This window comes from Balaenoptera musculus, chromosome 10, assembly GCF_009873245.2.
Source record: "Balaenoptera musculus isolate JJ_BM4_2016_0621 chromosome 10, mBalMus1.pri.v3, whole genome shotgun sequence".
Taxonomy (NCBI): Eukaryota; Metazoa; Chordata; class Mammalia; order Artiodactyla; family Balaenopteridae; genus Balaenoptera; species Balaenoptera musculus.
Window position 1 is genome coordinate 6,893,605 of NC_045794.1, and position 135,966 is coordinate 7,029,570.

A 135,966-nucleotide genomic window follows, 5' to 3' on the forward strand; every position below is an offset into this window, starting at 1 on the left:
CAAATGTAAAATAGATAGTGGGAAGCAGCTGCATAGCACAGGGAGATCAGCTCAGTGCTTTGTGACCACCTAGAGGGGTGGGATAGGGAGGGTGGGAGGGAGACGCAAGAGGGAGGAGATATGGGAATATATGTATACATATAGCTGATTCACTTTGTTATACAGCAGAAACTGATACAACATTGTAAAGCAATTATACTCCAATAAAGATGTTAAAAAAAAAGGGAAAGAAATAAAGTGGTTTCAATCATTAGCTTTGTATACTCTACCTAGTATTTCTAATAGTTGTTGAGTGTGTTTGGGCTATCATATGTCTAACTACTACTTCCTGAAAGTGTGTTTTTGTTAAAATCTCAATCTCTTTTTTCTTCCTTTTTTTTTTTCTATGCCTCTCTCTGCCTCATTTCAGCTAATGTGTAGACATTTTGCTTTTCTTCCTCCTCCAAAATATTACTATCAAAAGCTCATTTTAGAGTTCCCTGTTGGCTTAGTGGTTAGGATTCCGGGCTTTCACTGCCGTGGCTCAGGTTCAATCTCTGGTCGGGGAACTGAGATCCTGTAAGCCGTGAGGCGCGGACAAAAAAAAAAAAAAGCTTAGTTTACGTAGTCAACATTTACTAAAGTTTAGTGTTAAAGGAGGGAGAGGAGGGGATATAGCCTGGTGCAAAATGTAACTAGTTAGCAAATTTGACCTAATCCTAATATCCCACCATTGTTCTCTCCCATACCCCCTGCACGAGGGAATTTCTCTTTGTTTTTCACCCTATCACCATTGCTTAAACACTCTCCCTTTTATTGACTTTTCCTAATTTCTTTTTCTTATAAGTTTTGCAATGCCTCCCATAAGTAATTTTGAAATCGACCTTCCTGCCTCAGGTATAAAGAGGTATAGGGAGAGTAGACCAAAAAAACAACCTTTCTCCAACAAAGACAAAGAAGAAGAATTTTGTCCACTTCAGATTGTATGCTTGATTCATGGACAGGAAATCAGAGAAAAGGCTTATCCTTTCAACAGTCACTGCCTGGCCAGCTTTTTGGTTTCCTGATTCTCATATTTAAGGTATCTTTGAGCACAAGTTGATCCCACTAAATAGGATTTGCACATTCTGCCTGTTTGGATGTTAGGCCAGCTTTGTGCTTTGGTTTGGCAGGGACTGCCTGAATTTCTGTATAGGAACATGGCAGAATTTTAGCATATAAACAGATTAGTCTAGTTAGGAGGTACACCCAGCTACCTTGTCCACATAGCAGACTTGCTATAAGGAATGTACATTCAATCATAATATTTGGGCATTGGCCGACCTCCTATAATAAAATATACACATTGGGTGTTAACTTTTAGTATTACCCACAACCCACCCTCTTCTCCGGAATGCAAAAGCAACTGCTGTTTTTTCTTTTGATACAGCAGAATTTTCCTTCCTGTTACATACCACTGTGGTTATAATTGCAAACGGGCCTAATGATGAACAGAAAAACATCCTGCGCCTTTAGTAATATCTGATTAACAGTAATGTAAGAGACCCTGCTGATCTCAACTTGGCAGAAATTTGTGGTGTAATTTGTATATCTTATATTGCTCTGAAAGATCTACAGTATCTACAGAATTTCCTCAACTGGAAGCCTCACCATTGATCAGTCATAGAGATAAAAGGGTAATTATAATTTTACAAATTTGAACTCTATGTTTTATTGATCATATTTTGTATAGTTTGGTCCAAAAAAGACACATGTGTGTACTGTGCTCTCAAAATCTTTCTTCTTTAATGGGATAATTTCTTTTTTATGCCACAATACCCTATTCCTGACAAAACACTGAATGGAGAGAGGCTGCTAATTCCCAAAATCAGCTCTGGAGAAATAACAGAGCTAAAGAGGAAGTAAGTATCCAAAGAATTAACCACATCAGAGTGAGACCATCCCCTGTGTACACTGAACCCAGATTGAAATGGTGCTTGGAGACTGGAGGGCCGGGCAGAGGCTGGTGAGTGGCTGCAACCTGGGCAGAAAGCCGTATGTGGACACCAGAGGAAAGTTCTGATCTTGCATTTCCCCCAATTCATTTTATCACTTGTTTCATAGCCACAGAAATCTGTGGCAGCAACCTAAGCTACTCACTGTGTCCATGACTAATATCAGGCAAGTACAAAAGTGCTGCTTAGCTGGAAAGTTAAAGGAAACAATCAACCAATAAATAGTATGGTGAATGTGGATAAGAGCAAGTGGGTAAGTTGGAAAATCACTTTGAGTCATTTTCCAAGAAGGCAAGAGAAAAAAGTAAAGACAGAGAAAATATAACTAAAATGGTAAGGGATACAGAGGACAGGAGAAAAGCATTATCATAGACTTGAGAGGGTCCCAGAAAAAAAAAGAAAAACATAAAACTAGAGAGAAGAAAAGAGCTTGAAAAACCAATAGATATAAATTTCACAGAATTTTAAAAAATATGTAAGGTCTCATTTCGAAAGGATTTGTAGATTGCCAGTGAAATAAGATAAGGAAAAACATTCACACCCAAACTATATAGAAAATTTTTTTAAATGTCAAAGTAAAATTTTTCAGAAAAAAGAACACATCATCTGCCAAGAAACAAGAATCAGATTGACTCTAAAATTATCAGTAGCAATATTACTTACAAGAAGACAATAAAGTAGTATATTTAAAAGAATAAGAACATTCAATTTGGAATTGTATGTACAGCAAAAGTATCATTCCTAAGTGAGAGAGAAATATGTAAGTCCACAATTTTATTGAATACATACGTATATATAATTCTGCTATTAACACAGGAAGAAACAGTGAAATTGAATTCGACGGTAAAACACAGGCCTAGATGGTTTTTTTTTTTTAACATCTTTGTTGGAGTATAATTGCTTTACAATGGTGTGTTAGTTTCTGTTTTATAACAAAGTGAATCAGCTATACGTATACATATATCCCCATATCTCCTCCCTCTTGCGCCTCCCTCCCACCCTCCCTATCCCACCCCTCTAGGTGGTCACGAAGCACTGAGCTGATCTCCCTTTGCTATGCGGCTGCTTCCCACTAGCTATCTGTTTTACATTTGGTAGTATATATAAGTCCATGCCACTCTCTCACTTTGTCCCAGCTTACCCTTCCCCCTCCCTGTGTCCTCAAGTCCTAGATGGTTTTATTGGTATGTTTCATCAAACTCTCAAGCAATAATTAATATTTAAATTTAAAAAATAGAAGCAGCAGAAAATAGAGGGAAAAAATCCCCAGCTCATTTAAAAAGGCTAGTACAATATTAATTTTACTTTTATATGGAGTTATAAACTTACATAGAGTAAATTTCACAAATGTTAAGTGTACAACTGAAGAACTGATACATAACTATATACCCATATATGTATTTGCTAGATAAAGAATGTTTTCTGTGCCAGAGAAGGCACTCTCATGCTTGCTTTCCCTGCCTACCACTATATGTACCAACCTTTTATCACCAGAGATTAGTTCTTCCTGTGGTTGAGCAGTTTGAACAGTGAGAATTTCTTTTGGCCTGGCTTCTTTTACAAAATAGTATGTCTGCGAAATTCAAATAAGTTACTACATGTAGCAGTATTTTATTAAATTGCTATCTAGTATTCTAATGCAAGTCTCTATCACTATTTATTTGCATTTTGGACATTGAATTATTTCTAGTTTTTGGCCATTATAAGTAGAACTGGTGTCAGAGCTATGTAATAGGAAAGAAAAAAATGAGTTTATCTACCGAAACACATATAAAAAGATATTCATATCAGCCACTATTACCCAAAATTGATGAAAGTTTTTCTTAGGAATATACTCAGGAATATACTCTTTGGAATATTCTGGGTTATAGGGTATAATATGTGTATATTTTGTAGATTTCAACAAATGATTTTTTAAAGTGGCTTACCAATTTCAACAGCTACTGGCATGCTATTGTTGTGTCATTTATGTTCATTCTATTGGAAATTGTTCTCTTACAAGTGTCCAGCTAATCTTTGACAAGGGTGCCATGAACACTCAATTAGGAAGCAATTGTCTCTTCAATAAATGCTGTTGGTAAAACTTGATATTCACAAGCAAATGAATAAAACAGGACCCCTTTATTATATCCTTATACTAAAATTAACTACAAATGGATTAAAGGCTTAAATATAAGACCTGAAACTGTAAACATCCTTGAGGAAAACACAGTGAAAATGCTCATAGACTCTGGTCTTGACGCCAATTTTTGGATGTGACACTAAATGCACAAGCAACAAAAAGCAAAAATAAACAAGTGAACTGTATAACACTAAAATGTTTCTGCACAACAAAGGAAACAATCAACAAAATGAAAAGGCAACCTATGGAGTGGGAGAAGATATTTGCAAATCATCTATCTGATAAGGGGTTAGAATCTAAATTATACTAAAAACTCGTACAATTTAATAGCCAAAAAAAATCCAATTAAAAAATGGGCAAAGGACTTGAATAGTCATTTTTCCAAAGAAGACATACAACTGGCCAAGAGATATTGGGTTGGCCAAAACGTTCGTCTGGGTTTTTCCATAAGACATTACAAAAACCCAAATGAACTTTTTGGCCAACACAATACATGAAAAGATACTATCACTAATCATCAGGGAGATTCAAATCAAAACCACAATGAGACATCACCTCACACTTGCTAGAGTGGCTATCATCAAAAAGACAAGAGACAACAAGTTTTAGTGGAGGCTGAGAAGAAAAGGGAGCCCTTGTGCACTGTTGGTCGGAATGCACATTGTTGCAGCCATTATGGAAAGAGTATGGAGGTTCCTCAAAAAATTAAAAATAGAACCACCATATGATTCAGCAATCCAACTTCTGGGTATATACCCAAAGGAAATGAAATCAGTATCTCAAAGAGATGTCTTCACTCCTATGTTAATTGCAGCATTATTCACAATGGCCAAGATATGGAAACTACAATTAAAGTGTTCATCAACAGGTGAATGGATAAAGAAAATGCGATGTACCTGTATATAATGGAATATAATTCAGCCATAAAAAAGATGGAAATGCTGCCATTTGTGACAACATGAAAGGACCTTGAGGGCATTATGGTAATTGAAATAAGCCAGACAGGGAAAGACAACTACTTTATGATATCTCTTATTTGTGGAGTCTAAAAAAAGTTAAACTCTTAAAAATAGAGTTAATGATGGTTCCCAGGGGCTGGGGGAGTGGAAGAATGGAGAAATGGTGGTGAAAGGGTACAAACCCCCAGCTATAAGATGAATAAGTTCTGGGAATTTAATGTCAACGTGGACTATAGTTAACAATACTATATTATGTACTTGAAAGTTACTCTTACACAGTAGATCTTAAATGTTCTCAACACAAGAAGAAAGAAAAGGTAATTATGTGAGGTGGTGGAAGCCTTTACTAAACTTATTGTAATCATTTCAAAATATATACATGTATCAAAGCATTATGTTGTATACCTTAAATTTACACAATGCTATATGTTAATTATATCTCAACAAATCTGGAAAAAAATTCTAAAGAAAATAAAATGTAAAGAGATTCTATTTTTTAAAAACCTTTTATTTTTTATTATTTTTTTAACATCTTTATTGGAGTATAATTGCTTTACAATGGTGTGTTAGTTTCTGCTTTATAACAAAGTGAATCAGCTATACATATACATATATCCCCATATCTCCTCCCTCTTGCGTCTCCCTCCCACCCTCCCTATCCCACTCCTCTAGGTGGTCACAAAGCACCGAGCTGATCTCCCTGTGCTATGCGGCTGCATCCCACTAGCTATTGATTTACATTTGGTAGTGCATATATGTCCTATACCATTTCCTATACTACTTTAACCTCTTTGTTCCTGTATTTGTTCTTTGTTCTTATTTGTTCTTATTTGTTCTTTGTTCTCCTTAATTACTTATATTTATATTTTGAATCATTAAATGAAACTTCAGATTTAAATTCCCCGGTTTGTTAAAAGAATAAGGCAAATGCTATGTTGTTTTTTTTAAAGCCTCCTCACTTAGGATTATTTAAATTGCATTTTTCCTGATTTTTTTTTCCTACACAAGGGGTTATAAACAGACTTTATATGAAAAAGAATAGAAAATTGAACAGAGTTCTGCATAAGGAGGAAAGAGCTTTATTAGGAGGAGAAAGATGTGCTGGAGTCAATGAGTGTTGTTTTAACCCAAAACGTGAACATTTCTGGGTGAAGATGTCAACACAAAACAAAACAACACAATCATGTAGATTTTATTATAGTGTAGTTATTAGCAATGATAAGAGTAAAATAGTCTGAACACTTTTTTTTGTTTCAGCTTTTAAACATTAGTTCTTTTTTTAATTTTATTTTTTAAAAATACTTTAAAAAAATTTATTTATTTATTTATTTATTTATGGCTGTGTTGGGTCTTCGTTTCTGTGCGAGGGCTTTCTCTAGTTGCGGCGAGTGGGGGCCACTCCTCATCGTGGTGCGCGGGCCTCTCACTATCGCGGCCTCTCTTGTTGCGGAGCACAGGCTCCAGACGCGCAGGCTCAGTAGTTGTGGCTCACGGGCCCAGTTGCTCCGTGGCATGTGGGATCTTCCCAGACCAGGGCTTGAACCCGTGTCCCCTGCATTGGCAGGCAGATTCTCAACCACTGCACCACCAGGGAAGCCCCTAACTTTAGTTCTTATCTTGATAAGTTAAAAAAAAAACTTGGAGAATTATAATATCTGAGACTCAGCCAAAAATAAAGCCAATAAAGGCACATAGGCATCTTGGTTTCCTGTTTACATCCCTTAGAATCAGGAAGTCATTCTGATTCTCAACAGGTAATTTCCTTTCAGTTGCATTTGCTGAAAAGTTATTTTTCTTCTCTAATGTTCCGTAAAGTATTCCCCGATGATCACAGTCTATAATGACCCTTGCCTTTTCCACCTGGGATTTTATTTCCTCAACTGGATGAGAAGCAGAATTTAGACCTCATATTTCTTATCCAATCCCGCACTGGGCACATTTTTTGTTCTTAGGCAGTGTCCTGGTATCAGAGATTTCTCTTTGCTGTTCTGATTGAGAAATAGGGGGTTTGTGGACCTTGAGAGGAAACACACACTCATGGCAGATGGAGATGAGGCATGAAGGCTCCTGGAGATGGTACATAATAAGTCTTGGGAGCTGGCAAAGACTGTGGAACCACATTAGCATCTTGTCAGTGGGTCTGCACTGGTCAGTCACCTTAGAGAAGGTTGAGTTCAGACCAGGAATTGAGATCATTGTGTGTACGGGGGAGTGGTGGTGGGACAGAGTGTTCCCTGTGGCAGGGGAAATCTGTCCTTTTTTTTGGTTTTTCAATTTAGACATTGTTCTGCTGAATAAGGCTGGCTCTAGGGCTGTGAAGTCTAGGGAAGTCTAGGGAAATAGTTTCTTCATTTTGTGAATGGATATGGCTCCGATGCAGTGAGAGGGACATTCTGAATATGTGTAGTAAAATCTACCCTGGGGCCTGGGGCTGGAGCTCACATTACGTTTTGGGCCTTCACAGAGAGCCCTAAATCAGGAAGCTTTAGGGTAAGAGACGGGCTCTCCTGGGAGTGCAGAGACAGGAGACCCAGGGCTCCTCTAACTCTTAGGTCTACTGTTGCCGTCCCAGCAGCCCCTACTGCCCAGCTAAGCAGAGGAACGCGAGTCCTCTACTTAAGGGTGGCCTTGAGGCTAGGGAGGCACAGGGTGAAAGCAGCATGTGGCTTATCTGGGGTCAGTGCTGAGGTATCCAAATATGGGCCCCAGCAGTGGAAGTAACCACTGAGCGGCCAGCTAGCAGGCCTGCCAGCCTCTCACTACCAGCCCTAGGAGAGTCCTGACCCCAGACCCAGGAGAGAGAAGCAATTCTCCTTGAAAGAATGAAAAAATGAAAACAAGAAACAGAAGGGCTGGGTGACAAATGAGCTGGGCATGGGTGAGGGAGAGAATGAGGAGATCAGTGCCAGGCAAGAACACAGGCCAGGGCAGGCAGCAAGGCAGGCAGCCCTGTGGGCACTGGAAAGGGCCTGGAGCTGGGACTCAGCAGGCCAGCTTTCAGTGCCAGATCAGCTGCTCACAAGCTGTTTGACCTTGGGCAAGCTAATCTGATTGTCTAATATTTTTGGTTCAGTGGAGCGGTGGTGGAAGTGAAGTTCCCAGAGATTACTTGTTTCTATCTAGCAGTTATAGGATGAGGCTTGGCCAATCCCCATCCAGATCTTCATGATTCCTATTGTGCCTGAAGCTGTGACTTCATCACCCTTATCACCTAGGAGGTGAGAGAGCTGGGGCAGAGAATTCCGTGTCCTCAGATCTCAATGGCAGAAGTTGTACCAGGGGCCAGTTTATTCCCAAATGGTGTTCCTTGGCTCTATGCCCTGTTTGCTATGCTCTTTGTATTTTTTCTCTTTGTCATGTTTTCTCCCTTTTTACTTGAGATAGACCAACATGTAAAGAAATGTAAGTGCCATGGTGGGCTTTAGGACACAGGCCAACTATAATGAGGGAATGTGTGTATGGAGCGAGGAGAAGGTGTTATTATTATATGTTATATTATATTTTATATAATATATAACATATATAATATGTTATATATATGTCATATTATATAATATATTATATAGTTATATATATGTTATATTGTATATGTATATTATATTATATATGTTATATATAATATGTTATAATGCGGGGAACACAAGGAAAAATGTCTACTCTTCTCTGATCTCCAAGGTCTCAATGACCCAGGGCTGAAGGTCATAGAATTATAATCTTATATGTGATAGAAGTACTTGGGTAACACAGGTCAGGACTGGGCTAAGAAGTCCATTCCTGGGGTACCTGTGGAGTATGAGGAAGTATCAGGGCCCTGCCTGAGCCTACATAATGCCCAGGCTTAAGGATATAAGGAACCCTGTGGAACCTGGGGATATATGGAGTTTCCAGATGATGATCTCTGACCCAGTGTGCTTTGTCTTAGTCTTGCTCAGATGCAGGTATTCTCTGCATAATGCTGTCCATAAGGATAAAGAAAACAATGACATAAAGATGGATCATCTGGTAAGACCAGGTGAGTATTCTTTGCCCTTCACCTTTGGGTTCATATGGCCATAAGCTGACAGCTCTAGTTACTCTCACAGTTCACGTGCTAGATATCTGAGAATCCCAAACTCAAATCTGGTCTCAGTGAGACATCCCCCTCATGTTCTGTTTAGCCTAAGACTTCTGAGTCTTCTCTCTAGGGAGAACATTTTTCAAGCAGATGTCTGGTTCTGAGCTCTCACTAACTCCTCATTAACTTCATAATAAACATAGGTTTATTATTTAGGGACTCCTGTATGTGGAAAGGTTTCTCTTTCTCATCTATACTTGTGATGTTCCTCTTCTTATCAAGGTTCTCTCTCAAGTGACTCAGTGATTAAGCTACCTTTTTTTTTTTCATGCTAGACAGTGAAAAACAAAGTGCCTCTTCTCCAGGCACTTGTTATAAAGTTGTCATTGTGATAGGGATAAGTGATGGGATAGATCATCATACAAACACCCTGGGGAGACTGAAAGTCCATTTTTCTAGGGGACATTCTGACCACCTGTTGACCATAATTCCTGCAGATTGTGTATGTCAGGTGACTTGCCTCTCCAGGTAAGGGCCGTTCCTTTCTTCTTCGTGCTGTTCTATGGCTCCCTTGTGACATCACTGGGAGAGGACTCCTTCTGTTCTCTGAATCAACCATATCACTCCTTCAATATGAACGTCAGATGTCCTACAGATAGTCTGACCAGGTTTCCCTCACACAAAATTAAAATGCCTGGTCTGTAAAAGGTTATTGGGTTTCTCTGAGGTAAAATAAAGTAGAACATGGTTTTAATTGTAAGCAACCGGAGCGTCTAACCCAACACTGCCATTATATAAATGAGAATATATACTTTATTGTTGTATATATGTATGTATGTAGCTGGAAAAGTTTAAGTCAATTGCCCCAAACTTCACATGAAGTCACTGTAACTCACAATCATCTGTATAAATGTCTCCATTTCCCTATTTCATGTGGCACTTCACTTCTGCCACTGTCCTTGAGACCCTTGTCTGCCTTAGAGTCCAAAGTCAGAGCACAATTCCCCAAGTGATGATTTCAAAGAAGTCAAATTAGTGGCTTTGTCTGAAACTGTTCCTTTTCCAGCAATGAGTGAAGTGGTATCTCCTTCGTGGACGGGTACAGGTTTGTCACCTAGGCCTCTCTAAGTGACCAAGGAAAGTACAGCTATCCTTTCTGAGAGTAGAAAATCTGAGTGGGTTCCTATCTCTCTCATACATCGACTTTGCCCTTTTCAAGGCATTTCTGTCATTTCTGTGTCCTCACAGAAGCTGGCTAGATCTCGGTTTCTGTGGTTACATCTCCCTTCCACCCCTGTTCTCAGTCACTGATGCTGTGCTTCTATGACCATATTTCTCAAACTTGAATATTAGTTCCATGCACGGTCAAATGATTTTTGCACTAATTCTGCATGTGAACCAAAGTATAGAGTGTCTGGTGAAATGCCAGAATATGAACATTTTGTGACATTTCTTACATTATGAGGGCCATTGCCCCTAATATACTAGATTGACCTTCCTTACAGATATATAGTTTCTTGGGTTAGATGGGGGAGAACATTAATCCAGATTTCTTTAGAAACTCATAGGACCTTAGAGATAGAAGCATGAGAGCTCGTGAAGAAAATATCAGCCATAATATTTTTTAATTAGCAGATTAGAAAGCTGTTGTTTTCTTTTTTCTGTGTAAGGTGAAAAGTTGTAAGCCTTCTGGTGAAGGCTGACTTTTTTTATAGCTCATGTAGCAACTCCCATTATATAACAATTATTATAAAGTTTGGGATTACCTGCATAGATATTTCAGAAATCAGGACAAGTCACAAAGAAAAGGTCGGTCTGTCACTGAGGACTGACTGTTTTGGAGCTGTGCTTTCCTCCTTCCCATTTCTTGTATATTCACGTTGAGAAATAGTAATCTCTTGTTACAAGTTTTCCCCAGACTATGGGCCAAGAGTCATAAAGTCCTGTCGTGACAGGATGGTTCTAAGTGTCTGATGATGTAAAGAAATTTTTACAGTCTGCATCTCTTCCATTGCTCCTGTTCTCTAAAATGAGTGTTCTCATTCTTCTGGGTCACAGGTAGAATCAAACACTTTTCTTCTTGTTTCAGGCTGTCCCCTGGAGTCACCAAGGAGAGAAGTTCTTGGAGGGCAGGAAGATGAGATGAGAGAAGATCCCCCACTATTCGTGAGGGTAGCAAGAGGGCCCAGGGATTCTGAGGCTGAGATCTGTGCCCCTGGACCATCAGTTTGAGAGTGGCTAAGCCTGCAAGGAGTCCTGTGACATCCTATCTCAGATGGGGGAGGTCTTCTGAGACCCTCAGTATCTGTGTTTATACTGGAAAAAAAGATAATAAATATTTTGAGACTCTCAGAGAAGTTCTGTGCTACCAGGAATTTTTTGTTGAACTGATACCTTCTTACACTCAACTGCTTTTACTCAACTTAAATCTCACGAGAATTTCCTATTTCCAGGTGAAATCCTAGGCGAGTGACTTGCATTATCTTATTCTCCTAAAGCAACATATATAGTCATTCTTGCAGGGGAAGAAAAACTCATGGTCCTTATAAGACTAAGCAATCACTTAATCCAGGACCATAGCTGAGACTTTTCTCTCTCCATCTAAGATGTTCACGTAGCAAACTCATCTGAACATTCTGAAATGTTCTGTCCACATTGCACTGTTTTCTTATATCAGCGCCATGCTTCTCTCCCATCTTGGAGTGGAACATGGTTTCACAGAGACAGATGCCCAGAGAAGGAATTTCTATAGATTTTCTTTTTCTACCCAAAGCTTCATGGCCCCCAAACATTTCTTCTTTATTATCAAGTGAAACTAATTTTTATCGCTCCTCTCCCACATCAGGTTTTCTTTTCATGTAAGTTCCTACACATAATTCTCCCTCAGCTTTACCTATCATGTTTACCTGTTTACCTCTGTTCACCTCTCTTATTCTCTACCCTTCACCTTTGGGTTTTTCTGCCCATAAGCTGGCAGCTCTAGTCAGGTCCACAGTCCATGCATTAGATAGTTTGAGATATCATACACAAATGTGGTCCCAGTGGGACAGCCCCCTCATGTTCTGCATGGGACCTCCCCTTCCTCTCAGCTAAGCCTCTGAGCTTTCTCTCTGGGGAAAACATATATCAAACTTATGTTTCATTCTGAGCTCTCATTAGTTCCTGTAGGTGGAAATGTTTCTCCTTTTTGTCTATTTCTGTGATGTTCCTCTTTCTATTAAAAGTCACTTTCAACTGAATCAGGGATGAAATCCTCACATTACATGCTAAACAGTAAAAGGAAAGGTGACTCTGAATCTTTTCCAGTCAGTGGTTATAAATTTGATTTTGAAATAGGATTAAGGATAAAAGGACTCAAGCACGTGTAGAGATGAGACAGAGCAATACACATTTAGTAGGAACTGTACTTCTAGTTTTGAATTTTGATCTTTTCCCGGGCTAGTGACATGCTGCTGGATACTCTCGTGACGCTGGGCAGTGGTGGCGGTGAGACACAGCTCCCAATCAGTCACACCATCACGAGGGCGAACAACCATTCTGTACCCAGACGACCACTCCATTTTTCGTTCTCAGTGCAGTATTGAATGAATTATGTGAGATATTCAACATTATAAAATAAGCTTTGTATTAGATGATTTTGCCCAACTGTAGGCTAATGTAAGTGTTCTGAGCCCATTTAAAGTAGGCTAGGCTGGGGGAGGGGCAAGATGGCGGAAGAGTAAGACGCGGAGATCACCTTCCTTCCCACAGATACATCAGAAATACATCTACACGTGGAACTGCTCCTACAGAACACCCACTGAACGCTGGCAGAAGACGTCAGACCTCCCAAAAGGCAAGAAACTCCCCCCGTACTTGGATAGGGCAAAAGAAAAAAGAAACAACAGAGACAAAAGAATAGGGACGGGACCTGCACCAGTGGGAGGGAGCTGTGAAGGAGGAAAGGTTTCCACACACTAGGAAGCCCCTTCGCGGGCGGAGACTGCGGGTGGCGGAGGGGGGAAGCTTCGGAGCCACGGAGGAGAGCGCAGCCACAGGGGTGCGGAGGGCAAAGCGGAGAGATTCCTGCACGGAGGCTCGGAGCCGACCAGCACTCACCAGCCCGAGAGGCTTGTCTGCTCCCCCGCCGGGGCGGGCGGGGCTGGGAGCTGAGGCTCGGGCTTCGGTCGGATCGCAGGGAGAGGACTGGGGTTGGCGGCGTGAACACGGCCTGAAGGGGTTAGTGCACCACAGCTAGCCGGGAGGGAGTCTGGGAAAAAGTCTGCAGCTGCCGAAGAGGCAAGAGACTTTGTCTTACCTCTTTGTTTCCTGGTGCGCGAGGAGAGGGGATTCAGAGCGCCGCCTAAACGAGCTCCAGAGACGGGCACGAGCCGCGGCTAACAGCGCGGACCCCAGAGACGGGCAGGAGACGCTAAGGCTGCTGCTGCTGCCACCAAGAAGCCTGTGAGCGAGCACAGGTCACTCTCAACACCGCCCCTCCCGGGAGCCGGTACAGCCCGCCACTGCCGGGCTCCCGTGATCCAGGGACAACTTCCCCGGGAGAACGCATGGCGCGCCTCGGGCTGCTGCAACGTCACGACGCCTCTGCCGCCGCAGGCTCGCCCCGCCTCCTCCGTACCGCTCCCTCCCGCCGGCCTGAGTGAGCCAGAGCCCCCGAAGCAGCTGCTCCTTTAACCCCGTCCTGTCTGGGCGGGAACAGACGCCCTCAGGCGACCTACATGCAGAGGCGGGTCCAAATCCAAAGCTGAACCCCGGGAGCTGTACGAACAAAGAAGAGAAAGGGAAATCCCTCCCAGCAGCCTCAGAAGCAGCGGATTAAAGCTCCAAAAACAACTTGATGTGCCTGCATCTGTTGAATACCTGAATAGACAACGAATCATCCCAAATTCAAGAGGTGGACTTTGGGAGCAGGATATATTAATTTTTCCCCTTTTCCTTTTTTTGTGAGTGTATATGTGTATGCTTCTGGGTGAGATTGTGTCTGTATAGCTTTGCTTTCACCATTAGTCCTAGGGTTAGGTCCGTCCGTGTTTTTTTTTTTTTTTTTTTTTTTTTTACTAATAAGAACCTGCAGTATAAAAAAACAACAAACAAAACAACCAATACTAAACTTTCATTTGGGGGTTATTTGTATGGAAATATGTTAATATGAATGTTTCAGACATTACACGAAATTTCTATAAATGTTCTGGTATAATGTTATGTCATAATCCTAGTTATCACTTTAAAACGTATATCTCAGAAATAACTAATTTTCTTGTCAACTGCATTATTATGAACTTTCATCAAATCTTTAACTGTGGTCATTTTTAAGTCTTTTGTCATTTACAGACAGTTCTGGGTGTACTCTGATGCTTTTGCAAATATGTTCCTATAAAAGGGTTTCATCTTCAAGAAATTCATGGAAAAGACTCTGACAAGTACAGGTTTCTGGTAACTGACTGTACTGCTGAACTGAATGAATAAGCATTTTCAGAACTCTAATGAAAAACTGATGAACTCAAAAAAGTGCTAAAAAAATATCAAGATGAAAAAAAAAATTTAATTACATGGGACTGAGTGAAAAAAAAAAAGAAAAAGAAGGAAGAACTCTCCTGCCCCAGCAACAAAGATTTAGCTCCTGAGTGCAGCCAATGAGAAAACATCAAAATCTCAAACTCTTGCTCTTCTCCAAGGAAATTTTGTTCAAAACAACCCTCCCCAGTTTCCTCCTAAAACCTAACAAAAGCTGACCTTCCCTTTGTCCCTTTGGACTTGCCTATGTTTCACCATAGCTTGCTTGTCCTGAACTGCAATTCTCTGCTTTTCCCAAATAAATCCATTTTGCTGGTAAAAAAAAAAAAAAAAAAAAAAAAAAAAAAATTTTTTCCTAATAAATGTTTTCTTAATAATTTTTTCCTTATTTTCTATTTTTAGAAATTTAAAAAAAATTTTAATAAGTTTTTTCATATTTTTTATTTTAAAAAATTAAAAAATTTTTTTCTTAATAAATTTTTTCTTAATAATTTTTTTCTTATTTTTTACTATAAAAATTAATAAATCTATTTTTAAAAATTAAAAAAAAATTTTTTCTGAATACATTTATTCTTAATAATTTTTTTTCCTATTTTTTATTATAATAGCTTTATTTTGTTTTATTTTATCCTCTTTCTTTCTTTCTTTCTTTCTATTTTTTTCTCCCTTTTATTCTGAGCCGTGTGGATGAAAGGCTCTTGGTGCTCCAGCCAGGCATCAGGGCTGTGCCTCTGAGGTGGGAGAGCCAACTTCAGGACACTGGTCCACAAGAGACCTCCCAGCTCCACGTAATACCAAACGGCAAAAATCTCTCAGAGATCTCCATCTCAGCATCAAGACCCAGCTTCACTCAATGACCAGCAAGCTACAGTGCTGGATACCCTATGCCAAACAACTAGCAAGACAGGAACACAGCCCCATCCATTAGCAGAGAGGCTGCCTAAAATCATAATAAGGCCACAGACACCCCAAAACACACCACCAGACGTGGACGTGCCCACCAGAAAGACAAGATCCAACCTCATCCACCAGAACACAGGCACTAGTCCCCTCCACCAGGAAGCCTACACAACCCACTGAACCAACCGTAGCCACTGGGGACAGATACCAAAAACAACGGGAACTACGAACCTGCAGCCTATGAAAAGGAGACCTCAAACACAGTAAGATAAGCAAAATGAGAAGACAAAAAACCACACAGCAGGTGAAGGAGCAGGGTCAAAACACACCAGACCTAACAAATGAAGAGGAAATAGGCAGTCTACCTGAAAAAGAATTCAGAATAATGATAGTAAAGATGATCCAAAATCTTCGAAATAGAATAGACAAAATGCAAGAAACATTTAACAAGGATGTAGAAGAACTAAAGAGGAACCAAGCAACAATGAAAAACACAATAAATGAAATTAAAAATACTCTAGATGGGATCAATAGCAGAATAACTGAGGCAGAAGAACGGATAAGTGACCTGGAAGATAAAATAGTGGAAATAACTACTGCAGAGCAGAATAAAGAAAAAAGAATGAAAAGAACTGAGGACAGTCTCAGAGACCTCTGGGACAACATTAAATGCACCAACATTCGAATTATAGGGGTCCCAGAAGAAGAAGAGAAAAAGAAAGGGACTGAGAAAATATTTGAAGAGATTATAGTTGAAAACTTCCCTAATATGGGAAAGGAAATAGTTAATCAAGTCCTGGAAGCACAGAGAGTCCCATACAGGATAAATCCAAGGAGAAACACGCCAAGACACATATTAATCAAACTGTCAAAAATTAAATATAAGGAAAACATATTAAAAGCAGCAAGGGAAAAACAACAAATAACACACAAGGGAATCCCCATAAGGTTAACATCTGATCTTTCAGCAGAAACTCTGCAAGCCAGAAGGGAGTGGCAGGATATACTTAAAGTGATGAAGGAGAAAAACCTACAACCAAGGTTACTCTACCCAGCAAGGATCTCATTCAGATTTGATGGAGAAATTAAAACCTTTACAGACAAGCAAAAGCTGAGAGAGTTCAGCACCACCAAACCAGCTTTACAACAAATGCTAAAGGAACTTCTCTAGGCAAGAAACACAAGAGAAGGAAAACACCTACAATAACAAACACAAAATATTTAAGAAAATGGGAATAGGAACATACATATAGATAATTACCTTAAATGTAAATGGATTAAATGCTCCCACCAAAAGACACAGACTGGCTGAATGGATACAAAAGCAAGACCCATATATATGCTGTCTACAAGAGACCCACTTCAGACCTAGAGACACATACAGACTGAAAGTGAGGGGATGGAAAAAGATATTCCATGCAAATGGAAATCAAAAGAAAGCTGGAGTAGCAATTCTCATATCAGACAAAATAGACTTTAAAATAAAGACTATTACAAGAGACAAAGAAGGTCACTATATAATGATCAAGGGATCGATCCAAGAGGAAGGTATAACAATTGTAAATATTTATGCACCCAACATAGGAGCACCTCAATACATAAGACAAATACTAACAGCCATAAAAGGGGAAATCGACAGTAACACAATCATAGTAGGGGACTTTAACACCCCACTTTCACCAATGGACAGATCATCCAAAATGAAAATAAGGAAGGAAACACAAGCTTTAAATGATACATTAAACAAGATGGACTTAATTGATATTTATAGGACATTCCACCCAAAAACAACAGAATACACATTTTTCTCAAGTGCTCATGGAACATTCTCCAGGATAGATCATATCTTGGGTCACAAATCAAGCCTTGGTAAATTTAAGAAAATTGAAATCGTATCAAGTATCTTTTCCGACCACAACGCTATGAGACTAGATATCAATTACAGGAAAAGATCTGTAAAAAATACAAACACATGGAGGCTACACAATACACTACTTAATAACGAAATGATCACTGAAGAAATCAAAGGGGAAATCAAAAAATACCTAGAAACAAATGACAATGGAGACACGACGACCCAAAACCTATGGGATGCAGCAAAAGCAGTTTTAAGAGGGAAGTTTATAGCAATACAAGCCTACATCAAGAAACAGGAAACATCTCGAATAAACAACCTAACCTTGCACCTAAAGCAGTTAGAGAAAGAAGAGCAAAAAAACCCCAAAGCTAGCAGAAGGAAAGAAATCATAAATATCAGATCAGAAATAAATGAAAAAGAAATGAAGGAAACAATAGCAAAAATCAATGAAACTAAAAGCTGGTTCTTTGAGAAGATAAACAAAATTGATAAACCATTAGCCAGACTCATCAAGAGAAAAAGGGAGAAGACTCAAATCAATAGAATTAGAAATGAAAAAGGAGAAGTAACCACTGACACTGCAGAAATACAAACGATCATGAGAGATTACTACAAGCAACTCTATGCCAATAAAATGGACAACCTGGAAGAAATGGATAGATTCTTAGAAATGCACAACCTACCGAGACTGAACCACGAAGAAATAGAAAATATGAACAGACCAATCACAAGCACTGAAATTGAAACTGTGATTAAAAATCTTCCAACAAACAAAAGCCCAGGACCAGATGGCTTCACAGGCGATTTCTATCAAACATTTAGAGAAGAGCTAACACCTATCCTTCTCAAACTCTTCCAAAATATTGCAGAGGGAGGAACACTCCCCAACTCATTTTATGAGGCCACCATCACCCTGATACCAAAACTAGACAAAGATGTCACAAAGAAAGAAAACTACAGGCCAATATCACTGATGAACATAGATGCAAAAATCCTCAACAAAACACTAGCAAACAGAATCCAACAGCACATTAAAAGGATTATACACCATGATCAAGTGGGGTTTATTCCAGGAATGCAAGGATTCTTCAATATACGCAAATCAATCAACGTGATACATCATATTAACAAATTGAAGAAGAAAAACCATATGATCATCTCAATAGATGCAGAGAAAGCTTTTGACAAAATTCAACACCCATTTATGATAAAAGCCCTGCAGAAAGTAGGCATAGAGGGAACTTTCCTCAACATAATAAAGGCCATATATGACAAACCCACAGCCAACATTGTCCTCAATGGTGAAAAACTGAAACCATTTCCACTAAGATCAGGAACAAGACAAGGTTGTCCACTCTCACCACTATTATTCAACATAGTTTTGGAAGTGTTAGCCACAGCAATCAGAGAAGAAAAAGAAATAAAAGGAATCCCAATCGGAAAAGAAGAAGTAAAGCTGTCACTGTTTGCAGATGACATGATACTATACAGAGAGAATCCTAAAACTGCCACCAGAAAACTACTAGAGCTAATCAATGAATTTGGTAAAGTAGCAGGATACAAAATTAATGCACAGAAATCTCTTGCATTCCTATATACTGATGATGAAAAATCTGAAAGTGAAATTAAGAAAACACTCCCATTTACCATTGCAACAAAAATAATAAAATATCTAGGAATAAACCTACCTAAGGAGACAAAAGACCTGTATGCAGAAAATTATAGGACACTGATGAAAGAAATTAAAGATGATACAAATAGATGGAGAGATATACCATGTTCTTGGATTGGAAGAATCAACATTGTGAAAATGACTCTACTACCCAAAGCAATCTACAGATTCAATGCAATCCCTATCAAACTACCAATGGCATTTTTCACAGAACTAGAACAAAAAATTTCACAATTTGTATGGAGACACAAAAGACCCCGAATAGCCAAAGCAATCTTGAGAACGAAAAATGGAGCTGGAGGAATCAGGCTCCCTGACTTCAGACTATATTACAAAGCTACAGTAATCAAGACAGTTTGGTACTGGCACAAAAAGAGAAATATAGATCAATGGAACGGGATAGAAAGCCCAGAGATAAACCCACGCACATATGGTCACCTTATCTTTGATAAAGGAGGCAAGCATATACAGTGGAGAAAAGACAGCCTCTTCAATAAGTGGTGTTGGGAAAATTGGACAGGTACGTGTAAAAGTATGATTTTAGAACACTCCCTAACACCATACACAAAAATAAACTCAAAATAGATTAAAGACCTAAGTGTAAAGCCAGACACTATCAAACTCTTAGAGGAAAACATAGGCAGAACACTCTATGACATAAATCACAGCAAGATCCTTTTTGACCCACCTCCTAGAGAAATGGAAATAAAAACACAAATAAACAAATGGGACCTAATGAACCTTAAAAGCTTTTGCACAGCAAAGGAAACCATAAACAAGACCAAAAGACAACCCTCAGAATGGGAGAAAATATTTGCAAATGAAGCAACTGACAAAGGATTAATCTCCAAGATTTACAAGCAGCTCATGCAGCTCAATAACAAAAAAACAAACAACCCAATCCAAAAATGGGCAGAAGACCTAAATAGACATTTCTCCAAAGAAGATATACAGATGGCCAACAGACACATGAAAGAATGCTCAACATCATTAATCATTAGAGAAATGCAAATCAAAACTACAATGAGGTATCATCTCACACCGGTCAGAATGGCCATCATCAAAAAATCTAGAAACAATAAATGCTGGAGAGGGTGTGGAGAAAAGGGAACACTCTTGCACCGTTGGTGGGAATGTAAATTGATACAGCCACTATGGAGAACAGTATGGAGGTTCCTTAAAAAACTAAAAATAGAACTACCATACGACCCAGCAATCCCACTACTGGGCATATACCCTGAGAAAACCATAATTCAAAAAGAGTCATGTACCAACATGTTCATTGCAGCTCTATTTACAATAGCCAGGACATGGAAGCAACCTAAGTGTCCATCGTCAGATGAATGGATAAAGAAGATATGGCACATATATACAATGGAATATTACTCAGCCATAAAAAGAAATGAAATGGAGGTATTTGTAATGAGGTGGATGGAGTTAGAGTCTATCATACAGAGTGAAGTAAGTCAGAAAGAGAAAAACAAATACAGTATGCTAACACATATATATGGAATGTAAGAAAAAAAAAAAAAGGTCATGAAGAACCTAGTGGCAAGATGGGAATAAAGACACAGACCTACTAAAAAATGGACTTGAGGATATGGGGAGGGGGAGGGGTAAGATGTGACAGGGTGAGAGAGTGTCATGGACATATATACACTACCAAATGTAAAATAGATAGCTAGTGGGAAGCAGCCGCATAGCACAGGGAGATCAGCTTGGTGCTTTGTGACCGCCTGGGGGGGGTGGGATGGGGAGGGTGGGAGGGAGGGAGATGCGGAAGGGAGGAGATATGGGAACGTGTTTATACGTATAGCTGATTCACTTTGTTATAAAGCAGAAACTAACACACACTATTGTGAAGCAATTATACTTCAATAAAGATGTTTAAAAAAAAAAAAAGAATTTTAAGAAGAGAACTGCAAGGTCAGGGTCTTAGATTGGGTTCTTTTGAAAGTGGACCCTGAGGCAAGGACTTTAGTGTCAGTAGTTTATTTAGGAGGTGATCCCAGGAAGCAGGGGTGAGGGAGCAGAGAGATCTGGGTAGAGAAGGAGGAAAAACCAATAAAAGAGTCAATTGGGAGGAGATATGGGGATATGTGTATATGTATAGCTGATTCACTTTGTTATAAAGCAGAAGCTAACACACCATTGTAAAGCAATTATACTCCAATAAAGATGTGAGAAAAAAAAAAAAAAGTAGGCTAGGCTAAGCTATCTTGTTCGGGAGGTTAAGAGTATTAAAAGCATTTCGATTTAGGATAGTTTCAATTTACCACGGGTTTATCAGGAGGTAACCCCATTGGAAGTCGAGGAAGATCTGTCTTTGAAATTGACAAGAGGTGCAAAAGAAAAGGGAAATGAGCCAAATGTCATGTTTCTACATGATAGTTGCTTTGAAACCCTAAGTGCTAGAAAAGGGTGCATGCAGTACTCAAATACTGAGAAAGGATTAGAAATCGAGTTGCATCTAACACTTGGATATTTAACAAGTCAATAAACTCTAAACAGTCTTGAATTACTATATATCTTTCTTTAAATGTTAACCTTTCCTTATATTAATATGTTACATGGATAAGTGATTTTTAGTAAAATATAAACTTTCACTGTAAGAGGTATATTTATATAGAAAAGACATAATTTATGCATTCATTTCAGCTTTAGTTATGCTGCCCTAAGAAACGAGGAAGTGAGCCATTGAGTCTTTGTACCCTTAGCAGGCTTTGCTGTGCATTTTTTGTCAGTGATCAGAATTACAGTGACAGAAAGAAATGAAAGAACCCAAGAGCGTTATGCGTTGTAGAGATAACCATACGTTATTAATAAAACCTTCAAAAATCATTAACTTTCCCTTCATTAAAAAAGTATAGGAAAAATAAGTTTGATTTGATAAGAAGAAAATTATTATTTAAACCAAACTAGAAAAAGATACATGCAAATGAAAACATTGTCAAATAAAAATACATATTTATATAATCCTAAAATAGTCAGAAAGCCCATTCAGAAATTCATAAAATCAAGAACAAGAAGTGAAGACAAATTCAAATCAGCAATATTCCTTTTTATTTATTTATTAAAAGGGTATTCCTTTTAATACCCTTGAAAGTCTTACATACAATTTTTAGTGGTCACATTCACCAATTTAATTTTTAGAAATTCATCAGTGGTCTTTGGAATACTAGGAGACAAAGGACTGTACTGTAATCTTCAGTATACAGGTAGATTCTTGCTCATTCAATAGTCCAGGTCTTCATCAAGGTATCTTAAATGCTGAACTAAAGACATACATAGAAAAAAATGTTACTTTTCTCTTCATACGCACATGCTAGAAGAATTATATTATAATGTAATATAATGTATTACATTACATCTGTCCCTCTGTCTCTTTCTCTCTCTTTCTCTCTCTCCCACGGACACACACACACACACACACATGCTCGCTCACTCACATATATTAAAAATCATACTACTTTCCTCAACAGAAAACTTAAATGCAAAGGTTTTCAAACTTCATTGTGCATAAGAATTATTTCTATTCCAGAGAACTACAGTGCAGAAATGCCATTTTTAAAAGCACCCCCATGTGATTCTGAAGCAGTGGTTCAGTAGTGATTACTCTTTAAGGAAAAGGTAGTTTAATCATTATTTATTACATCAGAATAATATTCATATGTTTGAGATTATCAATCAAACTACTCAATGCTCTGTGGTGACCTAAATGGGAAGGAAATCCAAAAAAGAGGGGATATATGTATATGTATAGCTGATTCACTTTGCTGTACAGTAGAAACTAACATGACATTGTAAAGCAACTATACTCCAATAAAAATTTTTTAAAAAGTCATTCATAGTCCTTAGTTTACAATCTGTTAGAATTTTTTAATGTTTCTTTCCATGTATACACAGGATAATTTTATAGATGTAAATATTATGTTTAATTGTATTCAATAACATGAATACAAAATTGGAATCATATTATTAAATTTTGTGCGTGATTTTTCCTTTTTTAGTTGGCTGCACTATAATTTTTCCAGCCACAGCCCCACTGACTGGCATTCATTATGTTTCCAGCTTTTGGGCAGTACTAACAAGGCTGCAAAAAGGAACCCTTGTATATTTGTTCTTACATACTAATAGCTTTATCTGTATGGAAGAAATTTTTAGGGGTAGAATTGTTGGATCAAAGGATCCGTGAAGTATTTTTTTTTTAAATTAATAGAAGTTTCCAAATTGCTTTCTCCAAAGGCTACCACACTTCTCATTTCCAACAGCAATGTTTGAAATTACATTTTTCTCTGTATTCCCACCAGCAAGAAATATTGGTGCTGTTTTAAATTTTTGTTTGTCTGATTTATATAAAGCAATATCTCATTGTTAATCATAATTTGAATTGCCCAGACATACTGTGAACCTGAGCATTTTAAAAATATTTAGTAGTCATTTAAAATTCATTTTTTGTGAACTGTTTTTCATAACTTTGCCCAATTATTTATTAGATGTTCTCTTTGTCTTAACAATTGGTTTTATGTATATATATATATATATATATATATATATATATATATATATATATATATATATATATAATAATACTATGTATGTTTTGTATACATATATTAACACTTTATCCTGTGTACAATTTATAACAGCTCTATGTGTATGTCTATATAAATATGATATTACACTTTACATTTATATACTTTTAAGAATTCCAAATTTTTTCTGTCTCAATCTGTATTTCTCATATGTCATATAAAATATCCCTACAAAAAACCCCATACTTTTGCCATATATAATTTCCAAATGTGTAGTCCTCTCAAAATCGTTTTAAAAAATAGAAAATGTGGGGCTTCCCTGGTGGCACAGTGGTTAAGAACCCACCTGCCAATGCAGGGGACACGGGTTCGAGCCCTGGTCCAGGAAGATCCCACATGCCACAGAGTAACTAAGCCCGTGCGCCACAACTACTGAGCCCGTGTGCCACAACTACTGAAGCCCGTGCACCTAGAGCCCATGCTCCGCAACGAGAGAAGACACCGCAGTGAAAAGCCCGGTCACCGCAATGAAGAATAGACCCCGCTCACCGCAGCTAGAGAAAGCCTGCATGCAGGCAACAAAGACCCAATGCAACCAAAAATAAATAATAAATTAATTAATTTAAAAAAATAGAAGATGTACCCACTAACTCATTTCACCATCTTTTATTTTTGATGTATAACTTAAATTTTTTGCCTTATTCACTTTTTTGGTTACACTTTCCTCATGAAAGCAAATTATAAATTGCAAATCTGATCATATCTTGCCCCAGCTTTATCTTCCAAAGCCCACCATCTCCCCAACAGTCCCTAAAATAAAGTATGAACATGAAATACAACAGATAAGACCATTTGTCATTGGGCTCTACCCAGCCTTCCCCGCCTAGATTCTCATCACTCCCCTCCCTCCATATAGCCTCTCCACACTCCCACACAAAGACTGTGAGATCTTTCATTAAACAATCATGTCATTGTCAATAGCATCTTTTATATCTGTATCTTCAGTGCTCAGGACACCACTTGTCACCACAAATATGTTCAATATTTTTTTTAACATAATATATTTTTGAATGAAAAACTTACTGTTCCCCAAAGGTGTGATTCTCTTCTATGCCACATTTTGTACATGCTATGTCCTTTCCCTAGAATGGTCTTTCAGTCATCTGATGTTTATCTTGAACATCACATCTTCACAATCTCTCCAAACTGTCTCAGGCAAGCTTTCTATACTCCTATAGTATCTTATACTATCTTTACCCTAGCATGCATTATGCAACTGTAGATATGTCTTTATCTCTTTTCTGAAATGACTCCTATAATATCTTTAGAAAAGTTATTCATATTTACTTACCCAGCTTCTCCTTAGCAACATGATGTACAATTGCTACTGCTTAAAATAAATGTAACTAAGGGATGGACAAGAGTCATATTTATAAAAAGTTGTTGCATATCCTGAGTATGGATATACATACAAACATAAACATATATATGGAAATATATGTGTATATACATTCTTTCTTTCTTTTTAATACCAGAGGTGTCCTCAATTCTCAAAAGGAATGTAACTGTTTTGAACAATGATGAATAGATTCTTCTCACCCACCTCACTGAGTTATAATTCCCATTTTCCTTTTCATTGTACCTCAGAGTGGTCTGCTTTTTTCATCCAGAAATAGGAAGAGATTTAGACACAGAAATTAGTCCAGCATCATTAAAACCATCTTACTCATTGGAATTTTCTGAAAAGAAGAAAATAATTACTGGGAAATAAATCAGACCTCCCCTCAAGTGCCTTAGAAGCTCTTTGTGACCACCTAGAGGGGTGGGATAGGGAGCGTGGGAGGGAGACGCAAGAGGGAGGAGATATGGGGATATATGTATATGCATAGCTGATTCACTTTTTTATACAGCAGAAACTAACACACCATTGTAAAGCAATTGTACTCCAATAAAGATGTTAAAAAAAACAAAACAATGTTCACAATTAGGAAGACAAACAGTGTGATTTAAGAGGCACAGAAAGTCTTTCCTACGCCTTATATATATTTCCCTGTGTTAGTTTCGGCAAATACCAAATCCCTTGGATTGAAGAAGTGAGGCAGGTCCCTCTCAGAAGGTAAGGACTATTGAGAAGGCACTGAGCCTTCACAGAGTAAGTGGCTATTGCAATATTTCTTACAACCCAGCAGAGTTACGCTTCCTAGAGGTAGAATTGGTGCTAAATAGAAGTCAGAGGACAAAGAAAGAATTATTATGTAATGGGAAATAAGGCTAGTCCTGTGAATAGGGATGGCTTCTGATGGGATGAAGATATAGAAAGTTTAAACTTTTAGAAAAATATAATAAATATAAGTTAGAGAAAGGAAAGTAGCAGGGAGTGGGAATGGAAGAAACTATGAGAGATATGAAAAGTTTAACTTTTAGAAGATTAATTTCTGTTTTAATAAGAAGAGGTCCAAGCCATAATATTCTACCACATGGTTCCTCTGTCAGAAATAATCATGGACCTCTTAGCCAGAAGTCTCCTCATGACTGCAATTTTTATGTTCTCTAAGAATAATTTTTAGTTCATTCCTGCTTTTCTTCCTTTTGTACATCACAGACTTCCTATTATGTCTGAGATTTCTTTCCACTACTATGCAAAGTAGAATGCCTCAGCCTAAACTGCAGCTACTGGTCTGAACCCCAGGGCTACAGACCCTCAAAGAACTCACAGACCTGAGGAATTCTGTAGGTCCAGATCATCTGCCTTCAGGCAAGAATTCATCTCCCGGTATTGAATTTGGTGGACAGAATTCTCTCCTCTCGAGGAAACTGGCAACAGAGGTCGTATTTTAGGAATCAGAGGGCCATAATAAAACTTTCCCTCCCTATGTGTGCTTTTTCCCAGCAGTGCAAACACAGCTAATCATTACCCATGCCCTTGTCTTGTTTCCATTCCATTCTACTACCAAGCTTTACCCTCATGATGCCACAAACTCAAATGTAATAGGGTGAGGCTAAACTGGGTCCCCAGTTGCCATCTTATAACAACCCAGTTTCTTCCCCCAAGGCAGCCGGCAGTCTTCTGTAATTCACTGGAGATTTGTCTAACATCTTTATAAAATTTATTCTTTCCCTTTCATTCCCACTATAAAGTCCTTTTCATCTTTCATCTCAACAATTTCAAAATCCTATCCTTGTCAGTAATGTGGTTCTCTTTCAACCCCTCAGACATCCCATTGCCAAACAGAACTTTGTAAGAGCCTGCCTGACTACTTTGCTCCCCTACACTATACTCTCTAATGACTATTAACTTACTGGGCAATACAGAACTTCATTACTCATTTCTTCCCTCTTCTTCAGCCTTATCAGGAGCTTCTCTCCTTGAACTCAACTTTTACTTCCCCCCAAAACAATAAACGTTCCATCCTTTAAGCTTCTCTACACTTGTACATTTTTTTCTCTTTCCCTGGAATGCACTTTACCCAGTTCTTTGATCTCTATCTTCAAAATTTGTCTCAAAACCTCCTAGAAGCCTCCAATAATCCCCTTCCCCTTTCAGTAAATTACTTTATTCTCTGTGCCCCTTTGTTCCTTATTCATAATACTGTATAATAATACATTGCAATTTATTTGTTTACATATATATCTCTTCCACTAGACTGGAAATTCCACGAAGACAAAAACATTTGATTATCCGAGTCTGAACCATCTTTAGAACCTAGCACATTTCTTGACAGAACAGTGAAATTAGTAATAAGTATATAGTACAAGCAAATAAATGTTTGGGCAATAAAGGAATCATCCTGAACCATACAAGCATACTCATTCTAAACTATCAATTCTATAATGTCCCAATTATACATGTACATAATGTATAGCAATCATCAATACAAGCAGTGCCCCTTTTCTTCTCTGAATTCCTGTTCCCTCTTTTGGGAAACCGCTTAGATCTCTACTAGGTTTCTTCTTTCTGGCCATTTGATACTGGAATCTAATTTTTTTTTTGTTTTATTATCCCAAGAAACTTCTTACCCCATAGAAACGTTAGAGACAACATAATTTGGTTCAGACCTGTAAGCCGCTGTCTCTGTCTTCGCTTCTGAATCCACAAGAGGAGTACGGTGAGAGAGGCGAACAGAATGACCCCAAGGATCCCAAGTGCAACAACGGATGAGTGACCTGAACACAGATAAACATCACAAGAGGTAATAACGTCTTAGATAAAAGACCTGGGTCCCCAGTTACTATCCCTCTCTTAAGTCAGATACAGGATTGCTGAAGTAAATTTCAAATCCTCAGAACTTCTGACCCAAAGTATCTTAATAAGAGGGATTCTAAATAATGCAGACAATTAGTCCCATGCTCATAAACCCCTTGTATACCTGTGGCATTTAGTGATCCTTCATTCTTTGCAATTTCTGTAGGAGAAAAGAGGAGAGACTCAGTTCTGGGAGTAATATATGGAACCACTATGTCTGTTTCCTGTCTGAGGCTTTAGCCTCTCAACCAAGAAAATTACTCCTTCCCACCCAAAACTAGAGGCCCCTAGTTTTTCGTCTCTCTGCACACGGATACTTGTAAGTTATGTGCTTGTCCTCGGAGAAGGCCAATGTATAACAACACATGTTTTCATCATTCTTGAGACTGAAACATCATGATTCTTTCTCCACTAGATCCCTGGGTTGGTACTTCCAGACCTTCCATAATGCACTTCACCGTCCACCCTCTCTTTGTTGCCAGAGATCCCAAGCTCAGTCCAGACTCCCTGCACTCACCTGAGCACTTCACAGAAGCGTCCTCCTTGTGCCCACAGTCACTGTGGCCCCAGGATAGGGCAGGACAGTCCCACAGGGAGGACTCATTCCCCTTGCACTTCACGTCATTGAGCCATATGGGCCCCGTCCCCTGGCCAAACGCCGCCTCTTTTCCTGCCTCCAAAGCTAAGCCACAGCCCAGCTGTCGACACACCACCTGAGCATCGTCAAGGTCCCAGGAGTCATCACATACTGTGCCCCAGGAACCTCCGTGCCAGACCTCCACACGTCCAGAACAATTAGTGGTTCCTTCCTGAAGTCTTATTTTGTCTGAAAAGCCAGAGAGAGACACCTAGATCATTTCTGAGAAGATAAAACTCCCAGGAGGTCACAGGGGAAAAGAGAGATGTGAAACTCTTTTAAAAATCTCTGTTTTAGTAAGCTGGGATGAAGTAAGAGAGTGGCATGGACATATATGCACTACCAAATGTAAAATAGATAGCTAGTGGGAAGCAGCCGCATAGCACAGGGAGATCAGCTCGGTGCTTTGTGACCACCTAGAGGGGTGGGATAGGGAGGGTGGGAGGGAGACGCAAGAGGGAGGAGATATGGGAACATATGTATATGTAAAACTGATTCGCTTTGTTATAAAGCAGAAACTAACACACCATTGTAAAGCAATTATACTCCAATAAAGGAAAGACCTTCAAGATGGCAGAGGAGTAAGACATGGAGATCACCTTCTTCCCCACAAATACATCAGAAATACATCTACATGTGGAACTACTCCTACAGAACACCTATCGAATGCAGGCAGAAGACCTCAGACCTCCCAAAAGGCAAGAAACTCCCCACATACCTGGGTAGGGCAAAAGAAAAAAGAAAAAACAGAGACAAAAGAATAGGGACGGGACCTGCACCTCTGGGAGGGAGCTGTGAAGGAGGAAAATTTCCACACACTAGGAAGCCCCTTCACTGGTGGAGACGGGGGGTGGGCAGGGGAAGCTTCGGAGCCACGGAGGAGAGTGCAGCCACAGGGGTGCGGAGGGCAAAGCGGAGAGATTCCTGCACAGAGGATCGGTGCCGACCAGCACTCACCAGCCCGAGAGGCTTGTCTGCTCACCCGCCGGGGCGGGCAGAGGCTGGGAGCTGAAGCTCGGGCTTCGGAGGTCAGACCCCAGGGAGAGGACTGGGGTTGGCAGCGTGAACACAGCCTGAAGGGGCTAGTGCGCCACGGCTAGCCGGGAGGGAGTCCGGGAAAAAGTCTGGACCTACCAGAGAGGCAAGAGACGATTATTTCAGGGTGTGTGAGGAGAAGGGATTCAGAGCACCGCCTAAACAAGCTCCAGAGACGGGCGCGAGCCGTGGCTAACAGCGCGGACCCCAGAGACAGGCATGAGATGCTAAGGCTGCTGCTGCTGCCACCAAGAAGCCTGTGAGCGAGCACAGGTCACTCTCCACAGCCCCCCTCCTGGGAGCCTGTGCAGCCCGCCACTGCCAGGCTCCCGTGATCCAGGGACAACTTCCCCGGGAGAACGCACGGCGTGCCTCAGGCTGGTGCAACATCACGCTGGCCTCTGCTGCCATAGGCTCGTCCCGCATTCCATACCCCTCCCTCCCCCCGGCCTGAGTGAGCCAGAGCCCCTGAATCAGCTGCTACTTTAACCCTGTCCTGTCTGAGCAAAGAACAGACACCTTCAGGTGACCTACACGCAGAGGCGGATCCAAATCCAAAGCTGAACCCCAGGAGCTGTGCAAACAAAGAAGAGAAAGGGAAATTTCTCCCAGCAGCCTCAGGAGCAGTGGATTAAAACTCCACAATCAACTTGATGTACCTGCATCTGTGGAATACCTGAAAAGACAAGGAATCATCCCAAAATAGAGGCAGTGGACTTTGAGAGCAACTGTAGATTTGGGGTTTGCTTTCTGCATCTAATTTGTTTCTGGTTTTATGTTTACCTTAGTTTACTATTTAGAGTTTATTATCATTGGTAGATTTGTTTATTGATTTGGTTGCTCTATTCCTTTTTTTTAATTTACAGATATACATTTTTTTTTCCTTTTTCTCTTTTTGTGAGTGTGTATGTGTATGCTTCTTTGTGTGATTTTATCTGTATAGCTTTACTTTTACCATTTGTCCTAGGGTTCTGCTTTCCGTCTTTTTTGTTTGTTTGTTTTTAGTATAGTTTTTAGCACTTGTTATCAGTGGTGGATTTCTTTATTGGTTTGGTTGCTCTCTTCTTTCTTTCTTTCATGACTTTTTAATTTTTAAATTTTTAATAATATTTTATTTATTTTAATAACTTTAATTTATTTTATTATTTTTTTCTTTCTTTCTTCTTTTTCTCCCTTTTCTTCTGAGCCATGTGGAGGACAGGCTCTTGGTGCTCCAGCCGGGAGTCAGGCCTGTGCCTATGAGGTGGGAGAGCTGAGTTCAGGACATGGTCCACCAGAGATCTCCTGGCTCCACATAATATCAAACGATGAAAGCTCTCCCAGAGATCTCCATCTCAACACTAAGACCCAGCTCCGCTCAACGACCAGCAAGCTACAGTGCTGGACACCCTAGGCCAAACAACTAGCAAGACAGGAACACAACCCCACCCATTAGCAGAGAGGCTGCCTAAAATCAGAATAAGATCACAGATACCCTGAAACACACCACTGGACGTGGTCCTGCCCACCAGAAAGACAAGATCCAGCCTCATCCACCAGAACACAGGCACCAGTACACTCCATCAGGAAGCCTACACAATCCACTGAACCAACCTTACCCACTGGGGGCAGACACCACAAAAAACGGGAACTATACGCCTGCAGCCTGCAAAAAGGAGACCCAAAACACAATAAGTTAAGCAAAAGGAGAAGACAGAGAAATACACAGCAGATGAAGGAGCAAGGTAAAAACCCACCAGACCAAACAAATGAAGAGGAAATAGGTAGTCTACCTATAAAGAATTCAGAGTAATGATAGTAAAGATGACCCAAAATCTTGGCAATAGAATGGAGAAAATACAAGAAACGTTTGACAAGGACATAGAAGAACTAAAGAGCAAATAAACAATGATGAAAAACACAATAAATGAAACTAAAAATTCTCTAGAAGGAATCAATAGCAGAATAACTGAGGCAGAAGAACAGAGAAGTGACCTGGAAGATAAAATAGTGGAAATTAACTACCACAGAGCAGAATAAGGAAAAAAGAATGAAAAGAATTGAGGACAGTCTCAGAGACCTCAGGGACAACATTAAACGCACCAACATTTGAATTATAGGCGTCCCAGAGAAAGAAGAGAAAATATTCGAAGAGACTATAGTTGAAAACTTCCCTAATATGGGAAAGGAAACAATCAATCAAGTCCAGGAAGCACAGAGAATCCCATATAAGGTAAATCCAAGGAGAAACATGACAAGACTCATATTAATTAAACTATCAAAAATTAAATACAAAGAAAAAATATTAAAAGCAGCAAGGGAAAAACAACAAATAACATACAAGGGAATCCCCATAAGGTTAACAGCTAATCTTTCAGCAGAAACTCTGCAAGCCAGAAGGGAATGGCAGGACATATTTAAAATGATGAAAAGGAAAAACCTACAACCAAGATTACCCTACCCAGCAAGGATCTTATTCAGAGTTGACGGAGAAATTAAAACCTTTACAGACAAGCGAAAGCTAAGAGAATTCAGCACCACCAAACCAGCTTTAGAACAAATGCTAAAGAAACTTCTCTAGGCAGGAAACACAAGAGAAGGAAAAGACCTGCAATACCAAACCCAAATCAATTAAGAAAATGGTAATAGGAACATACATATTGATAACTATCTTAAATGTAAATGGATTAAATGCTCCAACCAAAAGACATAGACTGGCTGAATGGATACAAAAACAAGACCTGTACATATGCTGTCTACAAGAGGCCCACTTCAGACCTAGGGACACATACAGACTGAAAGTGAGGGGATGGAAAAAGATATTCCATGCAAATGGAAATCATAAGAAAGCTGGAGTAAATTCTCATATCAGACAAAATAGACTTTAAAATAAAGACTATTACAGGAGACAAGGAAGGACACTATATAATGATCAAAGGATCAATCCAAGAAGAAGATATAACAATTGTAAATATTTATGCACCCAACATAGGAGTACCTCAATACATAAGGCAAATGCTAACAGCTATAAAAGGGGAAAATGACAGTAACACAATCATAGTAGGGGACTTTAACACCTCCACTTTCACCAATGGACAGATCGCCCAAAATGAAAATAAATAAGGAAACACAAGCTTTAAATGATACATTAAACAAGATGGACTTAATTGATATTGATAGGACATTCCATCCAAAGACAACAGAATATACTTTCTTCTCAAGTGCTCATGGAACATTCTTCAGGATAGATCATATCTTGGGACACAAATCAAGCCCTGGTAAATTTAAGAAAATTGAAATCGTATCAAGTATCTTTTCCGACCAAAACGCTATGAGACTAGATATCAATTACAGGAAAAAATCTGTAAAAAATACAAACACATGGAGGCTAAACAGTACATTACTAGATAACCAAGAGATCACTGAAGAAATCAAAGAGGAAATTTAAAAAGTACCTGGAAACAAATAATGATGAAAACATGACAACCCAAAACCTATGGGATGCAGCAAAAGCAGTTCTACCAGGGAAGTTTATAGCAATACAATGATACATCAAGAAACAAGAAACATCTCAAATAAACGACTTAACCTTACACTTAAAGCAATTAGAGAAAGAAGAAAAAAAAACCCCCAAAGTTAGCAGAAGGAAAGAAATCATAAATATCAGACCAGAAATAAATGAAAAAGAAATGAAGGAAACAATAGCATAGATCAGTAAACCTAAAAGCTGGTTCTTTGAGAAGATAAATAAAATTGATAAACCATTAGCCAGACTCATCAAGAAAAAAAGGGAGAAGACTCAAATCAATAGAATTAGAAATGAAAAAGGAGAAGTAACAACTGACACTGCAGATACAAAGGATCATGAGAGATTACTACAAGCAACTCTATGCCAATAAAATGGACAACCTGGAAGAAATGGACAAATTCTTAGAAAAGCACAACCTTCCAAGACGGAACCAGGAAGAAATAGAAAATATAAACAGACCAATCACAAGCACTGAAATTGAGACTGTGATTAAAAATGTTCCAACAAACAAAAGACCAGGCTTCACAGGAAATTCTATCAAACATTTACAGAAGAGCTAACACCTGTCTTTCTCAAACTCTTCCAAAATATAGCAGATGGAGGAACACTCCCAAACTTATTCTACGAGGCCACCATCACCCTGATATCAAAACCAGACAAAGATGTCCCAAAGAAAGAAAACTACAGGCCAATATCACTGATGAACATAGATGCAAAAATCCTCAACAAAATACTAGCAAACAGAATCCAACAGCACATTAAAGGGATCATAAACGATGATCAAGGGGGTTTATCCAAGGAATGCAAGAATTCTTCAATATACGCAACCAATCAACGTGATACACCATATTAACAAACTGAAGGATAAAAACCATATGGTAATCTCAATAGATGCAGAAAAAGCTTTTGACAAAATTCAACACCCATTTATGATAAAAAGCCTCCAGAATGTAGGCAAAGAGGGAACTTACCTCAACATAATAAAGGTCATATATGACAAACCCACAGCCAACATCGTTCTCAATGGTGAAAAACTGAAACCATTTCCACTAAGATCAGGAACAAGACAAGGTTGTCCACTGTCACCACTATTATTCAACATAGTTTTGGAAATTTTATCCACAGCAATCAGAGAAGAAAAGGAAATAAAAGGAATCCAAATTGGAAAAGAAGAAGTAAAGATGTCACTGTTTGCAGATGACATGATACTATATATAGAGAGTCCTAAACATGCTACCAGAAAACTACTAGAGCTAATCAATGAATTTGGAAAAGTAGAAGGATACAATATTAATGCACAGAAATCTCTTGTATTCCTATACACTAATGTTGAAAAATCTGAAAGTGAAATTAAGGAAACACTCCCATTTACCACAGCAACAAAAAAAATAAAATACCTAGGAATAAACCTACCTAAGGAGACAAAAGACCTGTATGCAGAAAACTATAAGACACTGATGAAAGAAATTAAAGATGATACAAATAGATGGATTGGAAGAATCAACATTGTGAAAATGACTATACTATCCAAAGCAATCTACAGATTCAGTTCAATCCCTATCAAACTACCAATGGCATTTTTCACAGAACTAGAAGAAAAAATTTCACAATTTGTATGGAAACACAAAAGGACCCGAAGAGCCAAAGCAACCTTGAGAAAGAAATATGGAGCTGGAGGAATCAGGCTCTGGACTTCAGACTATACTACAAAGCTACAGTAATCAAGACACTATGGTACTGGCACAAAAACAGAAATATAGATCAATGGAACAGGATAGAAAGCCCAGTGATAAACCCACGCACATATGGTCACCTTATTTTTGATAAAGGAGGCAAGAATATACAATGGAGAAAAGACAGCCTCTTCAATAAGTGGTGCTGGGAAAACTGGACAGCTACATGTAAAAGAATGAAATTAGAACACTCCCTAGCACCATACACAAAAATAAACTCAAAATGGATTAAAGACCTAAATGTAAGGCCAGATACTATAAAACTCTTAGAGGAAAACATAGGCAGAACACTCTATGACATAAATCACAGCAAAATCCTTTTTGACCCGCTTCCTAGAGAAATGAAAATAAAAATAAAGATAAACAAATGGGACCTAATGAAACTTAAAAGCTTTTGCACAGCAAAGGAAAACATAAAAAAGATGAAAAGACAACCGTCAGAATGGGAGAAAATATTTGCAAATGAAGCAACTGACAAAGGATTAATCTCCAAAATTTACAAGCAGCTCATGCAGCTCAATAACAAAAAAACAAACAACCCAATCCAAAAATGGGCGGAAGACCTAAATAGACATTTCTCCAAAGTAGATATACAGATGGCCAACAAACACATGAAAGAATGCTCAACATCATTAATCATTAGAGAAATGCAAATCAAAACTACAACGAGGTATCACCTCACACCAGTTAGAATGGCCATCATCAAAAAATCTAGACACAATAAATGCTGGAGAGGGTGTAGAGAAAAGGGAACCCTCTTGCACTGTTGGTGGGAATGTAAATTGATACAGCCACTATGGAGAACAGTATGGAGGTTCCTTAAAAACTAAAAATAGAACTTCCATATGACCCAGCAATCCCACTACTTGGCATATACCATGAGAAAACCATAATTCAAAAAGAGTCATGTACCACAATGTTCATTGCAGCTCTATTTACAATAGCCAGGACATGGACACAACCTAAGTGTCCATCAACGGATGAATGGATAAAGAAGATGTGGCACATATATACAATGAAATTTTACTCAGCCATAAAAAGAAACGAAATTGAACTATTTGTAGTGAGGTGGATGGACCTAGAGTCTGTCCTACATAATGAAGTAAGTCAGAAAGAGAAAAACAAATACCATGTGCTAACACATATATGTGGAATAAAAAAATAAAATGGTTCTGAAGAACCTAGGGGCAGGACAGGAATAAAGACACAGACGTAGAGAATGGACTTTAGGACACAGGGAGGGGGAAGGGTATGCTGGGATGAAGTGAGAGAGTGTCATGGACATATATACACTACCAAATGTAAAATAGTTAGCTAGTGGGAAGCAGCTGCATAGCACAGGGAGATCAGCTTGGTGCTTTGTGTCCACCTAGAGGGGTGGGATAGGGAGGACGGGAGGGAGACGCAAGAGGGAGGAGATATGGGGATATATGTATATGGATAGCTGATTCACTTTGTTATAAAGCAGAAACCAACACACCATTGTAACGCAATTATACTCCAATAAAGATGTCTAAAAAAAAAGGATTATGATATTAAAAAAATCTGTTTTAAAAGTTTGCTTATTTAATGTGTATTTTAAATTTTACATTTTTACAAAATTCATCTTTTATGAAAGCCTATGTCCCTCCAGCAAACTGGGTGTATTTCATCCTGGACATAAGAATGTTAGTGTGACACCTGAAACTAACACAGCATTGTAAATTAACTATACCCCAATAAAATTTTTAAAAAAAGAATGTTAGTGTGACTTAGGAAATGTCAAATAGATAAAGTTAACATTGTAAATATATAATGTTAAATTCTCTCAAACTGCCAGGTAGATAGAAATCTTCTTCCAGTTTAAAAAGGTGTAGAATGAGAAAATAATTCAGGATTGATCTTTCTGACTGCTTCTCTCTTAATATTAAGTGTAACAAGATACTATTTGAAAGAAAAATGGGGCGACTCAATAGTCAAATGCTGAATTATATATTCTCTTCTCCTTATTTGTTCACAGAGATAGCAACTGAATAAAACTTTTGAGAAGACCATCAGAGTATGATAGTCTTTGGGGAAATGATCACTGATCCTGAGTACCTATAGGCCAAATTAAATACAACCCATTACATTATCCAGGTAGAATAAGGATTAACCAAAATTTACTCATTCTTGCTTAGATCAGAAGATGCTAGTGGAGCCACAGAATGGAAGCTTCATATAGTCCAACGGATACTCACTGGCACACGTGATCCAGGTCTCCTCCGAGGGGCTGGCCAGTCTCTTCTTCCATGGAGATGATGGGCACTGCCATAAGGTGTCAGGCCCTTTAGGACACTGAACATTGTCCACCCACATGTGCCTGGACATCGTCTTGTCTGAAGATGCAGGGATGATGCTCCCTTTGTCCGCACAGCCCAGCTGCCTGCATACCACTCCCACCGTGGCTGCAGACATGTTACTCTTGCCAACGCTGCCCCAAGCTCCATTGTAAAAAACTTCCAGGCGTCCTGCACAGGTCTCTCTGCTGGTTTCACTGATGAGTCTCAGAGACATGAACTCTGGGGTGAAATAGAGAGTTAGCAGTTTTAAATCTTTTCTGAAGATTCAGAGGACTCTCTCCCTTTACTCTGATGTGAGAATGGATTTAAAAATAGGTACGATACACTAGGAATTTCATTACTAGTAATTCTTTAGAAACTTCTGGATGATTTGGTAGATTTTGTTAAAATATAGTATTTGTTCTGTAAATATTTCTGGTTTTCTAGTCTTGGATTTTGTAATTAGAGACCTCTTTAAAATGCCAACAGTGATTCTAAGTTGACTTCTAAATCTTAATCAAAGGCCCAGAGCCTTTTATGAATTACATAGTTTGGATTTTTTTCTCCCTAAATTACTGTAATTTTAGCTTTCTAACCCTATTCTGTTCATTTTTTGGCAGTTGTCCTTGATAGTTAAAATTTATTGAGATACTCAGACACTAAAACCAATGTTTTATATACATTTCCTTAAAATGAAATATTTCCCTTTCTCACACTTCACAGTTTTGTTGTGTATGTCCTCTACCAGATTTACGTCACTGAATGTGAGTGATAGCAAAATCTCTTCTGGCATACAGAATTTTTCACTTCCCTAAGTCATAGCACTCTTTTTTCCAATACATTACAACTGAGTACATTTCTGTACTTCACAATGCTTTCTAAAATCTTACCATGTATACAAAACAAGAGCAGTGTCCTGTTATGGTAATTTATCTGTCATTAAAAATTACTTGGGGGCTTCCCTGGTGGCACAGTGGTTGAGAATCTGCCTGCCAATGCAGGGGACACGGGTTCGAGCCCTGGTCTGGGAAGATCCCACATGCCACAGAGCAGCTAGGCCCGTGAGCCACAACTACTGAGCCTGCACGTCTGGAGCCTGTGCTCTGCAACAAGAGAGGCCGCGATAGTGAGAGGCCCGCGCATCGCGATGAAGAGTGGGCCCCGCTTGCCACAACTAGAGAAAGCCCTCGCACAGAAACGAAGACCCAACACAGCCAAAAATAAATATAAAAATAAATAAATAAATAAATAAATTACTTGGGCATGGTGATTATCTTTTTCTCTGTAGAATGTAGCACCAAATGTATTTCTGCTGTCCTTTTTAATCTACTTTATTAATACAGCTATCATCAAGTGGTGCACTAAATTCTTACCCAATATCCAGCTCCACATATGTTTATAAAAGAACTTATGATTAGTTTTGCTGTCATTTTCATGATATGCAAACTCACTTCTGAGTTTTTCTCTTTCTGATATTATATTGCCTTGCACATGAGGTAGCACTAATTCATCAAATCCACACTTCTGGCAGCCTGAATCTCACAAGTGTTCCCTCTGAACCTGTATTTTAGGGAATTTGCTCAGATTAATATCCTTCACTACCCTTTGCCCCACCTCAGTCCTTTCTTATATAATTATAATCTATTGTAATTATGCAGAACTTACCTGAGCAGATAACTCCTGCATCCTCCTTATGCCTGCAGTTGTGGCGCCCCCAGCCATGGGAATGGCATTGCCAAATACGAGATTCTTTTCCATTACAGTTCACCTCATCCAGCCAGATGGGCCCTGTTCCTTCCCCAAAATGAGCAGAACCAATGGCATTAATGGCCCCTCCACAGCCCAGCTGTTTGCACACCACGTGGGCATCATTCAGGTCCCAGCTGTCATCACAGATGGTGCCCCAGGAGCCCTCATGATAGATCTCTATTCTGCCAGCACAACGCCCGCCTCCATTTACCAGGCGAAGTTGACCACTCCCTGCAAAGAGAAAATAAAATATAAATGCATTTCTAAGGATTCTGAGATCATTTTCATAGACTGGTCACTGATTCTTACCTATGCAGGGAACACCACTTTCTTCTGAAAAAATAGAGCTTGTTGGGTCCGAGGATGATGAATTGCACGGGGGTAACGTCTGACTCTGGTTTCCTGCAAACACCAAACGTCATCAGTCACAAGAGATACAAAAAGTTGGGGTGAGGAAAGGAGGTCAGCTGGAGTGTTAAATAGGTGAGCTAGGACAAACATAGCTTTAGAGAAAGGTGGATGGGTCAACCAGGCTGGGAATGAATCAGGTACTCTGAGAAGGCACATGGTAAGCACTAAATAACTATGAGGTCCATGAAAATTAAGTTTACTTTCCTTCTAAAAAGACAAATGAAGTTAATATTCTGGCACACTTCTCATGATCCCTCAAAATGGATCATTCCCTTTTCCTTCTGTTCTTCGCCATAGTTACACCCTCTTTTAAGGCACACCACCATGGGAGAGGCTCAACGTTGGCTGCCCTTTTTCTCTTACCTGAGCAGATTACAGAGGCCACTTGCCCCAAAGGACATAGCGATGCACCCAGAGCAGTCATGGGACAATCTCCCATGTGACGCTCAGTCCCAGTGCAGTGAAACATGTGCCTCCAGACCTGCCCACTTCCTTTCCCAAAAGGTGCTCCTCTTGGGGCAGAAAGGGCAACTCCACATTTAAGCTGCTGGCAAAAAACGTGAGCATCTTCCATGTCCCAGTGTGAGTTGCAGAGAGATCCCCAGGTCCCAAGAATCTTGAGCTCCACTCTTCCTTCACATGGGGACTGGCCATTAACCAAGCGAACTTCTGTGTATCCTGAAAGGAGACAGGGCTTTAAAAAGATGTCTGTGACTACCTAACCCTACCCTCTTCACAATATGGGAACAAATTGAACATGTGCTCTGGGTCTCACTTGAGCAGACTACTCCAACATCCCTGCTGTGACTACAAGTCCCGTCTGGGCGGGGTGCTACTGGGCAGAGTGAAAGATGGGACTCGTGCCCCTCACACTGGAATTCTTCAGCCCAGATCTGTCCATTTCCTTCTCCAAAGTGAGCTCCCCCCAGGATAGAGACGACTGTGCCGCATTGTAATTCCCTGCATAGCACACTGGCCGCTTCCAGAGAGAAGTCAGAATCACAGACGGTGCCCCAGGTGTCGCCATGTTTCACTTCAACACGACCAGAGCAGGGAATGTCCCCTCCGACTAGTTTGGGTTCCCTGTGGGCTGAAAAATAATATTTCAGTGAGAGAGAACATGATTCCAAGATTTTCCTTCATGATGAGAGTGAGGCAGGGGGTGAAAAGTGAGAAAGGGAAGCTATTCTTTCCTCTTGGCTTTTCTGCCTAGAGTTCGGCTTGGCAAATTCCAGACCTCCCCATCCTTCATTAGACCACTTCATCAGAGACAATTCTGGAACTTTGCCTCCTGGAACCTGTAATTCCTGGAGCATGATTACTCTTTCCTTTTATTATTTTGCCTATATTATACATCACAGTGGAGACCACAGATAATGGGTGTCCATTCTCTCTACTTTTTAGCCCTATATGCAGTCCTTCACCCAAGGGGTCTGCCCCAACCATTGCAAATGGTTCTAGGTAAGGATTTTAATATATCAATACTTCCTGTTTCCAAAATGAACAGCAGACCTCTTCTTCCCTGTCACACTTGACGGGAGATGCTCCTTTTCTCCTGTTTTCTCCTCCTTCCTGCCTGACAGGGCTTTATCAGAACCTTTCATGTGTCCCCCAACCAAAGTTCTATCCTCCTTTCTCATCTTCTCAATGGACATCTTCTCTCAACTGCCAATAAATATGTTTTCATCTACACATTTCTCTTTAAATTTATATTTATAAGCAGATCTACTTGGACATCTGGAACTTAAGGTGTTCAAAATTGAATGAATTATGTACTGACAAGCCCACAGTATTCCTTACTCAATTAATGGTATCCAGGACCAAATTAGAATCACCTGAAATTGAACCTCCTTTTTAACTCCCCATAAATAATGGTAATAATGATAGTAGTGAATATTAAAGTGAACACTTATTTTGTGTGTATATATATATATGGCATTTTAGTAAGTATTTAACAAACATTATTTCATCCTTACAATTGCCTTAGGGTATAACTATTAATAACATTCCAGTTTTACAGACAAGGAAATTGAAACATAGAAAACTGTGGTAATTTGCTAAGGTCGCGCAGCAAATTAGTGAAGGGCCAGGATTTGAAGCCAGGCAGTATACTAGAGAGCCTAGAATCTTGATCCCCTACAATACACTGCACATGTAGAAGCCACCAGCATGTGTCAGTCCTCCAGCATATTTTTCCTCCATATTTATCGTTACTTTGATGTAATTTGTCATCATATGTCATGTAGACTTTTTATTTATTTATTTAATTTATTTATTTTTCGCTGCGTTGGGTCTTCGTTGCTGCACACTGGCTTTTCTCTAGTTGCGGCGAGCGGGGGCTGCTCTTCGTTGCGGTGCGCGGGCTTCACATTGCAGTGGCTTCTCTTGTTGCAGAGCACGGGCTCTAGGTACACGGTCTTCAGTAGTTGTGGCTCATGGGCTCTAGAGCGCAGGCTCAGTAGTTGTGGCGCGCGGGCATAGTTGCCCTGCGGCATGTGGGATCTTAGTTCCCCGACCAGGGATCGAACCCGTGTCCCCTGCATTGGCAGGCGGATTCTTAAGCACTGTGCCACCAGGGAAGCCCTGTTATGTAGACTTTTGCAATAGCTTCCTAAGTGGTCTCCTAGCTTCTAAATCCTCTTTCCAATAAATCTACACCATGGCCATGAGTGTATTATTAAAGTTCAAATATTTTCACATAATTTCTTTGTCTTCAAGGTAAGTCAGTGTTTCTTTACTACTTATATAATAATTTATCTTTTTAACAAATATTATTAAGCACCTACAATATTTTAGGCATTTGGATGGGCACAGAGTTCAGTCTATCAGTGAGGATAGATAATTCTAATACTACTAATAATAATCATAACCACAGTAGCTAACATGTATTGATCACTTGCTGTATAATTCCCATGAGGGAGTAGATATTATTATTATCACCATTTTTTTCTTTTGAGGAAATTGCAGCACAGAGAGCTTTGGCAGCTTCCCCAATATCACCCAGCTATTCAAATTAAGGGGGGATAATAAGCACTGTTTTCTTAGCATACTTGAAAATACTCTATGATGTCACCTGAAAAGCCTTAACAACTATTACTCTACCAATCATACCTGACACCTCAGCCTAAATATGCTTTCTTAAGCTTCTGTACCTCTGCAGACACTTTTTTCTTGACTTATTATGTATTTCCCAACCTTATGTACCTGGGAAAAAGTTACTTCTTTTCAAGACTGCTCAGTTTCTCATTAATTGCTCTCTCCCTCAAGAACACATAATTTAGTAGAAGATATACATGTTCAAATAATAATTTGAGTCCAAAACTAGATACATATTTTAGATACAAAACTAACAACAAATGAAGGAGTCATCAGCTCTATTAAATCTGAACTGAGTTTGATAAAAAGATGAGGAGTTTGCCAAGTAAATATTGTGTGATATGGCATTTAAAGAATACAGTCATGAAATAACATGATGTAATTGAGAAATTATGGATAATTTACCATGGTTGGAATTTAAAACGTAATGAAAAGACACACCAGAAATAAAGCTGAAGAAATGGGGCTCAGCTTTTAAGGACATTCTTTGCCAGGTTGAGATCACACTCATCAAGACAAGTGTGAGTTTCTTTTAACATCCTCAGCGGTAATTCAAGTTACGTGCGAGATGCAAACTATTTCCTTTAATTCATCTTAAAAGAGAGGAAAGGAAGGAAATGCATATGAAATTGGACTTTCTAAAAGGCATAAGTCTTTTAGAGATGCCTGCTGTTAAATATCACTAATTTTTACGATCCCTCAACACTACTATCAGCATGACACAGATATACTATCAGCCCTTGCCAATTTCCTAAAGTGTTCTAGATCTGACTATATTCTCTATTATAGAAGCATAGAATAACTCAGCATGCAAAACTTTCACCACTTATCCATTAAATATGTACAAAGCAAGTTCCATCCAAATTTGAGTTGAAGAACACGTTGCTTTCTAAACACAGCTAAGACTTTAAAGCAAATAATGCCTCTACAACACAAGTAGTGAAAGATTCTTGAGTCAAGTCCTTGACTTAATCTTGTTGAATCATTATTTGAGCATGACATTCCTCCAAGATATCATTAGCTACTATTCATATAATCCTATTCCACTTTTGGACAGACCTAAACCTTTGAATAAAAACAGTTTCTTAGATTGAGCCAAATTCAGCTTTCCTTTAACCTCTTGCTCTCTCATCTAGATCAATCTTGAACAAAATAAAACACAACCAGTGAAAAAACAACCTCCCCCCAACCAAAAAAAAGCAAAAACAAATAACTTTCTCTTTAATGGTGAAAACTTGTGAAGCACTTGAAAACAAGTCCCTTCTGTAAGTATCCTCTTATTTCATTTGTCATAAAATATTTGAGTCCAGGGCAAAAGAGACATTCTTCCACCCAGAAATGTCTTGGAGACTGTATCCTCAGCCTTTATTTCATGAATCTGCTAGTAACGCATTAATCCGTACCACAGATTGGCTTCCTTATACCATTTACTCTGTGTACATGGTTAGAATATTGGTAATTTACCCCTTTAAGGGATTTTTTTTTCCTGTTAAACCTATGAGTGCATTTTAACATAAAAGCCATTAATTGAATTTTTGTGCCTGGATTTATCTCCTTTAATCAATAAGTTAAACTTTCCCTGACATCAATAACTGAATCTGTATTAATTTCTTTCTGTAGAAATGAATAAATGAAGAAATGGAGAAATGAAGAACAAATATAAGAAATAATTAGAGTTACTTCCTTTTGTTTAGTAATAGATAAAATACACAATATGCTTTAAAGAAGCATTGATACATTTTCATCATTTATTCCTTTCCAGACTCTGAAGAAGTATAAATCATTCTAGTCTCAAAATTATTTTTTAGACTTTAGTAAAATAAAACACAACTCAAATGAACCATTTCTTAGGTTCAGATGTCCTCTACAGCAAATATACAGTCATCACAAACAAAAGGTCTGGGATTCAAAGCAATTCTGTGGCCAAAATTCTTAGACCTCTTTGTAGCTGGCTTGTCTAAACTATGTGTCAGGGATAAATTGTTACTTTGTCTTTCTAGTCTTCCAGCTTTACTGAGTTCTGGCCCCTATCATCCATAAAACCTTGTGCTTTATAAAAGTCTAAGAATTTGAACAGATTATGGAATCCATAGTTTGAACTTGACAGGCACAGAGACAATATTTCCATAATTTTTTCCTAGAAATCTTCTGAAAGTATCAAGTAAATCAAAAAATAAAATTACAAACTCTATTTCTAGAAAAACAAGGAGAGAGCTAAAATCTAGGCCCCAAAATAAGTATTAATAGAAGAGCTTCCAAAAAGCTACAGAAATATAGTAAGAGAGTTTACAAAAGGAAGCAAAGTGCACATACGGCAGATAGCAAACAAAAATATAATTTTGTAAAGAGAGGGGTCCACCTTAAGTTGCAGATTTATGCTATTTGCGATTTCTATTATAGGCAGCTTAGTAGAATCCTAAATAATTCAGAATGTGTTATCATAAGTGAGGTACTCTAGTAATAAAACCTAAATTTTGGATGTGGTTGAATGGAATTCATGGGCAGAATATACTAATGACTCAGATATTGTAGGCTGGAAAGCTAATAAGTCATGTTATCCATGGTAAGATATTTGGACAAATGTCACCTTGAAAAGAAAACCATCTGCTTACTAAAGCTGAAAAATTTGAGAACATATTGGGGAAAGTGTAAAAAAAGAAAAGTATACTTTTATAAAGGTATAAAAAAAGAAAAATATCAGAATGTTGACATGACATGAATCCTCCTTGCCACTTTTAACACTTAAGAGAGAGATGAGCTCAGACTAGAAGCAGCTAGACTGCAAGAAGAAATGGAAGGATAAATACTAATTTCATGAGGGAGACATCTTCTGCCTGCAGCTACTATATGTAGTTAATTGAGAGTCCTATAATTTGGAACTTAACAGGATTGAAGAAAAACAAACCCTACGTATCCTGTCCCCTAAATTAAGGTGGTGATAAAATTGTGGATTTAGCAGACAATAAAATTGATGCTCTCCATACAAAGACAATGAGCCTACCAGCAGAGACAGGATTTAGGTCTTGCCTTTCCAAACACAGGGTTTCAAATGACCTTAGGGCAGTGGCCAATAAATTAAGAGGAAGGACCTGGTCACAGGATAGATCAAAGTACGTAATTTATTCTTTGTTGTTACTTTCACATGGCATTGGATTAAAGCAAAACAGACTAGAAGCCTACTAAGTTTGGAGAGAATTTTTTGCTGACTTTGAGGGCAGCCGACATCGGCTTATGATTACTCAACCCTAAAAGCAATCCAAGGGTCCCTAAATCAGTATCAGCAGAAAGTGGGTTGTGAAAGATGTGCAGCCCCCGGACAGGTATACTCTCCAGACTGAACTCAGAATTGACTATGAGAACAACGCACTAGGAGTACTGCCCTGAGAAGAGCGCCTGGGCTCATGAAGGATAGTGCGCAGAGAGCAGCTTCTCAGAGGGCAGATCCTGGTCTATCAAACTGGCTCACCAACACATGTCATCATTTGCAGGGCAACTCATTATTCTTGTCCAGTAGGATTTGATAATTACTGCAGAAGAACAACTCTAGGTGTTTCTTGGTGACCACAGCACCACCCAAGCAGCCTTAAACTTCTTACCTATTTGACTTATTTTAAATGAGAAAAAAAATTTTTTTTTCTTTAGCCACTCAGGTGGTTTTTCTTGTAGTTGCAGCTGAACTTCATACTAATTAAATAAAATAAATTAATAAGAAAATAGACAACCCTTTCTAAATTTAGAAGGAAATTATCAGACATACAAATATGCTTACACATTCCCAAACACATGCAAAGGCCCCATAAAGGTCATAGAGTGAAATATGTTTTCAGTTGTAGCATATTACACGACAATAAATATTATGTATATATAATATGACAACATAATAATGCATAATATGACTAACTTAAGGTCAAATACATCTCCCATTTCAAAAAAAGTAACTCTATCAGAGTCCTTTTCAACATAAATCCCAATTCTATTATGAGTACAAGTGATGCACCTGGAACAAAATTATTTGTAAAGGTTGAAAGTAAGAGAATAGAAAATAAAGCAACAGGTGAGATATTAATATCAGACAAATTTGATTCAGAACAAAAATTTTTTGGGAATTTCCTGGCAGTCCAGTGGTTAGGACTCCTCGCTTTCACTGCCGAGGGCGTGGGTTCAATCCCTGGTCGGGGAACTAAGATCCCACAAGCTGTGTGGCATAGCCAGAAAAAAAAAAATTGTTCAACCATAAAAGATGGAAACCTTATAATACTAAAAAGAGCAATTCACAACGACTACAGAACAGTCATAGGAAGTTCTGTGTCCCAGAGTCACAGAGCATCAATTCATCAGTTATACGATATAGCTACTGGTACACTCAGTGGAAAACCTATAACCTCAAATGGTTATATTAATAAACAGGAAAGAATCAAAATTAATTAAGCATCCAACTCGAGAAGTTAAGTCTCACATCGGGCTCCCCAGCCCAGGGATCCTGCACCAGGAAGACAAGCCCAGGGGTCCTGCACCCCCAGAACGTTTGGCTTTGAAGGCCAGCAGGGCTTACTTTTGGGAGAGCCGAGGGTTGTGGGAAATAGAGACTCCACTCATAAAGGACACACACAAAATCTCACCCTCTCCGGGACCCGGGGCAGAAGCAGTAATTTGAAAGGAGCCTGAGTCAGCTCCACCTGCTGATCTTGGAGAGCCTCCCGGAGAGGCAGGAGGTGACTGGAGTTCACCCTGAGAACATAGACACTGGCAGCAGTCATTGTGGGGAGCTCATTCTACCACAAGGATACTGGTGTTAGAAAAAGTCATTTTTGGAATCCTCTCTTTAGCTTATTAGCACCAGGACCCAGACCCACTTACCAGCCTGTCAGCACCAGTACTGAGACACCTGAGACCAAGCAATTTATCAGGCAGCGACACCCCTCCCCCACTACTGCCCCTACCAGCAGGCAGGCTTCTTGAGACATCCTGAGCCCACAGCTACCCTGGAACATGGCCCTGCCCACCAGAGGGCCCAGGACCTAGCCCCACACAACAGTGGGCCGGCACGAGTGCAGGGACTGCTAGGGCCCTGCAGCCAGAGACCCTGGGACCGAGCTCCACCCACCAGTGGGCAGGCACCATCCCCAGGACTCCCTGGGCTCCAGCCTTGCCCTCAGTGGGCTGACAAACCAACCCTGGGATCCCCAGGGCCCTGCAGCCAGAGCCCTTGGGACCCGGCTCCACCCAGCAGTGAGCTGACACTAGCCTGGGGACACCCTGGGCCTTGGCCCTGCCTACCAGCAGGCCAACATCAGCTCCTGGAACCCTGGGCCCTGCAGCCAGAGACCCTGGGACCCAGCTCCACCCACCAGAGGGTTGGTGCTAGCCCTGGGACAAGCCTTATCCCCCAGTGGACAGACCCCAGCCCTAGGACCACCGTAGCCCCACAACCTGCCTTGTCAGGACACAGCCCACCCACCAGGAGGCCAGTACCAGCACCCCTGGGACCCTGGCCCTGTCCATCAGCAAGCCAACACCAGCTCTGGGATTCCTGGGCCCTATAGCTGGGACCCCAGGACCTGTCTGCCTTCCAGTGGCTGGCATTAGCCCCAGGATATGGCTTCATGCACCAGTAGGTGGGCACCAGCCCCAGGATCCCTTGGACATTGGTCCCACTGACAAGCAGGTGGACACCAACTCTGAGACATGTTGGACCCCTCAGCCATCTGCCCCAGGAACCAGCTCCACTTACCAGCAGGCCAACACTAGCTTTGGGACACCCCAGAACCCACAGCCAGCCATGTCAGGAACAAGCTCCACCCACCAGCAGTATGACACTAGATCTGAGAACCCTGGCTCTGCAATCACCCATTGTAGAACTTGGCTCAACTCACAGTGAAACAGCACTAGTCCTGGGACACCCCTGGTCTCTGCAGCCAGCTACCCCATGCCAACCACATCAGAAGGACTTGTGCAGTCAACATGGGGGGCACCCCTAGAGCATATAGCTCTGGTGACCAGAGGGGAGTGTGCTGCTGAAAGCATAGGACATTTCCCACAGAAGGCCATTTCTCTAAGGTTGGGAAATGTAACCAATCTACCAGATATGTAGAACTGAAAACAGCAAGTTAGGCAAAATGAGGCAACAGAGGAACATGTTGCAAACAAAGGAACAAGATAAAACTCCAGAATAAGAACTAAGTGAAGTGCAGATAGGCAATCTACCTGATATCAAACGCAATGGTGAAAAGCTGAAAGCATTTCCTCTAAGATCAGGAACAAAGGCAAGGATGCCAACTCTTGCCATTTTTATTCAACATAGTATCTAAAGTTCTAGGAACAGCAATCAGACAAGAGAAAGAAATAGAAGGAATCCAAACTGGAAAGGAAGAAGTAATACTGTCACTGTTTGCAGATGACATGATACTGTATATAGAAAGTCCTAAAGACGCCACCAAAAAACTACTAGAACTCATCAACGAATTCGGTAAAGTTGCAGGATACAAAATTAATATACAGAAATCTGTTGCATTTCTATGCACTAGCAATGAACTATCAGAAAGAGAAATTGAGGAAACAATCCCATTTACCATCACATAAAAAAGAATAAAATACCTAGGAATAAACCTACCTAAGGAAGCAAAAGACCTGTACTCAGAAAACTGTAAGACACTGATGAAAGAAATTGAAGATGACTCAAACAGGTGGAAAGATATACTGTGTTTCTGGACTGGAAGCATCAATATGGTTAAAATGACCATACTACCCAAAGCAATCTACAAATTTAATGCAATCCCTATCATTAAGGAATGATAGGAATCATTCTGGAGGAATGGAGGAATTAGGATCCTTGACTTCAGACTATACTACAAAGCTACAGTCAACAAAAGAGTATGGTACTGGCACAAAACCAGACACATAGATCAATAGAACAGGATAGAGAGCCCAGAAATAAACCCACACACCTATGATCATCTAATCTATGACTAAGGAGGCAAGAATATACAATGGAAAAAAGACAGTCTCTTCAATAAGATGTGCTGGGAAAACTGGACAGCTACACGTAAAAGAATAAAATTAGAATGCAACTTCTTAACACGCTGATTGAAAGTCTTACCTGAGCAGGTAACTTTGGCTTCATCATAGTGATCACAACTAAGTCCACCCCATTGCCAATTCTTGCAGTCCCAAAGAGAAGTTTCATTTCCATTACAGCTGCTTAAAAACAGCCATGTGTTTGTTGCCTTAATTTTGGAATAAGCTTGATAGGATGTTTTGAGCGCAGATCCACATCCCAGCTGCCTGCAAACCACATCAGCTTCTTTCAGTCCCCAGCCTCTGTCACACACTTTCCCTATCAATTTCTGAATTTCCACCTCCACTGTCCCAGCACAGTGGCTGCCTCCACCTTTAAGTCTCAGTCCCAGATCTGATCCATCTGCAAAAGAAACATAAACTTAGGTCACAGATACATATGGAGGTTAGCTCCCAAAGGGTATTTTAAAAATCTTGTTCCTTCCCAAATACTGAGACACTGGAAATTCTGGCTTACCCATCTCCTGGCTTTTTGAAGAGCCAGTATAGACCATGAATTTTGTTAGAAATGGGATTACAGTTTCAAAACTTAATAAAAATTGTCAGTGGCTAAAAAATATGAGCAAATCAGATATAAAGAAAAGACCTACATCATTTTGTCTTTTGGAGCTCCAGGTAGATTTAGAATTTGAAGTGTGGTCCCTAATAGCGGTCGGAAAAATTATTATAGAAAATAGAGTCAGAGGACCCACCAAACTAGTCATATAAAGAATGTGTTAAAGATTCCTCACAACTGTAAAAGAATTCCCAACAAGGAAATTATTAGATATTTCTCTCTCTCACATCTCACACCTATTCCTCCTCCTAAAGAACACAGGTCCTTCCTCCTCTGTTTTTCTTTTTGTTTTGTTTTGTTTTAACTTACCAGAACACGTCACACCAGCATCTTCATTATGATTGCAATAATGCTTTCCCCATTCTTGGTGTTTACATTGCCAGAGAGCAGACTCATGTCCATGGCAGGAAACACTGTCAAGCCAAATGTGTCCAATTCCTTCACTGGCGTTGACTCGACCAATGGCAGTGACGGCAGTTGGACATCCCAGTTGCTTACATGCCACAGCGGCATCGTTACTATCCCAGCCATCGTCACACACTGTCCCCCATTCTCCTTGGAATTTCACTTCTAATCTTCCTGAACATTCAGTGACTCCATCTACCAGTCTCAGGCTCAGGTCTGCTCCCTCTGTAAGAGGAAACAAAACAAGTCAGTGATAAAGAAACAAGAACGAAGGCACTCTAAACAGCTATACCTGAGATGAGTTGAGGGGGAGATATAAGGAGAGATGGAGAAAACAGTGATATATTACTACTGAAAATCGTTAAAGATGGAAGGAGGAGTGGATAAGGCAAGAAGACAGGACTTTTTACGGATTGGAAGTTTAGGACTAGCAGATGCAAACTATTATACGGATAAACAACAAGGTCCTATTGTATAGCACAGAGAAATATATTCAATATCTCGTAATAAACCATAATGGAAAAGATCAATCAATCAATCAATAAAAATAAAAATAAAAAAAAGAAGACAAGGCTTTTCACTATGGAGAGAATGCATTATAGGAAGAGTTCCTAACGGGAGGCCCAGGGACTGAAATTTATCTAGAGATTTGCTTGTTTGATCACCACAGATTTTTTGTTGGAATTGTTTGGTTTTTTCCCTTTTAAATATATATTTGCAGGTCTAGGTGGGACCTACACACTCCAGTTTGCCTCAATACTCAATACTCACTTTTGCCTCTGACTTCATTGCCTACCCAGACTACCTGGTTTGTATTACATGCCTGACCCCTTTCTGACCACTTCTGTAGTTTAAAAACAAAGCAAAGAGAAAAGGGCCCTCACCATTACTACTTTCAACTTCCCGCAATCAATATTCCTCAAAGAACAGAACTTGATTCTAAGTAATATCTTATAATAAATAAATTGCTTTTTTCCTCAGGCAGTTTTGGTTTTTGTTGTCATAATTGCTGTTTATTGTGATTACTCAGCATGTATAAAACACACTGAGAAGAAACGTGCTGATTGGGGACCTAGAAAGATTTTGATGGGTAAAGGAAAACAGAAGGTACATACTGTGTTTTTTCTATGCCAAATCCCTTTCACTTTCTTCAGCTAACAGAATCCATCTTTTCTGTAGAAATCCCATTCTCTGTGGTTTAGACTATAGATGGTCACATTATTCAACAAGAAAAAAGCCAATTTGGGAATTCCCTGGCTGTCCAGTGGTTAGAACTTTCACTGCCGTGACCGGGCTTCGATCCCTGGTCGGGGAACTAAGATTCCGCAAGCCGCGCAGTGCTTGGATGGAGCCAACTGTACCTCCTGGATTTCCCTGTTTTCTGAGTCAGTATTCTCTCATTTTAAAGTTAGTCTGAATTGAATTTCCTTCACTTGAAGAAAAAATACCTGCTGAATACAGGGACATTTTTACCCTAGTTATAGTTTCCTAAATATTCCCTGGGGTTCAAGACTTACCAGGTCTTCTTCAAACTCGGCACTCAAGTGAAGAAAGGAGAGTGACAGTCTTGCACACGCAAAGCCATGTCCCTGTCCCATAATCAAGCGTGAAACATGAAAGTTTCTAGACAGACACAGTGCCTGCTCATAACATAGCACTAGCATAAGTGAGGTTTTAATAGGAAACCAATTTTTTAATCATTTGATTCTGTGAATTTAAGAAAAGGTGGGTTTAAGAAAGGGTGGGTCAAAATGGCTAAAGGGGAGACTTTTGTAGGTAGAGGATGATAAGTGGGGTGCTCCAAAACATCCAGAAAGCAAAATTCTAACCTGTTTTCAACAGTTAACTTTTTTTTCTTTTTCTTTCTTTTTTTGGAGGGATGGGGGGAGTGGACTATTCTCTAAACACTTCCTTCTACCCTCATGACTTGGATCTCAGTTTCACTGTCATCATTCCCCCCTAACCTATTTATCCTAATTACAGTTAAGGTAAAAATTCCACAGGTATCAGAACTGCATCCTGAAATTAGGTAATAATAAGGCGATAAAAGAAGCAGACGTCATTATGTTTTTAGGAGTTCAGTCTTTTGAGACTTTTACCCCCTTTTTTTGTCCTCTCATGGAGAACAGAAAAAACGCAGGCCAGTCCTTACCTAAGCAAATCACTCCAGCATCCTCAGCATGATCGCAATTATGCTTTCCCCATCCTTCATGTTTGCAGTTCCAGAGAGCTGACTCATTTCCATTGCATACAAGATCATCAAACCAGATTGGTCCAGAACCTTCTCCAAAATTAGCTGAACCAGAGAAACTGACAGCACTTCCACATTCAAGTTGTTTACAAACCACAGAAGCATGATCTATGTTGAAGTTATCGTCACACACAGTTCCCCACTGTCCTTGGAATTTGACCTCTATTCTTCCTGAGCACCGGTTTCCTCCATTCATCAGCCTCATCTCCAAATCAGATCCATCTAGAGCGTTGAAAAGACCAGGATTCAGAAGTAATATTTATTCAGAAGTGATTTCAGAAAATAATATTCCTCTAGTCAGTTGAGATTTGATCCTATCCTTAAAAATGATGCTTCATTTTGGATGCTGCCCCTGTTCACATTTTGGATAATTTTAATCTTTGGAAAACGAACCAATGATTAATCTGTAAAAAAACTTATACAGATTAAACTTTACTTTGTGTTTTGTTTTGTTTCCTTCCATTACTAAGGCATAATAAACACTTCTATGTAGAAATAGATACGTTTGCCTCAAAGTATTTATTTAAAAAGGTTGAAAAAATAAAATTTGTTCATACTACAAAGAAGCAAAAATGACAAACCAGTCATTTGTTGAACAGTTAAAATTTTTATTTTATTCTTTTTTTATGACCATCAGTTTAGAGCATGAATGATTGCTTGAAGTTGAATTTGAAATTAGAAAACAGGAAAAAGCAAAAAAAAAATGCATAAGCATGCATGATAGTTTGCAAAATTGGTATACAAAAAAATATACAAAAACATTAAACATTAGGACTTCCTAGTAGCGCAGTGGTTAAGAATCTGCCTGCCAATGCAGGGGACACAGGTTTGAGCCCTGGTCTGGGAAGATTCCACATGCTGTGGAGCAACTAAGCCTGTGAGCCACAACTACTGAAGCTGCATGCCACAGCTACTGAAGCCCACGTGCCACAGCTACTGAAGCCCACGTGCCTAGAGCCCGTGCTCCACAGCAAGAGAAGCCACCGCAATAAGAAGCCCGTGCACTGCAACAAAGAGTAGCCCCTGCTCGCCCCAACTAGAGAAAAGCCCATGCACAGCAATGAAGACCCAATGCAGCCAAAAATAAATAAATAAATAAAATTTTTAAAAAACATTAAAAATTGGGGAAAAAATTAATCAAGATTATTTCTTACCAATTTTTTCCTGAATCAAAGCTTTCTTTTCCCTCCCCCGAAGCACCTGCTACCATTTTTAGCAAAGAATGGCTTTTTCATAAAGAAAATTCTCTCTATACACTATCCTTAGATTTTCTATGATGACTAAAATACCTGAGAAAAAGAGACTTGGGATGAAATTTTGGGACACCTAAAAACCAGAAACTGTTTGTGGTTGAATAAAATGCTTAGAAGTTCTTTTTTGAAAAAGTAATTCAATTTTAAAAGCACTGAACTCCAGGCAAGGACCTCCGCTCAACAAGATTTTGTATCATGAATAATAATAATAGCTTACAATCAAAATATGCATATGCTGTTCCAAATGTATTACATATGCTATCTTCAGTTTTCACAGCAACATTAAGCATTATGTGTCATTACCACTATCTCTACTTCCCAGATAAGCAAACTGAGGTTAAATAATTGACACAGGATCAAACACCCAGAAAACAGTAGAGACAGAATGCAAAAAAAAACCCAAACAAACAAAAAAACAATCTAGCACCAGAGTCTATCCTCTTTACTATTATGCATGTGATAATAATAGAACTTCCCAAGTAGATGTTCTGAGGATTGATCATTGACCAGGGTAGAGAATTTCAGAAGTACAGACTCTGAAACCTCAGAAATATGAACTCAGAAACCTCATGAAACTCATGAGTCCCTGAGTGGCTACACATCCCTTTCTATTATTACGCACCAGTTGGAGGTTTAGGTGTATAAACTTCAAAAACCAAGTTTGATTAATGTCATCCTTATATAAAGGATCCTTATGTAAAGGTATGAAAAACAGAACACGAGCTAAAAGTACTACGTTGATGTCTTAGCTTAAACAGTCAACTCTATAGACAGCAATAATTATAGTAAGAGCCTGGCAAGATTTATTATCATTTTAAACTTTGCTGTGGATGTTTGATGTAGATGTTACAATTGTTATTTCTTATCTTTCCCTGCAAAATGATTAACAATAAAAGACAAGAGGAAGGGCTTCCCTGGTGGCGCAGTGGTTGAGGGTCCACCTGCCAATGCAGGGGACACGGGTTCAAGCCCTGGTCTGGGAGGATCCCACATGCCGCGGAGCGACTGGGCCCGTGAGCCACAACTACTGAGCCTGAGCGTCTGGAGCCTCTGCTCCGCAGCAAGAGAGGCCGCGATAGTGAGAGGCCCGCGCACCACGATGAAGAGTGGCCCCCACTCGCCGCAACTGGAGAAGGCCCTCACACAGAAACGAAGACCCAACACAGCCAAAAAAAAAAAAAAAAAAAAAAAGACAAGAAGAAGAGAAGAAGAAGGGGGAAGAGGAGAAGAATGGAGGAAGAGAAGGAAGAAGAAAGAGAAATGAGTTGTCTAGGTAATGAGAGGCAGTGAGCCACGAGGAAACTAATGTTAATTTTTAACATCTATTACCTACCAGTGTACCAGTAGCTTTACATGTATTATATCATTGGGTGCTCAGAAACTGAAGTTTAGAAAGATTTAGCAACTTGCTGAAAATAATAGCATTAATGAGCAGCTGAGCAATTTTCTAGATACTAGCCTCTGTTGCTCCCATTATACCACCATGCCTGGATAGAGATTAGTCCTATCTAAAATCAGTCCTATGGAGGAGATGATCTCTAATAGAAAGGCTGGGTGGTGATAAAGTTGCATAAAGGTCAATGACATGAGCAAAGAGAAATTGGAAGCCCAGGAATCTGAACTGGGTCAGAAACATGACCTTGGGATTCGTCAGCAGAAAGGTCTGGGCTATTGTAAGGGCAAGTGAGATGAAACTTATGAAATGTTTTATAAATTAAAACTAAAACTACCTTGTAATAGTAAATGAATAGCATTGTACAGTGGAAGAAGCAATTCTATTTTGCAAAACATCCTTCCTCCAACAGAAAAGGATTAGTGCTAAGAATATTTATTTCCTGATAGAGTAAGTTGATTATCAATTAATGGGCTAAAGGGTCATGATTTATGGGCCAATGCATGAAAGCAGCATTTTATGGGGAAAGGGGACAAGGAATTAACTTAGATATCATGATATTTTTATGTAGAAGTAGAAAGTTATAGTAGGATTACTTAATATGAAATTGAAGCTAGTCACTTCCTCATTGATAGTAGTATTCAGAATCTCTTTTGATTTTTTTTTTTAATATGGGCTTTGTCATGTGTTTTCTGGTCTTTTAGCAATGGATTGGGTAATTTTATACGTGGACTAGATTACTTACAGAAAACTGGCTCCTTTTAATTTTTAACCCATAGATTTTTTTTCACAAAGCATTTCATGTTAAGGCTTGACTTATGCAAGTCTTACCTGAGCAGGTGATTCCAACATCCTGTTGGTGAGTACAGTTATGCTTTCCCCACCCATCATGTTTGCAATCCCAGAGAGCTGATTCATTCCCTCGACAAGAAACATGATCCATCCAAATGCGTCCAGAGCCTGCACTGGAATTAGCCCATCCAGTGGCTTTGATAACAGTTGGACATCCCAGCTGCCTACAAACAACGGAGACTGCGGACAAGTCCCAGCCATTATTACACACAGTTCCCCACTCCTCCTGGACTTTCACCTCCACTCTCCCAGAACACTTGTTTTCACCAGCCGTTAGCCTCAGCTCCTTGTCTGTTCCTCCTGTAACAATAAGTAAAGGCAGCAATTGGTCAAGATCCAAAGAGCAAGTAGAAAATTATTATTCTTTAGATTACTTATTTATTTTTCAAAGCCAGATTCGAGAAATATTTCTGCACCTATCCATGGTACAATAGGAGAATGTTATTTCATAGAAATTAAAAAAACAAATGTCAGTATCACAGGCTTCAAATTAAGCAATGACATAAAACCAGTAAATCTGGGTAATCCAATACTGTATGGTATCTTTATTCAATGGCTGATATTCTTTATAACGTCAATTTATATATGCTCATGGATAGTTTACTATAAAAAAAGATATTACAAAATTTTATAGGGATAAGCTATGTAAGTTTCTCCAGAATCCTAAGATCGGTAGAAAGAAGGCTGAGGGTGAGGATGGAAAGACCAGTTGTAAGGAATTTAGTGCCTATTTCACACATATATGGAAAAATACCATGAATTTTTAAAATGCTAGTTAAAATCTAACAGAAACTTATTGACTCAAATGGAAATTGAAATGGAGATATTTTCCTATTATCTTCTACTTTGAAACCATGAAGCATGTTTTTAGATGCTATTTAGCCTTCAGGAGAATTATTTGCTTTTTAGTGACTCTTGTCACAGTGGGCTAAGGTTGTGAGTAAATTTGACAATGTACTCACCAAGAGAACGGGTGACCAAACAGGCACTGAGAACTGAGACCACAGCAATAGTGAAGGGACTTAAGTGGGCAGAACATCTTCTAAATTCTGTGAAAAGACGAAAGAGAGCAAAAGTAGAGTCTTCCCAAAAAGAGGCTTTGGAGGAGACAGACGGTTTCAGAGGTTTGAGGTTAACAAAGAAGGTCAAACCAAGACAGAATATCCTTCCCCCTAAATGGCAAGGCAGGCAGGAAAAATTCGTACCCAGGATCATACAGCCTCAGTGAAGTAGCTTTGAAAACGTTCATGTTTATAGGCAATCTAGGGGCGAGGAATTAGAAGAGAGTTGGGGATGGAAAAAGCATTGCAAGATTGAGCCTTAAAACCTGGAAAACTGAAAAGGCATTGATGAAACTTAGAAGTGGGCAGTTCTCCCTTCAGGCACAGAGCAATATTCAACCACTGATACCCTCATCTCCAAGCCTACCTGATCCACATTATTAGATGGCAAGTTCCATGAGGGAATGAATTATATCTATCACGTTCACCAGTTTCACCAGTACCTGGCACAGTGCCTGCTAAATAGTAGTTGAACAATACATTGGAGTAAAAAGTGACAAAGTTCATATTTGAAAACCCCCACTATTGGGACTTATCTCCAAAAATAGCATAAAATGCTCTGTCACTCAATTCTCCTTCTTACTCTCACCCAACAGTAATTTAAAAGTAAAAACGCTATGTAGTCACTCCTCTGTGATAACTCACTGAACTGTGCATTTACGACCTATGCTTTCATGTGGTATGTTATACCTCAGTCTAAAAGCTTGAAAAAAAAAGAGTAAGAATGCTAAATAAGTTTAATGCATCCACATAGGTCACGAAGTAGATTTCAACACTCAGGGGTGTTATTCTAAATGTCCTCTAGGGAATCAACTTTCAATCAATATGCATTCCTACTTGTTCTATTTTTCTAACAACTGTTAGTTTCAAACTCAATACAATTCAGTTAGTTTTAGTTCCTTACTTAATTGCACCTCAGCAGTTTTACAGACTTGATGCCAAATCTAATCCTTATCTCACATCTTCAATTTAGAATCTATGGAAGATAAAAGGTACTGCCTTATAGGCTTATTGCCCTTTTCCTATAACTTACCCTCCTGATGCCCATCACTATTAAATCAGATCCACTGACTGCCAGAATATTGCTATACTCCATTAAAGGGTAAATAGAACAAATGAGAAGCTTTTACCAGTAGATCCAGAGTTTTCATGTAGCACCATTCTGAGTTTGTCCATTCCAAAGTTTTATGATACTTAAATCTTCTTGTATTATTCCCTAGGAATGGTCTCCTAAAGAAGAGGACCACTAAGAATTCTAAAAATCATTTCACATCCACAAAAAAACAGAAAGACTGCATAATGGAGGTGGAGTCAACCAGAAAAGGGAAGTAATTAAAAGTGGGAGGTTCTCTTTCCTGCTGATGTTTTCTTCCATTTGGGACATGAAACAACCAAAGAAAACTGAGAAACACTCACTACAGATTTATAAAAATTAAAGGGGAAATACTGAATTATATACTGTTGTTATTGAATTGAATATTTTAAATTTCTGCACTTTGTTTTGGACTAATATATTAGAAGCATAAAATAGCTATTGTTTTGTAGTTAAATTATGTCAAAAAATTAAAGTAAAATAGGCAAAATATAATTAAATCATGAAAGCTTGAGTGTTATAACAACTTTTAATATTATTTGCATAATCAAATATGTCTAATGAATAATTTTGGGCAGATTACCTATAGAAAGCACTTGCATTTCTTTTCTTCTCTTTTTTAAAATTTTTATTGGAGTATAGTTGACTTACAATGTTGTGTTAGTTTCAGGTGTACAGCAAAGTGAATAAGTTATAAATATGCATATGTCCACTCTTTTTTAGAGTATTTTCCTGTATAGGTCATTATGGAGTATTGAGAAAAGTTCCCTGTGCTCTACAGTAGGTCCTTATTTGTTATCTATTTTTTATATAGCACTGTGTGTATGTCAATCCCAATCTCCCAGTTTGTCCTTCTCCCTCCCCCCACCCCCACTTTCCTCCCTGGTAGCCATAAGTTTGTTTTCTACATCTGTGACTCTATTTCTGTTTTGTAAATAAGTTCATTTGTACCATTTTTTTAGATTCCACAAATAAGCGATGTCATATGATATTTGTCTTTCTCTGTCTGACTTACTTCACTCAGCATGACAATCTCTAGGTCCATCCATGTTGCTGCAAATGGCATTATTTCATTCCTTTTTCTTTTCTAATGGGATGAAGAGCAGCAATAAAATTAGCCAGGACTGTTACAAATTCTACAAATTGTGAAATAAAAATTTACAAGATTTGATTTTAGCTCTAAATAAGTCAAATTCAAGTAAGAGAAATACATCTAATAGCAATAATAAACGTAGTTTCAAAGCACAGTGTGAAAAATAAAGAAAGAACTAGTCATACCAACTAGAAGACAGGAACAAACAGTTAGAAAACTCTTTTCTGTGATAAGATGCTTAAATTGTGTCCTAAAGTATGAGAAGCACTTTGCTAAAAGGAAAAAAGAGAAAGGGATTTAAGGTATAAGAAAAAAAAATAGAAATAAAGAGAAATAAAGACAATTCTCACTGGTTTTTTCCTGCATTAGGAATAAAGGAGGTTGAATAGTATTTTTTTTCCTAACTTTTATTTTACACTGGTGTATAGCCGATTTACAACATTGTGTTAGTTTCAGGTGTACAGCAAAGTGATTCAGTTATACATATATATATATTTATTCTTTTTCAGATTCTTTTCCCATATAGGTTACTACAAAGTATTGAATAGTGTTCCATGTGCTATACAGTAGGTCCTTGTTGATTATCTATTTTATATATAATAGTGTTTATATGTTAATCCCAACCTCCCACTTTATCCCTACCTCCCCCAACTTGTCCTTTTGGTAACCATAAGTTTGTTTTCTATGTCTGTGAGCCTATTTCTGTTTTGTAAATAAGTTCATTTGTACCATTCTTTTTAGATTCCACATATAAACCATATCATATGACATTTGTCTTTCTCTGACTTCACTTTCTGTGATAATCTCCAGGTCCATCCATGTTGCTGCAAGTGGCATTATTTCATTCTTTTTTATGGCTGAGTAATACTCCATAGTATATAAGTACCACATCTTCTTTATCCATTCATCTGTTGGTGGCCATTTAGGTTGCTTCTATGTCTTGGCTATTATAAACAGTATTGCAATAAATATTGGGGGGCATGTATCCTTTTGAACCATGGTTTTCTCAAGATATATGCCCAGGAGTGGGATTGCTGGATCATGGTGGCTCTGTTTTTTTAAGGAACCTCCATACTGTTCTCCATAGTGGCTGTACCAATTTACATTCCCACCAACAGCATAGGAGGGTTCCCTTTCTCCACACCCTCTTCAGCATTTATTGTCTGTAGACTTTTTGATGATGGCCATTCTGACTGGTGTGAGGTGATATTTCATTGTGGTTTTAATTTGCATTTTTCTAATAATTAGTGAAGTTGAGCATCTTTTCTTGTGCCTGTTGGCCATCTGAATGTCTTCTTTGGAGAAATGTCTATTTAGGTCTTCTGCCCATTTTTAAATCAGTTTTTTTTTTTTAAAGATTTATTTATTATTTAATTGATTGATTGGTTGCTATGTTGGGTCTTCATTTCTGTGCTAGGGCTTTCTCTAGTTGCGGCAAGCGGGGGCCACTCTTCATCGCAGTGTGCGGGCCTCTCAGTATTGCGGCCTCTCTTGTTGCGGAGCACAGGCTCCAGATGCGCAGGCTCAGCAGTTGTGGCTCACGGGCCCGGTTGCTCCGCGGCATGTGGGATCTTCCCAGACCAGGGCTCGAACCCGTGTCCCCTGCATTCGCAGGCAGATTCTCAACCACTGCGCCACCAGGGAAGCCTTTTTTTTTTTTTTTTTGATGTTGAGCTGCAAGAGCTGTTTATATATTTTGGATATTAACCCCTTGTTGGTCATGTTATTTGCAAATATTTTCTCCCATTCAGTAGGTTGCCTTTTTGTTTTGTTGATGGTTTCCTTGGCTGTGCAAAAGCTTTTAAGTTTAGTTAGGTCCCATTAGTTTATTTTTGTTTTTATTTCCATTACTCTAGGAGATGGATCAAAGAAGATATTGCTGTGATTTATATCAAAGAGTGTTCTGCCTACATTTTTCTCTAAGAGTTTTATAGTATCCAGTCTTACATGTAGGTCTTTAATCAATTTTGAGTTTATTTTTTATATATGGTGTTAGAGAGTGTTCTAACTTTATTCTTTTACAAGAAGTTACCTGCTCAGGTAAGACTTTCAATCAATGTCTTAAGAAGTTGCATTCCAATTTTATTCTTTTACATGTAGCTGTCCAGTTTTCCCAGCACCACTTATTAAAGAGACTGTCTTTTCTCCATTGTATAATCTTGCCTCCTTTGTCATAGATTACTTGATCATAGGTGTGTGGGTTTATTTCTGGGCTTTCTGTCCTGTTCCATTGATCTACGTTTCTGTTTTTGTACCAGTACCATACTGTTTTGATTACAGTAGCTTTATAGTATAGTCTGAAGTCAGGGAGCCTGACTCCTCCAGTTGCATTTTTCTTTCTCAAGAATGCTTTGGCTATTCGGGGTCTTTTGTGTTTCCATACAAATTTTAAGATTTTTTGTTTCACTTTAAAAAGCTGAAATAATTCATCACCAGTAGACCCACACCACAAGAAATGTTAATGGAAGTCTTTCAGGCAGAATAAAAATGGTATTAGATAGAAATACGGTTCAACACAAGGAATGTAGAACACCAGAAATGGTAACTACATAGGTAAATATGTGGTTTTTATCATTATTTATTTTTTAAAATAATTGATTGTTTAAGCAAGAATAACAGCTATACAAGGTGAGCTTATAACATGTAAAAGGAAAATGTATGAAAATAATAACACAAAGGATGAAAACACAAATGAAAGAATATTATTATAAAGTTTATTTATCCTGTGTAAATTAGTCAAAGGCAGACTATGGTGAGCTAAAATCATATACTATAAACCTAAAGCAGCCACTAAGATAATAAAACAGAGTTATAGCTAATAAGCCAATAAAGTAGATAATATGAGATCATAAAAAGTATTTAATTAATCCAAAAGAAGGCGTAAAAGAGAGGGAAAATGAACAAAGAATAGATTGGAGAAGTAGAAAATAAAGAGCAAGATAGTAGATTTGTACCCAACTGTATCTATAATCCCATTAAATGTAAATAGAGCACACCCAATTAAAAGGCTAAAATTGGCAGACTGAATTAAAAATCAAAATTCAACTATATAATGTCTAAATAATATAAAGAAAGAGTAGAATAAAAGTAAAAGATTGGAAAAAGACATGCCATGCTAACACCAATTTAAAGGAAGACAGAGTGACTATGTTAAAATTAGCACAAAGTGATTTCAGAGAATAAATATGTCCAGAAATAAAGAAAATCATTTCATAATGATAAATGGTACATTTATCAAGAGTGCATATCAATCCTAAATGTTTGTGAAATTAACATCAGAGCTTCAAAATCCATGAAGCAAAAACTTATAAAACTACAAGGAGAAATAGAAAATCCAGAATTATATTAGGATATTTCAAAATCTCTCTCAACAATTTGTAAAACAAGTAGGCAGAAAATCAGTAGGAATAGAACAGAACAACACTATCAATCAGCATAACCTGAACAACATATACAGAATATTTCTTCCTATAACAACAGAACTTACATTCTTTTCAGGTGCATACAGAACATTTCCTAAGATAGATAATGTTTTGGGGCATAAATAAATTCTCAACAAATTAAAGTAATTCAAATCATATAAAATATCTTCTCTGATCACAATGGGAGTAGAAATCAATAACAGTAATATCTCTGGAAAACCTCAAATATTTGGAAACCAAAATAGCTCACTTTTAATAATCCAGTGGTCAAAGAAGAAATCCATTTTGAGTTTATTTTTCTGTATAGTGTTAGGGAATGTTCTAATTTCATTCTTTTACATGTAGCTGTCCAGTTTTCCCAGCACCACTTATTGAAGAGGCTGTCTTTTCTCCATTGTATATTCTTGCCTCCTTTATCAAAAATAAGGTGACCATAGGTGCATGGGTTTATCTCTGGGCTTTCTATCCTGTTCCATTGATCTACATTTCTGTTTCTGTCCCAGTACCCTACTCTCTTGATTACTGTAGCTTTGTAGTATAGTCTGAAATCATGGAGCATGATTCCTCCAGCTCTGTTTTTCTTTCTCAAGATTGCTTTGGCTATTCAGGGTCTTTTGTTTTTCCATACAAATTGTGAAATTTTTTGTTCTAGTTCTGTGAAAAATGCCATTGGTAGTTTGATAGGGATTGCATTGAATCTGTAGACTGCTTTGGCTAATATAGTCATTTTCACAATGTTGATTCTTCCAATCCAAGAGCATGGTATATCTCTCCATCTGTTTGTATCGTCTTTGATTTCTTTCACCAGTGTCTTATAGTTTTCTGCATACAGGTCTTTTGTCTCCTTAAGTAGGTTTATTCCTAGGTATTTTATTCTTTTTGTTGCAGTGGTAAATGGGAGTGTTTCCTTAATTTCTCTTTCAGATTTTTCATCATTAGTGTATAGGAATACAAGAGATTTCTGTGCATTAATTTTATATCCTGCTACTTTACCAAATTCATTGATTAGCTCTAGTAGTTTTCTGGTAGCATCTTTAGGATTCTCTATGTATAGTATCATGTCATCTGCAAACAGTGACTGCTTTACTTCTTCTTTTCTGATTTGGATTCCTTTTATTTCATTTTCTTCTCTGATTGCTGTGGTTAAAACTTCCAAAACTATGTTGAATAACAGTGGTGAGAGTGGACAACCTTGTCTTGTGCCTGATCTTAGTGGAAATGGTTTCAGTTTTTCACCATTGAGAACAATGTTGGCTGTGGGTTTGTCATATATGGCATTTATTACGGAGGTAAGTTCCCTCTATGCCTACTTTCTGGAGGGTTTTTATCATAAATGGGTGTTGTATTTTGTCAAAAGCTTTTTCTGCATCTATTAGATGATCTTATGGTTTTTATTCTTCAATTTGTTAATATGGTGTATTACATTGATAGATTTGCATATATTGAAGAATCCTTGCATCCCTGGGATAAACCCCACTTGATCATGGTGTATGATCCTTTTAATGTGCTGTTGGGTTCAAAAAGAAAAAATCAAAAAAGAAATTAAAAAATATTTAGGAATGAATAAAAATGAAAACACAACACATCAAAATTTGTGGGACGTCACTAAAACAGTACTTAAGGGGAAATTTATTGCACTAAACACCTATATTAAAAAAGAAGAAAGGTCTCAATTAACGGCATCAATTTAAGAAACTAGAAAAAGAAGAGAAAATTCAACCCAGTAAGTAGAAGATAGAAATTACTAAAGATCAAAGCTGAAATCAATGAAATAAAGAACAGAAAAATAGAGAATATAAATGAAACCCAAACCTGGTTCTCTGAGAATGCAAATAAAATGGTTAGAACTAAAACTAGCCTGATTAGGAAAAAGAAAGGCACAAATTGCCAATATTAAGAATGGGAATCACTGGAAATTCTACAGAATTAAATGAAAATAAGGGTATAGTATAAATTAGTATAAATACTCTTTGCCAATAAATTGACAGTTTATATCGAATGGACAAATTCCTTAAAAAGCACAAACTACAAAAGACCACTGAAGAAGAAACAACCTGAAAAAATATAAACACACATCTAATACATATATATGTATATGCATTAAACTTACTAAAAATCTTCCCACAATGAATATTCCAACTCCCATTGGCTTCACTGGTAAATTCTAACAAATGTTTAAGGAAAAAAAATAATACCAATTCTAAACAAACATTTCCAGAAAATAAAAAGTAGTGACTACTTTCCTACATGTTCTATGAGGCCAATATGACTTGATATCAAAACCAGAAAAAGACATTATAAGGAAGGAAAATTACATATGAATATCTCTCAAAAACATATATGCAAAACTCTAAACAAAATGTTAGCAAATAAAATCTAACAATTTATAAAATGATAATCAGGGTTCATCCCAAAAATGTAAGGTTAATTTAATATTCAAAAATCATTATACACAACTCATTATATTAAGACACTTAAACAGAAAAATAATTCAATCAACTTGATAGATGTAAAAAAGCCTTTCACAAAGTGTTATATCAATTCCCAATAAAAACTCTTAGTGAACTAGGTACATAAAGGACACCTATGAAAAACCTACAGCTAAAATCATATTTAATGCTGAAAGACTGAATGCTTTCTCCTTAAGATCAAAAGACAAAAATGTTCATTTTAATCATTTCTATTCAACATGGTACTGGAGATACTAACCAGTACAATCAGTCAAGGTAAAGAAATAAAAGCATCCATATTGAAAAGGAAGTAAAACAGTCTTGTTTTGCAGATGACACAATCGTCTGTGTAGGACGATTACAATCTAATAGAATAGAATCTAATAGAATCTACAAAAAGACTACTAGAACTAGTAATTGAGTTTAGCAGGGTTGCAGGATAAATGATCAATATACAAAAATCAAGCAACAAAAAAATCAGAAATTAAAATTGAAAAAATAAATTCCATTTGTAGTAGTATCAAAATTATACAAAATATTTAGGAATAAATTCGACCAAAAATGTGAAAGTCCTATACACTCTAAACTACACAATATTCCTGAAAGAAATTAAAGAAGACTTAAATAATTCGAGAGGTATACTGCGTTCTTGGGTTAGAAGATATTATTAAGATTTCAATGCTTCTCAATTTGATTCTAAATTCAATGTAACCGGAACCAATATCCCAGTGAGCATTTTTTCATAAAAACTGGAAAATTGATTTTAAATTTTATTTGGAACTGCAAAGGGTCTAGAATAGCCATAACAAATTTGAAAGTGATGAACACGTGGGAGGATTAACACTAGCCTATTTCGAGACTTTTTTATAAAACTGCCATAATGAAGACAACAATTTGATAAATTGCACATCATCAAAATTAAAAAGTTTTGCTCTTTAAAAGTCACAAAAGAATGAAAGACAAGCCACAGACTGGGAGAAGTATTTGCCAATCATGTATCTGATAAAGGACTTGTACTCTAAATTCATAAAAAATTCTCAAAACTCAATCATAGGAAAACAACCAACCTTATTTTAAAAATAAGCAAGAAATTTGTACAGACACTTCGCCAAAGAATGTACAGGATGGCAAAAAGCACTCGGAAAGATTCGAAACACCATTAGTCCATAAGGAAATGCAAATTTTCAATAAACCCACAATGAGATACAACTACATACCTAATAGACTGTTTTAAATTACAAAGACTGACTACATAAAATGTTGCTGAGGATGTTAAGGATCTAGAACTCTCCTACAGTCTTAATGGAATTTAAATGATGTAAGCACTTTCAAAAATAATTTGGCAATTATTTTTTGAACACTAAACAAACTTCTAAGGTTTTACTTAAGAGAAATGGTAACATATATCCATTTAGTGACTTGTACATGAATGTTTGCACCAGTTTTATTTGTAATGGGCAAAAACTAGAAACAAACCAAATGTCCTTCAACTGGTAAGTGGGTAAACGAACAGTGAGACTACTACTCAGCATTACAAAGGAATGAACTGTTGATACGTGTTACAACAGCAATGAATCTTATACTTTGCGATCTTATTTATATAGAATTCTGGAAAATGCAAACTAATCTATTGTGTCTGGAAGGAGTGGTTGCTTAGGGATAGATTGGGAAGGGTGAAAAGGAGGGATTACACCAAGGGGTAAAAATGACGCAACTTTCGGAGGGTAATTGATATGTTCATTGTCTTGATTGTGTTGATAGTTTCACAGGTACACACCTGTTTATCAAAAATAAAAAATTGAACACTTTAAGTATGTGCAGCGTAGTGTATATCAACTTTACCTCAATAAAGCTGTTTAGAAAATCTTAGTGAGCTTTTTTATTTTTAAAATAAATTTATTTATTTATTTATTTTTGGCTGCACTGGGGCTTTGTTGCGGTGCGCAGACTTCCCATTGTGGTGGCTTTTCTCGTTGTGGAGCATGGGCTCTAGGTGCGCAGGCTTCAGTAGTTGTGGCACACAGGCTTAGTTGTTCTGCAAGAGGCACGCAGGCTTCAGTAGTTGTGGCGCACGGGATTCGTTGCTTTGCGGCATGTGTGATCTTCCCGGACCAGGTCTCGGACCCGCATCCCCTGCATTGGCAGGCGGATTCTTAACCACTGCGCCAACAGAGAAGTCGCATTGAATGCTTTTTGATGGAGGATAAAGAAAAGGGAAAACTCTAGCATTAGCCCCATCTTTCAGGTTTACAGCAATACATAGTGCAAGGCAAACCCTTCAATGAGAGCCATTTTGGGGAAAACTGAAGATGTGAAAAATTTTGAGTGCACCTGAAAGTTAGAAGATAATTTGGTAGGAAAACTTTTATATTTTTATGTGGGCTTGTGCATGGCAAAAGGAAGAAGGAACAGGAATAGAGAAAGAGGTGGTACTAGATTTTGGAACTCATTTTGGATTTTGGAACAGATTTTGGGCTTGTTAGCAAAGTCCTTGTGTCCATTCTCCCATTTATTCCTTCTCTAAATGAAGTCATTAGCTTTGTTAGAATCACCTAGTGTTTTTATAACGAAATAAACTTCTGTATTGCTGTTTTAAAAAATCTCTACATACAAATTGCAGATTTATAGTATTATTATACAAATCATGGAACACACCCATGCCTTACTCAGTCTTCCACCACCCAATTGTTGAGAACATCTGTGTTCTCTTTCTAATTTGCCTGAGTTATAGTCTCTTTGTAATGCTGATCAATTTTTCTTTTTTTAGGCGCTACCAATCACTGAATAAACAGTCCATTAATTATCTAGTCTTCTGTTGCAGTTCATGAAGAATGGTCATCTAGACCTAACTATCCTTTGTGATAGAGTGCCAGGACTCGCTTGGTTTCAAACTCTTCAACTATTATTTTTCAGCTTTCCTTGAAAGTTCTTTGTCCCTCATATTTGATTTTTTTCCCCTCAAAACCCCAGAGCGCAATGTGTTCTGACTCCTTTGTGCTCTTCACTTTAATTAACTCAATATTGTCCTCTTTCTCAGATTATTTTCCCTAATATTCTAGCACATTGAGTACAAATTTAAGCTTCACACTTGCAAACTCATCATTTACGTTGAACATATAAAGTGTGGATGTTGGCATAATGTGATGCTTGTTGTGTATAAATAGTGCATTACAGGCTGCTTATTGACAAATAGTTGGCTTTGATTCCATCATACACCGATTTTCTTTTCCCCCAATTCTAGTAAATGGACTTCTGCTTTTGTTCGTGCCTTGTGATAGTTTTTGTCATGTACCAGTTCCAGTAATTTGTTCCAGATGATCCACTTATGCTTCACTTACTATCTTGACTTCCTCTCCAAATCAATGAGTGCTTCAAAACTGGGGGTCCTGCCTTCCAACAGATATTTATGAGACAAAAGCAATATGTTGTCTTTGTACCATTTTATCACCAGCCACAGACTAGATATCTTTCTCTCTACTCCATCCAACAATTGCCATGGCTAACCTACCTAATATCACACTTTTATGGTTTACAGCTGGCCTAGATTACACCCATATTGAGTATAAATTATTTTTCTCTACCAAGTAATGTTACGGGTGCCCCTCCATGTTCACGATCCCCCTGAAAATTATCATTTGCTTAGCCTTGCATTTGTTCTTTAAGCTAGTCAAACACAACTACACTTTTTGTACACAGCAGTTATTGAATACGTTATGGATAATCTGACACTGACCTTTCTTCTTGTTCTCAATCTTTTCTTGCTCTTTTCCCACCACACATCCTGTAATATAAACTCTTTGCTTTAACTCTAGACTCTGATCTATTCCTGGTAGCTGAGATTTCATGTTCGTACTTGACATTCCTCAGCATTTGATATTTGAGTTTCCCAATATTCTTCAGCAAAGACTTGCAATTCCAGCTTTTCCTTTTTAAGAGTTCTTTGTGAGAAAGCAGTTTTTGTTCACAATTTGCTTTTCCTTTCACCCAGCTAAACTCAATACAATATGGTTTCCACTCCATATTTTATATTTTTGCATTTAATAAACAAATATATTTAAACATCTACTTGTATTAAATACTGTTAGTTTCTTGGGATACATTAGGAATTCATTCATTCAAGGCATCTCATTTCATTGAGCATATAGTCTAGGAGGGATGATAGACATAAACATAAGCAAATAAGTTGTTCTATGTGATATAGAGGGCAAGAACATAGCAAGTGGACTTAACCTCTAACAACCAATTCTAGAGGGTTTGTATGACATCCAGGGGAAAGTGTCCTATAAGGTGAGCTCTGAAGGATGAGTTATATAGCTACCATAAGAGAGCAGAAGTTTCTCCAGGCAGAACGGAAAGCATGTTTCTAGTTCATGAGGTAAGAAATAGACTGTTGCATTGAAGGAGTTACAAATGCAGTATGGCTGCAACATAGAAACTGAGGATGAGATTGGCATTTGATGAGTTTAGAGGCAGGGCAGGGACAGATCTCACAGAACACTCAAAGCCATGTTAAGAACTTTTTCTTAAGGGCATAAAGAAGATCCTGAGTGGTAGCCAACAAGATAGTAATATGGTCAAATTTCTATTTTCAACAATTACTCTGGCTACATTATAAAAAGAGCTTGCAAAAGGGCAAAAGTAGATGTAATAATGCAAGATAGGAGGCTTTAACGAGGCTCAGTAATAAATGACATATGGTATGGATGTTGGATGTAGCGGTGGGTTCAACAGCATTTAATTATTCCTAGAAATAAATGACTGACTGACTAAATAAATAAGGTGTACACATGTACGCATAATGACAATGTGCCATAGCTCAAGGATATCAGTGATTCTATTATGTCTTCTTGAGATCCAAGAATAGAGGGAGAAAAAAACACGTGGATATGGGCAAAATACATTCTGGTAGTCTAAAAGATAAACCTTGATGATTGATGGTGAAGGGGTGAAAGAATTCAAGATTATGGATTGCACAACAGATAAGGTTATCATTAACTATGATAAAGACACTGGATGGAAAAAGGGCAGATTTGGAATGAAAGGTAGCAAGTTCAAAATTGGGCATGTGACATTTGAAATCTCTTTGAAACATCCAAGAGGAGGCAATAAGTAAACAATACATGTGCAATTAAGAATCATGGAGGAGAAATCTGGACTGGAGATGTAAGCTTGAGAGTATGCAGATGGCAATTGAAGACACAGAAATCAAAGAGGTCACTTGCCACGAGAGTATGGGTAATGATGAACATACAAGAAACTCCAGTATGGAGTGGTTAAATAAAGCAGAAAAAGTTTTCAAAGAAAAAGAGAGGAGAAATGTTCAGGTATATATGAGAAAATCCTGGAGAATGAAACACTATACTCAAGAAAATAAAATATTAGAAACAAACAAACAAAAAGAAAATAGTCCATGTGTCAAATAATGTTGATATATCAAATAAAATGAGGGCTGGCAAGAGTTTTTTGATTTGTGATGTAGAGGTCAATAAGGAATTTGGTGAGAAGCGCTTCAGTGAAGTGATTTTTTTTTTTTATGTGAAATATGAGAAAGTGACATAGCACAGATTGTGGTAGAATGAGCCTAATGACAGAACTGAGAGCCCAGGCGAGGACTGAGATCATTTAAAATGGTTCCTATCTCTTCATTTTTTTCAGCAGTGATCACAGCCAGGGGAGATAAGCTAGAGCAGAACAAAATCCAACGACAATGTCTCTCTGGGTCACCCACTCAGAACTTCCCCACCACTGTGTAACAATTCATCATTCTTACTAATCTCAGAAGCAATTACACTGCAATCCTACAAGAAAGGGGCCACTTCCCATTATTCCCATCCCACTTTTTTTTTTTTCACCAGACCATTGTGTAAATATTTTCTTCTAGCCCCTGTGAAAACATTCTAAAGAAATGTGATAGATGACAATTCTCTTATTCTGCAACTGGCCACTGCAATTTCCAGGAACAGATACAGTAAAAGTTTGACTGAAAGGAGAGTTAAGGGTTAGTGGTTTCAAAAAGAGGAATAATATGTATCTTGAAGGAACATAAAAAAGTTCAACTTGTATTGTCTTAGAAATTAGACAAGAAAGATAATTTTTTACTTAACTTGACACCAGACAAGTGAAGAGAAAAAAAACAGCAATGCAGAGCAGATGAAAGCCCTACAGGGTTGCTAATTTCAGTACTCTATTGACATAGCACATGCATATATGGCTCCAAGAAACAAGAAACGATTTATGGATTTAACCAATCCCCTTTTCTGAGAAGTAAAGGGAATCACCATCAACATGAGTTTGAATTCAGGACCTTCTCGGTTGAACTGATAAGAGGAGAAAGGAGAAGTGTGAGCCCTGCTATTCTGCTACAGTACCTGAAAGTTCATTCAAGTTTCTTGCATCTTAAAAAACACCTTTTTAAATCTTCCTGCATATTTGAGGTTTATATTTGGCACTGCAGCACTGTAAATCTTAGTTCTCAGTATGTGAGAAACATATTCTAGAATGTTTTGACTGTTTACTTTTATTTTTAATTTAGAAAAATAGTTCCACTGATTTTTATTTGCTTTTTCTCTGATTTCAACCCCTTTCAAAAGTTTTCCAATCATACATGAATTTTTACCTTCTAGTCACTTTTTGCCAAAGCATTTCCTACAATTTACTTTATGACTATGTAAGAAATACATTTCAACAGTTTTTACTAGAATTACTTTCAGATGTTGAAAATTTCACCTTTGGGTGAGAAGATATTTATAAAATTTAACCATCTGGATCAAACGATTATTGAAATATGTGTCAAAATTTACTTCTTCAAACGTAAGAGTAAAATATGTATGCACAGAAAGCAACTTGACCTAGGTGAAAACTATATCTGAATTATGAACTATTATGGTGAAAAAACTTAATGAGATGATTCTTAGACAAAAATGCAAACATCGTATCAGAGAGTAATAACATATGAGCTCATTAAGATCTGTTAATAATCAATCGAGCAGAAATTTCTTTACCAAATAAATAGGTAATAGCATGTGGAACCCCCAGGAAAGGTAAAGAAAAACATAGTTCTAAAAATGTCAAGATTTGGGAATGAAATACTAGGTAAAACTGTGTCATTAAGGCCCATAAGGAAAATTGCAAGAGATAGAAAAATATCAATAGACATGTAGAATATGAATCTTAGAATAAATTATCAAAAACAAAATTTAGTTTAACAAAACAAGTCACAGGATAAAGCTAAAAACTACTCCAATGTAAGTAATTTTTTTGAGCTTGGCACATAATACTGGGCACGAAATGAAAATATGTTTACTGAGTAAATGAATAAAAGAATATCCTGAAATTTCAAAATATTTTGTTTAAAAGTTTTTTTTTTATACAATCTCTCATTTGAGTCTTGTTCTAAGATAATGTCTGAGTAGACCATGGAGAAAATTTTCATTTAATGGATCTATTAGTCCATGTAATTTAGTTAATGCAGCTCAGTGTACGCCAGAATCTGTCCTAAGCGCAAAATAAAAATAAATATGATCCCTGCCCTCGAAGAATTTACTATCTAATTTAGAACTTAGAGAGTTACCAAAAAAAGTCTTATGAGAGCATTAAAAAAGCAGAACTTATTAACTCTGCTCTTGATACTCGGAGGTTCAAAACAAATTCCAGTTCAATAATATAAGATAACCCTATTTTAAATAATTATATGAGTAAATAAGTAATAAAATGGAAGAAAATGGAAAATATTTATGCTGAGGATATTATTATATTAGAAGTTGACCCCAGAGACCCTCCCAGATAGTAGAATTTCACTGCATTTCTAAAAGTGTCTTCTGAGCTGGATGCTTTGGCTTTCACAGCTGGATTATTTTGTGGCCAAGTTGCCCACAATAATAAATTCAGGCATATATGATTTAAATTTAAAAGAATAAAAAAGCAGGATATAAAAGTAGGTCATTTAAAAATTAGGTCCAATAAATAGTGAAGGTATAAGAATGATCAAAGTTGGGGGAAATAGCAGGCTGACCAAATAAGAGAGGATTAGGACACAGGACAGAGCAAGCGTTCCCTTGAGTATTAAAAACAGAAACATAGGATATGAGGCAGGAGTAGAGTCCAGTTGTAGCCATTAGGCAAGAATGCAGGAAAGAGGGCACTTCCTTTGGTTTATTAAAATTTGCTGGTGCTGTTATACATGCACAAAATAGCAGGATTGCCAGTATGAGGGGGCTACAGAATAGCATATCCAGAAGAGAAAGCAGACATTGCAGAAGTCTTTTTCCTTTCTGCAAAATCATAAGGTCTGGGAAATGGGTATCAAAATTGGAAAGTATTAGACTTCTTTTAAAATGAAGGAAAAGTTACTCTAAAAATCAGATATTGAACATGAGGAAGGAAAACCTATTCCCAGGGACAAAGAGGAATACTAAATACTGAATTCTGACATCAAAAGAACAAAGGGGAGGAAACTAAGGCTTTTGTGAAAGACAAGCTAATCTTGTCTGCTAACAGTCGCAAATGACTCATTCTTTACTCAGGCAATGTGCTGTACATTTCATGTACTCTTGCCCGCTACCTTGTGAAATAATTAATAATTTCTTCATCTTGCAGATAAGAATACTGAGGCTTAAATAAGTTAAATGGTTTACCCAACATTGTTTATTATGTAGATGAACAAGGATTGACACAGTGACATTTTGACTCCATGCCCACTTTCCTTTCCATTTAAGCATATCCTACTTCAGAGTTAGAAAACTCTTTGAGGTCTTTATCAAGAGATCCCAGAAATCCTTAAGGGAAAGCAAATCATACAATGCCTTTCCATCATGAAGAACATAATCCCAGAGGCCAGAAACTTGTATTTTGGATGAAGAAATTGGAAAGAAGGGAAAATTTGAACTTCAAGCAAAACTTAAATCCTTAATAAAGTGCCAGTACAAGTGGGCAAATATAACTTGGTGGGGTTCTGAGATATTTGTATCTTTTTTTATTGTTAATGTTCCCTGTGTAAGGATGTTGTCACTTATTTATGGTGAAAAGAATCATTTCTCTTATTCTTTCTAGAAAAAAAAAAGAGTAGTAAGTTAGGTGGCAACCAAAATTATTCTTCCTGTTGAAATCCAAAAGTGGTATGTGAGCTATATTCATTCTGGTAAAATTGCTTTATATTTTGTCAGCATAGAGATGAATGTTTTCATAAATGGATTCTTTTCGGAAGAGTGTAATGTTCTTCCCTTTTTGAAAGCAGCTGTTGCAAAAACCAGGAACATCACACCCAGTTACTTGTAGAAAACCTCAGCCTTTTATATCCATAAGAAGGGTACAAAATGTACACGGCACAGACTTTCCCCCTGTGTTTACTATTAAACACTTAAGTCCAAGATATTTATGAATTCACTCATAGGCATAGATCCAGAGGAAACAAGTGGACAAGTAGGCAAATATAAATATGCATAGTCATTTAGGATAGTGAAAGTTTTGAAATAAGCATATGTCTAAAAAGAGACAATTGTCAATAAAATTTAGAACATCCATTCAATGGAATTTTATGTAGCTGTTAAAAATAATAATTTACTTTCTATGTACTGACTGGGAAAACCCATACTATTTTATGAGTGAGAGAAGCAGGAATATTATGATACAATATGATAAAATTTTACAAATATCTGAAAATACTTGTATTTGTACACATACATCTATGCATTTACTTAAAGTTCTGAAGTAATAAAACAAAAATTGAATTGTATTTATGACTGATCTATACTAAATATTTTATTTTTATATTAAAAGTAAATGAGTATTTTTTATAACATCATGTGGCTCCCCAACTACTATAACTTATTGATTTGATTACTTAGGAAATATTTACTGAACACCCAGTAGATGCTAGTATCTGGGATAGTTGGTATGAATTCATAGATGAACATGACACCATAAACAAGAAAATCAGCAACTACAGCAGAGTCTGGCATAGGTTTTGATGGCAGTGTACACGGATACTTTGAGAGCATGGATAAGTATCTCCTAACTCCACATAAAGGGGATCAAGAAAGCTCTGTCTTGGGCTAAATCTGTAACTGCATCAATAATCGTCATTCAGATAAGGGAGGAAATATTTCCATCACAGGTATAATTAGTGCAAAGACTTTGAAGCATGTGAAAATATGACACACTAAGGAACTTGGAAGTTGGATGAATAAAATATAGGTTATCTAAAGATATGGAAGGATTTACATTTGGAAGTTAAGGAGAAAAGGACAAGCAAGCAGTCTTTACTTTGTATAGAAGATAATAGGGATTTAATGAAAGAGGTTAGTCAGGAGGGAAATATGGTTATATACGAAAGACAGAATGATCGCTCAGAAAGAGAACAAAGAACAATATTGAAAGCAGGCTGTGTATCCCAAGTGGGCACAAAATACCCACACATCTAAAGTTAACTTTCCTTTTAATACCCAAACATCTGTAATTTGAGCCTTTCCCCTGTGATCCGTCAAGGAATTCAGTCCCGGTGCCTAAAAGTTCTCAAACTTTTCAGTGGATGTTTACATCTTTTGATTACCTCTCAAACTACCTCTCCTCCTTACTTAAGATTACTTCTGTTCTCTTGTCCATGTTTCTTCCTAATATTACTGCAGATAATTCTTAAATAAAGATTTAAAAAATCATTAGGAAAACAAAACTGAAAACTTAAAATTGAGTTTCAGATAGTGCTTTCCCTTGTGTCTATTAACCTTGCCCTGTCACAGGGCTTCCTCTAACATTCTGTCATGTTTCTGGAACTTGTTTCTACTCAAATCAGATGTCTCTCTCTAATATTACTGCTTTACCAGGTCCCAGGGCTTCTAAGAGTAAGAAATATAAAAATAGTAATAATCCATCATAATTTAGCCAAATAATAATCTTGACACACATTGAGGATAATTATTTTGCTTTGTTTGTAGAGCTTTCCTACTAGTTTCAGCTACGTGTCTTTAGCTTTTATAATCAGAGGTCCATTAATGGGTTTTTCCAAACAAATGAGCCCCTAAAGATGACTTCTGCAATTCCTAGAATGTTGAAGTAACTATAGATGGCTTTTAAATAAGTAATTTTTGCTGTATTTGCTACACAAGTAATTCAAGAAAGAAATGTTAAGGATGAGTTGAAACAGGTGTGATGCACATTGAGAGGAGACTGTAGCTAACAGATATTAGAATAAAGAAGAAAATAGACTTGGTTATGGATGAGAGTGATAATGGAGTGGTGTGGATGACTTCTAGGTTTTCTGCCAAGCAACTAGGTCAGAGAGGAAGAAATTTTGAGAGATTTGACATTGACTGCAATTATCAGTACATGAAAACCATCAGAGTATGGATAAAAAGAAAGAAGAATCATTCATATAGATCATGACCTGTCAATCAGCTCAACTTATAAATACACAGAGAAACAAGTGCCTAAATAGTAACCACCAAAGGTCAGTGGGTAAAAAACAAACAAACCCTAAACAAATGAACGAAAAAATAATTTACTGTAATTATTGTGTGACAGCTTTTATGATCAAGATTAATGACATCTGTTATGTTGGCCACCAGATCAAGAACTTGACTTAGGGCTTCCCTGGTGGCGCAGTGGTTGAGAATCTGCCTGCCAATGCAGGGAACACGGGTTCGAGCCCCGGTCTGGGAAGATCCCACATGCCGCGGAGCGACTGGGCCCGTGAGCCACAATTACTGAGCCTGCACGTCTGGAGCCTGTGCTCCGCAACAAGAGAGGCCGCGATAGTGAGAGGCCCGCGCACCGCGATGAAGAGTGGCCCCCACTTGCCGCAACTAGAGAAAGCCCTCGTACAGAAACGAAGACCCAACACAAGCCATAAATAAATAAATAAAATTTAAATAAATAAATAAATAAAAATTAAAAAAAAAAAAAAAGAACTTGACTTAGATGCTAGGAAAAAATTGTTAGAGAACAAGTATGAACAGCCACTAAGAAATGTGCCAAAATAGACTGCTGTGTAAGTCTGAATGGAGTATTTCTGGGGACCAATTCTAATTCAGATTCAAGCTCAGCTCTAATTCTTTGAGCACAGCCAACTCCATAAAGAAAATAAAGAAGGCAATCTGAAATAGACATTAAACGTTTTCAGCAGAACTTTTCTAACCAAAGTAATAGTAGGCATTACAGGAGGTAAATAGGAAAAGTCCATGGGTTACCAATATGGCTTCTAGGTTTTCACTGTCAGATTTTTTTTATACATCTTTATTGGAGTATAATTGCTTCACAGTGCTGTGTTAGTTTCTGTTGTACAACAAAGTGAATCAGCCATATGCATACATATATCCCCAAATGCCCTCTCTCTTGAGCCTCCCTCCCACCCTCACTTTCCCACCCCTCTAGGTCATCGCAAAGCACCGAGCTGATCTCCCTGTGCTATGTGGCTGCTTTCCCACGAGATATCTATTTGGAATTTGGTAGTGTGTATATGTCGATGCTTCTCTCACTTCACCCCAGCTTCCCCCTCCCCACCCTGAGTCCTCAAGTCCATTCTCTATGTCTGCATAATTATTCCTGCCCTGCCACTAGGTTCATCAGTACCGTTTTTTTTTAGATTCCATATATATGCATTAGCATACGGTATTTGTTTTTCTCTTTCTGACTTACTTCGCTCTGTATGACAGACTCTAGGTCCATCCACCTCACTACAAATAACTCAATTTCATTTCTTTTTATGGCTGAGTAATATTCCATTGTATATATGTGCCACATCTTCTTTATCCATTCATCTGCTGATGGACATTTAGGTTGCTTCCATGTCTTGGCTATTGTAAATAGTGCTGCAGTGAACATTGTGGTATATGTCTCTTTTTGAATTATGGTTTCCTCAGGGTATATGCCCAGTAGTGGGATTGCTGGGTCATATGGTAGTTCTGTTTTTAGTTTTTGAAGGAACCTCCATACTGTTTTCCATAGTGGTTGTATCAATTTACATTCCTACCAACAGTGCAGGAGGGTTCCCTTTTCACCACACCCTCTCCAGCATTTATTGTTTCTAGATTTTTTGATAATGGCCATTCTGACCAGTGTGAGATGATAACTCATTGTAGTTTTGATTTTCATTTCTCTAATGATTAGTGATGTTGAGCAGATTTTCATATGCCTCTTGCCCATCTGTATGTCTTCTTTGGTGAAATGTTTATTTAGGTCTTCTGCCCATTTTTTAATTGGGTTGTTTGTTTTTTTGATATTGAGCTCCATGAGCTGCTTGTATATTTTGGAGATTAATCCTTTGTCAGTTCCTTCGTTGGCAAATATTTTCTCCCATTCTGAGGGTTGTCTTTTCATCTTGTTTATGGTTTCCTTCGTTGTGCAAAAGCTTTTAAGTTTCATTAGGTGCCATTTGTTTATTTTTGTTATTATTTTCATTACTCTAGGAGGTGGGTCAAAAAAGAGCTGTGGTTTATGTCAAAGAGTGTTTTTCCTATGTTTTCCTCTAAGAGTTTTATAGTGTCCAGTCTTACATTTAGGTCTTTAATCCATTTGGAGTTTATTTTTGTGTATGGTGTTAGGGAGTGTTCTAATTTCATTCTTTTACATGTAGCTGTCCAGTTTTCCCAGCACCACTTATTGAAGAGGCTATCTTTTCTCCCTTGTATGTTCTTGCCTCTTTTGTCATAAATTAGGTGACCATATGTGTGTGGGTTTATCTCTGGGCATTCTATCCTGTACCATTGATCTATATTTCTGTTTTTGTGCCAGTGCCATACTGTCTTGATTACTGTAGCTTTGTATTATAGTTTGAAGTCGGGGAGCCTGATTCCTCCAGCTCCGTTTTTCATTCTCAAGATTGCTTTGGCTATTTGGGGTCTTTTGCATTTCCATACAAATTGTAAAATTTTTTGTTCTAATTCTCTGAAGAATGCCATTGGTAGTTGGATAGGGATTGCATTGAATTTGTAGATTGCTTTGGGTAGTATAGTCATTTTCACAATATTGATTCTCCAATCCAAGGACATGGCATATTTCTCCATCTGTTTATGTCACCTTTGATTTCTCTCATCAGTGTTTTATAGTTTTCTGAGTACAAGTCTTTCACCAAAAATACGGAATGCTTCACAAATTTGTGTGTCATCCTTGTGCAGGGACCATGCTAATCTTCTCTGTTTCGTTCCAATTTTAGTATATGTTCTGCCAAAGCAAGCACTCACTGTCACAGTAAAGGTATTTGATGGCAACACCACCAACTTTCAGTTCTTCTGACAAAAATTCTTGGAGTTGTCCTTGTTTCCTCTCTTTCTCCCATATCTTATATCCAGCTCTTTGGGGAATCCTATTTGCATTACTTTAGAAATATATCTCCATCTGTTACAATGACCCTGGTCAGAGTCATCATTATCTGATGCCTAGAATCCTGCCTCAGCCTTCTAACTCTCTTTACCCCTCCCTGGTATCTATTCTAAACAAGATGACTAGAGTAAATCTTTTACAGTTTAAATCAGATCGTGTTGTTCATTTACTTGAAATTCTCCAAAGGCTCTCTATCTCACTCAGAGTAAAAGTTGAACTACTTAAAGTGGTCTGCAGGGGGCTGACCAGCTCCCACCACCACCGCCCTCCTTACTTCTCTGAATCTACTTCTATTCCTTCCCCACTCATTAATCTTCACCCATACTGGCCACCTTGCTATTTCTCAAGCACACCAAATATAGTCTTGCCTTGGGACCACTGTACTAGCTGTTTCCTTTGTCTTGAACATTAATTCCCTCACCCTCTTCAAATTGCAACTCAGTCAGCTTCTCAGTGAGTCTTTCCCATAATTATTAAAAAAATAATTTCCCATCCTTATATTTCCACTGCTGGATTCACTTTGCTTTTAATCTATATAACTTTCACTTTCTAACATACAATATAATTTACTTATTTATTTGGCATATTTTTTCCTGGCTGTCAGTATCTCCCTTCCCCCACTTGCCACATCTGAATATATGCTCCATAATGAGGAGAGAATTTGTTCTCTGATATATTCCCGGCACTTAGAAAGCTACTTGAGTGGAAGGAGGGATAAATTAGGAGTTTGGGATTAACAGATATACATTACCATATATAAAATAGATAAACAAGGACCTACTGTTTAGCACAGAGAACTATATTCAATGTCTTGTAATAACCTATAATGGAAAAGAATCTGAAAACAAATGTATATATATAACTGAATCACTTTGCCGTACACCTTAAACTAACACAAAATTGTAAATCAACTACACTTCAACAAAGAAAAAAGAAAACTGCTTGGTACATTTTCTGAGTAGACCAATGAGATTCAATTATAAATTTTTCTTAATAGGTTAGTGCCAAATATTCTAATTAGTATCGTTCATAACAGTCTGCCCAGTATACAAAACAACTGATGCTGTTCATTGTTACTATCACTTGGTTGGGAGTGATGGGGAGATCCATGTAACATTGCACCTTACTTCACTTTTGGAACATTATCAATTAATTAATTAATTTTGATAGGTAAGAAGTGGATTTATTTAGAGAGACACACATCCCATAAACAGAATGCAGTCCGTCTCAAAAGGTAAGAGAGGCCCTGGGAGAGACACCCTCCACAGAGTATGGACCATCTCAGAAGGTGAAAGGCCCTGAAATATGTGGTGGTTCGTTTTTATGGGCTGGATAATTTCATAGGCTAATAAGTTGGAGGATTATTCCAACTGTTTTGGAGAAGGGGTCAAGATTTCCAGGAATTGGGCCACTGCCCACTTTTTGGCCTTTTATGGTCAGCCTTGGAAACGTCACGGCGCTGGTGGGTGTGAACGTCATTATTTTAATTTTATTATTACTAATATCCCTTGGGACCTTCTTCCAAAAATATTTATCTAGAGACATCGTCACTAGTCGAGACATTTTAGGCCCCCCACCCTTACGTTCTCTACATAGTTAACAAACATTTCACTAATGGATAAGATATGAATTCAATGAAGAGTTGTTTATATAAGAGTGAATCATCTTGGAAAAGTGAGTGACTAAAAAGATGTTATGGGATTAAATGTGAATAGGAATTGAAAAAGATTAGCAAAAAACCTAAAAATCTATACAGACCCTACATAGAGATTGCTTGAAAAATGTGTTTAAGCTCTGACTCTATTTGAAAGAATCTAAAACTGGTTATCTTAGACAACTCTCTATAGATGTAAGATTATTCCAGAATAAGGAGGCAGAACTATAGTCAGTGAAACCAATCAAAAAGGAATAGCCTTGGCCCTATATCAAAAAATTGGAGAATGAATGTACATTTACATGTTTTCAATTGGGTATATATATTCTCACACATTTTATTTTCTCAGTCATCTGAAAGTGAAGTAGAAAACATGCTGTTCATTTTCTCCTAAATATCTCCATAAAACAGAGAAGTATTTCCTGTTTTGTGTGTGTGTGTGTGTTTTCTAAAAATAATAACATTCTCTTTCACAACCACAGTACAATTGTGAAAATCAGGAGAAATTTACAAAATCAGGAGATTAACATTGGTACAGTTCTCTTATTTAATCTACAAACCTTAATCATATTTTGCTAATTTTCTCAATAATGTCCTCTGTAGCAAAAGAAAATCCCAGACCAGGTGTTGCTTTGATCACTTGGTTAAGTGATGTCTCCCAGGTTTCTCCACTGTGTACTTAAGTAATTTGTGAAAAGATGCTTGGAGAATATGTAAATATTCTCTTCTCCCACCCCACTACCACCGGGTCTATTATGCAATGTCATTTTATTTAGTTGCAATGTCTGTTTAGTCTCCTTTAATCTGAAGTAGTTCTGCCACCTTTATTTGTCTTTGAGTATATATATATTTTTCTTATTAGTCATCTATTTTATACATATTAGTGTATACATGTCAATCCCAATCTCCCAGTTCATCCCACCACCCCCCCCCCACCCCCGCTTTCCCCCCTTGGTGTCCATACATTTGTTCTCTACATCTGTGTCTCTATTTCTGCCTTGCAAACTGGTTCATCTGTACCATTTTTCTAGATTCCACATGTATGTGTTAATATACGATATTTGTTTTTCTCTTTCTGACTTACTTCACTCTGTATGACAATCTCTAGGTCCATCCATGTCTCTACAAATGACCCAATTTCATTCCTTTTAATGGCTGAGAAATATTCCATTGTATATATGTAGTACCACATCTTCTTTATCCACTGTCTTTCGATGGGCATTTAGGTTGCTTCCATGACCTGGTTATTGTAAATAGTGCTGCAATGAACATTCGGGTGCATGTGTCTTTTTGAATTACGGTTTTCTCTGGGTATATGCCCAGTAGCGGGATTGCTGGGTCGTATGGTAGTTCTCTTTTTAGTTTTTTAAGCAACCTCCAAACTGTTCTCCATAGTGGCTGTATCAACTTACATTCCCACCAACAGGGCAAGAGGGTTCCCTTTTGTCCACACCCTCTCCAGCATTTGTTGTTTGTAGATTTTCTGATGATGCCCATTCTAACCAGTGTGAGGTGATACCTCATTGTAGTTTTTTTTTTTTTTAAGTCTTATTGGAGTATAATTGCTTTACATTGTCGTGTTAGTTTCTTCTGTATAACAAGGTGAATCAGCTTTACGTATACATATATCTCCATATATCCTCCCTCTTGCATCTCCCTCCTACCCTCCCATTTCACCCCTCTAGGTGGGCACAAAGCACCGAGTTGATCTCCCTGTGCTGTGCGGCTGCTTCCCACTAGCTATCTATTTTACATTTGGTAGTGTATATATGTCAATGCCACTCTCTCACTTCGTCCCAGCTTACCCTTCCCCCTCCCCATGTCCTCAAGTCCATTCTCTACGTCTGCATCTTTATTCCTGTCCTGCCACTAGGTTCTTCAGAAAAATTTTTTGTTTGTTTGTTTTTAGATTCCATATATATGTGTTAGCATACGGTATTTGCTTTACTCTTTCTGACTTATTTCACTCTGTATGACAGACTCTAGGTCCATCCACCTCACTACAAATAATTCTATTTCATTTCCTTTTATGGCTGAGTAATATTCCATTGCATATATGGGCGACATTTTCTTTATCCACTCATCTATCAATGGACACTTAGGTTACTTCCATGTCCTGGCTACTGTAAAGAGTGCTGCAGTGAACTTTGTGGTACATGACTCTTTTTGAATTATGGTTTTCTCAGGGAATATGCCCAGTAGTGGGGTTGCTGGGTCATAGGGTAGTTCTGTTTTTAGTTTTTTAAGAAACCTCCATACTGTTCACCATAGTGGCTGTATCAACTAACATTCCCACCAAAAGTGCAAGAGGGTTCTCTTTTCTCCACACTCCAGCATGTATTCTTTGTAGATTTTTTGATGATGGCCATTCTGACTGGTGTGAGGTGATGCCTCATTGTAGTTTTGATTTGCATTTCTCTAATGATTAGTGATGTTGAGCATCCTTTCATGTGTTTGTGGGCAATCTGTTTATCTTCTTTGGAGAAATGTCTATTTAGGTCTTCTGCCCATTTTTGGATTGGGTTGTTTGTTTTTTTAATATTGAGCTGCATGAGCTGCTTGCATATTTTGGAGATTAATCCTTTGTTGGTTGCTTCACTTACAAATATTTTCTCCCATTCTGAGGGTTGTCTTTTCATCTTGTTTATGGTTTCCTTTGCTGTGCAAAAGCTTTTAAGTTTCATTAGGTCCCATTTGTCTATTTTTTATTTTATTTCCATTACTCTAGGAGGTGAGTCAAAAAGGATCTTGCTGTGATTTATGTCACAGAATGTTCTGCCTATGTTTTCCTCTAAGAGTTTCATAGTGTCTGGCCTTATATTTAGGTCTTTAATCCATTTTGAGGGTTTTTTTGTGTATGGTGCTAGGGAGTTTTTTAATTTCATTCTTTTACATGTAGCTGTCCAGTTTTCCCAGCACCACTTATTGAAGAGGCTGTCTTTTCTCCATTGTATATTCTTGCCTCCTTTATCAAAGATAAGCAGACCATATGTGCGTGGGTTTACCTCTGGGCTTTCTATCTTGTTCCATTGATCTATATTTCTGTTTTTTGTGCCAGTACCATATTGTCTTGATTACTGTAGCTTTGTAGTACAGTGTGAAGTCAGGGAACCTGATTCCTCCAGATCTGTTTTTCTTTCTCAAGATTGCTTTGGCTATTCAGGGTCCTTTGTGTTTCCATAAAAATTGTGAAATTTTATGTTCTAGTTCTGTGAAAAATGCCATTGGTAGTTTGATAGGGATTGCACTGAATCTGTAGATTGCTTTGGGTAGTATAGTCATTTTCACAATGTTGATTCTTCCAATCCGAGAACATGGCATATCTCTCCATCTAATTGTATCATCTTTACTTTCTTTCATCAGTGTCTTATAGTTTTCTGCATACAGGTCTTTTGTCTCCTTATGTAAGTTTATCCCTAGGTATTTTATTCTTTTTGTTGCAATGGTAAATGGGTGTGTTTTCTTAATTTCTCTTTCAGATTTTTCATCATTAGTGTATAGGAATGCAAGAGATTTCTGTGCATTAATTTTGTACCCTGCTACTTTACCAAATTCATTGATTAGCTCTAGTAGTTTTCTAGTAGCATCTCTAGGATTCTCTATGTATAGTATCATGTCATCTGCAAACAGTGAGTTTTACTTCTTCTTTTCCGATTTGGATTCCTTTTATTTCTATTTCTTCTCTGACTGCTGTGGCTAAAACTTCCAAAACTATGTTGAATCATAGTGGTGAAAGTGGGCAACCTTGTCTTGTTCTGATCTTAGTGGAAATGGTTTCAGTTTTTCACCATTGAGGATGATGTTGCCTGTGGGTTTGTCATATATGGCCTTTATTATGTTAAGTTCCCTCTATGCCCACTTTCTGGAGAGTTTTTATCATAAATGGGTGTTGAATTTTGTCGAAAGCTTTTTCTGCATCTATTGAGATTATCATATGGTTTTTATCCTTCAGTTTGTTAATATGGTGTATCACATTGATTGATTTGCATATATTGAAGAATCCTTGAATCCCTGGGATAAATCCCACTTGATCATGGTGTATGATCCTTTTAATATATCGTTGGATTCTTTTTGTTAGTATTTTGTTGAGTATTTTTGCATCTATATTCATCAGTGATATTGGTCTGTAATTTTCTTTTTTTGTAGTACCCTTGTCTGGTTTTGGTATCAGGGTGATGGTGGCCTCGTAGAAATGAGTTCGGGAGTGCTTCTCCTCTGCAATTTTTTGGAAGAGTTTGAGAAGGATGGGTGTTAGCTCTTCTCTAAATATTTGATAGAATTCTCTGTGAAGCCATCTGGTCCTGGACTTCTGTTTGTTGGAAGATTTTTAACCACAGTTTCAATTTCATTACTTGTGATTGGTCTGTTCATATTTTTTATTCCTTCCTGATTCAGTCTCGGAAGGTTTTACCTTTCTAAGAATTTGTGCATTTTTTCCAGGTTGCTCATTTTATTGGCATAGAGTTGCTTGTAGTTGTGTCTTTTGATGCTTTGTATTTCTGCAGTGTACGTTGTAACTTCTCCTTTTTCATTTCTAATTGTATTGATTTGAGTCCCCTCCCTCTTTTTTTGATGAGTCTGGCTAAAGGTTTATCAATTTTGTTTATCTTCTCAAAGAACCAGCTTTTAGTTTTATTGATCTTTGCTAATGTTTTCTTTGTTTCTATTTCATTTATTTCTGCTCTGATCTTTATGATTTCTTTCCTTCTACTAACTTTGGGTTTTGTTTGTTCTTCCTTCTCTAGTTCCTTTAGGTGTAAGGTTAGATTGATTATTTGAGATTTTTCTTGTTTCTTGAGATAGGATTGTATTGCGATAAACTTCCCGCTTAGAACTGCTTTTGCTGTATCCCATAGGTTTTAGATCATCGTGTTTTCAGTGTCATTTGTCTCTAGGTATTTTTTGATTTCCTCTTTGATTTCTTCAGTTATCTCTTGGTTATTTAGTAATGTATTGTTTAACCTCCCTGTGTTTGTGTTTTTTATGTTTTTTTCCCTGTAATTTATTTCTAATCTCATAGCTGTGGTTGGAAAAGATTCTTGATATCATTTCAATTTTCTTAAATTTACTGAGGCCTGATTTGTGACCTTAGATGTGATCTATCTTGGAGAATGTTCTGTGTGCACTTGAGAAGAAAGTGTAATCTGCTATTTTCTGATGGAATGTCCTATAAATATCAATTAAGTCTATCTGGTCTATTGTGTCATTTAAAGCTTGTGTTTCCTTATTAATTTTCTGTCTGGAGGATCTGTCCATTGGTGTAAGTGAGGTGTTAAAGTCCCCCACTATTATTGTGTTACTGTTGATTTCTTCTTTTATACTGTTAGCATTTGCCTTATGTATTGAGGTGTTCCTATGTTGGGTGCATATATATTTATAATTGTTATATCTTCTTCTTGGATGCATCCCTTGATCATTATGTAGTGTCCTTCCTTGTCTCTTGTAACATTCTTTTTTTAAAGTCTAATTTACCTGATATGAGTATTGCTACTCCAGCTTTCTTTTGATTCCCATTTGCATGGAATATCTTTTTCCATCCCCTCACTTTCAGTTTGTATGTGTCCCTAGGCCTGAAGTGGGTGTCTTGTAGACAGCATATATATGGGTCTTGTTTCTGTATCCATTCAGCGAGCCTGTGTCTTTTGGTTGGAGCATTTAATCCATTCACATTTAAGGTAATTATCGATATGTATGTTCCTATTACCATTTTCTTAATTGTTTTGTGTTTGTTTTTGTAGGTCTTTTCTTTCTCTTGTGTTTTCTGCCTAGAGAAGTTCCTTTAGCATTTGTTGTAGAGCTGGTTTGGTGGTGCTGAATTCTCTTAGGGTTTGCTTGTCTGTAAAGCTTTTGATTTCTCCATTGAATCTGACTGAGATCCTTGCTGAATAGAGTAATGTTGGTTGTAGATTTTCCCCTTTCATCACTTTAAATATATCTTACCACTCCCTTCTGGCTTGTAGAGTTTCTGCTGAGAAATTAGCTGTTAATCTTATGGGAGTTCCCTTGTATGTTATTTCTCGTTTTTCCCTTGTTGCTTTTAATAATTTTTCTTTGTCTTTAATTTTTGTGAATTTGATTACTATGTGTCTTAGCGTGTTTCTCCTTGGGTTTATCCTGTATGGGACTCTCTGCACTTCCTAGACTTGGGTGGCTATTTCCTTTCCCATGTTAGGGAATTTTTCGACTCTAATCTCTTCAAATATTTTCTCTGGTCCTTTCTCTCTCTCTTCTCCTTCTGGGACCCTTATAATGTGAATGTTGGTGCATTTAATGTTTTCCCAGAGGTCTCTTAGGCTGTCTTCATTTCTTTTCATTCTTTTTTCTTTATTCTGTTCTGCGGCAGTGAATTTCACCATTCTGTCTTCCAGGTCACTTATCCGTTCTTCTGCCTCAGTTATTCTGCTATTGATTCCTTCCAGTGTATTTTTCATTTCATTATTGTATTGTTCATCTCTGTTTGTTTGTTCTTTAATTCTTCTAGGTGTTTGTTCTTTAATTCTTCTAGGTCTTTGTTAAACATTTCTTGAATCTTCTCTTATCTTTGCCTCCATTCTTTTTCTGAGATCCTGGATCATCTTCACTATCATTATTCTGAATTCTTTTTCTGGAAGGTAGCCTATCTCCACTTTGTTTAGTTGTTTTTCTGGGGTTTTATCTTGTTCCTTCATCTGGTACATAGTCCTTTGCCTTTTGATTTTGTCTATCTTTCTGTGAATGTGCTTTTTGTTCCACAGGCTGCAGGATTGTAGTTCTTCTTGTTTTTGCTGTCTGCCCTGTGTGGATGAGCTATCTGAGAGACTTGTGCAAGCTTCCTGATGGGAGGGACTGGTGGTCGGTAGAGCTGGTTGTTGCTCTGCTAGGCAGAGCTCAGTAAAACTTTGTCTGCTGATGAGTGGGGCTGAGTTCCCTCCCTGTTGGTTGTTTGGCCTGAGATGACCCAGCACTGGAAGCTACAGGCTCTTTGGTGGGGCTAATGGTGGACTCCGGGAGGGCCCATGCCAAGGAACACTTCCCAGAACCTCTGTTGCCTGTGTCCTTTTCCCCACGGTGAGCCATAGCCACCTCCCGCCTCTGCAGGAGACCCTCCAACATTAGCAGTTAGGTCTGGTTCAGTCTCCCATGGGGTCACTTCTCCTTCCCCCTGGGTCCTGATGCACACACTACTCTGTGTGTGCCCTCCAAGAGTAGAGTCCTTGTTTCCCCCAGTCCTGCTGAAGTCTTGCAATCAAATCCCACCAGCCTTCAAAGTCACACTCTCTGGGAATTCCTCCTCCCATTGCTGGACCCCCAGGTTGGGAAGCATGACATGAGGCTCAGAATCTTCACTTCAGTGGGTGGATTTCTGTGTTGTAATTGTTCTCCAGTTTGTGAGTCACCCACCCAGTGGTTACAGGGTTTGATTTTATTGTGATTGTGCCCCTCCTACTGTCTCACCATGGCCTCTCCCCTGTCTTTGGATGTGAGGTATCCCCTTTGGTGAGTTCCAGTGTCCTCCTGTCGATTATTGTTCAGCAGTTAGTTGTGATTCCGGTGCTCTCGCAAGAGGGAGTGAGCACACGTCCTTCTACTCTGCCATCTTGAACCAATTTCCTATGAGTATATTACTTTTGAAGAATGTGTCTGGCAGTTACTTTGTAAAAGTTTTTCTGATTTTATAATAATTAATATTCAATTATGACACATGCCATCATTTTTTAAAGTACAATGCATTTAAGAGGCTTTTCTGATAAAATTGTACATTTATGTTTAATAATTATTTACCAAAATTCATTGTGATTATGATCATTTTATTTTGATTGTGCATGAATAGAAATGTTAATAACAACAAATCTAGAAGAATTAGAGTTAGGCATTTAAAAAATTCTTCTCAATGTATTATTTCAGAGGCAAAGAATGTCAATTAGTTCCACCACTGATAAGGTTAACTTTGATCTGCTGGTTAAAGTTTCCATGTATTCTCGGACTGAGTAAATACGCTGGGAGACAGATTTCTCATTATGAGAGAAGAGAGTTAAAAATATGGAAGAGAGCCATTAAAGTGAACCCTGGGATACTGAATTGGATTTGGAAGTATCAGTATGAATTCATAGTTTTTAATAGACAGATAAATAGAGACATGGAGATATAGATGTGTGTGTGTGTATGTGTGTGTAAGTGGCTCTGACTGATTTGAGAACCTAAAAGCAATGACACCCCAGAGCAGTAAACTCATTTAGTGCTGAGATATTAATTTCTAAATACCTTTCTCTACAAAAAGAACCAGGATTCCTTAGATAAATGGCTGACTCCAGCCTGGAAGAGAAAAGCCTCTCTTCCAGTTGAAAACTTCCCTAATATGGAAAAGGAAATAGTTAATCAAGTCAGGGAGTGCAGAGAATCCCATACAGGATAAATCCAAGGAGAAACACGCCAAGACACATATTAATCAAACTATCAAAAATTAAATACAAAGAAAAAATATTAAAATCAGCAAGGGAAAAACAACAAATAACATACAAGGGAATCCCCATAAGGTTAACATCTGATCTTTCAGCAGAAACTCTGCAAGCCAGAAGGGAGTGGCAGGACATATTTAAACTGATGAAGGAGAAAAACCTACAACCAAGATTACTCCACCCAGCAAGGATCTCATTCAGAGTTGACGGAGAAATTAAAACCTTTACAGACAAGCAAAAGCTAAGAGAATTCAGCACCACCAAACCAGCTTTACAACAAATTCTAAAGGAACTTCTCTAGGCAGGAAACACAAGAGAAGGAAAAGACCTACAATAATAAACCCAAAACAATTAAGAAAATGGTAATAGAAACATACATATCGATAATTACCTTAAATGTAAATGGATTAAATGCTCCAACCAAAAGACATAGTTTGGCTGAATGGATATAAAAACAAGACCCATATATATGCTGTCTACAAGAGACCCACTTCAGACCTAGGGACACAAACAGACTAAAACTGAGGGGATGGAAAAAGATATTCCATGCGAATGGAAATCAAAAGAAAGCTGGAGTAGCAATTCTCATATCAGACAATATAGACCTTAAAACAAAGACTATTGCAAGAGACAAAGAAGGACACTACATAATGATTAAGGGATCAATCCAAGAAGAAGATATAACAATTGTAAATATTTATGCACCCAACGTAGGAGCACCCCATTACATAAGGCAAACACTAACAGCCATAAAAGGGGAAATCAACAGTAACACAATCATAGTAGGGAACTTTAACACTCCACTTTCACCAATGGACAGATCATCCAAAATGAAAATAAATAAGGAAACACAAGCTTTAAATGATACATTAAACAAGATGGACTTAATTGATATTGATAGGACATTCCATCCAAAAACAACAGAATACACTTTCTTCTCAAGTGTTCATGGAACATTCTCCAGGATAGATCATATGTTGGGTCACAAACCAAGCCTTGGTAAATTTAAGAAAATTGAAATCATATCAAGTATCTTTTTCGAACACAGCGCTATGAGAGTAGAGATCAATTACAGGAAAAAATCTGTAAGAAATGCAAACACATGGAGGCTAAACAACACACTACTTAATAACCAAGAGATCACTGAAGAAATCAAAGAGGAAAGCAAAAAAATACCTAGAAACAAATGACGATGAAAACACGACAACCCAAAACCTATGGGATGCAGCAAAAGCAGTTCTAAGAAGGAAGTTTATAGCAATACAATCCTACCTCAAGAAACAAGAAACATCTCAAATAAACAACCTAACCTTACACCTAAAGCAATTAGAGAAAGAAGAACAAAACAAACCCAAAGTTAGCAGAAGGAAAGAAATCATAAAGATCAGAGCAGAAATAAATGAAAAAGAAATGAAGGAAACGATAGTAAAGATCAATAAAACTAAAAGCTGGTTCTTTGAGAAGATTAAAAAAATTGATAAACCATTAGCCAAACTTATCAAGAAAAAAAGGGAAAAGACTCAAATCAATAGAATTAGAAATGAAAAAGAAGTAACAACTGACACTGCAGAAATACAAAGGATCATGAGAGATTACTACAAGCAACTATATGCCAATAAAGTGGACAACCTGGAAGAAATGGACAAAGTCTTAGAAATGCACAACCTGCCGAGACTGAACCAGGAAGAAATAGAAAATTTGAACAGACCAATCACAAGCACTGAAATTGAAACTGTGATTAAAAATCTTCCAACAAACAAAAGCCCAGGACCAGATGGCTTCACAGGTGAACTCTATCAAACATTTAGAGACGAGCTAACACCTATCCTTCTCAAACTCTTCCAAAATATAGAAGAGGGAAGAACATTCCCAAACTCATTCTACGAGGCCACCATCACCCTGACACCAAAACCAGACAAAGATGTCACAAAGAAACAAAACTACAGGCCAATATCACTGATGAACATAGATGCAAAAATCCTTAACAAAATACTAGCAAACAGAATCCAACAGCACATTAAAAGGATCATACACTATGATCAAGTGGGGTTTATCCCAGGAATGCAAGGATTCTTCAATATATGCAAATCAATCAATGTGATACACCATATTAACAAATTGAAGGAGAAAAACCATATGATCATCTCAATAGATGCAGAGAAAGCTTTTGACAAAATTCAACACTGATTTATGATAAAAGCCCTCCAGAAAGTAGGCATAGAGGGAACTTACCTCAACATAATAAAGGCCATATGTGACAAACCCACAGCCAACATCATTCTCAATGGTGAAAAACTGAAACCATTTCCACTAGGATCAGGAACAAGACAAGGTTGCCCACTCTCACCACAATTATTCAACATAGTTTTGGAAGTTTTAGCCACAGCAATCAGAGAAGAAAAATAAATAAAAGGAATCCAAATTGGAAAAGAAGAAGTAAAGCTGTCACTGTTTGCAGATGACATGATACTATACATAGAGACTGTAAAGATGTTACCAGAAAACTACTAGAGCTAATCAATGAATTTGGTAAAGTAGCAGGATACAAAATTAATGCACAGAAATCTCTTGCATTCCTATACACTAATGATGAAAAATCTGAAAGTGAAATTAAGAAAACACTCCCATTTACCATTGCAACAAACAGAATAAAATACCTAGGAATAAACCTACCTAAGGAGACAAAAGACCTGTATGCAGAAAATTATGACACTGATGAAAGAAAGTAAAGATGATACAATTAGATGGAGAGATATGCCATGTTCTTGGATTGGAAGAATCAACATTGTGAAAATGACTATACTACCCAAAGCAATCTACAGATTCAGTGCAATCCCTATGAAACTACCACTGGCATTTTTCACAGAATTAGAACATAAAATTTCACAATTTGTATGGAAATACAAAAGACCCCAAATAGCCAAAGCAATCTTGAGAAAGAAAAACGGAGCTGGAGGAATCAGGCTTCTTGACTTCCGACTATACTACAAAACTACAGTAATCAAGACACTATGGTACTGGCACAGAAACAGAAATATAGTTCAATGGAAGAGGATAGAAAGCCCAGACATAAACCCACGCACATATGGTCACCTTATCTTTGATAAAGGAGGCAAGAGTATACAGTGGAGAAACACAGCCTCTTCAATAAGTGGTGCTGGGAAAACTGGACAGCTACATGTGAAAGAATGAAATTAGAACACTCCCTAATGCCATACACAAAAATAAACTCAAAATGGATTAAAGACGTAAATGTAAGGCCAGATACCATCAAACTCTTAGAGGAAAACATAGGCAGAACACTCTATGACATACATCACAGCAAGATCCATTTTGACCCACCTCCTAGAGAAATGGAAATAAAAACACAAATAAACAAATGGGACCTAATGAAACTTAAAGGCTTTTGCACAGCAAAGGAAACCATAAACAAGACGAAAAGACAACCCTCAGAATGGGAGAAAATATTTGCAAATGAAGCAACTGACAAAGGATTAATCTCTAAAATTTACAAGCACTCATGCAGCTCAATATCAAAAAAACAAACAGCCCAATCCATAAATGGGCTGAAGACCTAAATAGACATTTCACCAAAGAAGATATACAGATTGCCAGCAGACACATGAAAGAATGCTCAACATCATTAATCATTAGAGAAATGCAAATCAAAACTACAATGAGGTATCACCTCACACCAGTCAGAATGGCCATCATCAAAAATCTACAAACAATAAATGTTGGAGAGGTTGTGGAGAAAAGGGAACCCTCTTGCATTGTTGGTGGGAATGTAAATTGATACAGCCACTATGGAGAACACTATGGAGGTTCCTTAAAAAACTAAAAATAGAACTACCATACGACCCAGCAATTCCATTACTGGGCATATTCCCTGAGAAAACCATAATTCAAAAAGAGTCATGTACCAAATGTTTATTGCAGCTCTATTTACAATAGCCAGGACATGGAAGCAACCTAAGTGTCCATCAACAGATGAATGGCTAAAGAATATGTGGCACATATGTGCAATCGAATATTACTCAGCCATAAAAAGGAACGAAACTGAGTTATTTGTAATGAGGTGGATGGACCTAGAGACTGTCATACAGAGGGAAATAAGTCAGAAAGAGAAAAACAAATACCGTATGCTAACACATATATATGGAATCTAAAAAAAAAAATGGTCATGAAGAACCTAGGGGCAAGACGGGAATAAAGATGCAGACCTACTAGAGAATGGACTTGAGGATACGGGGAGGGAGAAGGGTAAGCTGGGACAAAGTGAGAGAGTGGCATGGACATATATACACTACCAAATGTAAAATAGATAGCTAGTGGGAAGCAGCCACATAGCACAGGGAGATCAGCTCGGTGCTTTGTGACCACCTAGAGGGGTGGGATAGGGAGGATGGGAGGGAGGGAGATGAACGAGCGAAGAGGTATGGGGACATATGTATATGTATAGCTGATTCACTTTGTTGTGGGGCAGAAGCTAGCACACCATTGTAGAGCAATTATACTCCAATAAAGATGTTTAAAAAAAAAGATGCTGAGAAATCTTGTTCAGATAAATAATGGAAATAGAAGTGGAGAAAGTTTTGTTATAGCAATGTCATTTGATTTGTTGAACTCCTTTTAAGGTATATTGCAAAAATCATGTAATGAAATGATACATGCACCCCAATGTTCATTGCAGCACTGTTTACAATAGCCAGGGCATGGAAGCAACCTAAATGTCCATCTACAGAGCAATGGATAAAGATGATGTGGTACATATATGGTACAAATGAACTTATTTACAAAACAGAAATAGAGTCACAGATTTAGAAAACAAACTTATTGTGATGAGAGGGGTAAGTGGGGGCAGGGGGGAGGGATAAACTGGGAGACTGGGATTGACAAATACACAATACTACATATATAAGAAATATCTAATAAGAACCTATTGTATAGCACAGGGAACTCTACTCAATATGCTGTAATGACCTATATGGGAAAAGAATCTAGAAAAGAGTGGATATATGTATACGTATAACTGATTCACTTTGCTGTACAGCAAAAACTAACACAACATTGTAAATCAACTATACTCCAATAAAAAAATCATGTAATGAAGTGTGATTAATAATTATTACTAATGATGACTCCGTCAACCATTCTAACAGATACTCCTTCAATTTTGTAACCAAGCAGGACCCTATGAGACCTTCTCAGAATAGACCCCGGACCCATGTCGTCTGCCTGTTTTTTGTCTATAGAAAAACTTTAGTCAAAGAATAAATTTAATCAGAGAAGTGAGAAAATGCAGAAAGGAAAACAGTCAAGCAAGACAAAATAAAAATACTTCAGCCATTCAAATAAGTCAAGGACTTTTAGTTCTTCCTCAAGGATTATAGATAACATTCTGAGCCATGTCCTTTGAGCTGTTTCGCAGATACTGAAACCCCTACCAGGTGGAAGAAGTTAACAGCATGCTTCCCAGAAGTGCCTATAGCTATGAGTCTATGACTAAGGAAAAAAGTGATTTAATACTGTGTGGCCACAATATTCTTTAGACTCTGGAGAAAATTGGTTAAGGTGAAACTCTCTTGAAATTCCAAAACTTGTTCTTTTGGCATGTGCAGTTAGAGAAAGCTGGCTTAATAAAATACTTTTTTTCGGAACACTGACCCTGAGAGGACAAAAATATTCTTAGGAGAAAACTTGAAGTTAACTCTTATCATGTCCTTGAAATATAAACACAGCCCACATTGACGGAGACTACCACCTTGGTTCAATTAGTAGAAACTAAACTGAGAAAAAAAAAAAAAGACAAGAGGCATATATAATGGCCAACAGCTCCTGTTATGTATAAACTTAAAATCCAAATATAGAATAATTCAAAAGGCAGGGGGAGGACATGAATGGGGGTCTATTCTGGGAAGGCCTCTTAAGGTCCTGCTCGGTTACAATTTTACTAAAAGCAAAGAAATGGAAACATTCGTTCAAATGTAGTTGTCACCTACAAGTAGAGAAATTCTCTTTTAAACCTGAACCAGTATTTCATGTTATATTAATTGACACATTGGAGTTTACTACACTCCAGGGAAGTGCACCTTGATCAAATTGAGAGGAAAGAAAGATATATTTCTTTCTTTTGTGAGGTAGAGAAAGGCACTTGTGATGGGGGAATTTGGAAGGGAGAAATTTTAGCAAAGTTCATATGAAATTGAAGATCTGGGCAATGATTCCCTTTAAGCTCTCTTTGCCAGCATGACCTTTGGAAATACCACCAAAGATACAGGTACTCAAGTCTGAAAACTGCTGAACTAGATCATATGTAAGGTCCTTTTTGTGTTCTAATATTTCATGAAATATAAACTTCAGTAGGGACTTCCCTGGTGGCCCAGTGGTTAAGACTGCGCTTCTACTGCAGGGGGGCATGGGTTCGATATCTGGTTGGGGAACTAAGATTCCACGTGCTGTGTGGCCAAAAAAAAAAATTAATTAATTTTTTAAAATAAATAAATAAATAAACTTCAGGAAATTTGGAAGAGAGCAACTTTTTCCAACCACTGGTTTGAAAAACACGGGTTTGTTACAGTAGTAGAAAATATTTATATCAGTAAATGAGGTAACAGGATATTTCAATTACTGTTGTTGAAAAAGTTAGTAAAAATTATAAAAATATTTTACACTTTAAGGGGAACAGTTTGGGAGCCTTCAAGTGGGTATACGTAGCAGTGAGATTGGATCAAAGGTAATGTGATGAAGTGGATCTAGAACATAGTTGACAAGGATGTTAAAAGTTGCTTATTATTGTTGAAAAAACAAACAACCCAATCAAAAATGAGCAGGAGATCTAAGTAGACAATTCTCCAAAGAAGACATACAGATGGCCAAAAAGCACATGAAAAGATGTTCAATATCACTAATCATTAGAGAAATGCAAATCAAAACTACAATGAGGTATCACCTCACACCGGCCAGAATGACCATCATCAAAAAGTCTACAAACAATAAATGTTGGAGAGGGTGTGGAGAAAACTGCACCCTCCCACATTGTTGGTGGGACTGTCAATTGGTAAAACCACTATGGAGAATAGTATGGAGGTTCCTTGAAAAACTAAAAATAGAACTACCATATGATCCGGCAATCCCACTCCTGGGCATATATTCGGAGAAAACCATAATCCTAAAGAATACATGCACCCCAATGTTCATTGCAGCACTATTTACAATAGCCAAGACATGGAAGCATCCTAAATGTTCATCGTCAGAGGAATGGATAAAGAAGATGTGGTACATATATACAATGGAATATTACTCAGCCATAGAAAAAGAATGAAATAATGCCCTTTGCAGCAACATGGATGGACCTAGAGATTCTCACACTAAGTGAAATAGTCAGACAGAGAAAGACAAACATCATGTGATATCACTCATATGTAGAATCTAATTTTAAAAAAGAGATACAAATGAACTTATTTATAAAACAGAAACAGACTTACAGGTATCCGAAACAAACTTATGGTTACCAAAGGGGAAATGGGGCGTGGGGGGATGATTCAGGCTCTTGGAATGAACACACACATACTATTATATATAAGATAGATAACCAACAAGGACCTACCGTATAGCACAGGGAACTCTACTCAGTATTCTGTGATAACCTATATGAGAAAAGAATTTTAAAAAGAATGAATATATGTATACATATAACTGAATCAGTTTGCTGTACACCTGAAACTAACACAACACTGTAAATCAACTATACTCCAATAAAATTAAAAATTTTTTTAAGTTGCTGCTGCTTATTATTATTATTATTTGGATATAGTAAAATTATTCTATACACTCAGAATTTGAAACTATAACCATTAGTGATTGAAGAATTTTAGCTATCAATGGGCCTATATTTTTTATAACTTGATTTAGGTTGCATGAATTTAGACATTGTGGTACACAATTTTAAAATATTTTTTGGAGGAAGTTGGTCAAAAGGTACACATTTTCAGTTATAAGATAGGTAAGAACTAGGGATGTAATGTACAACAGGATGACTATGGTTAACGCTGATGATGTTATGTATGAAAGTGGTTAACACAGTAAATCCTGAGAGTTCTCATCACAAGGAAAACAATGTTTTCGTTTTTTGATATTTTAATCATATCTGTATGAGATAATGGATGCTAACTAAATTTACTGTAGGAATCATTTCACAATATACGTAATTCAAACCATTATGCTGTATACCTTAAATTTATACAGGGATATATGTCAATTATATCCCAATAAAGCTGAAAAATAATGAATAAAATAAAAATATTTTCTGGATTATATTAGAGGGAAACATTAATTTGTGAATAAAGATTTTGTTATTTTTTGAAATATATCATTAGACAATAATAACATTCACAAATATTTTTGATGATTGTAACACATACATTAAGTGAATAAGAAATATGTATCTTTACTAAGAAAATATACATTTTGTCAGAATTTGTTTAAAAGGGGATAGATATATAAGGTTATACTAGTAGTGAATTAGACTGAGCTCGCATTAATTGTCTAGTCTTCTTTTGCACTTTACGGAGAATGGCCATCTAGACCTAATTATCCTTTGTGATAGAGTGCCAAGACTCCCTTGGTTTCAAATTCTTCAACTATTATTTTTCAGCTTTCCTTGAAAGTTCTTTGTCCTTCATACATATTTTTTCCTCAAATCCCCAGAATGCAATGTCTTCTGACTCCTTTATGCTCTTCACCTTAATTAACTCAATATGTCCTTTTTCTCAGATTATTTTGCCTAATGTTCTAGCACATCAAGTATAAATTTAAGCTTCACATTTGCAAACCCGCCATTTACATTGAACATATACAGTGTGGATGTTGGCATAATGTGATGCTTGTTGTGTATAAATAGTGCATTACGGGCTGCTTATTGACAAATAGTTGGCTTTGATTCCATCATACACCGATTTTCTTTTCCCCCAATTCTAGTAAATGGACTTCTGCTTTTGTTCGTGCCTTGTGATAGTTTTGTCATGTACCAGTTCCAGTCGTTTGCTCCAGACGATCCACTTGTGCTTCACTTACTGTCTTGACTTCCTCCTCAAATCAATGAGTGCTTCAAAACTGGGCGTCCTGCCTTCCAACAGATATTTATGAGACAAAAGCAATGTGTTGTCTTTGTATCATTTTATCACCAGCCACAGACTGGTTATCTTTCTGTCTACTCCATCCAACAATTGCTATGGCTAACCTACCTAATATCACACTTTTATGGTTTACAGCTGGCCTAGATTACACCCATATTGAGTATAAATTGTTTTTCTCTACCAAGTAATGTTATGGGTGCCCCTCCATGTTCACGATCCCCCTGAAAATGATCACTTGCTTAGCCTTGCATTTGTTCTTCAAGCTAGTCAAACACAACTACACTTTTTGTACACAGCAGCTATTGAATATGTTATGGGTAATCCGACATTGACCTTTCTTCTTGTTCTCAATCTTTTCTTGCTCTTTCTCCATGTTTCCCGTAATACAAACCCTTTGCTCTAAATCTGGACTCCGATTTTATCCCTGGTAGCTTAGATTTCACATTAGTACTTGACATTCCGCAGCATTTGATATTTGAGTTCTGCAATATTCTTCAGTTAAGACTTGAAATTCCAGTTTTTCCCTTTTAAGAGTTCTTTGTGAGAAAGCAGTTTATGTTCACAATTTGCTTTTCCTTTCACCCAACCAAACTCAATACAATATAGTGTCTACTCCACATTTTATTAACAATGACTTACCTGATGGTGTCTGAAAGAACTAGAAAAAACACGTATGAACACGATGCATCCTTGATCTCAGGATGTTAGGACTGTCCAGAACTTATAAGTACATTTCCAGTCCCACAAGCTATCAGGAGCCCATAAGAATAAAATAAGAGTCTTGAACAATATGTCCAAGATCAAACATCTTAATCTGTGTAAGGGTGACATAATCAGCCTCCTCCCTTTTCTCCTAATAATATTTCTGTTATTTGTCTAGTGATGGGCAGTTAAATGAACTAGAAATAGAGACAGGATTTAATAAAACGTGAATATTGACCAAAGGATTTTACTCATACAAACATTTGTCAAGATCAACTGCTCAGATCTGAACTTCAGCTGAAATGAAGTTAGCTGCCATCATGAATTGTCCTTTTTAAGACTTTGATGCTTCTAATTACTGATCAGGAATAGAAAATGAATTGGGGTGTGGCCACATCCCTGTGGATGATGGGAATGTATTATAATTTTCAAAGTATCCTATAAGCTGAAAATGTCAAAAAACAGACATACATAGGATGGCGTTCTACTTAAATTCCGAGGAGAAAAATAGATAACCTATAATCCAAAGGAGTAAAACAACACTGGACTCAGATTTACCTTCTGCAACAGATGGCAATGGATACAGAATAAGGAATTGTTGAAAGAAAATGTTTATGTCCCATTAATTCTACCCAATCAAGTCATATGTCACATGTGAAGACAGCAGAATATTTTAGTTACGTAATGTTTTAGAATATGTACATTCACACACAAGGCCCAAAATTATTTCATAAAGAAGAAACATAAGTAACTAATTAAGAAAGATATGGGAAAGCAGAACAAGGAGCAAAGCAAAGGGAGACAGAAGAAAATGTGTGTCAGCAGGACTACTGAGTAAGCCCTTTTGGAATCAGCAAAACTAAGCATGGGAGGAAATGCTGAGTTTATTATTCAGGAGAATTTGTGGTTGAATTTTTCACCTCTTGCCATGCTCTTCTTCCTTCCCCAGTCCTCCTTCCCTGGCTACTGTCTCTAGGGTTAGCGAGGGAAGGAGAAAGTAAGCATGAAGGGGAAGTAAATGTGGAAGGAATGAGGAAATGCAGTCAATGCAAGGGCTATGACCTCTTCTTAAACAGAGAAAGGAAGTAAAAACATGCAACTCTGAATTACAGCAATTAAAATGAGGGCCGTAGTGTGTTCAGGAAGGCTCATATGATTTGGAAGGTTATGATTTGGGGTTTAAAGACTATTAGTTTTCCCTGTCACTTTTTTCCCTTAAGACCATGTTATGGAATACTATTTAGTTGACCTGGCTTAAAAGTCCTTACGGAGTGATGGGAGATAGAAAAAGGATGGTAGCAAGAGTTGAACATAGGAAAAAAAAAAAAGAGTTGAACATAGGGTTGAATTGAGACCTTCAGGGTATTCCAAGATCTGAAGACATGGTGCTCTTTCATATACATAATTCAAAATAAAAATATAGTAAACTTTCAAATATAACAAGTTCAACAAAATTCTGGGTTATTTCCCAACAATTACTCCTTCAATGGTTTGTTCTCATTTAAAATATGAAAACGTTTTCTCCAATTGCATTTGAATGCAATAATTTGTTGGTACCCTAAGCACATGTTTAGTCTTTCTGTTAGGTAAGCCTTTACTGGGATTGTATCTAAAAACTTGTGCGTGTGTGTGTGTGTGTGTGTTGTGTGTGTGCACAGCTGTAAATCTCTTCCTTGATTCCCATCAGTGAAATTCATACATCCTATTTAGCAACCTCAGCTGCTTCATAACTTTACTTTCTCCAGGATTTCCTAGACCTTTTCCTAGGTACTCCCTTAGGTTACGCCTTTATGTTCCTATTTGATGCACCCTGTCCTCTTAGGCATCCCCATCTGCTCTCTCTCAAATATGTCATATTCCTGTTAGTTTATAACACATCTTGAATTTATTCTTTACAGCTTGTTTACCTCTATCTTCAGTATTCTAGACCTATAAAACCTTGATTTACCAGTGAAGGTAACTTGTTTCCTGCCTCCTTTTGCTCTAAGCCTTAGACTGTTCTGTGTCTGTGTCTCAATGAGAGAGATGACAATGAGTTTGCCTCGTCCTATGTTTGTGCTCCTTCAAATTATTCCTGCCTTCTAGAAGTGCTGGTAAGTTTAAATGAGGCACTGATTATAAAGTGCTTGCTACACTGTCTGAGAAAGATTAGACAAGCATTAAAATGTACTTCTGGTTGTTTGCCATGGAGTTAGCTGGCAGAGATTGAGGTGAATGTGAACGTTTTACGCTATTAATACCTGCCCCAATTTTGTTTTATTCCCACTCACACATTGGGTTTAAGGACCTATGGTCAAAGTATAAAAAAATAAATAATGGTAATTCCCTAAGGGAAGTGTTCAAATAGAACTTTTGCAACATCAATAATGAAAAGAAATACACTCTGAAAATTTAAGAAATTTCAGTACTTGTTTCTTCTCTTTCCTCCCCACCTTGTTACATATTTGGTTTCTAAATCAAGATTTTACAATTGTGTTGTTATTATGATTGCTGTTATAATCACTAATTTTTCTGGAGGTTTCCCATTTCTCTGTAAACAACTATTTTTTATGCTCACATAATTTTATAACCCTACTTAAAGCCATTATTTAGACTTAATTCTCATATTTAATTGGTTTTATTGCTCACCATCCCTTTAATATTTTTTCTAGATTCTTGTAATTTTTTCTTTCTCTTTGTTTGCAGTAAGATACGCATAACACAAAGTTTACCATTTTAATGATTTTTTTTAAGGGAATAGGTTTTGTTTGTTTGTTTTTGTTTTTAATTTTACTTATTTATTTATTTTTGGTTGTGTTGGGTCTTCGTTTCTGTGCGAGGGCTTTCTCTAGTTGCGGCAAGCGGGGGCCACTCTTCATCGCGATGCACGGGCCTCTCACTATCGCAGCCTCTCTTGTTGCAGAGCACAAGCTCCAGACGCTCAGGCTCAATAATTGTGGCTCACGGGCCTAGTTGCTCCGCAGCATGTGGGATCTTCCCAAACCAGGGCTTGAACCCGTGTTCCCTGCATTGGCAGGCAGATTCTCAACCACTACGCCACCAGGGAGGCCCCATTTTAAAGGTTTTTAAGGGTATAATTCAGTGGCATTAAGAGCATTCACAGTTTTATGTAACCATCACCACTATCTATTTCAAAAACTTTTTTATCATTCCAAACAGAAAACTCTGTGCTCTTTAAGCAATGGCTCCCCAGCTCCCCTTTGCCTCAGCTCCTTGTAATCTCTATTCTACTCTCTGTCTCTATAAATTTGCCTAGTCTAGGTCCCTCCCATAAGTAGAATCATACAGTATAGTCCATTTACATCTGGCTTGTATCACTTAGCATGACGTTTTCAAGGTTCATCCATGTTACAGCCTGTATCATAACTTCATTCATTTTTATGGCTAAATAATATTCCACTGTATTTTTTAAATTAATTAATTTACTTCTTTATTTATTTTGGCTGCGTTGGGTCTTCATTGCTGGGTGCGGGCTTTCTCCAGTTGCGGCGAGTGGGGGTCACTCTTCGTTGCGGTGCGCGGGCTTCTCATTGCGGTGGTTTCTATTGTTGCAGAGCACGGGCTCTAGGCACCTGGGCCTCAGTAGTTGCAGTATGTGGGCTCAGTAGTTGTGGCTCATGGGCTCCAGAGTGCAGCCTCAGTAGTTGTGGCGCACGGGCTTAGTTGCCCCACAGCATGTGGGATCTTCCCGGACCAGGGCTTGAACCTGTGTGCCCTGCATTGGCAGGCAAACTCCCAACCACTGTGCCACCAGGGAAGCCCTCCATTGTATTTTTACTTTAGTATTTGGTTGAACAAAGTATATATTTGACTTTATTTCTTACTTTCTTAAGTTTTAAATCTATTTGATTTCTATTTTTATTGAGGTAATATTGTTTTATAACACTCCATATGTTTCATGTGTACAACATTATAATTTGACTTTTGTATACACTATAACTTGCTCACTCACCACCAGAAGTCTAGTTTCTATCCATCACTGTGAAATGGCAGCCTTTTTGGCTTGAAGACTATTTTGTCTAATATAAGTATGGTTACTCACACTTTCTTTTGGCTGTCATTTGTTTGGAGTATTATCTTCCATCCCTTCACTTTGAGCCTGTGTCCATTTTTAGACTGAGATAAGTCTCTTAGAGATAGCGTATAGTTTTTTTTTTCTTTGTCTGCAAATGTCTTTATTTTGTCCTTCTTTATTTTTTTTTCACACACACACACTGTATTTTATTTTTACAAGAGATAAATAGGCTGACACCAAGCATTGTACATGGATGACCACAACAAAAGCAACGATTGCAATTACCAAACATGAAACACACTCATACTATGTCATAATATTGACACTCAGTCCAGTAATCCTCCACTGTAACAGCTCCTTTACTTTGCAGTGAAAATTGATTTGTATATTCTTTGCCTCTGAGTCCTTGTGGGATTTTTTTTTTTAATTCAAACAGAAAGTCACAAAAATTATACTCATCCTCATCAGTTCACTCAGTCCCATGTAATTAATTTTTTTTTATCTTGATCTTTTGTTAGCACTTTTATGAGTTCATCAGTTTTTCATTAGAGTTCTGAAAATGCTTATTCATTCAGTTCAGCAGTACAGTCAGTTACCAGAATCCTGTACTTGTCAGAGTCTTTTCCGTGAATTTCTTGAAGATGAAACCCTTTTATAGGAACATATTTGCAAAAGCATCAGAGTACACCCAGAACTGTCTGTAAATGACAAAAGACTTAAAAATGACCACGGTTAAAGATTTGATGAAAGTTCATAATAATAAAGTTGACAAGAAAATTAGTTATTTCTGAGATATACGTTTTAAAGTAATAACTAGGATTATGACTTATAACATTATACCAAAACATGTAAGATTTTCAGAAATTTCATGTAATGTCTGAAACATTTATATTAACATATTTCCATACAAATAACCCAATGAAAGTTTAGTATTAGTTGTTTTGTTTGTTGTTTTTTTATACTGCAGGTTCTTATTAGTCATCAATTTTATACACATCAGTGTATACATGTCAATCTCAATCGCTCAATTCAGCACACCACCGCAGTTTTCCCCCCTTGGTGTCCATATGTCTGTTCTCTACATCTGTGTCTCAACTTCTGCCCTGCAAACCGGCTCATCTGTACCATTTTTCTAGGTTCCTCATACATGCGTTTATATACGATATTTGTTTTTCTCTTTCTGACTTACTTCACTCTGTATGACAGTCTCTAGACCCATCCACGTCTCAACAAATGACTCAATTTCGTTCCTTTTTATGGCTGAGTAATATTCCATTGTATATATGTACCACAACTTCTTTATCCATTCGTCTGTTGATGGGCATTTAGGTTGCTTCCATGACCTGGCTATTGTAAATAGTGCTGCAATGAACATTCGGGTGCATGTGTCTTTTTGAATTACGATTTTCTCTGGGTATATGCCCAGTAGTGGGATTGCTGGATCATATGGTAATTCTATTTTTAGTTTTTTAAGGAACCTCCATACTGTTCTCCATAGTGGCTGTATCAATTTACATTCCCACCAACAGTGCAAGAGGGTTCCCCTTTCTCCACACCCTTTCCAGCATTTGTTGTTTGTAGATTTTCTGATGATGCCCGTTCTAACTGGTGTGAGGTGATACCTCATTGTAGTTTTGATCTGCATTTCTCTAATAATTAGTGATGTTGAGCATCTTTTCATGTGCTTCATGGCCATCTGTATGTCTTCTTTAGAGAAATGTCTATTTAGGTCTTCTGCCCATTTTTGGATTGGGCTGTTTGTTTCTTTAATATTGAGCTGAATGAGCTGTTTATATATTTTGGAGATTAATCCTTTGTCCATTGATTCGTTTGCAAATATTTTCTCCCATTCTGAGGGTTGTCTTTTCGTCTTGTTTATGGTTTCCTTTGCTGTGCAAAAGCTTTGAAGTTTCATTAGATCCCATTTGTTTATTTTTGTTTTTATTTCCATTACTCCAGGAGGTGGATCAAAAAAGATCTTGCTGTGATTTATGTCAAAGAGTGTTCTTCCTATGTTTTCCTCTAAGAGTTTGATAGTGTCCGGTCTTACATTTAGGTCTCGAATCCATTTTGAGTTTATTTTTGTGTATGGCATTAGGGAGTGTTCTAATTTCATTTTTTTTTTTAATGATTATTCTATGTTTATTTTTATTTATTTTATTTATGACTGTGTTGGGTCTTCGTTTCTGTCCGAGGGCTTTCTCTAGTTGCGGCAAGCAGGGGCCACTCTTCATCACGGTGCGCGGGCCTCTCACTATCGCGGCCTCTCTTGTAGCGGAGCACAGGCTCCAGACGCGCAGGCTCAGTAATTGTGGCTCATGGGCCCAGCCGCTCCATGGCATGTGGGATCTTCCGAGACCAGGGCTCGAACCCGTGTCCCCTGCATTGGCAGGCAGATTCTCAACCACTGCGCCACCAGGGAAGCCCCTAATTTCATTCTTTTACATGTAGCTGTCCAGTTTTCCCAGCACCACTTATTGAAGAGGCTGTCTTTCTCCACTGTATATTCTTGCCTCCTTTGTCATAGATTAATTGACCATAGGTGCGTGGGTTTATCTCTGGGCTTTCTATCTTGTTCCATTGATCTATGTTTCTGTTTTTGTGCCAGTACCATATTGTCTTGATTACTATAGCTTTGTAGTACAGTGTGAAGTCAGGGAGCCTGATACCTCCAGCTCCATTTTTCGTTCTCAAGCTTGCTTTGGCTATTCAGGGTCTTTTGTGTTTCCATACAAATTGTGAAATTTTTTGTTCTCGTTCTGTGAAAAATGCCAGTGGTAGTTTGATAGGGATTGCACTGAATCTGTAGATTGCTTTGGGTAGTATCGTCATTTTCACAATGTTGATTCTTCCAATCCAAGAACATGGTATATCTCTCCATCTGTTGGTATCATCTTTAATTTCTTTCATCAGTGTCTTATAGTTTTCTGCATACAGGTCTTTTGTCTCCCTAGGTAGGTTTATTCCTAGGTATTTTATTCTTTTTGTTGCAATGGTAAATGGGAGTGTTTCCATAATTTCTCTTTCAGATTTTTCATCATTAGTGTATAGGAATGCAAGAGATTTCTGTGCATTAATTTTGTATCCTGCAACTTTACCATATTCATTAATTAGCTCTAGCAGTTTTCTGGTGGCAGTTTTAGGATTCTCTATGTATAGTATCATGTCATCTGCAAACAGTGACAGTTTTACTTCTTCTTTTCCAATTTGTATTCCTTTTATTTCTTTTTCTTCTCTGATTGCCGTGGCTAGGACTTCCAGAACTATGTTGAATAATAGTGGTGAGAGTGGACATCCTTGTCTCGTTCCTGATCTTAGAGGAAATGCTTTCAGTTTTTCAACATTGAGAATGATGTTTGCTGTGGGTTTGTCATATATGGCCTTTATTATGTTGAGGTAGGTTTCCTCTATGCCCACTTTCTGGAGAGTTTTTATCATAAATGGGTGTTGAATTTTGTCAAAAGCTTTTTCTGCATCTATTGAGATGATCATATGGTTTTTATTCTTCAGTTTGTTAATATGGTGTATCACATTGATTGATTTGCATATTTTGAAGAATCCTTGCATCCCTGGGATAAATCTCACTTGATCGTGGTGTATGATCCTTTTAATGTGTTGTTGGATTCTGTTTGCTAGTATTTTGTTGAGGATTTTTGCATCTATATTCATCAGTGATATTGGTCTGTAATTTTCTTTTTTTGTAGCGTCTTTGTCTGGTTTTGGTATCAGGGTGATGGTGGCCTCATAGAATGAGTTTGGGAGTGTTCCTCCCTCTGCAATTTTTTGGAAGAGTTTGAGGAGGATAGGTGTTAGCTCTTCTCTAAATGTTTGATAGAATTCACCTGTGAAGCCATCTGGTCCTGGACTTTTGTTTGTTGGAAGATTTTTAATCACAGTTTCAATTTCATTACTTGTGATTGGTCTGTTCATATTTTCTGTTTCTTCCTGGTTCAGTCTTGGAAGGTTATACCTTTCTAAGAATTTGTCCATTTCTTCCAGGTTGTCCATTTTATTGGCATAGAGTTGCTTGTAGTAGTCTCTTAGGATGCTTTGTATTGCTGCGGTGTCTGTTGTAACTTCTCCTTTTTCATTTCTGATTTTATTGATTTGAGTCCTATCCCTCTTTTTCTTGATGAGTCTGGCTAATGGCTTATCAATTTTGTTTATCTTCTCAAAGAACAAGCTTTTAGTTTTATTGATCTTTGATATTGTTTTCTTTGTTTCTATTTCATTTATTTCTTCTCTGATCTTTATGATTTCTTTCCTTCTGCTAACTTTGGGTTTTGTTTGTTCTTCTTTCTCTAGTTTCTTTAGGTGTAAGGTTAGATTGTTTACTTGAGATTTTTCTTGTTTCTTTAGGTAGGCTTGTATAGCTACAAACTTCCCTCTTAGAACTGCTTTTGCTGCATCCCATAGGTTTTGGGTCATCGTGTTTTCATTGTCATTTGTCTCTAGGTATTTTTTGATTTCTTCAGTGATCTCTTGGTTATTTAGTAACGTATTGTTTAGCCTCCATGTGTTTGTGTTTTTTTTTTATTAATTAATTAATTTATTTTTTATTTTATGGCTGTGTTGGGTCTTCGCTTCTGTGCGAGGGCTTCCTCTAGTTGTGGCAAGCGGGGGCCACTCTTCATCACGGTGCATGGGCCTCTCACTATCGCGGCCTCTCACTGCGGAGCACAGGCTCCAGACGCGCAGGCTCAGCAATTGTGGCTCACGGGCCCAGTTGCTCCGCGGCATGTGGGATCCTCCCAGACCAGGGCTCGAACCCATGTTCCCTGCATCGGCAGGCAGACTCTCAACCACTGCGCCACCAGGGAAGCCCTGTTTGTATTTTTTACGTTTTTTTCCCTGTAATTCATTTCTAATCTCATAGCGTTGTGGTCAGAAAAGATGCTTGATATGATTTCAATTTTCTTAAATTTACTGAGGCTTGATTTGTGACCCAAGATGTGATCTATACTGGAGAATGTTCCATGTGCACTTGAGAAGAACGTGTAAACTGCTGTTTTTGGATGGAATGTCCTATAAATATCAATTAAATCTATCTGGTCTATTGTGTCATTTAAAGCTTCTGTTTCCTTATTTATTTTCATTTTGGATGATCTGTCCATTGGTGTAAGTGAGATGTTAAAGTCCCCCACTATTATTGTGTTACTGTCAATTTCCTCTTTTATAGCTGTTTGCAGTTGCCTTATGTATTGAGGTGCTCCTATGTTGGGTGCATATATATTTATAATTGTTATATCTTCTTCTTGGATTGATCCCTTGATCATTATGTAGTGTCCTTCATTGTCTCTTGTAACATTCTTTATTTTAAAGTCTATTTTATCTGATATGAGTATAGCTACTCCAGCTTTCTTTTGATTTCCATTTGCATGGAATATCTTTTTCCATCCCCTCACTTTCAGTCTGTACGTGTCCCTAGGTCTAAACTGGGTCTCTTGTAGATGGCATATATATGGGTCTTGTTTTTGTATCCATTCAGCCAGCCTGTGTCTTTTGGTTGGAGCATTTAATCCATTCACGTTTGTGGTAATTATCGATATGTATGTTCCTATTACCATTTTCTTAATTGTTTTGGGTTTGTTTTTGTAGGTCCTTTTCTTCTCTTGTGTTTCCCACTTAGAGAAGTTCCTTTAGCATTTGTTGTAGAGCTGGTTTGGTGGTGCTGAATTCTCTTAGCTTTTGCTTGTCTGTAAAGCTTTTGATTTCTCCATCGAATCTGAATAAGATCCTTGCTGGGTAGAGTAATCTTGGTTGTAGGTTCTTCCCTTTCATCACTTTAAGTATATCATGCCACTCCCTTCTGGCTTGTAGAGTTTCTGCTGAGAAATCAGCTGTTAACCTTATGGGAGTTCCCTTGTATGTTATTTGTTGTTTTTCCCTTGCTGCTTTCAATAATTTTTCTTTGTCTTTAATTTTTGCCACTTTGATTACTATGTGTCTTGGCGTGTTTCTCCTTGGGTTTATCCTGTATGGGACTCTCTGCGCTTCCTGGACTTGGGTGGCTATTTTCTTTCCCATGTTAGGGAAGTTTTCGACTATAATCTCTTCAAATATTTTCTCTGGTGCTTTCTCTCTCTCTTCTCCTTCTGGGACCCCTATAATGCGAATGTTGTTGCGTTTAATGTTTTCCCAGAGGTCTCTTAGGCTGTCTTCATTTCTTTTCATTCTTTTTTCTTTAGTCTGTTCCACAGCCGTGAATTCCACCATTCTGTCTTCCAGGTCACTTATCCGTTCTTCTGCCTCAGTTATTCTGCTATTGATTCCTTCTAGTGTAGTTTTCATTCAGTTATTGTATTGGTCATCTCTGTTGTTCTTTAATTCTTCTAGGTCTTTGTTAATCATTCCTTGCATCTTCTCAATCTTTGCTTCCATTCTTATTCCGAGGTCCTGGATCATCTTCACTATCATTACTCTGAATTCTTTTTCTGAAAGGTTGCCTATCTCCACTTCATTTAGTTGTTTTTCTGGGGTTTTTTCTTGTTCCTTCATCTGGTATATAGCCCTCTGACTTTTCATCTTGTCTATCTTTCTGTAAATGTGGTTTTTGTTCCACAGGCTGCAGGATTGTAGTTTTTCTTGCTTCTGCTGTCTGCCCTCTGGTGGTTGAGGCTATCTAAGAGGCTCGATGGGAGGCTCTGGTGGTGAGTAGAGCTGACTGTTGCTGTGGCAGTCAGAGCTCCGTAAAACTTTAATCCACTTGACTGTTGATGGTTGGGGCTGGGTTCCCTCCCTGTTGATTGTTGTGCCTGAGGCAACCCAACACTGGAGCCTACCTGGGCTCTTTGGTGGGGCTAATGGCAGACTCTGGGAGGGCTCACGCCAAGGAGTACTTCCCAGAACCTCTGCTGCCAGTGTCCTTGTCCCAACGGTGAAACAGAGCCAGCCCCCGCCTCTGCAGGAGACCCTCCAACACTAGCAGGTAGGTCTGGTTCAGTCTCCCCCAGGGTCACTGCTCCTTCCCCTGGGTCCCGATGCACACACTATTCCATGTGCGCCCTCCAAGAGTGGGGTCTCTGTTTCCCCTACTCCTGTCGAAGTCCTGCAATCAATTCCCACTAGGCTTCAAAGTCTGATTCTCTATGAATTCCTCCTCCCGTTGCCGGAACCCCAGGTTGGGAAGCCTGACGTGGGGCTCAGAACCTTCACTCCAGTGGGTGGACTTCTGTGGTATAAGTGTTCGCCAGTCTGTGAGTCACCCACCCAGCAGTTATGGGATTTGATTTTACTCTGATTGCGCCCCTCCTACCGTCTCACTGTGGCTACTCCTTTGTCCTTGGATGTGGGGTATCCTCCTTGGTGAAGTCCAGTGTCTTCCTGTCGATGACTGTCCAGCAGCCAGTTGTGATTCTGGTGCTCTCGCAAGAGGGAGTGAGAGTATGTCCTTCTACACCGCCATCTTGGTTAATCTCTAGCGTATAGTTTTATCTTCTTTTTTAATCTACCTCACCACTGTGTGTCTTTCAACTGATGAATTCAATCCATTTACATTTAGACTGATTGTTGACAAATGAAGACTTTGTACTGCCATTTTATCTTTTGTTTTCTGGTTGTTCTATATCTCCATTGTTACTTTTTCCTTGTGTTTCCGTTTGCCATTTTAGTTTGGTGGTTTTCTATGATGTGTTTCTCCACTTCCTTTTTTTTTTATGTTTTGTGCTTCTGCTCTAGGTTTTTTTATAGTTATCATGTGGTTTGTTTAAATGTCTTATAGATAAAATAGCCCTTTTTCTGCTGATAGCATCTTATCTTCATTTGCCTATACAGGTTCTATCCTTTTATTCTTCTCCTTTTATGTTTTTTTCTTGTCACAAATTAACCTTTTTCATGTTGTCAGTTTGTTACAAATTAAAGTAGTTATTTATTTTTAATGTTCTATTCTCTTTTACCTTTACATATGACTTAGCAATTCTGTTATAACTCCTATTTTTTTACCTGAGATATGAAAACATATGTCCACACAAAAACTTGTACACAAACAATCATAGCAACATTTTTTATGATAGCCCAGAATGTCTACCAACTGGATGTACAAAATGTGGTATATACATACAATAGAATATGATTTGGCAATAATAATAATAGATGAAGTACTGAATGAAGCACAACATTGATAAACCTTGAAAATATGCTAAGGAAAGAAGTCAGTCACAAAAGATGACATATTGTGTGATTACATTTATAGGAAATGTCCAAAATCAGCACATCCACAGATACAGTAAATAGATTATTGGTTTTATAGGACTGGAGGTGGGGGGGTGTATGGAGAGGGGAGACAGAAGGACTGCTAATGGGTATGGTGTTTCTTTTGGGAGCAACTGAAATGTTCTGAGATAATGTGTGGTATGCTTGGACAACTCTATGAGTATACTAAAAACCATTGAATCGTATATTTTAAGTGAGTGAATTTTATGTTATATTAATTACATTTCAATAAGACTTTTTAAAAAAAAACAAGAGGAAGGAAAGATGGGGATACAGAAAGGACCATCACTGTTTATTTTTTAAGCTTTCGATGGTTCTACTAATATCTGCAATTACCCCCCGGCCTGCAAATATGGGATTGCTTCTGGTTAACTATTTCTGGGTGATGGATGTGGAGATTCAGATGCAGATTCATTGATTTTCACTTGACTTTTTCTTCCATAACTGCTCTTATTCCACAGATCAGTCAACCAATGCAAGAGTTCTGCCTGCAGCTAAATATAGTTCATTTGAAAAAGAATTGAAAGAGTATATTACATATACTTGTGGTCACACTCATGGTCCTTCATCAAAGTACCCAGTCTCTCTTTAATAAATTGGCTCTAGTTATATTGATAGGTTTACATCTGAAAACTGTTCAAAGAATTGAGATTTCCCATCACAGCTTCTGGTGTCTATTCTATTTCACCCCCTGGTTTTATAAATAAAGAAACACCTCATTGGATACACATCTATCTCTGCCCTGAGAACCGTATGATCTTTTAACCATTCACCATAAATTCTTGCTGCTAAAATAATTTTTTTTATCAATCAGCATAATTCATTCAATTCCCTCAGACTATTCAGTGATGCACTTTTTAAATTCCTTCCCCCAAGTGTGGCTTGGACCTAGTGACTTACTTCTAACGTGTTGCATATAGCAAAAGTGATGGAATGTCACTTCCAAGATTAATTACAAAAAGGCTCTGACTTTCATTTTGCTCATAATCTCTTGCTCTCATACTCACTTACTCTAATGGGAATGAGCTGCCATGTTTTAGAGAGCCCTATATGAAGATTCACACGGCATAGAACTGGGAGGGGCATCTGGCCATTAGCCCTAAAGGAACTAAAGCCCTCATTCCAATAATCCACAAGTACTGAATCCCACAAGCAGCCATGTGAGTGAGCCTGGAAGTGGTTCTTTATCCAGTCAAGCCTTCAGATGAAGTGACAGCCATAGTTACACCTTCATTGCAGGTTTTTGAGATATCCTGAGCCAGAGGACCACTCTGAGTAATACTTCTATGTCTGACCCATAGGAAATGTGAGATAATAATGTTTGCTGTTTTAAGTAGCTAAGTTTAGCAATGATTTGTTACAGTACAATAGATAACTAATACAATCTTTTCTTAATTGATGGATGCTTATAAACTAATTATTGTATTAAAATATATTTTCTCTAAAATGTTGTTTCCTGCTTTAAAAGAGCTATTGCTCTTTTAATCAGCTTTTGTATTTATGTTATAGTTAATTTTCCTGAGGCAAATTTTCAATTTAATTTAAATTCTACTTTGGAAAGTTAACAGTCACCATAGTGGGCTAGATACATATGTATACAAGTTTGGCATTCCAAACTTAAACATATATGTTTATTGCATTCTAGGTAATTTAATATGCAAAAGGCACAAGGTTTTTTTGTGTGTTTTTTTTAACATTTTTATTGAAGTATAATTGCTTTACAGTGGTGTGTTAGTTTCTGCTTTAGTTTCTGCTGTGTTGAATTTTGTCAAAAGCTTTCTCTGCATCTACTGAGATGATCATAAGGTTTTTCTCCTTCAATTTGTTAATATGGTGTATCACATTGATTTGTTTGTGTATATTGAAGAATCCTTGCATTGCTGGGGTAAACCACACTTGATCATGGTGTATGATCCTTTTATGTGCTGTTGGATTCTGTTTGCTGGTATTTTGTTGAGGATTTTTGCAACTATGTTCATCAGTGATATTGGTCTGGTGTTTTCTTTTTTTGTGACATCTTTGTCTGGTTCTGGTATCAGGGTGATGGTGGCCTTGTAGAATGAGTTTGGGAGTGTTCCTCCCTCTGCTATATTTTGGAAGAGTTTGAGAAGGATAGGTGTTAGCTCTTCTCTAAATGTTTGATAGAATTCGCCTGTGAAGCCTCTGGTCCTGGGCTTTTGTTTGTTGGAAGATTTTTAATCACAGTTTCAATTTCAGTGCTTGTGATTGGTCTGTTCATATTTTCTATTTCTTCCTGGTTCAGTCTCGGAAGGTTTTACCTTTCTAAGAATTTGTCCATTTTTTCCAGGTTGTCCATTTTATTGGCATATAGTTGCTTGTAGTAATCTCTCATGATCCTTTGTATTTCTGCAGTGTCAGTTGTTACTTCTCCTTTTTCATTTCTAATTCTATTGATTTGAGTCTTCTCCCTTTTTTTTCTTGTTGAGTCTGGCTAATGATTTATCAATTTTGCTTATCTTCTCAAAGAACCAGCTTTTAGTTTTATTGATCTTTGCTAACGTTTCCTTCATTTCTTTTTCATTTATTTCTGCTCTGATCTTTATGATTTCTTTCCTTCTGCTAACTTTGGGATTTTTTTGTTCTTCTTTCTCTAATTGCTTTAGGTGTAAGGCTAGGTTGTTTATTTGAGATGTTTATTGTTTCTTGAGGTAGGATTGTATTGCTATAAACTTTCCTCTTAGAACTGCTTTTGCTGCATCCCATAGGTTTTGGGTTGTCGTGTTTTCATTGTCATTTGTTTCTAGGTATTTTTTGATTTCCTCTTTGCTTTATTCAGTGATCTCTTGGTTATTAAGTAGTGTGTTGTTTAGCCTCCATGTGTTTGTATTTCTTACAGATTTTTTCCTGTAATTGATATCTAGTCTCATAGCATTGTGGTCGGAAAAGATACTTGATATGATTTCAATTTTCTTAAATTTACCAAGGCTTGATTTGTGACCCAAGATATGATCTATCCTGGACAATGTTCCATGAGCACTTGAGAAGAAAATGTATTCTGTTGTTGCAAAAAGCACAAGTTTTAATCATTATAACTCTTGCTCTTAAAACTGTTATTTTTCTTTCCTTCATCATACTTCCTTTATAACTGCACTGTCCAATATAGTAGTCACCAACCACCTATAGCTATAAGCCCTTGGAATATGGCTAGTCCATACTAAGATATGCTATAAGTATAAAGTACACTTCAGAATTCAAAGACTTAAAAATTATTGGTTTGAGTGTGAACTGATGTCATCTTTTGAAGTATAAATTGGCAGTACCTATCAAAATTTAACTATGAATACCCTTGCCCAGAAATTCTGCTTCCAAATCTACCTTAGAGAGATACACAAATAAGTAAGCATATATTCATAAGAATACTTACTGCAACATTTATTAAGCAAGATTATAATGAAAAAATGGAGATTCATGAAGTATTCATCAATAGGTGTCATTGGGGGACAATATAAAATCTCTGAAATTAGGTGTTAAGCTTTCATTCTCTAAGATAGTTTGTGAAAAGCTTAAGAAACATAACCAATAGTTTTTTGAACACAGTTGATAAAAATAGAAGAATCAACTCTTCTTGGGTATGCTTGTACCTTTCCTTTTACAAAAAACCCTCTTTGTGCAAACATGCCTATTTTGAGTAAACCCCATTATAGAATGTACAACCATGAATTGTGAAGACCAGAATCTGAAGAGATGAGGATGTATAAAATTAAGTTATCCCAAGCAAATTAGACTCTATTTTCTGTCCTATTTACTTGGAATAACTTAATCTTATACATATAAATTCTGACGTTTTCATTTTTTCTCTAACTGAGCTTTGTTGATTTCTGCAGCCAGCCTATTGTAGAAATAAGTCTTTTAAGTTCGTTACTTAATACTAAGCTTAATAATTGACTATAGGGGCTTCCCTGGTGGCGCAGTGGTTGAGAGTCTGCCTGCTAATGCAGGGGACACGGGTTCGCGCCCTGGTCTGGGAAAATCCCACATGCCGCGGAGCAACTAGGCCCGTGAGCCACAACTACTGAGCCTGCGCGTCTGGAGCCTGTGCTCCGCAACAAGAGAGGCCGTGATAGTGAGGGGCCCGCGCACCACGATGAAGAGTGGCCCCCGCTTGCCGCAACTAGAGAAAGCCCTCGCACAGAAACGAAGACCCAACATAGTAATCAATCAATCAATCAATCTTTAAAAAAAAATTGCCTATAAATTTGAAAATGAAAAAAGATATATATAGTTAGGGTTTTCATTTCTGCTTATTAGTTTATTGAAGAACTTCACCAAACATTTGTGAGTTTAACAGTCTGGGTGTTTGAAATTTACAATCATCTTAAAGAAATAAAGATTCCAGAGACAAATTTAAAGTACACGAAGGAAAAAGAAAAGGGTTTGAGATGAGAGTACAAAGAAACATTGGCTTAGCGATACAAATTCCCAGAATTAGGCAGTGATCAGTAATAGGGAAATTGGGATATAAAATTATCCTGCCAAAGTACAGGGATTGTCTCTTTGTTTTTCATTTGGAAACTTCTGTATAATGTCATTGTGGCAGATAAATATTTCTGGTTTCCATTTTAAGATGATAAACTAAATACACACTAAAGAATCTTCCCTTCTACATCAAGACCTTCAGAATGAAAAGGAAAGTATTTAAAGGAAATCTATAACCATGCTTAAATTCAGCAGGTGGAAACTCAATAGACCCAGATCTGTATACAATTCTTGGACAGAGACAACATATAGAATGATACTGAATAAAAAAATCAACCCCCTAAATGTATATTTAAAACCATATATAGGAACTACCCTGGTTGTGCAGTGGTTAAGAATCTGCCTGCCAATGCAGGGGACATGGGTTTTATCCCTGGTCTAGGAAGATCCCACATGCCGTGGAGCAACTAAGCCCATGCACCACAACTACTGAGCCTGCCCTCTAGAGCCCGTGAGCCACAACTACTGAGCCTGCATGCTGCAACTGTTGAAGCCCGTGTGCCTAGAACCCATGCTCCGCAACAAGAGAAGCCACCGCAATGAGAAGCCTGCACTCTGCAATGAAGAATAGCCCCTGCTCACTGCAACTAGAGAAAACCCACACGCAGCAACAAAAATGCAACACAGCCAAAAAAAAAAAAAAAGCCACATATATAATACTACTGAAACACAAAAATGGTAGTTCTAAAAGTGCTTCAGGGATTCCCTGGTGGCGCAGTGGCTAAGAATCCGCCTGCCAATGCAGGGGACACAGATTCGAGCCCTGGTCCTGGAAGATCCCACATGCCGCAGAGCAACTAAGCCCGTGTGCCACAACTACTGAGCCTGCGCTCTAGAGCCCACGAACCACAACTACTGAGACTGTGTGTCACAACTACTGCAGCCCGCATGCCTACAGCCCATGCTCCGCAATAAGAGAAGCCACCATGATGAGAAGCCTGCGCACTGCAATGAAGAGTAACCCCTGCTCGCCACAACTAGGAAAAAGCCCACATGCAGCAACAAAGACCCAACGCAGCCAAAAATAAATAAATAAATAAAATTTAACATTTTTATAAATAAACAAAAATGTTTCAAATTTAGTGCAGAAAGAAATCCTAGGGTAATTGGCAGGGTAATTCCATTCCTACACTAAAGTCAGATTCACAACCAGAAAATCTAGGGAGTCAGAAAAAAGATTTCATCTTGAAAAATTCTTGTAGAGTCAAGAAGCACCAAACATCTGAAGAAAATAAGCATTTTGAGAAAGAGATGATAAACACAACAAGGAAATATTTTAAGAAAACAGACAAGATACAGAAAATAAGTAACATATTCAAAGAGACATTAGGGAATATTAAATTAATTAAAAACCCCATAGGTCATAAAAATGAAATTTTTCCTAGTCAGAACAGGAAAAAAACTCAAAATAATAACTGAAGTGCAGAATGGACACCTTGGAAGAAAAAATTCTTGACCTGGGAGACATAAATAAGTAATTCTCCCAAAATACATTACATGGAGAGATTAAGAAAAAAAGATTGAGCATATAAAAATAAAGGTGAGAGATATGAAGGATACATATGAAGAAATTTCAACATCCATCTAATAGGAGTCATAGAAATATTAAATGAGAAAATAAAGGACAAGCAATAACAGTTATAATGAGAACAACAGATGGGAAATTTCCAGAATTTAGCTAAAACATGAATTCTTATTTAGCCTTCAGAGCAAGAAAACAGATTATACTCAAAGGAAATAGAATCATGTTGATATCAGATTTCTCATCACCAACATTAGCAAGAAGAAAATTTAGGAAAAAATATTGTTGTAACCTTGAGTATACAGATTTCTTAGACATGACATCAAAAGCACAATTAATAATACTACAGGGCTTCCCTGGTGGTGCATTGGTTGAGAGTCTGCCTGCTAATGCAGGGGACACAGGTTCGAGCCCTGGTCTGGGAAGATCCCACATGCCGCGGAGCAACTGGGCCCGTGGGCCACAACTACTGAGCCTGCGCATCTGGAGCCTGTGCTCCGCAACAAGAGAGGCTGTGATGGTGAGAGGCCCGTGCACCGCGATGAAGAGTGGCCCCCGCTTGCCACAACTGGAGAAAGCCCTCGCACAAAAACGGAGACCCAACACAGCCAAAAATAAATAAATAAATAAATAAATTTTAAAAAAATGTTTAAAAAAAATGGTAAAAGAGACTTAAATTTCTTAAAAATAATAATAATAATAATAATAATAATAATACAAATTGATAAGTTGGACCTTATAGAAATAAAACTTTTAGTTATTCAAAAGACATTGTTAAAAGATAGAAAAGATAAGCCACAGGTTGGAAGAAAATAATTGCACATCATATACCCAATAATAAACTTGTATCCAGAACATAAAGAACTCTCATAGCTCGATTTTAAAAAAGCAATTAAAAAGGGGCAAAAAGATTTTAACAGAAAATTCCCCAAAGAAGATTTACAAATGGAAAATAAGCACCTGAAAACATGTTCAACATTATTAGTCAGAGAAATGCAAACCACAGCTAGGTACCAATATACGCTGATGAGAGCAGCTAAAATAAAAAGACTTGACAATGCTGGGAAGGATGAAGAAAAACTAGAAATCTCATACATTGTTTAAATGCAAAATAGTACCACCATTTGGAAAACAATTTGGAAAACATTGTTTATAAACAATGTTTACAAACTTAAACATAAAAATTCCCCATGACCTAGAGATCCCACTCCTAGATATTTACTTGAATGAGATTAAAACCTATGTTTGCACAAAAAGCTGTACATGGTTGTTTGTAGTGGCTTTATATGTAACTACCCCAAACTGGAAGTAACCCAAGTATCCCTCAACCGGCTAATGGACAAAAAAGTCGTGGTACATCCATGCGATGAAATACTATGTAGCAATAAAAAGGAACAACTGCTTACATATGCTAAGATATGGATGAATCTCAAATGTATTATGCCAAGAGAAAGAGTGAGACTTAATTAGTTACCTACGGTATGAATCCACTGACATTTTCTGAAAAGACAAAACTATAGAGACAAGTGAGAGAACACAGCAGAGGAGGAGTTGATTGCAAAGGGGCACAGGGAAATTTTTGCTGTGATGAAAGAGCTCTATATATTGATTTTGGTGATGGTTACACAACTGTATGCCCTTATCAACACTTGTAGAACTATACACTAAAAAGGAAATTTTACTGTATTATAACAATACAAAATTTTTAAAAAGGAAAAGTAATAAAATTTTCAGAAGAAAACTTTATTACTTTATTACAATATCTTCATGATTTTGGAGTAAGTTGTTCTCCTAAATAAGACACAAAAACCACTAACTTGAAAAGAAATAAACACAAATCTCAACAATATTAAGATTAAGAATTTCTGTTTGTTAAAAGACTCTATTAAGAGAGTGGAAAGACATCCCTCAGAGTGGGAAAAGATATTTGCAATTCACGTGTCTATGGAGGACTCACATCTGGGATACATAAAGGACTCCTGCAATTCAATAAGAAAAAGATAAAAAAACTTAGGAAAAAAAAGGGCAAAGGACTTGAACAAGCACTTCACAAAGGACAATTTTCAAATGACCAATGAACATTTGAAAATCGCTCACCTTCATTTGTCATCAAGGAAATGAAAATTAACTCCATAATACAACAACATACCTACCAGAATAGCTAAAACAAAAAACACCTGACAATGGCAACTGTTGGTAAGGATGTGGAGCAAAGAGGTCTTTCATGCTTGGTGGAGTGTAATTAATATACCAAAAGACATGTACAAAGTACTTATGATGGCACCGTTCATAATAGTCCCAAACTGAAAGTCACCAACAGTAAATGGATAAATTTAATTTGGGTGGTATATTCACCCAATGGAACACTATACAGCAAAGAGAATGGAAGAACCACACTACGTTAAACAATATTATGGATGTACATCACAAACAATATATAAGACAAAAAATCCAAACACAAAAGATTATACACTTTATGATTTATTTATATACATTTCCAAAGCAAGCAAACTATATTGTTAGATGTCCAGATATTGTTTACATGATAAAGAATGGTAACTGAATGCATGTACAAATGGGGCTTTTGGGATGTTGGTAATATTCTTTTCTTGATCTGAATGACAATTAGTTGAGTGTGTTCATCCTATGAAATTTATGGAACTGAACAATGTGACTGTGTACTGTGTATACTTTTTTGTATGCATTTACACTTCAAAACAAAGTTCAGTGTCTTAAAAAAAATCTGCTCATGAAACTAGAGAAATAATTTTAAGTAGCCTAAACATTTAGGAGGGGAGGCTGGGACTATTTCAGTCTGAAAGCATCCTTTCTCCTCTCCAATTTTAATTTCAGTGCATTCTCCTCTCCTAGGTTGAGCAGCAGCTAAAGTCACCAGTCCAGCAGGTCCTTGGCAGAACAAGTAAGGCTTCAGGCCCTGCAGGAATCTTCATAGAGAAAGTAGATGCAAGTCTGTCACTTCTCTGTGTCAAATGAGAGTTTATTTTCAGAGAGTTCCAAGGCAAAGATTAAGTATAATGTATTCTAGAGGCTTGGTTTTCCAGTAACTGTGACCCCAGGGGTAAAGGGAGAGCCCTTCTCTTCATATGGCTTGTCTCTCAGGCTTCCAAAGATCTGAAGAAGAGTGTTGCTGGTAGGCTTTTCCAGAAGCAGATATTGAGACAGAGTTGAGGTGCAAAATATTTATTAGGAATTAATACCTTTGAAAGGAAGCAGAGGGTCAGGGGTGTGGGAGAACAGGATGGAATAAAGGAAGAAGTTGAACTGTGATGCAGGCACCCAAAAGTCTCAGGCGTCTTGGTAGGTAAGGCTTGAACAACTGTTGACCATCAGAGTATCGTAATAATAAATTGTTCCAACAATGTCTTTGTAATTCATAGGAAGGAAAGTGAATTACAGAAACCACAGAGGTCACAATAAATTTATTGGGGAAAAAAAGTACTTCACACCATCAGATCTGTAATTAAAAGCAAGAACTGCCTCATTCATTTTTCTGTACTCAAAACCGTATTGATGCTCAAAATATCTGTGAGTCAATGAAAATTTCAAATTAACAATAGAATGTGATGGAAATAAGAAATTTCAGCTGGTCTCCCAGTAGGAGACAATTATGTATTGATCCATCCATCTTGACTGATTAATCAGTAACAGATTTTGAAATGGGTGATGGGCTTTAGAAAAGTTGGCTTCAGGAAGGGCCTAAAATGACACGGGTCAGTTCAGTTAACTCATCTCAGATAGATACATCTCAGAGAGAAGTGATGAAGACTTACCTTTAAGCACTTATATCCAGATTTCCATGGGAGTATTATGACAGTTGGAACTGTACTGTTGGCTGGAGCGGGTTGACGGACACAGGTTCCTATATAGATTATAAAAAGAAGTAAATGACACTGAGAGTTTGTGATGTGAGCAAATGGGATAGATAGCTTTGCAGAAGGGTTGATAAATAAACTGTAGGAAGAGGTTGGAGAGTGAAATGGGGTGAGGAGGAGAGACTGATAGGGAAAAATTAGAAGAAGGGGTTAGTAAATGAAAGAATAACAAATATTATTAAATGGGTGTATTGCTTTTGGACACTCACCTAAACTTTCTTTGGCACTCTACTCTCATCAAGACCACTGAGTATCCTCACAGCAAACACCTATTAAGAGAACAGCAGAGACTATATAAATGGGATAAAATACAGTTCATTCTTTCCTCCTGATGCCACTTTGCTTTTGTCTTCCTAGATTCCAAGATGGCTGACAATGGTGTATTTGATGCTATGACACCTACCATACTGGAGATGAACAAAGATCCCACAAACTTCTACATAGGGCCACCACTGTGGTGTGTTACCTTTGTTTATATGTCAGTTGTGTGTGTGTAGTGCAAATAACCTGGCTTGATCTGGTCAAAGACTTCCAGTGCCACGGGAATATCTCTAAAACCTGTGTAGCAGAGTGTTATGAGAATCATTTCACTAGACCTGTCCTAGGAGTTTGGTATTTGGTTGGCTTTGCCTTTTCCTCCATCTCTTTTGGGATGGAGTTTTTTGTTTCACAGACTGTGCATAAGGAAACCAAGGTGCTTAAGAAGCAGTCTTTAAAAGAGAGCTCCAGCAGCACTGACGACAAAGCTGACCATGTTAATATAAAAGAAGACGAAATTTTTTACTTATCTAGGGAAAAGCCCCTGCTAGCAATGTACCTTTGTCTACTTTTTTGTACAGTTTTCTGTACAGGTGATATTCTTGGTCATTCTTATTCACTATCACCTACCACTGATTAAAAGTTCCATTTGGTGCAGTACCCACATGTGACATGGACCTTATACATGCATGGTGATGGGGACACAGGAAAAGATAATGTCCATCATACTTCTGGCTACAGTCTCAGTGGTTATGACTTTCTGTATTATGCTCTTCCTATACACCATTAATGCATATGTAACTCTGTCTAAGAAATACAGAGTCTCTATCAAATCCTGACCCTAGCCCTGATGATCATCACTGCTTATGAAATATGGAATGCATGCCAAAGAGGCCTAGAGTGGTCTTAAATTGAAGCAATACATTTTTTATCCTTATTTCATGTTCCCAGAATATGGGAACATAGATAATTTACACCTTAGAAAGATAAAACTTGGAATATGATAAGCCTGTTTTCTTCTCATATGGGTAATCACTTTATTTCCTAAAGAAAAAATTGAAATAGCTTTCAAAATATTTCTAAGGAATCTGAGGGCGTTTCACCCTACCAGTTTTGTCATCCCAGCATAATGAAATTTTAAGGTCTATTCTTTTCCATTTAATTGATTGGTAATTTAAGATTAACATTGAGAGAATTTACATAATGAGAATTATAGAGGGAGGGGCACAGTGGAAAATTACAGATAATCAAACATTATAGCTTCTTTAGCGTATTAGTATAGTAGCTGCTACCACTTACATCGTTCTTAAAATAATATCTTCTAAAGTTTCCTTAATACTTAACTTAAGTGAACCTCAATGCAGATGTTTCAAAGAAGGTTAATTCCAGATACTTTGTATAAGTAGAGAAGATAAATGAATTAGAAAAATTGGAAATAGTATGTTCTTAGAGCTTCAAAGGAAATGATTGAGTTTCAGATATGCACTGAGAATAGGGAAATAAAAAAACAAAAGTAGCATGTATGTTTCTGTACTTGAACTATATCTATTTCCCTTGGCACTTTTTTTCATTATTATCATCTTAGTTTCAGCAAGTTGAACTAATATATGTAGAAATGATTACAATTTGAGAAGCAAATTCTTTATAGAATGATTGAAGATTCTACATTGGTGAAAGACTTGAAATACAGTCACAGCTGCTATTAGTGGGGTATGAATACATTTGGGGGCCAGGGAAATATCATATCGATCTTCAATGGGCAACAGAAGTGGTTCCTTATGAACAAAGGTGGCTCATCACAAAACAAACAGCAACTTAGAACATGAGATTAGAAGATATTGTATGGATATATGTATTTATAGAGTCAGGCATTGACAAGTAGCACTTGAATGGCAGCCTGAGAATCCCTTTTAACATATGGGGTTGTTTTGAACTCTACCCAGAGTCAACAAAGTGAATTGGCGGATTAACTTCTGGTGATTGGTGTGCCCCTCCTCTTAAACTCCTCCTCTCATGCTAGCTATGGATTACGCTTTAAATGATCCCAGATGTTGTAACCGAGCAGGACCCTATGAGGCCTTCCCAGAATAGATCCCCCGCCCATGTCCTCTGCCTGTGTTTTCTTTGTAGCAAAACTTTAGTCAAGGAATAAATTTAATCAGAGAAGTGAGAAAATGCAGGAAGAAAGGAAATCAGTCAAACAAGCCAAAAATAGTAATACTTTAGCCATTCAACGGAGTCAAGGACCTTTAATTCTACCTTAAGTACTATAGATAACATTCTGAGCCATGTCCTTTGAGCTGTTTTGCAGATACCGAAACCCCTACCGGGTGGAAGAAGTTAACTGTATTCTGCCCACAAGCACATAGACCCCAGACCAGTTGGAACCAGAAGGTTGGTGACACTGATTCCCAATTACCTCACCATCAACCAATCAGAAGACTGTCCATGAGTTGATCAGGCCCTGCTCCTTGAACCATTACTATAAAACTCCTCACTACCCCCTCCAGGGTGGGACACCCTGAGGTGCATTAGCCCACTGTGGCCCCCTTTGCCTGGCACGGCAATAAAGCTATTCCTTTCTACTTCACCCAAAACTCTTTCCCAAAATTCAATTCGGTGTCAGTGCACAGAAGCCGGATTTCAGCATCAATGTCTATAATTTGTGACATAACAATACAAGACACAAACTAAATGATCTTCATTGCCTGTTTTGGAAATACCTAAATCATATCTTCTCCATAGAAATTAAATAACTATCATGTTATGAACTTGCCATGTGTAGGTAAATTCTCCTCAGGTCTAATATCTGTCCAATTTTCTCCATCATCACTCTCACTCCTATTACATGATCATATCTCACTCAGGTGTTGCCTAATATTATATTATATTATTATATTTCACAATATTAGTTGCCTAATATCAACTCCCTCCCATTCTCCACACTGTGGCCACAGGCTTTCTGTGGCAAACTTTGTTTTTCCACTTCCATACTTTGATTCCTCATTTTTCTAAGAAAAAGCTTAAACTCTTTTAACACTATTTACAAAATCTTACTTTCCTAAGTCCCTGTTTAGCCATCTAATCTAATTTTATTGAAGTATAGTTGATTTACAATGTTGTGTTAGTTTCTGCTGTACAGCAAAGTGATTCAGTTATACATATACATATTCTTTTGTGTGTGTGTTTTTAATAGGCTTTTTTAAAAGATAACTTTAGACTTATAAAAAAAAATTGTGAAAATAGTAGAGTTCTCATATACCCTTGACCCAGCTTCTCCTAATGTTAATATCTTACATAACCATAAAATATTCATCAAAAGAAATTATGGTATATAACATGGTACTTAATAGTGTTAGTACAATACTATTAAATGAATACAGCACTTATTCCAATTTCACCAGATTTTCCATCGTTTTTCTGCTTCAGGATCCAAGCTGAGATTGCACATTGGTTGTAGTTTTGTCCTATCTCCTTAGTTTCTTCCAACCTATAACAATTCCTCAGTTCTTCCTTGTCTTTATGACTTGACACTTTTGAAGTGTGCTTGTCAGTTATTTTGTAGACTGTGCCTCAGTGTGGGCTTCTCTGATGATTTCTCATTATGAGATCAGGACGATGTTCTATTGGGAAGGATGCCAAAGCTGATGTGCACTTCTCAGTGCACCATATCAAGGAGTACTTGATGTAGGTATATATTACTTGGTGATATTAACCTTGACTGCTCTGCTAAGGTCTTGATAGGCTTTTTATCATAATTTTTATAGGTGAGGAAAGAGTCTTAATGAGAAAAACAAGTTAGATTACATAGCCTAAATTCAGGGTCTGAGTCCAAACTTCACAGAATTTCCAAAATTCACCATATTTTTTCTTTTTAGTGGAACTATAGTGAAACTCCATCTTTTTTTCTTTTTTTCATTGTACTTCTCTGCTAAGATCCCTTAGGTGAGGACAACAAACTAAAACTGTTGCCCATTATGTATTTCTATGTTCTTTCAGAGCTCTAGAAAAAAAATGTGAATATAATTCAAATAAAAATGTTAGAAAATTAAAATTGTGGTCTCCCCATGAGAAAGGGTATTTAAAAACATCAGTCGTCCTACCCTTTCTCCTGAGCCAGATACATGTTTTCTGAAGATCCTGGATAAATGTAATTTTGCATATAGGGCAGCAAAAAAAAAAAATTCTGTGAATGTAGATACTAATATTTTTATCCTGGAGAGATCTGAATATAGTCAGGCTGATAAACAAAATTAAACAGTTTTGAAGGAAATTTTCTCCAGAAAGTCATTAATAATAACCTTGAGAAAATGACTATGTTAGGCTCAAAAGCTGGAAAAATGAGAATAGATTCCACCCCCCCCATTTCTATCTCACCCCCGTTTCTCTCCCCATCAGTTCTATGCCAGAGATAATCACTGTACACGTCCTTAGAAATGTATCACACATAATAGACTTCATATTCTGTTAAAATAAGTCTAGTCAGTGACATTAAAATGTTATCCAAAAAGTTAACTAAACATTTTCTATAGGAAATATAAAATTGTTTTCAATTTATATCTGTTTTTTATATTTATCCATAGCCAGAAAATAGTTCTTGCATTAGAATAAATTAATGAGTCTATTACGGGTATACCATCACACACTATGCTCCCAGGTTTTTCTCTCATTTGTACAGAACTACCCATGAATCATTGTTATTCCATTCTTTATGGAAAAAAAAAAACTGAATAATCTCTCTTTAGAGTGTCCTGATGGAGAGTACTTGAAACTACAGAAGATATCAGAGAGAGTGTGGACAGTTCATTCTTTTTTTTTTTTAATAAATTTATTTATTTACTTATTTTTGGCTGCATTGGGTCTTCGTTGCTGTGTGTGGGCTTTCTCTAGTCGTGGCGAATGGGGGCTACTCTTCATTGCGGTGCGCAGGCTTCTCGTTGCAGTGGCTTCTCTTTTTGTGGAGCACAGGCTCTAGGAGCGTGGGCTTCAGTAGTTGTGGCATGTGGGCTCAGTATTTGTGGCTCACGGGCTCTAGAGCGCAGGCTCAGTAGTTTTGGCTCACGGGCTTAGTTGCTCTGCAGCATGTGGGATCTTCCTGGACCAGGGCTCGAACCCGTGTCCCCTGCATTGACAGGTGATTCTTAACCACTGAGCCACCAGGGAAGCCCGACAGTTCATTCTTTAAGCCACAAATATTTTTCAAGTTAATATACCAGAGTGATCATGACCACTGAGGCCAGACTACCTGGGTTCAAATCCTGACTTTTCAATACACTTGTTGTGTGGCCTTAATTAAATTATTTAATCTTTCTATGTTATGGTTTCCTCATTTGTAAAATAGAGATAACAATGGTATCTATCTCATCTGTAAGATGGGTATAACAACAGTAACAATCTCAAGTGTTGTAATGAAAATTAAATGAGGAAATAATTGTAAAGCACAAATACAGTTTGTGTAGAACAGTTACACACAGAGTTTGCCTACGACACTTGATTATTCCTATTGTCCTTTCATAATTATTAAAAGGGCCTTCCTTTCAGCCTAAAAAGAGTCCTAGTTTGGAATATAAATTACATAGTCATCCTAGTTACAAAGCACATAGTAAATGCTATAAAACCATTAGTTATTATCATAACTTTGTTCTAAGCATTTGGAATACAGCAATAAGCAACAGCAACAAACTGTAACCTCTGTCCTTGTGGAATTTGTATCCTAGCTAGAAGAGATAACCAATAATCAAAATCAATTAGTAAAATATATATTATATTAGATGGTGATAAATATTATATAGAGTACAGATTGAGGAGCTTCAAGATGGCGGAAGAGTAAGACGTGGAGATCACCTTCCTCCCCACAAATACATCAGAAATACATCTACACGTGGAACAGCTCCTACAGAACACTTACTGAACACTGGCAGACCTCAGACTTCCCAAAAGGCAAGAAACTCCCCACGTACCTGGGTAGGGCAAAAGAAAAAAGAAACAACAGAGACAAAAGAATAGGGACGGGACCTGCACCCGTGGGAGGGAGCCGTGAAGGAGGAAAGGTGTCCACACACTAGGAGCCCCTTCACGGGCAGAGACTGTGGGTGGCGGAAGGGGGAAGCTTCATAGCCACGGAGGAGAGCGCAGCCACAGGGGTGCGGAGGGCAAAGCGGAGAGATTCCTGCACAGAGGCTCTGCGCCGAGCAGCACTCACCAGCCCGAGAGGCTTGTCTGCTCACCCGCCGGGGCAGGCGGAGCTGGGAGCTGAGGCTTGGGCTTCGGTCGGATCCCAGGGAGAGGACTGGCGTTGGCGGCGTGAACACAGCCTGAAGGGGCTAGTGCGCCATGGCTAGCCGGGAGGGAGTCCAGGAAAAAGTCTGGACCTACCTGAGAGGCAAGAGACCATTGTTTCCGGGTGCGCGAGGAGAGGGAATGCAGAGCACCGCCTAAACGAGCTCCAGAGAAGGGCGCGAGCCGTGGCTATCAGCAGGGACCCCAGAGACTGGCAGGAGACGCTAAGGCTGCTGCTGCCGCCACCAAGAAGCCTGTGAGCGAGCACAGGTCACTCTCCACACCGCCCCTCCCGGGAGCCGGTGCAGCTCGCCACTGCCAGGGTCCCGTGATCCAGGGACAACTTCCCCGGGAGAACGCACGGCTCGCCTCGGGCTGCTGCAACGTCACGACGCCTCTGCCGCCGCAGGCTCGCCCCGCCTCCTCCGTACCCCTCCCTCCCCGCGGCCTGAGTGAGCCAGAGCCCCCGAAGCAGCTGCTCTTTTAACCCCGTCCTGTCTGGGCGGGAACAGACGCCCTCAGGTGACCCACACGCAGAGGTAGGGCCAAATCCAAAGCTGAACCCCGGGAGCTGTGCAAACAAAGAAGAGAAATGGAAATCTCTCCCAGCAGCCTCAGGAGCAGTGGATTAAACCTCCACAATCAACTTGATGTACCTGCATCTGTGGAATACCTGAATAGACAACGAATCATCCCAAATTGAGGCGGTGGACTTTGGGAGCAACGATATATTTTTTCTTTCCTTTTTCCCTTTTTGTGAGTGTGTATGTGTATGCTTCTGTGTGTGATTTTGTCTGTATAGCTTTGCTTTTACCATTTGTCCTAGGGTTCTGTCTGTCCGTTGTTGTTGTGTGTTTTTTTTTTAGTATAGTTTTTAGCACTTGTTATCATTGGTGGATTCGTTGTTTTGTTTGGTTGCTCTCTTCTTTCTTCCTTTCTTTTTTTTATTACTTTTTAAATTTTTTTTAATTTTTAATAATTTTTAAAATAACTTTATTTTACTTCATTTATTTATTTTTCTTTCTTTCTTTCTTTCTCCCTTTTATTCTGAGCCATGTGGATGACAGGGTCTTGACAGATAGATATTGATTAGAATAATCTTGTTTCAGAAATTTTTAAGGAGGAAAAAAATCCCTTCATAAAGACCTATCAAGCTGAAGGATAGATCACAAATAAAATTTGTACATCTGGGAGAAATTGCAGCCTGTTGTTTTGGGTAATGTTTACCTTTGAGATTATATTTCTTAAATGATTTTGGATTTTCTAGATGTTTTGTGCAAACTGGAAGTTGGGTAATAAAATGGTAAAACAAACAAACAAAAACAACAACACAGTGGATTGGAAATTTTTTCCACATAAAACATTGAATTGTTGGGTGGAAGTTTGTTGGAACAAAAGATTGAAGCATTCAGGTTTTAGTTAAAGAAGAAAAGTAGATATTTTGGTTTTGTATTAGAATTCTAAATAAGGGTTCTAGCTACCAGTATAATGATTCTTAACTATTTCTCGGCAATTTATCTTGCTTTGCTGAAACAAGCTTTTATTTCTCCCCTATCCTCTGTGCATCGTTTCTTTTTACACAATCTGTACCCATGAATGCATTGAAGCCCATTTCAACTATTTCCAAGGGAGTTATTGGGTGTGCCAGAAATTTAAATTCATTACTAAGGTTGTAATTTTACTACTCAATGAAATATAAAAACTGAAAATAAGTAAAGTACCTTCTCGAGAGAATCAAGATGGCGGAGGAGCAGGTGGATGTGGAGTTCATCTCTCTCCGTGGATGCATCAGGAATACATCTGTAGATGGAACAATTCTCACAGAACACCAGCTGAAAACTAGCAGAAGACCCTGGACACTGGAAAGGACTATAAAGATCCCTACATAACTGGGTAGGATGGAAAAAAGAAGAGAAAAAGAGAAGGAGAGGAAGTGGGATGGGACCTGCACCCCTGGGTGGGGGAGCTGAAGCAGAGGAGAGATACCCGAATTCAGGGAAACCCCTCTCTGATGCGGAAATCAATTGGGACAGAAGAGAAGCATTTGAGGCTGTTGGAAGAGGGTGAAGCATCCAATCTGTGGCAGATGGGACAGAGTGAGAAATACACAGATGGTCCATACTGTGGTCCTATGTGCCCCAGATTGGGATGTGTGTTCGCTGGTGTGCAAGGGGGCTGGGAGCTGATGTGTGGGCACTGGAGAACAGGCCCAGAGCAAGAACTTCTGTTGACTGTGGGGAGATGGACTGAGGGGACGGGAGGGAGGAAATCCACAGCAGGGATGCCTATGGAGGAAGCCTGGACTGCCATGGAAGCAGGGCGCTATTGCTGAGTCACACACAGGGGGAGGAGCCACTATTGTAACCTCTCTCTCCCCACATGCCAGCACCTGCTGATGACAGTAAAAGAAGCCCACTCAGGGCTGGCTCTTGTGCGCTGGCTGATGGGTGCCAGAAAAAGCCCAGCCAGGGCTGACCCTCATGTGCTTTACTCCGGGCACCAGAAAAGGCCCTCACTAGGGCCATATCTCTTACACCCATGGCCTCCGGCTTCCCTGCACATTTGGCACTGCCGGGGGTCCCGCAATTCAAGCAGTCATACCACCTCTGTGCCTGGTCCTCACAGGGGCAGACCCAAGAGCTCCAAGGCAGCCTCAGAACCAGACTCCTGTGGGTGAACCACACACAGAAGTGGGGATAAAACCAAAGCTGAACCCCAGGGACAGGGTGACTAAGGAAGACGACTGAAAATCTTTCCATCAGCTGTACAAGCTGCAGATTAAATCCCTGAGATCAACTAGGTAGACCATGTGTCTATGGAATATCTGAGTAGACAGTGAGCCTTCCCACAAATGAAAATGGTCTAGCTCTGGCAACTATGGACTATGGGGGCAAACAAACGCAGGAATTAGGCCAGATCAGAGTCTGAGTGGTCCGCACAGGGCCCACAGCAGGTCCAGAGACCAACCCAGAGGCAGAGGAGAGCCTCCTGGGGAGGTGGAGGTGAGCTGTGGCTCACAGTGTATGCAAGAACACTTAAAGAGGAGACTCCAGGAAAACATAATTTTTACTATTAATTTTATTATGTTTTGATTCTTTCTGTTATTGGTTCTGGCTTGCTTTTTTTGGTTTCTTTTTCTTCCCTTCTTCCTTTCTTTTTTTTTTGTTTGTTGTTTTATTTTATTTTATTTTAGTCTTTTGGGATTGCCATTTTTATGACTTATTTTTTTATATATATTTCTTTTTAACTTTGCTTTTCTGTTGTTCTGTGTTCTTTCCCCTTATTTTTTGTTCTTCTTTTTCTTTAATATATTTTATATATATATTTCCATATTTCTACTTTGCTTTCCTGTTGTTCTGTTTTTCCCCTTTTTATTTTTATTATTATTTTTAAATCACTTTTATCAGTTTATTCTGTTTCCTTGCTGTATTCTTCAGTTGGCACACTGCTTTGGTTTTGCTTTTAGGTTATGTGTTTTTGTTAGTTTTAATCCTAATTGATTTTGTTTTTGAGTTCTTCTATTTGTCTGGTTGTTCTCTTGCTTTTTGTTTTATTTTGCTCTGTTTTTGTTTCTTTTATGTATGTGTGTGTTTCCTTGCTAATGTTTTTCTTTGTTTGATTGTACTTTTTACCATTTGTTGGGGTTTTGTTAGTCTTTTTTTTTTTTTAATCCCCTTTATTGCTGGGATGAGTGACTTGTGGGGTCTTGGTCCCTCGACCAGAAGTCGGGCCTGAGGCTCTGGGGTGAGAGCACTGAGTCCAGAAGCCTGGACCACTAGAGAATTCCTGGCCTCAGGGAAGCTTAATCGCTGAGAGCTCTCACAGAGCCCTCTATCTGAATCAAAGACCCGGCTCCACCCAACTGCCAGCAGCTCCCAGTGCTGGATGCCTCACACCAAACAACAAAGAAGACAGGAACACAAACTCAGCCATCGGCACACAGAATACCTAAAGTCATACTATGCTCACAGACACCCCAAAACACACCACCTGACACGGCCCTGCTCATCAGAGGGAAAAGACTCAGCTCCACCCACCAGAATGCAGGCACCAGTCCCTCCCACCAGGAACCCTACACAAGCCACTGGACCAACCTCACCACTGGGGGCAGAGATCAGAAGCAAGAGGAAATACGACCCTGTGGAAAGGAGACCTCAAATACTGTAAATTAGACAAAATGAGAAGACAGAAAAATATCTTGCAGGCAAAGGAGCAAGATAAGAACCCACAAGACCAAATAAATGAAGAGGAAATAGGCAAACTACCTGAAAAAGAATTCAGAGTGATGATAGTAAAGGTGATCCAAAATCTTGGAACTAGAATGAAGAAAATACAAGAAACATTTAACAAGGACCTAGAAGAACTAAAGAGCAAACAAACAGTAATGAGCAACACAATAACTGAAATTTAAAACACTCGAGAAGGAATCAATGGCAGAATAACTGAGGCAGAAGAACAGATAAGTGAGCTGGAAGATAGAATGGTGGAAATAACTGCACAGAGCAGAATAAAGAAAAAAGAATGAAAAGAACAGAGGACAGTCTCAGGGAGTTCTGGGACAATATTAAGCACACCAACATTCGAATTACAGGCGTCCCAGAAGAAGAAGAAGAAAAAAAGAACAGGTCTGAGAAAATATTTGAAGAGACTACAGTCAAAAACTTCCCCAGCATGGGAAAGGAAATAGTCAATCAAGTCCAGGAAGCACAGAGAGTCTCATACAGGATAAACCCATGGAGAAACACATCAAGACACATGTTAATCACACTAACAAAAATTAAACACAAAGAAAAAATATTAAAAGCAGCAAGGGAAAAACAATAAATAATATCCAAGGGAATCCCCATAAGGTTAACAGCTGATCTTTCAGCAGAAACTCTACAGGCCAGAAGAGAGTTGCAAGATATATTTAAAGTGATGAAAGGGAAAAACCTACAACCAAGATCACTCTACCCAGTAAGGATCTTATTCAGATTCAATGGAGAAATCAAAAGTTTTACAGACAAGCAAAAGTAGAGAGAATTCAGCACCACCAAACCAGCTTTACAAAAAATTCCTAGGGAACTTTTCTAGGCAGGACACACAAGAGAAGGAAAAGACTTACAAAAACAAACCCAAAACAATTAAGAAAATGGTAAAAAAAAAACATAAATATCAATAATTACCTAAAATGTAAATGGATTAAATGCCCCAAACAAAAGACACAGACGGGCTGAATGGATACAAAAACAAGACCTGTATATATGCTGTCTACAAGAGACCCGCTTCAGACCTCGGGACACATACAGGCTGAAAGTGAGGGGATGGAAAAAAATATTCCATGCAAATGGAAATCAAAAGAAACCTGGAGTAGCAATACTCATATCAGACGAAATAGACTTTAAAATAAAGACTATTACAAGAGACAAGAAAGGACACTATAATGATCAAAGGATCAATCCAAGAAGAAGATATAACAATTGTAAATATCTATGCACCCAACATAGGAGCACCTCAATACATAGGCAAATGCTAACAGCCATAAAAGGGGAAATTGACACTAAAACAATAATAGTAGGTGACCTTAACACCCCACTTACACGAATGGACAGATCATCCAAACAGAAAATAAATAAGGAAACACAAGCTTAAATGACACATTAGACCAGATGGCGTTAATTGATATTTATAGGATATTCCATCCAAGAACAACAGAATACACTTTCTTCGAAAGTGCACATGGAACATTCTCCAGGATATATCACATCTTGGGTCACAAATCAAGCCTCAGTAAATTTAAGAAACTTGAAATTGTATCAAGCATCTTTTCTGACAGCAATGCTATAAGACTAAATATCAATTACAGGAAAAAAAACTGTAAAAAATACAAACACATGGAGGCTAAACAATACACTACTAAACAACAAAAAGATCACTGAAGAAATCAAAGAGGAAATCAAAAATTACCTAGAAATAAATGACAATGAAAACACAATGACTTCAATCCAATGGGATTCACCAAAAGCAGTTCTAAGAAGGAAGTTTAAAGCAATACAGTCCTACCTCAAGAAACAAGAAAAATCTCAAATAAACAACCTAACCTTACACCTAAAGCAGTCAGAGAAAGAACAACAACAACAAAAAAAACACCCCAAAGTTAGCAGAAGGAAAGAAATCATAAAGATCAGATCAGAAATAAATGAAAGAGAAATGAAGGAAATGATAGCAAAGATCAACAAAACTAAAAGCTGGTTTTTTGAGAAGATAAACATAATTGATAAACCATTAGCCAGACTCATCAGCAAAAAAAGGGAGAAGACTGAAATCAACCTCATTAGAATTGAAAAAAGAGAAGTAACAACTGACACTGCAGAAATACAAATGATCATGAGAGACTACTAGAAGCAACTATATGCCAATAAAATGGACAATCTGGAAGAAATGGACAAATTCTTAGAAAAGTACAACCTTCCAAGACTGAACCAGAAAAAATAGAATATATGAACAGACCAATCACAAGCACTGAAATTGAGACTGTGATTAAAAATCTTCCGACAAACAAAAGCCCAGGGCCTGATGGCTTCACAGGCGAAGTTTATGAAAAATTTAGAGAAGAGCTAACACCTATCCTTCTCAAACTCTTCCAAAATATAGCAGAGGGAGGAACACTCCAGAGCTCATTCTATGAGGCCACCATCACCCTGATACCAAAACCAGACAAAGATACTACAAAAAAAGAATATTACAGGCCAATATCACTGATGAACATAGATGCAAAATTCCTCAACAAAATACTGGCAAACAGAATCCAACCGCACATTAAAAGGATCATACACCATGATCAAGTGTGGTTTATCCCAGGAATGCAAGGATTCTTCAATATACACAAATCAATAAATGTGATACACCATATTAACAAATTGAAGGATAAAAACCATATGATAATCTCAATATATGCAGAAAAAGATTTTAACAAAATTCAACACCCATTTATGATAAAAACTCTCCAGAAAGTGGGCATAGAGGGAACCTACCTCAACATAATAAAAGCCATATATGACACACCCACAGCAAACATCATTCTCAATGTGAAAAACTGAAAGCATTTCCTCCAAGATCAGCAACAAGACAAGGTTGCCCACTCTCACCACTATTATTCAACATAGTTTTGGAAGTTTTAGCCACAGCAATCAGAGAAGAAAAAGAAATAAAAGGAATCCAAATTGGAAAAGAAGTAAAGCTGTCACTGTTTGCAGATGACATGATACTATACACAGAGAACTGTAAAGATGCTACCAGAAAACTACTAGAGCTAATCAATGAATTTGGTAAAGTAGCAGGATACAAAATTAATGCACAGAAATATCTCGCCTTCCTATACAGTAACAATGAAAAATCAGAAAGAGAAGTTAAGGAAACACTTCCATTTACCATTGCAACAAAAGGAATAAAATACCTAGGAATAAACCTACCTAAGGAGGCAAAAGACCTGTATGCAGAAAACTATAAGACACTGATGAAAGAAATCGAAGACTATACAAACAGATGGAAAGATATGCCATGTTCTTGGATTGGAAGAATCAACATTGTGAAAATGACTGTACTACCCAAAGCAATCTACAGATTCAGTGCAATCCCTATCAAATTATCAATGGCATTTTTCACAGAACTAGAACAAAAAAAGTTACAATTTGTATGGAAACACAAAGGACCCCGAATAGCCAAAGCAATCTTGAGAAAGAAAAACGGAGCTGGAGGAATCAGGATCCTGGACTTCAGACTATACTACAAAGCTACAGTAATCAAGACAGTATGGTACTGGCACAAAAACAGAAATATAAATCAATGGAACAGGATAAAAAGCCCAGAGAT

General features: G+C 37.9%; 1 protein-coding gene, 2 long non-coding RNA genes and 1 other non-coding gene across 7 annotated transcripts; 1 reads left to right on the forward strand and 3 right to left on the reverse strand.

The window, feature by feature from the left end:
• The first annotated feature begins 8,125 nt into the window (after nucleotides 1–8,125).
• On the forward strand, nucleotides 8,126–11,270 carry LOC118901607. The gene is made up of 3 exons (XR_005021423.1): nucleotides 8,126–8,272; nucleotides 8,977–9,066; nucleotides 11,198–11,270. It is a non-coding gene; the product is annotated as an uncharacterized LOC118901607 (long non-coding RNA).
• A 10,822-nt stretch (nucleotides 11,271–22,092) lies between these two features.
• Nucleotides 22,093–58,421, reverse strand: CD163 (CD163 molecule). 4 transcript variants are annotated; one of them, XR_005021539.1, is made up of 17 exons: nucleotides 58,275–58,421; nucleotides 57,046–57,132; nucleotides 56,063–56,383; nucleotides 52,487–52,807; nucleotides 50,239–50,559; nucleotides 49,396–49,716; nucleotides 39,979–40,293; nucleotides 39,567–39,881; nucleotides 39,102–39,194; nucleotides 38,709–39,023; nucleotides 36,963–37,283; nucleotides 28,348–28,656; nucleotides 27,955–27,990; nucleotides 27,644–27,751; nucleotides 26,306–26,401; nucleotides 25,230–25,326; nucleotides 22,093–22,327 (listed from the first exon to the last, which is right to left on the reverse strand). XR_005021539.1 is itself a non-coding variant. In XM_036866412.1 (17 exons), exons 1-17 carry the CDS (start codon nucleotides 58,318–58,320, stop codon nucleotides 22,316–22,318), a joined length of 3,351 nt encoding a protein of 1,116 aa, XP_036722307.1. In that variant the 5' UTR covers nucleotides 58,321–58,421; the 3' UTR covers nucleotides 22,093–22,315. The 4 variants fall into 4 exon arrangements, 2 of the variants coding, with proteins under 2 accessions (XP_036722307.1, XP_036722308.1); XR_005021538.1 differs by having other exon boundaries at nucleotides 25,191–25,326; XM_036866412.1 differs by having other exon boundaries at nucleotides 25,230–25,243.
• A 20,841-nt stretch (nucleotides 58,422–79,262) lies between these two features.
• Nucleotides 79,263–79,369, reverse strand: LOC118902961. The gene has a single exon (XR_005021671.1). It is a non-coding gene; the product is annotated as a U6 spliceosomal RNA (small nuclear RNA).
• A 40,811-nt stretch (nucleotides 79,370–120,180) lies between these two features.
• LOC118902395 lies at nucleotides 120,181–121,847 on the reverse strand. Its single transcript, XR_005021559.1, has 3 exons — nucleotides 121,788–121,847; nucleotides 121,477–121,565; nucleotides 120,181–120,841 (listed from the first exon to the last, which is right to left on the reverse strand). It is a non-coding gene; the product is annotated as an uncharacterized LOC118902395 (long non-coding RNA).
• Between the last annotated feature and the right edge of the window lie 14,119 nt (nucleotides 121,848–135,966).

Coding starts and splice junctions, on each gene's coding strand:
- CD163 (XM_036866412.1), bottom strand. CDS start 58,320: ATGGACAAACTCAGAATGGTGCTACATGAAAACTCTGGATCTACTG. Junction 50,560..52,486: donor TGCTGGAGTGATTTGCTTAG/GTAAGGACTGGC, acceptor TTCCTCTTACAG/AGGGAGCAGACCTGAGCCTG. Junction 39,882..39,978: donor TGTTGGAGTAGTCTGCTCAA/GTGAGACCCAGA, acceptor GTCTCCTTTCAG/GATACACAGAAGTTCGCTTG.